Source organism: Bufo gargarizans, chromosome 3, assembly GCF_014858855.1.
Source record: "Bufo gargarizans isolate SCDJY-AF-19 chromosome 3, ASM1485885v1, whole genome shotgun sequence".
Taxonomy (NCBI): Eukaryota; Metazoa; Chordata; class Amphibia; order Anura; family Bufonidae; genus Bufo; species Bufo gargarizans.
Window position 1 is genome coordinate 398,262,391 of NC_058082.1, and position 144,179 is coordinate 398,406,569.

Consider the following 144,179-nt stretch of genomic DNA (forward strand, 5'->3'; position numbering starts at 1 on the left):
CTAAAGTTGGTGGTGAAGGTGTGTGGCTGACTGGATGAGCAGGTGGAAGAAGAGGAGGAGGAAGCCGAGTAGGAGGAGGAGGCTACAGGAGGCAAAGAATGTTGCCCTGCGATCCTTGGCGGCGGAAGGACGTGCGCCAAACAGCTCTCTGCCTGGGGCCCAGCCGCCACTACATTTACCCAGTGTGCAGTTAGGGAGATATAGCATCCCTGGCCCTACTTACTGTTCCACGTATCTGTGGTTAGGTGGACCTTGCCACAGATGGCGTTGCGCAGTGCACACTTGATTTTATCGGATACTTGGTTGTGCAGGGAAGGCACGGCTCTCTTGGAGAAGTGGTGGCAGCTGGGAACAACATACTGTGGGACAGCAAGCGACATGAGCTGTTTGAAGCTGTCTGTGTCCACCAGCCTAAATGACCGCATTTCATAGGCCAGTAGTTTAGAAATGCTGGCATTCAGGGCCAGGGATCGAGGGTGGCTAGGTGGAAATTTATGCTTTCTCTCAAATGTTTGTGAGATGGAGAGCTGAACGCTGCCGTGTGACATGGTGGAGATGCTTGGTGACTGAGGTGGTGGTGTTGGTGGTACATCCTCTCTTTGCTGGGCGGCAGGTTGCCAACGTTCCTCCCGAGGCGGAGGAAGAGGCTGAGGCGGCAGCAGCAGAAGAGGTAGCAGGGGGAGCCTGAGTGAGTTCCTTGCAGTTCATGCTTTGCATGCAGATGCCTGGTCATGCAGGTTGTGCTAAGATTCAGAACGTTAATGCCTCGCTTCAGGCTCTGATGGCACAGCGTGCAAACCACTCGGGTCTTGTCGTCAGCACATTGTTTGAAGAACTGCCATGCCAGGGAACTTCTTGAAGCTGCATTTGGGGTGCTCGGTCCCAGGTGGCGGCGGGTTTTCTGCTTTTGCCCCCTGCTCCCTCTTTTGCTACGCTGTTAGCTCGATCTCACCACTGCCTCTGAACTCTGAAAGTCAGTGGCACGACCTTCATTCCATGTGGGATCTAGGACCTCACCGTCCCCTGCATCGTCTTCCACCCAGTCTTCCTCCCTGACGTCCTGTTCAGTCTGCACACTGCAGAAAGACGCAGCAGTTGGCACCTGTGTTTTGTCATCATCAGAGACGTGCTGGGGTGGTATTCCCATGTCCTCATCATCAGGAAACATAAGTGGTTGTGCGTCAGTGCATTCTATGTCTTCCACCGCTGGGGAAGAGCTAGGTGGATGCCCTTGGGAAACCCTGCCAGCAGAGTCTTCAAACAGCATAAGAGACTGCTGCATAACTTGAAGGCTCAGACAGTTTCCCTGATATGCATGGGGGTGATGTGACAGACTGATGGGCTTGGTTTTCAGGCGCCATCTGTGCGCTTTCTGCAGAAGTCTGGGTGGGAGATAATGTGATCGTGCTGGATCCACTGTCGGCCACCCAATTGACTAATGCCTGCACCTGCTCAGGCCTTACCATCCTTAGAACGGCATTGGGCCCCACCAAATATCGCTGCAAATTCTGGCGGCTACTGGGACCTGAGGTAGTTGGTTCACTAGGACTGTGTGGCTGTGGCAGAACGTCCACGTCCTCTCCCAGCACCAGAGGGTCCACTAACACCACCACGACCATGTCCGCGTCCGCATCCCTTACTAGATGTTTTCCTCATTGTTACCGTTCACCACAATAAGAAAAAAATTATTTGGCCCAATGTATTGATTTCAAATTCAGGCCTTTTGTTTTTACAGGCACCTGACACTATCTGGCTATCTATTTTGGTACCGTATTGCACTAATACAGGCACAGCAGTAAGCACAGATTTAGCTGAATATAAATTGTAGGCCTAGTATTTAGGCCCTGGATGACAGGTATCCCTTTTACGGACAGAATTAGACTTGGAAATGCACGGTAGCGTGTGAAGTTATTGAGGATGACCCTATCAGCACCTTCAATGTTTATAGATAGATTTAAACTTGGCCTGCTACAGCAGAAACCACTGATTTAGGGAATTGCTAATTTGGGAATTGAATTTCAACCCAGAACAAAATATATCCTTTTGCTAGACAGCAGACAGTATTACAATTGGCTAGCCACAGCTGAAACACCAGATTTAGGGTACTGCTATTTTGGCAATTGTATTTCACCCCTCAATAAAATAGCAAGCACAGCCAAGCCCCTTATGTACAAAAAAACACACTATTGATGGTTAAATGGACTTGGTGGCAGCTTGTGCTGGTGCACCACAAGATACAGAATGGCCGCCGATCACCCCAGAAAAAAGTAACAGAAAAACGGTCTGGGCAGCCTAAAAACAATGAGCAATTAACTAGCAAAAGTTTAATGATACAGAGCTGTAGATCGATCACTTCATTAAGTGTTTATGCTGAGTAAATCCCTGCCTAATCTCGCCCTAATAGCAGCAGCTGCATCCTCTCCCTACACTGATCAGAGCAGAGTGACGTGCGGCGCTACCTGACTCCAGCTTAAATAGAGGCTGGGTCACATGCTGCACTGGCCAATCACAGCCATGCCCATAGTAGGCATGGCTGTGATGGCCTCTTGGAGCATGTAGTATGACGCTTCTTTATTGGATGCTTTGCAGCCTTTCAAAAGCGCCAAGAAAGCGCCAGACACCGAACCCGGACTTTTACGAAAATGTTCGCGTTAGAGGCCGTGTCACGAACACCCCAAAATTCAGTACGAACCCGAACTATACAGTTCGGGTTCGCTCATCCCTAGACTGGAGCTGAAGAAAAGGCTTGCTTGAGGGAGGAAAATGCAGTCTCTGCTTCAGGGGATCATTGTTTAGGATTGGCACCCTTCTCGGTCAGACCGGAAATAGGAGCTGTCAGGGTAGAAAAATTACGAATGAATTGACGACAGTAATTGGCAAAACCCAAGAACCTCTGTATTGCCTTCAGGCCGGAGGGACGGGACCAGTCGAGCACTGCTGCCATCTTTCCAGGATCCATTTTGAGACCATGATCCAAGATGATGTACCCCAGGAAGGGCAAGGGCGACTTTTCAAAGACACACTTTTCCAATTTAGCGTACAGACGATTCTCTCAAAGGCATTGTAAGACCATCTGCACATGCCTGCGATGAGTTCTGATGTCTCTGGAAAAAATAAGAATATCATCCAAATAGACAACAACACAAGAATAGAGCAGATCTTGAAAAATATCATTGACAAACTCCTGGAAGACAGCAGGGGCATTACTGAGTCCGAAGGGCATCACAAGGTATTCATAGTGGCCATCCCTGGTATTAAAAGCTGTCTTCCATTCGTCATCCTCACAAATCCCTATTAAATTATATGCCCCCGCATATTCAGACCACGGTAGTCTATACAGGGGCGAAGAGACCCATCTTTCTTTTTCACAAAAAAGAAACCTGCCCCTGCGGATGAGGAAGACTTCCTGATGAAACCCCTCTCAAGGTTCTCCTTAATATAATCTGCTGTAGCCTGCGATTCAGCAGGAGACAGAGGATAAACACGACCCCGAGGAGGAGATGTCCCAAGTAGTAAATCAATTGGGCAGTCATAGGGGCGATGGGGAGGTAGTGTCTCAGCCTCTTTTTTATCGAACACATCCGCAAAGGAATGATAGACCACCAGCAAGGCCTCCAGGTTTTTAGGGAGGGATATAGAGACCCTTTGTTGAATAGAACATAAGCAATTGCCTTGGCACAGCTGTCCCCATTAAAGAACCTCTCCAGAAGCTCCACTCGATTACTGAATTGTGAATCCTAAGCCAGGGCAACCCCAGCAAAAGAGAATAGGACAGTTCAGGGAGCACATATACAGAAATCTTTTCAACATGTATATATATATATATATATATATATATATATATTTAAACTAGCAGAAGGGCCCAGCTTCGCACGGGTATATTTCATGTGATTAATTTTATGTTTCCGTGTGTCGTAAAATGATATCCACAGTTTCCCCCGTAACAGTGACCTCTACAGTACCCGCCCCTTTAACCATAACCTCCACAGTGCCCGCCCCTTAACAGTAATCTACACAGTGCCCACCCCTTTAACAGTGACTTTCACAGTGGACGCCCCTTTAACATTGACCTCCACAGTGCCTGCCCCTTTAACAGTGACCTCCACAGTGCCCGCCCTTTTAACAGTGATCTCCACAGAGGCCACCCCTTTAACAGTGACCGCCCCTCTAACAGTAATCACAACAGTGCCAGCCCCTTTAACATTGACCTCCAAAGTGCCTGCCCCTTTAACAGTGATCTCCACGGAGCACGCTTCTTTAACAGTAATCTAAACAGTGGGCGCCCCTTTAACAGTGACCTTCACAGTGCCTGCCCATTTAAGTGACCTCAACAGTGCCCGCCCCTTTAACTGTGACCTCCACAGTCCCCACCCCTTCAACAGTGACTTCCACAGTGCCCGCCCTTTTAACATTGACCACTGCTTTAACAGTGACCTCTAAAGTTCCCGCTCATTTAGCAGTGACCTCCACAGTGCCAGTCCCTTTAACAGTGAACTCCACAGTGCCCGCCCCTTTAACAGTGCCAGCCCTTTAATAGTGACCTCCACAGTGCTTTCCCCTTTAACATTGATCTCCACGGTTCCCGCTTCTTTAATAATGATCTAAACAGTGGCTGCCCCTTTAACAGTGACCTTCACAGTGCCCACCCCTTTAACAGTGACCTCCACAGTGCCAGTCCCTTGAACAGTGAACTCCACAGTGCCCGCCCTTTAACAGTGAACGCCACAGTGCCCGCCCTTTTAACAGTGACCTCTGAAAGGATTTGGACCTTTCTGGAACTCTATGATCACCTTGGTTTGATGTCACTGACGTCAGGAGAGATATTTCTCAGTTGGAAATAACATGACACACACACAGGTATCAGTAAGAAATACTCTAACTTTATTATGCTATAGCTTGGCCTTATATAGGCAGTAGAAAAGTTTTCATAACAACAGCGTGAAACCAATCATATAGATAAACATTGGTGCTCATACACATACTACCGGAACATCCTTATAACCTCCACAGTGGCTGTCCCTTTAACAGTGAACTCCACAGTGTCCGCCCTTTAACGGTGACCTTCACAGTGCCCGCCCCTTTAACAGTAACCTCCACAGTGCCTTCCCCTTTAACAGTGATCTCCACGGTTCCCGCTTCTTTAACAGTGATCTAAACAGTGGCTGTCCATTTAACAGTGACCTCCAAAGTGCCCACCCCTTCAACAGTGATCTCCACAGTGCCCACCCCTTTAACAGTGGCCTCCACAGTGACCGCCCCTTTAAAAGTCACCTCCACAGCGTCTGTTCCTTTAACAGTGAACTCTACAGTGCCCGCTCCTTAACAGTGACCTCGACAGTGCCATATCTCACGAATAGTATGTCCTAGAGAGCTAAGACCCGGTCTAAAACCTTCCCGGATACCTGATGTACCTGTGTGCCAAATATGGTGAAGATCGGTTTAGTCGTTTTGTCGCGCATAGAGAACAGACAGACAGACAGAAACTTATTTTTATATATAAATATATGTATATATTAATATTATATATATATACAATACAGACCAAAAGTTTGGACACACCTTCTCATTGAAAGAGTTTTCTTTATTTTCATGACTATGAAAATTGTAGATTCACACTGAAGGCATCAAAACTATGAATTAACACATGTGGAATTATATACATAACAAATAAAAAGTGTGAAACAACTGAAAATATGTCATATTCTAGGTTCTTCAAAGTAGCCACCTTTTGCTTTGATTACTGCTTTGCACACTCTTGGCATTCTCTTGATGAGCTTCAAGAGGTAGTCACCTGAAATGGTCTTCCAACAGTCTTGAAGGAGTTCCCAGAGTTGCTTAGCACTTGTTGGCCAGGTCATCTGGCGCAGCACCTCATCACTCTCCTTCATGGTCAAATAGCCCTTACACAGCCTGGAGGTGTGTTTGGGGTCATTGTCCTGTTGAAAAATAAATGATGGTCCAACTAAACGCAAACCGGATGGAATAGCATGCCGCTGAAAGATGCTGTGGTAGCCATGCCGGTTCAGTATGCCTTCAATTTTGAATAAATCCCCAACAGTGTCACCAGCAAAGCACCATCACACCTCCTCCTCCATGCTTCACGGTGGGAACCAGGCATGTAGAGTTTATCCGTTCACCTTTTCTGCGTCACACAAAGACACGGTGGTTGGAACCAAAGATCTCAAATTTGGATTCATCAGACCAAAGCACAGATTTCCACTGGTCTAATGTCCATTCCTTGTGTTCTTTAGCCCAAACAAGTCTCTTCTGCTTGTTGCCTGTCCTTAGCAGTGGTTTCCTAGCAGATATTCTACCATGAAGGCCTGATTCACACAGTCTCCTCTTAACAGTTGTTCTAGAGATGTGTCTGCTGCTAGAACTCTGTGTGGCATTGACCTGGTCTCTAATCTGAGCTGTTGTTAACCTGTGATTTCTGAGGCTGGTGACTCGGATGAACTTATCCTCCGCAGCAGACTCTTGGTCTTCCTTTCCTGGAGCGGTCCGCATGTCAGCCAGTTTCTTTGTAGCGCTTGATGGTTTTTGTGACTGCACTTGGGTACACTTTCAAAGTTTTCCCAATTTTTCGGACTGAATGACCTTCATTTCTTAAAGTAATGATGGCCACTCGCTTTTCTTTAGCTGCTTTTTTCTTGTTATTATACAAATTCTAACAGTCTATTCAGTAGGACTATCAGCTGTGTATCCACCTGACTTCTCCACAATGCAACTGATGGTCCCAACCTCATTTATAAGGCAAGAAATCCCACTTATAAAACCTGACAGGGCACACCTGTGAAGTGAAAACCATTTCAGGTGACTACCTCTTGAAGCTCATCAAGAGAATGCCATGAGTGTGCAAAGCAGTAATCAAAGCAAAGGATGGCTACTTTGAAGAACCTAGAATATTACATATTTTCAGTTGTTTCACACTTTTTTGTTATGTATATAATTCCACATGTGTTAATTCGTAGTTTTGATGCCTTCAGTGTAAATCTACAATTTTCATAGTCATGAAAATAAAGAAAACTCTTTGAATGAGAAGGTGTGTCCAAACTTTTGGTCTGTACTGTATATTTCTACATCACCACTGCCAGTGCCCACCACTCATATCTGGTGGCAGGGTACCTTGCAGATAAAAAAGCAATAACATTTTTTCTCTGTAATATAATTGCAGTTGCCTGCCAGTGTGTGTCAGGCCCACAGACTGTACTGTGCCCACTGGCAGAGGCAGGCCACCCCGCAGGGGCCGTCAAGGTCGTGGAGCTGTGATTTCCTTTGGCCCTAGAATAATGCCCAGTGTTCAGAGGCCACGTACCCTGAACTCGAAAAGTTATGAGGACATAGTTGACTGGCTAACACAGGACACCTCTCGGAACCTTGATGCACCATCCTCCTCCAGCTCAGTTTCGGGCACCTCTCAAGTTACCACTTGCCCGCCTGCTGCCACCACCAACACTAGCACCACCACCGCTTCACTTGATCATTCCCAGATGACCCACGAGAACATGTTGGTGGGCTCACTAACACGAGTTTGCGATAAGCCTGGGGCACCACCAACTGTTCAAAGGGTTCACCCCGCAGCTGGTTTACTCCATTAAAAATATCCTGCTGAACCAAAAAACGAGGGAACACCAACTCTGCCCCAGCTTGTTGTGGTTCAACATCTACTATTAATACATTTTCCAAGGCTCGGGATAGGGTGGGGTCCCGGTGTTGTGCTGTACCAAAATTATCCTCGGAGACATTGAGGTCTGCCAGCTCAGGCCAGGGCAGCAAGTCCTCCACGTCTCCCACCATTACACTCAGTGGGGTTGTCTCTTCCTCTTCCACCGAAGTGTCGGTCACCCCTAGCGCTGGCCCTTCGGCCTTGGGTTCCCAGGGTTCTGGCCTCCCCCCGGAGCAAGGCCACTCTGCTGGGGTTACCCCCGTCTCATGGGACTCAGTCACTTTCGTAGCAGGCCACAGTGCCGGGAAACCAGGGAAGTCTCTCCCTATTATAAATTCATAGTGTAAGTTTGTGGCAACCGGCACTTCGTGAGTCCACCTGCCGATCCCCGTGGTTAGAGACACCAGGGCGGTGGGATAGTCTTTTAAGTCCCCATGGATGCACATGACCCCGACTTTCCGGCCAGAATACTCAGCAGACCTTACCAGGGGAGCCCTTACTAGGGATACCAGACTCCCTGTGTCCAGCAGGGCCTCCGCTGGAGTGTCTCCCACATCCACCCGGCACAAGTGATTTAGAGTTTCTGGGATGGCTGCTACACGCAGCTTCCTGGCATATAACGACTGATGTAAGCCATAGTTCGTGTCTATTGGTTCCACCTGATGGGGACAGTCAGCTCATACATGGCCGCCACCACCAACAGACCATTGGAGCCGCATCCATAGGGGTTACATGCCGGGCAGGTTTGGTTGGCACAAGTCCCCGGGTCTGAGGTGGAGATGTATGGGGTTTGACTGCCCACCTCCCGAAAGAACCCTCTATAAGATTCATAGTAGCCTAGTAGCGCTCTACCAGGTCTACCATCTCCAGGGCATTGCCAGTAGACACCTGGCTGATCCAATGCTGGAGAGGGGGTGGCAGTGCCCTCCAGAAGATATCAGCCAATAGTCTATCCAGCATAGCCGTAGGATTCAGCACATCAGGCTGTAGCCACTTTGCAAAAGGTGGAGTAAGTCATAATATTGGGATCCCGCGGGCTCAGCTGGCTTAAACCCCCACTGATGTACCTGCTGGGCCCGGACCAACACATTCACCCCCAGTCTGGCCAAAATCTCACCGTTTACTTTCTGGTAGTCGGCCGCTTGATCGTCCGGCAAGTATAAATATAACCTCTGGGAATCGGATACGAGGAACGGGGCAACAAACTCAGCCCACTGGTCTCGGGTTAGCTTCTCCCTTGTGGCCACTTTCTCATACATCGCCAGGTAGGTTTCGATGTTATCTGTGGGTGTCATCTTAGGAATCGCTGCACGGACTGCCTTCCGGGCATCGTGGACACTCAGGGTTGCTCCTACTGTCTGTAAAGCCATCACATGTTGTAGCAGCAACTGGTTTGTCTCTTGCTGCTGCTTATTAGCCTCGCATTAGTGCAGGTTTGTCTCCCACTGCTGAAAATTAGCCTCCATGAGGGCTTTCACAACAGCCTCCATTTTGTCGTGGGGCACAGGTTGTAATATAGCTAGTTTAATGTACGACATACAACCGTGCCTGAAAAAATGCAGAAACCAAAAATATCGGCGTTCACGCCAGCCTCACTGCTCGTGCACGCATCCTCCTCCAATTGTAGGGATTCGCTCTGGTAGATGGGACAAGGGGACGCAGTATAGAGGCAAAGACCAGTTTGAAACTCAAAAACTTCAGTGTTTTATTTACACTTATGGCAACAAAACAGTACGACAGTTCATTTGCAGTTTTGGTGTTCGTTCACACCTAGACAGTTCATACAGCAAAAACAGTTACCTTTTATCCTGGGTGTTAATCCACACCCGTTCAGCACAGCACAGGACAAAGCAGTCCTCCCAGATTCAGGCCTCCAGCCTGGCACAAGGCTCAGATTCCAGAGCTCCAATGTCAGAGAGAGATCATCACCACCACCTGTGGACCCATTGACTGTTATAGGTCTGTAGACTGTATTTTCAGGGCCAGAATAGGAAATGTTCTATAATATGTGTAACAGACATATGGATGCAGACAGCATACGGAGAGTATCCATATTTTGCGAAACCACGGTTTGTGGACCGCAAAACATATATGGTCTTGTGCATGAGGCCTTATAGTCAGTGCCATCCATAAGATGTGACGTTCATTTCATTTAGATCAGGACTCGTAGAAGGCCACTTCAGAATAGTCTAATTCTTTGCTCTTAGCCATTCTTGGATGTTTTTACCTTTGTGTTTTGGGTCATTATCGTGTTGGTGGACCCATGACCTGCAACTGAGACAAAGGTTTCTTACACTGGACAGACCCAAAACATAACCAAACCTTCTCCGTGTTTCACAGTAGGTACAATGTTCTTTTTTTTGTATGCTTGATTTATGCATCTGCGTACATTGAGCTGATGTGACTCACCAAAAAGCTCCAGTTTTGTCTCATCTGTCCAAAGGACATTCTCCTACAAGCTTTGTGACTTGTCAATATGCATTTTGGCAAATTCCAGTCTTGCTTTTTTTATTTTATTTCAACAGTGGTTTCCTTCATGGTCTGTCTACAAAGGAAAAGAAGCGGAGTGGCACTGCAGTGCTGAGGACACACCCCTTTAATCTCTGGTGTCACAGGCAGGTCAGTGAGGAAAAGATCAAGTGTCCCTGCTGTGTAATTGAGAGCGCTGGCTGGCTGTGCTCTGTCCGACATGTAACTAGCAAGTTACTTCCAGTGAATGTCGATACAAGTAAGAGAAAAGGACGGCACTCACCCCTTCGTTGCGCTGAATCAAGACTTCTTTATTGGCAGTGGTGAACGGACACAGACAACAGAATGCAACCAGGTGAATGGGCGACGGCCGTTTCGCACTGAAGTGCTTCCTCTGGCCCGTCTTGATTCAGCGCAAAGAAGGGGTGAGTGCCATCCTTTTCTCTTACTTGTATTGGTTTCCTTCATGGACACCTTCCATTAAGTCCACTTTGGCTTAGATAGCGATGGATGGTGAGATCCAACACTGATATACCTAGACTTTGGGTTTCACCTCTAGTCTCTTTCAGTACCATTCGTATTATCCATCTCTTCAATTTGTCATCAATTTTCCTTGAGGGAGGTTGGTTACAGTTCCGTAGACCTTGAACTTCTGAATAATATGCGCAACTGTAGTAATATGAAGCTGTTTGGAGATGGTCTTTAAAGGCCTTTACCTTTAACATGTTTGTCTATAATTTTCCTTCTAATCTCCTGAGACAACTCTCTCATTAGCTTTTCTTTGGTCCATGTTCATTGTGGTACCCACCAGGATACCAAACAGCACATTGACTACTTTTAACCTCTCAAATAGGCAGACTGATTACAAGTTTTAAGACTCCTGTTGTGCTAATTACATGACACACCTTAGTTTTACATGTCCCTATCATCAAATTATTTTCACTCTCTTCTAGCAGTATTTTTGTCCAGGCCAGTTTCATTAGTTTGTTTTATAAATTATTCTGTTGAGCCATAATTCAAAAGAATTGTCTGATTAATACTTTTGTCAGTTTCAAGTTATTACCGTGATCATTATGGATTTTTTTTTTATGAACAGAAGGGTACCAACAATTAGTGTGTTTGCAGTAGGGAGGAGGCAGCAAAAGAATTACACCCAGGTTCTTCCGACGCTAAAAGACTCTGTGGAGTGTTACTAATGCTACTTCGGTAGTTGTCAGGGCATTAAGGCGGGCAAATATGTTGTACATGTGACATTAATTTCTCCTGGCCATTGCGCCAGTTCTTGAAACACTTCTGGTAGACCCATTCGGGGTAGGCCCGCAGGATCCATGACCTGAGCATACTTTAACAGACAGCGGATGTGGAACCATTGTACCTTTCAAAGGCTATGTATACCTGGGGTATACCTGGGGGTAAAAAAATAATTATTATTATTGCATTGTACTTATTTTGAGCTAAAAATCTTTTTTTTTTCAAAGTATTAACAATATGGAATCCATTTTGTGTACAGAGCTGACATGCTCTAGTAGCTGCCTGTGGATTTTCTGTCTCTTCCATCATCTGGGTAGCAGACAGACTTGTTATCTCTGCTCTCTGACCTTATAGACACTGATTATAGCTCAATCCTTATCTTACTGATAAGAATGGGGCTTAAATAAGTGTTTATGATCTCTAAATAGTTTAGAGATAAAGGGTTATTAGATGACTGTACAAAGCGAAAGTGCCAGTCACACAGTTAGAAAAACAGTTAACCCTTTGTAACAGAATGGCTCAATATTTTTAATAAAAACCAAGTGAAAATATGATTTTTAGCCCAAAATTTTAAAAATGCAATCATATACAAAAATTGCCTCCAAAAGGTGTACATAGCCTTTAGCCGGTTTGACTTTTGGCTAGACCTAAAAGAGTTATCCGAGCAGTCCCCTGGTTTTAACCCTTTAACCCTTATATAGTCATCTGGAATTTACTGCAAGAGAGCCACCAGGCAGCCCCCTCTTAAATTAGTCCCAGTGTAGTTGGCAGCTTTTCCATGCGGTTCAGAGAAACTGGTGTAAAGTATTACTCATAGTCAGGAAACAGGCAAAGGTTAGGGCAGGAAGAGTTTGTGTGGATCCATTAAACAAGTCTGATGTTAGGGGAGACAGTGAAGGGTCACCACAGTAAACAGGCAGATCTGGGCAAGCAGCGGAGGTTGGAGCCGGTAATCACGCAGAGTTTGGTACACCTTAATTAGGGTTAGCAAGCTAGAATACCTAAAGCTCAGGCACCAGATATAGCTGGAATAAATAAGGACATGTGGTCACCTTATAAAGGAGTTCTCCTAGAGCTTTTTTCTCTGGTCATCAGCATCTGATTCGTGGAGATCCAACACCAACCCCCCCCAATCAGCTGTTTGAGAAAGCAGCGACACTCGCAGTAGCACCATGGCTTTATCACTGCTCACCGAGCACAGCACCAAAGAATGTATAGAGGCTGTGCTTGGTATTGCAGCTCATTCCCATTCACTTTAAAGGGGTTGAGCTGTGCATAGGCATTGTGACCAATGAATATGATGTCACATGGCCTGATAAGCAGGGGTCCGGGGTGTTGGATCTCCACCGATCAAATACTCATGAGGTCTCCAAAGAATACGTAATCTGCAAAACTCTCAGAAAACAACAGCAGCAGCACATGCATGTACTAGGGAAAAAGGAATAGGGCTTGGAAGCAGGCGCAGGCCATGGCCTGCAGGAGCAGCAAATGGAATACAAGTGCCTGTGCCTGCTACCAGCAGCAAGATAAGGAGAAGCAGGAATGGGCCACCAAGAAGAAGAGGAACAGCCCTGGTACGTGTTGCGAGGTCCATGCTCACACAGAGGAGCACGGCAACTGTGGGCACTGGTTACCCTCATGAAACTTTGAATTTTGTGGGCCGAGTTGTAATTTTTAAAAGTCATTCTGGAGTACATACAGTATATTAAATAACATTTTATTTTTTAGGTGGAGATTTATTTTCATTGCATTCACTGTATGGTATAAGAGTATGATACTAACAAATTTATGCAGTTTTTATCATGTTATTGTAATGATCAGTGGGTGTGGGACCACTGTGTCAATCAACTGGTTTAACTTTGGGTTAACCTAACGGAGTTACCCGGCAGTCTTCTGATATTTACCCTTTAACCCCTATACAGGGAAGCCAATAGGCCACTACCTCCTGAAGTAGTCCCTTTGTAGTTGACAGCTGACCTACAAGGGTCAGAGACACAAAAGCAAAGCAGCAAAGGATTAGGCAAAACTTGTAGTCTGTAACAGGCTGAGGTTGGGGCAGACTGAGTTTGCATAAATCCAGGAAACTGTCCAAGGCTCAGGCATGTCAGGAGGCAGAGGGCCAGAATCTAGTAGTCTGGCAGAAGTCAGTACATGGGCCAACAAGCAGATTACAACACCCTTGCTGGATCTATCAAGCTAGTAAACCTACTGTTCACGCACTAACTTACACATACAGCATACATAAGCAGAGCTAACTAACACAGTAGAAGCAGCTGCACACAAAACCAAAAGGAGGGTTAACCCTTACCATACTGCAGAATTAGGTAAGGTTCAATGAAGAATATCTCTAATAGATACACAAGACAGAAAAGCCAGGACCCACCACAGGCAGCCAATGTAACAGATATACTACTTGCATAATTAAAACATACTCCTCCTCCAGGCAGGCTGAGATTACAGCCAGCTGAATGGGGAGAGTGGTTTACCCTTTACATCTTGGGCAGTGTAGCAGGAAGAGAGATGGCTAATAATCTAAGCTTTAAAACAAGACTAGGATTGAATCATTGGCTGCTATAGATAGAAAGATCTAGCGTTAAAGGGGTTCTGCACTTTGTTTAAACTTATGATCTATCCTCTGGATAGATCATAAGCTTCTGATCGGCGAGGGGTCCAACACCCAGGACCCCTGCCCATCAGCTGTTTGAGAAGGCAGCCGCACTGCAGCAGCACCGCAGCCTTCTCACTGTTTATCGCTGGCCGAGTGACATCACGATTTGTATCAACTGACCTGGGCGGGGCTAAGTCTCCATTCAAGGGCACGGAGCTTAGCTGCGCCCAGGCCAGTGATGCTAGTCGTGACGGTAAACAGTGAGAAGGCCGCGGTGCTGCTAGAGTGCCGCTGCCTTCTCAAACAGCTGATCGGCGGGGGTCCCGGGTGTCGGACCCCGCCGATCAGAAGCTGATGATCTAGCCAGAGGATAGATCATCATTTTAAACAAAGTGTAGAACCCATTTAACCCCTTAGGGACCGGGCTCATTTTCACCTTAAGGACCAGGCCATTTTTTGCAAATCTGACCATTAACGCTTTATGTTAACTTTATCACCACATAAACTTATAAAGGCCATTCTGATATTGTTTTTTCGTTACAAATTGTACTTCATTACACTGGTAAAATGGAGTCAAAAAAATTCATTTTTATTTGTAAAAAATACAAAATGTACCCAAAATTTGGAAAAATTTGCAAATTTTTAAGCTTCAATTTCTTTACTTCTATAATACATAGTAATACCTCTAAAAATAGTTATTAATTTACATTCCCCATAAGTCTACTTCATGTTTGGATAATTTGGGGAATATTTAATTTTTTGGGGATGTTACAAGTCTTAGAAGTGTACTCACTTTGTGAGGCTTACATAATAGAAACCACCCAAAAATGACCCCATTCTAGAAACTACACCCCTCAAGGTATTCAAAACAGATTTTACAAACTTTGTTAACCCTTTAGGCATTCCACAAGAATTAATGGAAAATAGAGCTACAATTTCAAAATTTAACTTTTTTGGCAGATTTTCCATTTTAATATTTTTTTTTCCAGTTACAAAGCAAGGGTTAACAGCCAAACAAAACTCAATATTTGTTGCCCTAATTCTGTAGTTTACAGAAACACCCCATATGTGGTTTTAAACTGCTGTACGGGCACACTGCAGGGCGCAGAAGGAAAGGAATGCCATACGGTTTTTGGAAGGCAGATTTTGCTGGACGCATTTGAAGCCCCACTGATGCACCCCTAGAGTAGAAACTCCAAAAAAGTGACCCCATTTTAGAAACTAGGCAGTTTTAAGGTGGCAGTTTTGTTGGTACTAGTTTAGGGTACATATGATTTTTGGTTGCTCTATATTACACTTTTTGTGAGGCAAGGTTTTTTACACAATAATATCATTTAAAAAAAAAAAAAAGATGTTTTAAGGGCTCCATATTCTGAGCCATATTTTTTTTATTTTTTGGCCGATTATCTTAGGTAGGGGCAAATTTTTTGCAGGATGAGGTAATGGTTAGATTGGTACTATTTTAGTGGGCATACGCCGTTTTGATCGCTTACTGTTGTACTTTCTGTGATGCAAGGTGACAAAAAATAGTTTATTTAGCACAGTTTTTATTATTTACGGTATTCATCTGAGGGGTAAGGTCTATAGAGCCGGTCGATACGGATGCGGTGATACCTAATATGTCTACTTTTTTTTTTCCTATTTTTTTGCAATTTTCTTTACTTTATTAAACAGGTTAAGAATTAGGTTGGTCGTATAAGCGGCTAAAACCTGCTTTCAATTTTAGCTGTTATCACTCCATACCCGTTTTCTAAAGGCTATATCTTCTAATGTAGAGGAGATAATGCTGCAATTCTGGTCTTGTTTTAAAGCTTAGATTGTCAGATTTCAAATAAGACCAGACCAGGTTACTGCTTAACCCTTTCGTGACCGCAGGTGTTCAAAGCAAAATTTCATTTCATGAATCCATCTTTTTTTTTTTGTTTCTCAATCAACCGCAAAATGTCTCCTCTCTATTTTTGGCACACAAAGGACTTTTTTATGATATATTTTCTAGGTCTTATTGAGGCAAAGGTGAGCAGAAACAGGAAAAATACTGTATTTCTCAAGTTAAGTTGTTAAGTAGTTTGCTCAATAAATATTTAACCTAAAATGAATCCTCTAATTCTCCCAATGCATAGCGATATCAAATATGTGTGCATTGTGTAAGGTATGACATCGCTGCCATATTTTATCTTTATGTGGATCTCCCTATCTTAGATTTAGACACAGTCTCTATACATGGACAATAATCATCTAAGTACATAAATCAGCAAAGGCACAAAGGTAGACAGGGCCTCAGTAGAACTAACAAAAAAAAGGTGGATAAACATATATTCTGTATGACAGGAATGCCTGAGCACCTAAGGCCCATGAAGATGCCAAATGTCTAAAATTGGTTGGTGTGGGTTCAGGGAGATGTACGCTTTTTTGTGATAGCAAGGTGCGTATTAACCCCTTCAGGACCCTGCCATTTTTCACCTTAAGGAACAGGCTGTTTTTTGAAATTTTACATGTCACTTTTTGTGGTAATAACTTTGGAACACTTTTACTTATCCAAGCCATTCTGAGACTGTTTTCTCGTGACACATTGTACTTCATGATAGTAGAAAATTTCAGTCAATATTTTTCATTTTTATTTAAAAAAAATTTAAAAAATTTAAAAATGGAAAGAATTCGCAAATTTCTTCTTTCTTTTTAAAACAGATTCCTCATATAAGCACATTCCACAGTTATTTTGTGAATGCCATTTTATTTTTGGGGGATGTTAGAAGGCTTAGAAGTTTAGAAGCAATTCTTTAAATTTTTCAGAAAATTTCAAAACCCCACTTTTTAAGGACCGGTTCAGGTCTTAAGTCACTTTGTGGGGCTTACATAATAGAAACCACCCAAAAAATGGCCCCATTTTAGAAATTGCGCCACTCAAGGTATTCAAAACTGATTTTACAAACGTTGTTAACCCTTTAGGTGTTCCACAAGAATTAAAGGAAAATGTAGATGAAATTTCTGAATTTCACTTTTTTGGCAGATTTTCCATTTAATCAATTTTTTTTACGCTAGCAAAGCAAGGATTAACAGCCAAACAAAACTCAATATTTATTACTCTAAATTTGTTGTTTCCAGAAACACCCCATTTGTGATCGTAAACTGCAGTACGAGCACCTGGCAGGGGGCAGAAGGAAAGAAGCGCAGATTTCACTGGGATAATTTTAAGTTGCCATGTAACATTTGAAGACCCCCTGATGCACCCCTAGAGTAGAAACTCCCAAAAAAAGTCACCCCATTTTGGAAACTACAGGATAAGGTGGTAATTTTGTTGGTACCAATTTAGAGTACATATGATTTTTGGTTGCTCTATTCTACACTTTTTGTGACGCAAGGCAACAAAAATATCTGTTTTAGCACCCTTTTTATTTTTAGTTTTTTTTTTACAATTTTCATCTGACAGGTTAGATCATGTGCTATTTTTAGAGAGCAGGTTGTTACGGATGCAGAAATACAAAATATGAATACTTTTTTTGGTTGTTTGTTTCAGTTTTACATAATAAAGATTTTTTTTTCAAATTATTTGTGTCTCCATATTACAAGAGTCATAGATTTTTTTGTTTTTGTTTTTTTTGGATGATTGTCTTAGGCAGGGTCTCATTTTTTGCAGGATGAGATGACGGTTTGATTGGTACTATTTTGAGCTGTGTATGACTTTTTGATCACCAGGTATTACACTTTTTGTGATGTAAGGTGTAAAGAAATTGCTTTTTTGGCAACGTTTTTTTTTACGGTGTTCATCTGAGGGGTTAGGTCATGTGATATTTTTGCACTGCAGATCATTATGGACGTGGCAATATCTAATATGTATACTTTTTTTATTTATTTACGTTTTACACAATATTAGCATTTTTGAAACAAAAAACGTGAAACTTTATTATGAAAAACTTTTTTTTACTTTTTTTTTTTGTCCCACTCTGGGTCTGATCCCCTGTGAAATGCATCCTGCATTGTAATGCATTGACAGTCAGCTTGTATGCTGACTACCTGCCTGTGAGACCCAGCTTAAGGGGCGAGATCTCACAGGCTTCTGTAGAAGGCAAGCCCCGATGTCAGTCAAAGCTGACCACGGCATACAAGGGGTTAATAATTCCCCGATGCGGCATATGCAGCAAGAGCCCGGCTGTCAGTGACTGCCGGGTCCGTGCTGCTGATCATGTACGGCGCTGGTCCTTAAGTTACGTCCACCAGTGCTGGGGTCCTCTACAGGTTTAGGCTATATTCAAACGACCAAGTAAACAAACAGCTGTTAAAAACAACAGAAACACTCCATTATTTAACAGCTGATTTTTTACAGATGCCTTTCTGAAAAACGGCCATAAAAAATAGTCCCTGCATGTGAAAACAGACAAAATAGGATATGTCCTATATTTGATGCCTGTTATTCACAGGCCGTTAAAAAATGGCTGGGTAAATAGGCCAAAAACTGCAGTGGTTCTGAAAAAGGCCATGTGATGCCCTTTAAAAAAAAATTAAAAAATTGTCGTTTATTACTTTTGTGTCAATGTACCCTAATTTTGTCTGTATTTTTCGAACTAAAATACACCCCAGGTTTAGACAACAGAAATTTTTTGAAAATATAGTTTCTACTTATTTAACCTTCCCTGATGGTTTAATGAAATAGAGATTTCAATGTCACTAGGGGCGCATTCCCACAACACGGCAAATTGCAGATCAGCAAAACACGGATGCCGTATGTGTTCTGCAATTTGCAGAACGGGTGGCTCATTATAGAATAGGACAAGCTCTAGATTTTTTGCGGGGGCCGCAGAACGGAACAACGGATGCGGACATCACACGTTGTGCTGTCCACATCTTTTGCGGATCCACTGAAATAAATGGGTCTGCACACATCACGAAAATTGCAAAACTGATGCGGCCGTGTGAATGAACCCTCATTTTGGGTCTCGGGTAGAGGGGGTAAAAGGTGAACTAAATGCAGAATACAAACATACACAAAAAACAACAAAACGTAACAATCTTATGTGTCTGTTATTTGCTCTTGCTTCGTCAGACATCACAATTGCAGACCATGAAAAATACAATAGAAAAGTAGTGCATTGTTGTCTCAGGCTGCAGCTATCAATAATATCCCTCCTTCTGATGTTGTGAACTTTTGCCCCTCCTATCAAACAGACGGCCTTGATTAGATGGTACATATAGCTGTGCGTGCTCCTCCTCTCATTGGTTGCTGGAAGCACATAGAGGTAACTAGGAGCAGCACACTATATGTGCAGGGTCTGCTCTGCTGAACATAGGTGCCCGACGGCAAAGGTAGGTTTAGAGTAGGATGTGCCTGACTGAGACCACCTTGGCGTGGGTAGGCGGGCACAGATGTGTTTTGATCAAAATATATTGACTAAGAGTCTCATATCAGAGTGAGGGATTAGTCCATATATAATACTTGCATCTATTGCTTTAGTGCATTATTATCTGTTTTTTTGTGATTTTTATTTTCAGAAATGTAGCCATGGACATCCGTATATTCATTTATCATATCATGCAGGAGGTTTTTATCTTTATTTTTTTTCTCTGTGATTTTTGCATAGTTACCAGCATGTGGAATTTATAGAAACTGCAGAATACTAAATCTACCAAGATAAAACGCCTTCCCCACTCAAATATATACAAATATCAGAATCCTTTGTTACGCCTCCGGCTCTCCCTCACTCCCCGCTCCTTCTTCTCTAACATCTCGCTCGTGCGCACAGGCTGGCGCCTGTGTTCAGGTCATCGGGAGGTTGAGCAAAGTGCCGCGCATGCGCACTTCTCTCCATGAAGCCGAATGGAGAAGTCTGCACGGGCGCATCAGGCACGGCACAGGGGGGAGTGAGGGAGAGCCGGAGGCGTAACAAAAGATTCTGAGGCGGCGCTGATGTCAGAAAAGGAGGAGCAGGGTGCGGGCGGCATCTGGAAGACATGCACATCCCCTTGGGCACCTTAGTTGGATGAATGACAGGTTAGTTATAACGTTTTTTTTTTAGACAAAATGAGCCTACAGATTTCAGTTATAAGACCACATTAGGAATCACTAAAGCTCTCTGAACATAACCATATTTTTAAATGGAGAGGCAAAAAACTGGTGACAGAATCCCTTTAAGCGTGTAAGGCTGTTATTTTTGGGCATAGTGGACATTATAGAGTGTGGATATAAGAAGAGACCATTACAACTCCCAGGATGTCTCGACTGCTATTATTGGGAAGAGTGGACATTATAGGGACAGGAGTATAAGAGGAGAGAACTTCAATTCCCAGCATATTCAGGCTGTTAAGCATTACATGGAGAGGGGTATGAGAAGAGAACTACAACTCCCAGCATGTACATACTGTAAAATATTACATGAAGTGGGCTAAGAGGAGAGAACTACAACTCCTAGCATGTTCGATCAGTGGTCATTACATGGAGAAGGTTATTATTAGGCATAGTGGACATTATAGGGGCAAGAGTATAAGAGTAAAGAACTTTAACTCCTAGAATGTATAGGCTGTTAAACGTAATATGGAGAGGGGTATAAGAGGAGAAATACAACCCTCAGCATGTCCAGACTGTTAAGCTACATGGAAAGGGGTAATAAGAGGAGAGAACAACTCCCAGCATGTACAGACTGTAAAACATTACACGAAGAGTGCTATGAAGAGAGAACTACAACTCTAAGCATGTCCAATCAGTAGATATTACATGGAGAAGGTTAGTGTCTAACTACCACCAACCTCACACATAGAGCACAGGAACTCTGCCGACATTGTGACCACCTAAGGTCCTTAAAGATCCTTCACTTCTGTGCACTGCTGAGCTGTATCATAGCTGGGAGGATTTGTGAGAAGCTGCTAAAGTTTTGCTGCGTCCATACTCTCACACTGTCGGTCTCCAGCCGATAATGGAGATGAAGAGATAAAGGCGACCCTTCACTGGATATCTATTTAGCAGCTTTCTGCAGCATCTTGCAGATGTCTATGAAGAAAAGAATACAAACCTTCCAGAGCAGGTTATGCTTCATTATTCTTGTTTTTTATGGTTTAGGGGCCCCTTAATAGTTTTGTAAGCACTTGATAACCTTAGTGTGTCATCTGATGTGCTTCTGCATATCTCTGAGACTGGGGGTAGAAGTCAGTTGTTGGGAGGTGTGAGAACAAGCGGAGGGGTTCTCTCTTTCTGGATTTGCTTCAATACGGGAACTTGGAATATCTGTAACTTTACCTGCAACTTCATGTGTGAACTCCCAAAAAAATGCTCACAAGTGTCAACTCCTATTGCTCAGGTAACAGTAGTTACCTCATTAAATGCACCTATCAAGTAAATATATCCTGTCCTTGCTCTGTAGTGTCCCACCATGCTTCTTCTGCTAGATTTTATTTAGGCATTTTTTCACACTCCATGATCATGAAATTATACAAATACACACACACACACACACAGCTCTGCAGTATGCACATTATAAAGACACAGAGCAGTATGCATATGATACACACAGCTCTGCAGCACAGATATTATACATACACACAAAAATGTTATATACACACACACACAAACAAAGCTCTGCTGCGTGATAACTGGTAGATTATGAACAGAGGTGAGAGCTGTATTTACATTCAACAATCAACTCTGCTGTAATGGGACAATCAATTGTTATTGTGATTGCTCATCCCCATACAAATTCATATTTTCTGGGTTGCAGATTCATGTTTACACAGGACTATCTGCTACCCAGAAATGATAGTGTGTGCCATATCAATGACTCCTGAGTGATTGGAGGTGCATTTACGTAGGCAATTATAATTGATCCATGTTAGAAAGCATTTATGCTGTTTGTCTTACCCATGTAATGTATTGTTTATCTGAATTATTTTCTATTCATTTTTTCTATTGTTTGCATTATTTAGTGTAGTAATGTGTACAGTATAGTGCTGAAAGGCGTCTATATTCGACCCAGATACCTCAGCTGGGTGAGATAACTAAAATCCAGAAAGCTGCAGTGGTTTCAGTAAGGTGTAGTTTGCTGAGACAGTTTTGTCTAGATTATGTTCTGGGCTGGATGTTATTTGGACTGGTGGGTAGGTTTGGTAGTGGGATCTGCCAGTCCACACCCTTCCAGTACACATATTGCCTTTAGCTGAGGAGATCACAGGTGAGGTCAACTGGGCTGTAATCAATGAGGGATAAACCAACCCTCAGTGTATGTCTGAGGGAGAGGAAATTACCCTAGAGAGGGGGAAGCCTGCAGAGGCTATGTGTGGTCTCAGCCAGGAGGGCTGAGGGGCCACGAGGCTGTGTGAAACCGGATCTCTCCCCCGTGTGGGACTATGCCTGGAAAAGCCTAGGTAGCTGGCTGGCTTTCTGGCTATTGAAGCCTGATTCCCTGTGTGTGACCTGCGATCAACAGATGAGCTAGATCAGAACTTTGTGTTAGTTAGAGCCTAGATGGGCAGGAGTTTGCTTTGATGTTTATGTTTGTGCTGGTGCTGAAGAGCCAAAATAAAGCACCATTTGGACTTGAACCTCGTTGTCTGAGGAGGAGTCTGACAGTGCCGAACCCTGAGAGAGAGAGAGCGATCCCTTAGATCCATTAATTATTAAATGTGTTTTTATGTGTGCACATATTTTATCTCTTACAATCCTAAAAGTAACCTACAGCTTTACACAGGTACACAATTTCCATTTTTTTTATTATGAAATTTAGTACAATGCCCAAAACGTGGCACACATATCTATTTATATAAAAAAAGATAGAATGATAGAGAAAACAAAAACAAAGAAAAGATCACTGCTCACCGGAAAGCTTCTTTTGACAGTGTTAGGCCTTATGCGCATGGCCTCGTTCATATTTCAATCTGCAAACAGTGGATCAGCAAAAAACTGATACCTTATGGGTGCATTCCGCATTTTTCTCACTCCCAGCAACAGAAAATTAGCAGAACAGACACAAAGATCTGCAAAATAACATGGATGTGTGCATGGCACCATAGAAATAAGTAGGTCAGTGTGCTCTCCACAAAGAATGCAGATAGATGAAAGATAAGGTCGCGTGCATGAGGTCTTAGGTGATCTGTCCTACAATTTCCTTCTTGATGGAGATTATTTAATTCCTCAGAACAATATAGCATAGCCACCAATAGAAGATCCAAATAATTGAGAAAGCCCAACTGCAAAAATGCAAATGGTAGAGGTAGTAAGTGCGCACTGCACACTCTTCATCATTTTCCAATCAAGCAGTCTAACTGTCCTCAGAAAACGTTCCCTTCTGATTTATGATGCCGTTACTTTTTACGTCTTAATTTAGGTTTTTTGACAGGTCGCAGATAAGGATTATCTATCAGGGTCTCCTCGCCACCCTTCATTGAATTCTGCTGCAGAACTGACGAATTTTCTTTTTCAGCACCTGACTCATCCTACAAGGTAGAACAAAAGTAGAAATTATTAGTAGCGTGAACAAACAACAGAAAAACTGTTTCCATTCTTTTACCAGCCCTTATGTAAAAGAGGTATCCACACCAGATATAGACAGTGTGTGTGGATCCAGAGTGGTTACCTCAGATTGCAATGGCACAGTGAATTCTGCAGCTTTTAAACTGATTAAGTGGCCAAACATTTTGCCAAAAAACAGTTATTGCACCTACCAAACCGCACAGCCATTAAAATTCAGAAAGCTGTACGGTTCAGAGTGGGGCCATGTGCGGCAACACTAATACAGACACAATGTGGCCAAAAGCCACGGTTGTCAATTTAGAAATGTATAGGAGGAAAGGAACAACTCAGTCTGAAGAAAGAAAAATGCTCCAAACTGTTACATTATAGAGAATTATTTACTAAAACAAACACACCAGGAGAGATGACAGGTTCCTTTTACGACAGGTGAACCACCAAGGTTTAAGCCCTATAAATTAGTGTTTAAAGTCATGACATATTAAATATGTACTATGCTTGGCAATAGGTGGGTTAAACGCATATAAGAAATTATATGGTATAACTTTGAAATCCTAATGTTAGCTGTCTAAAATACAATAAAAGTTAAAACCTCAAAAAAGTTTAAAAAAAAACAGAAATGTAAAGCTGTGCAAAAGATAAAAAAATAAAATAAAAGATATGTCAGTCAGAAAAAAAAACAGACATAAAGGGGCACATTTATTAGGACCAGCGTTTTAGACGCCAGTCTTAATAAAGCCCTGCACTAGCGGCGGATCCACCGAAGTTGTGTAGGGGCGCGGGCCTCTACACAACTTCGGCAGATCCACTGCCGCTTCTAAGGGCTGTTTCACATGAGCGGATGCCGTGCGTGCCATCCGCAGCGTGAATGACAGCCAAGCCCTGCAATGGACAGCAGAGAAACGGAGCATTAACATGATTGATAATACTCCGTGCCTCTCTGTGATCTTTTTACTACAAAATCATGGTGACAACTTTATCTCACTGTGATTTTGTAGTAAAAAGATCAAAGTTAATGTTCCATGTCTCTGCTGTCCACAGCACGGCTGGGCTGTCATTCACGCTGAGGATGACACACATGGCATCCACTCGTGTCAAACAGCCCTAAATGTAAGACAGCTTCCTAGCTGTCTTACATTTAGACCATTTTCTACACCTAAACCAGGCGTAGAAAATAGTAAATGAGACTGGTCTACTGGACCGTCCACTTCCCCGCCGCGGCCACTTTTTTAGACCTGGCGTGAACGGGGAGAAGTTGCAGATTGCAATCTGCTCCAGAAATACACCTAATTTAGGCATATTTCTGTTTAGTAAATAACCCCCAAAGTCCCTCAATACTGTACATACTGCCTGAAGGTGCATGGAGAGATTCTCATTATCAGTCTGATCGTCTTGCTCAGAAGAGTCCGTTTCCTCAACCTGCTGTAGTTCTAGCTCCGATGGGAGAAGAGCATTCAAATACGGAATGGACATAGGACGAGCAGCAATCACTGGGGTATAGCAGAACATAAGAGAGTCAAGGAACAGGTCTTACAGAAAATATTTAGAGGTAGTCTAAGAGTCTTAGAGTGTTTAATACTGATAACCTATCCTTCACAAGTTGTGACGTCACACGAAGACGATCCTGGACTCATCCCTGCAGGCTCCTCCACGTTTGCGCTAGCCACCAGCCGGAGCAGTGCGTGAGGTGTGTAAGAGCCAGAAGCGTTCTACTAGATCTGTACAGTGCTGCTTGGAATACCGGGACTACACTGCACTAGTGCGCGATCGTCCATCAAATACAGGTAGAGACATTGCCGTAAGTGTCCTGTATATATGTATGATCTTTTTATTCTCTCTGTGCCAGCGCCGTTATTCTACCAGAAGGTTTAGCAATCAGTTACTTACTATTGGTGAGATCAGGCTGGACACTCACCCCTAATATCAGGAAGCGGCAATTCTGGTGAATACATCAACCTCAGAGAGCACCCTACGGCAGCGCAAGTGTCTTTACAAATTGAGATTCATCATTTCCCTTTCTCCAGAAAAGTGGCTTTAAAAAGTCACAAGCAGTGTTTTTGTGACTTCTTAAATGCGACTTTTTGAGAGAGAAAAAAAAGTTGCAAGTGCCTTTTTTTACACCATCCTCTCCACTTTTCAAAAAGGAGAGTGGCAAAGGTGGGAAGGGGCATGGAGAACAGCAGAGACAAATTTATCTTTACGTTTTCTGGTGCAAATTAAGCAAGAAATCTACGGCAGCTCTGAGTTGTTGTAGATTTCTGTTTAGGCAATCAAATTGACTGTTGATGAGGCCTCGTCATAAATGTGGTGCATTCTCTGTCAGTGCAGGGGATATCAAGACTGGCGCACAAAGCGACTGTCTTGATAAATCTCCCACATTATTCCCAGAGAACCACTTTAATTATTTTAATCTTTCTCATATCTACAACCCTCAATGCCTATTATCAGTTTAGTTGCTCTGCTTTGTGCTTTTTATAGCTCCAGGGCATCCTTTCTATGAACTGCTGCCAAGAACTGAACTGCATATTCCAAATTAGGCTGTAAGAAAGCTTTGTAAAGTGGTCATATTACATCCCTGTCTCGCGATAATACAGTGAGCAAAAATATAAATGCAACACTTTTGGTTTTGCTCCCATTCTGCATGAGCTGAACTCAAAGATCTGAAACATTTTCTACATACACAAAAGACCCATTACTCTCAAATATTGTTCACAAATCTGTCTAAATCTGTGTTACTGAGCACTTCTCCTTTGCCGAAGATAATCCATCCCACCTCACAGGTGTGGCATATTAAGGTGCTGATTAGACAGCATGAATATTGCACAGGTGTGCCTTAAAATGCCCACATTAAAAACCCACTCTGAAATCACACAGCACAATGCCACAGATGTTGCAATGTTTGGGGGAGCATGCAATATGCATGCTGACTGTAGGAATGTCTACCAGAGCTATTGCACCGTGCAATGAATGTTAATTTATCTACCATAAGCTGTTTCCAAAGGCGTTTAAGAGAATTTGGCAGTACATTCAACCGGCCTCACAACCGCAGACTACGTGTGTAACCACACCAGCCCAGGACCTCCACATCCAGCATGTTCACATCCATGATTGTCTGAGACCAGCCACCTGGACAGCTGCAGCAACAATCAGTTTGCATAACCAAAGAATTTCTGCACAAACTGTCAGAAACTGTCTCAGGGAAGCTCCTCTGCATGCTCGTCATCCTTATCGGGGTTTGGACCTGACTGCAGTTCATCGTCGTAACCAACTTGAGTGGGCAAATGCTCACATCCGATGGCGTCTGGCACGTTGGAGAGGCGTTCTGTTCACGGATGAGTCCCATTTTTCACTGTTCAGAGCAGATGGTAGACAGCCTGTGTGGCATTGTGTGGGTGAGCGGTTTGCTGACGTCAATGTTGTGGATCGAGTGGCCCATGGTGGCGGTGGGGTTATCGTATGGGCAGGCGTATGTCATGGACAACGAACACAGGTGCATTTTATTAATGGTATTTTGAATGCACAGAGATAACGTGACGAGATCCTAAGGCCCATTGTTGTGCTATTTATCCACAACCATCACCTCATATTGCAGCATGATAATGTGCAAGGATCTGTACACAATTCCTGGAAGCTGAAAACATCCCAGTTCTTGCATGGCCAGCATACTCACCTGACATGTCACCCATTGAGCATGTTTGGGATGCTCTGGATCGGCGTATATGACAGCCTGTTCCAGCTCCTACAAATATTCTGCAACTTCGCACAGCTATTGAAGAGGAGTGGACCAACATTCCACAGGCCACAATCAAAAACCTGATCAACTCCATGCGACTGAAAAGTGTTGCACTGCGTGAGGACAAATTGTGGCCACACCAGATACTGACTAGGTTTTCTGCCCCCCCAGTAAGGCAAACCTGTGCACATTTCAGAGTGGCCTTTTATTGTGGGCAGCCTAAAGCACACCTGTGCAATATTCATGCTGTCCTATCAGCACCTTAATATACCACACCTGTGAGGTGGGATGGATTATCTCTGCAAAGGAGAAGTGCTCACTAACACAGATTTAGACAGTTTTGTGAACAATATTTGAGAGTAATGGGTCTTTTGTGTATGAAAAAAATATTTCAGATCTTTGAGTTCAGCTCATACAAAATGGGAGCAAAACCAAAAGTGTTGAGTTTATAGCTTTGCTCAGTGTACATGACAATATTTTGCTGGCCTTAAGGCTGTATTAGACAGCCAAATTCTGTTGGCAACTGTCGGAAAGGAAGTGTTCCTTCCCAGCCCCGGCAATCGCCTGCTCTATAGTGGTGGAGACAGCTGCAATTACATGCAGCAATCTCCTCCTCAGTATAGGGAGGATTGATCGTTATACCATTGCTCTTCCCTATACTGAATCGTTATTTGCTGGCAGCAGATCGTGATTAGACACCACAATCTGCCCCCTGCAAACGATAATTTTTAAAGCTGTCAAAAGATTTGAATTTGGGCTGCGCTTACTCGTTCATCGGGTAATCAGCGGCAGTATTACAATGCCAGATGATTGCTAGGGTTACTACAAACGTTAGTTAGCGATCATCTGGCAGAAAGCCAGGCTTTAGAAGCAGCTGATTGATATTGCAAACTGTTTAGTCTATGATCTACAAGTACACCCAAATCCTTCTATACAAGTGACTCTCCCGGTGTTACCTGCCAGGACATGTAAATTATAAGTACCTGGATAACTTTACAATCATCTACATGGAACCTCATTATTGGTGCCTAAAATATATTATTTATCTAGTGGATCAGTGATTAACATTATCAGCTGCAATAACCCTTTAAAGGTTTTTGTTTTTTTTCTGTACTAATGAGTTTTGTACTTATGAGCCATAGCCTGCATTACCTATTGAAAATTCATACTTGCCCGCTTCACTCCGAACCTGCATGCTGGTTACAGCTGGTCCTTTTTCTGGTCCCCAGCTTGTTTTCTTCTGACTGGATACGGACTTGCTTAGGCTTATGACTGGATTCAGCTGTAACATGCCATTTGGGGGCACATCATCAGTGAAGTCAATCACTGGCTGAGGCGGGCACATGTGACCATGTCCATAACTGGCCATAGAAAACAAGCTGAGGCCCAGAAGATGGACAAGTGGGAACACAAGCGCTTTACTGAAGAGGTGAGAAGCTTGTAAGTATGAATGGGACATGGAAGCTATGGGCACAAAATGCATTACTGGAACACCCCTTTACACAGTACACAGTTAATATAACAATAATAAGAAGAAGATGAAGTTATGAACCCTGTGACAGTAATATGGACTGAACAGAGAGTTAATATTAAGTTATCTTACAAGGAAAAGTGCTTGTGTCATCTTTAAATAGACTCTGCGTCTCGCCTGTCTTAGCCATAAATCGAGTAAGTGCTCTTTCCACGTCTCTACGCTGAGATGCTGCTTTTTCTCTCAAGACTTGGTAATCTGCAACTGGCTCACGACAGGTCTTTGTAAAGAAAAAGAAGAAGTTAGGTTAAAGAAAATCTTAAAGAAGACTTTTATCCCAAAGTAAAAAGCACATAAAATGTGACCAATATAAATGATATTATTACTACTGTGATAGGCCCCTCTTGGCAATCCCTTTAAAACTTAGTTTAAAAGAGATTGTCCAGCCTTTAAAGTCTAACTGTCATATTATTATTTTTTTTTGAGTATTGGATTGTGGTGATTAATATCTCCTTGGTGGCCCTATTTCAACTTTTCACTGTGTACTCAATTACCCCTTAATTCCACAATTTTGTTCCCTGTTCTGCCTATTTTTACCTGTGCTTAAAATAAGGTTGCTAGGCAGGGTCCGTCTATGTGTTGAAGGACGGAGGACGCAGAAGCACGCAGCGTGCAAGGTCACATTCCTGACAGCCAGGGACTGTAAGTAAATGATTAAAGCCAGGTCCTTCCCAGCAGCTGATAACAGTGCCTGGGCTGTGTGCACTTCTCCCTGTCCCTTCACTTGGCAGACGCTCCCTCACTCAGCAGACTGGGACAATGCAGAGTTGAAGCAGTGCAGACCAGGGAAGGGAGATCTGCCATCTGCTCAGTGTATAAATGAAAGCAACATGTGGTAAGAGGACCCCTTTGTGCTGCAGGAGATTAAGCCTTTAGGGGGAGGGCTCTGGTTACTGACACTTTTGGGGGACTATTGTTACTGGCTAGTGAGGGCAGGCGGGATTAGCCTTAGGGTGAGGGCAGTGGCGGCCATCTTAACTGAATAGGGAAATTGCAGTTTTATGCAGACTGGTTGCTAAGGGCTGAATCTTATTAAATATGGGGTAAGTCAGTCTAATAGTAACTGATTCTGGAATATCATGTTATTAGTAACTACATATATGAAAATTGAAATTAGGGTCTAAGTGTGAGCAGTTATCCTTTAAGTAATGACCTATTCTCAGGAAAGGCCATTAGTAGCTGTTTAGCAGGGGTCAGTGCTCCAGACAAAAAAAAAAAATGACCAGGAGCCATTGGTTCCTAAACTAAAAAAATTTAGGAGCCAAATAAAAAATTTTAGTTGCCGCATTTAAAATGCATATAATAAAAAAAAAAGGACTTTGAGAAAATGAGACGAAGGTCACAGTAGTGAGCCAGCACTACATATAGGAGAAAACAGCACCACATACCTCTCACATCCAAGGACATCTTCTGTGGAACAAGGTGACTAAAAATGGCGAATTGCGTGGTTTAGAGTTCTGTTACGGCCTTCACCGAGTGAAAATATTTTTTAATATTTTAAAAGCTCACACTTTTTGGGACGTGGCGATATGTAATATGTTTATTCTTTACTGTTTGTAAATTTTATATGTACAACTGGGAAGGGGGCCATTTAAACTTTTAATTTTTTTTTTTTTCTTACTTTTTATTTAATAACCATTTCTTCCCTTAGGGACTAGAACCTGGATCTTTTCATCCCTTGTGCTATTCACTCTGATAGAGCTCTATCAGGGTGAATAGGATCTCACACATCTCCCTGCTGCCCTGGGCTTTGTGCACACAGCAGCATGGAGCTGAACAAGGCAGCCAGGGCTTCAGTAGCATCCTGGCTGCCATGGTAACGATCTGAGCCCCAGCAGTGTAATCTGCCACTGCCACCAATGGAGGGGATGGGACCCTGTGGCCACCATATAACAATGGGGGGGGGCTTGTGGCCAGTGATAATGGGGGGGCGAGGCTTTGGGGGGGGGGGGGGCCACTGCACCACCAATGAATGTAATTAAAAAGGAACTTTCGTGGGTCCAAAGAATATGAACTTAGTAGCAGGCTGCATAGAGCGGCACCCAGGGATCTAAGTGCACTTACTATTATTCCTGGGCACCACGCCGTTCACCCGCTGTGGCCTCCGGTATTTTCAACATTCAGAGCAAGGAAGAGGAGACGCCAGTGTCTCTCCGTCTTCCTGACAGCAGCACTGTCCAATCACACCTCAGAGCCAGGGAGAAAAAAAAAAACTCCCTCGCTCTGAGCTCTGATTGGACAGCGTCTCCATGATGGCAGCACTGTCCAATCAGAGCTCAGAGCGAGGGAGTTTTTTTTTCTCCCTGGCTCTGAGCTCTGCTCTGTGATTGGACAGTGCTGCTGTCAGGAAGACTGGAGAGACACTGGCGTCTCCTCCTCCTTGCTTTGAATGTTGAAAATACCGGGGGCCACAGCGGGTGAACGGAGCGGCACCCAGGAATAATAGTTGATAGTAAGTGCACTTAGATCCCTGGGCGCCACTCTATGCAGCCTGCTACTAAGTTCATATTCTTTGGACCCATTTAAGGTCCTCTTTAATTCCTTTATACAATTGTCGGCAGCGGTATCACAGACCCGGCCTCAATAACAGGGAATGCGATCTGTGGCAATTAACCCCTCAGATCTGGCACCTGAGGGGTTAATTGCCACGTATCGCATGCCCTGTTATTGAGGTGCTGGGTCTGTGATACCGCCGCCTATACTTATGTTTTACATTCATTGGTGGCGCAGTGGCAACAGCTCCTCCCCTCCTCCTCCCTGCTATCTCCCCATTGGTGGTAGCGGCGGCCGCGTCACAGTGGAGAGGGAGGGACTCCTTCCTTCTCCACTGTGCAACTGAAGAGAACTTAGGCTGCGCAGGAGCGCGGCGGTACAGTCGCAAATGGCGACAAGACTAAAAAGTCTTGTCGCCATCTGCAAATTTTAAGGTGCATTGGCGACCGTTTTGGTCGCCATCTGGAGCCCTGGGGGTCCGACACCACTCTCCCTCACAGATCAGCTGTTTGGTTGTAGCTCAGTCACCGGAAGTCAGTGCTGCAACTACACCGCACTAGTCACTGCAGCACTGCTCCAATTCACTTAAATGTGAGCAGAGCTGCGGACGTTGTCCCCTACAATGTTGTCGGTCAAGTGTAGTTCCAGTGCCAACTTCCATCGAGGACAGGCCATGACTTAAAATAGGCTGGACAACCCCTTTAATAAGTTTAGCCTGACCGTTTCTTGCTATTTTTCTCCCTTCCCAAATAACGTACGTGTCCTGTGTAGGTATAGAACAGAACTTGTAACACATGTATATATGTACAAAATGGAAACAATGTTATTTTCCTACTCTTCTTACCGGAGTTTTAATGTAAGTGTGGGGATCTGGAAATTCTGGAAGATGACTTGGAATATGTGCAGGATGCGGCTTGTTCTGCCCCGCTATCAAAGCTTTTGGGACAACAGGATTATTTGTCACAGGGGCTAAAAGAAAAAAATAAAGTTTATAGAGTCAAATTTACAATTACATGGCTCAAAGAAACATCTAAAAATCATAACTATTTGCATTTAAACATTGTTCACGGGCTGGCCTCTTTAGTACAATACTTCTTACTGCTTTAAAGGGGTCGCCCAGCCTCTACTAAGTGACAGCCCACCCTCAGGAAAGAACATCATTATCTGATGAGTGGGGCTCTGACACCTCACACCTCCGCTGATCAGATGTTCAGGTGTAGCTCTGTCAGTGGAAATCTGCGCTAAAACTACACGGCACCATAAACTGTGTAATGGAGGGAGCTCATTACTACAGTGCTGCTCCCAATGGGAGGAGCACGGTAGTGAAAAGCTCTGTCCACAGTTGATGGAGCTGTGTAAACCTGGTGCCCGGGTGACTGAGCTACACTCAAACAGCTGATCAACAAGGGTACAAAATGTGGGACCGCCACCGATCAGGAGCTAGTGAGGATAGTTCATCACTTAGTAAAGGCTGGAAACCCCTTTAAATCAGAAGGACCACTCAGTTTTAAGAAGTAATTGAAGGCAGGTTCCATTTCCATATGTCTAATCCTTTGCTCCCTGCCATTTACATAAATATGGTATGTATGCTTTACCAATCTAAACATACATGGTGGAGCGAGAGGATTTTTCAGACTGTAAACCTTTTTTTTTTCTTGTTATTTTCCAGCTCCAAATCATAAGTGCATCTTATAGTTTGAAATCTACGGTAGATGTTAGCTGACCAACAAACCATGTATATGTATGTAAAAACAAAAACAAACAAAAATGAATATACGTAATCAAAAGGATAAAGGGATGATGGGCGCAGCAATTGATACCAAAACTAATGTGATGGCTGGGTGATATAATCCTTTAAGGTACTGTATAAGTCAACGTTTGGCACTGAACTAGTATCTTCTTCAGGCAGACACTGAAACATTCAAATTCCATTTAACAATTCCCATAGAAGACTTACGTGCAGTTATCACCATCCTCTGAGAGCGCTTGGCATATGCGGGCAGAGTGTCCACATTAAATCCTGCAATCAATTCATAAAATTATTAAAACTTCAATTTGTGGTAAAAATCAAACCAATAACTAGACAATGTACAAGAAGTACTCACCCATTTCAATTAGGGCAACTACAATGTCTGGTAAAGTGGGTTGTGTACGTGCGGTGTGTTCACAGTAGGATTTTGCGCTGCGACCAACTTCAGTGAGATCTGTGGTTAAAACACATCAATATAGACCATCATGATGCTTTACCGGTATATATTGTCATCCCTGCGCATAATGTTTGTGTAATAGAAACAATATTGCATGTCAACATTACAACATTCTGTTGAAAACAATGCTATGGGTATTAACTCTCCATATTCCAATTTCTCAGTGTCCACAAAATCAGGAGAATCACTTTAACCCTTTCCCTGTCAAGAACTAGCTCGTATATCCTCGGAGGGTGGTACTTTAATAACTCATATATCCTTGTTACTGATGGCTGTGCCGAAGGATGCTTTAACAGATCTTGTTTTAAAGCTGCCAATCTTAAAGGATAACTGTCACACTTAGACCCTAATTTCAATTTTCATATATGTAGTTACTAATAACATGATATTCCAGAATCAGTTACTATTAGACTGACTTACCCCATATTTAATAAGATTCAGCCCTTAGCAACCAGTCTACATAAAACTGCAATTTCACCATTCACTGCCCTCACCCTGAGGCTAATCCCCCCTGCCCTCACTAGCCAGTAACAATTGCCCCCCAAAAGTGTCAGTAACCAGAGCCCTCCCCCTAAAGGGTTAATCTCCTGGCTGTCAGGAATGTGACCTTGCACGCTGCGTGCTTCTGAGTCCTCCGTCCTTCAACACATAGACGGACCCTGCCTAGCAACCTTATTTTAAGCACAGGTAAAAATAGGCAGAACAGGGAACAAAATTGTGGAATTAAGGGGTAATTGAGTAAACAGTGAAAAGTTGAAATAGGGCCACCAATCCAATACTCCAATAAAAAAAATAAAAAAATATATGACAGTTATACTTTAAGTTTTAAAAGGGTTCTCCAGGATTTTAATACTGATGACCTATCCTCTGGGAGGGGGGGGGGGGGGGGGCGGATGGCCCTGGGGGGGGGGGAAGCGGATGGCCCTGGGGGGGGGGGAAAGCGGATGGCCCTGGGGGGGGGGGAAAGCGGATGGCGCTGGGGGGGGGGGGAGCGGATGGCCCTGGGGGGGGAGCGGATGGCCCTGGGGGGGGGGGAAGCGGATGGCCCTGGGGGGGAAGCGGATGGCCCTGGGGGGGGAGGAAGCGGATGGCCCTGGGGGGGGAGGAAGCGGATGGCCCTGGGGGGGGGAGGAAGCGGATGGCCCTAGGGGGGGGGGGGGAGCGGATGGCCCTAGGGGGGGGGGAGCGGATAGCCCTAGGGGGGGGGAGCGGATAGCCCTAGGGGGGGGGAGCGGATGGCCCTGGGGGGGGGGAGCGGATGGCCCTGGGGGGGGGGGAAAGCGGATGGCCCTGGGGGGGGGGGGGAAAGCGGATGGCCCTGGGGGGGGAAAGCGGATGGCCCTGGGGGGGAAGCTGAATAACCCTACAGGCTAACATTGTTCTTCAAACGTGTGACGGCCATAAAAAAAAAAAAAGGTTGTCACACGTCTGTTTTTCACTTTAATGTTAGAGTAGCCTCAGGCTCTAATATTCTGAAGATTCCATATTATACACATCTGAAAGTAACTTTAGTTAATTAATGCATTCTTTGAAAGGGACCTTAGTTAACACATTCTATTAAGTTAAGGGGAAAAACGTTTTGCAAAAACAATATTGCACTCCTTTCCTTCTGAGCCCTGCAGTGTACCCATGAAGAGATTTACAATCACATGAGATGTTTCTGTAAACTGAGCTTTGTTTTGCTGTTAACCCTTGCTGTGTTGGATTTAAATGGAAAACCTGCACAAAAAATTTAATTTAGCTTTAATTTTTAACGGGTTAACAAAGCTTGAAAACTGAATTTTGAATAATTTGGGGTAGTTTCTAAAATAGGGTCATTTATTGGTTGTTTTCAATTATGTAAGACCCTTAAAGTGACTTCAGAAGTCAATTGGTCCTTTAAAAAGACAGTTTTTAATATTTTCTTGAAAAATGTAAAAAATTGCTTCCAAACTTCTAAGCCTTTCAACGTCCCAAAAAATTAAATAATATTTACAAAATGATGTCAACATAAAGTAGACATATGGTGAATATTAAATTACTATCTTCTGGAGGTACAAATATCCGTCTTAAAAAGCAGAGAAATTAAAATTTTGAAAATTGCGAATTTTTCATTTTTATATTTTTTTTTGCACATAAAAGGTAAAACATATCAAAGCAAATTCATCAGTAACATGAAGTATGATGTAGCATGAGACAATAATATTAGAATCACTTGGATAAGTAAAAGCGTTATTACTAGTGACATGTCAGATTTGAAAAATGGGGCTTTGGCATTTTGTTCAAACTGCCTTTTGTTGGAAGAAGGTAACAGCTATGTATACCTTCAGAGGCAATTTTTTTTATCATTGCATGTTATTCATTTTTGGCTAAAAATCATATTTTCAATTGGCCTTTATAAAAAAAAATATTGAGCTGTTCTGTCACAAAGGGTTAACAGTTTTTCTAGCTGTGTGACTGGTAGCTTTCATTTTCACTTTGTGCTGGTCATCTAATAAACCTCATCTCTAAACTACTGAGAAGTCATAAAAGACAAGTTCTTATCAGTAAAGTAAGAGCCAAGCTATAATGAGTATTTTTAAGGTCAGAGAGCAGAGATAAGGAGTCCGTCAGCTACCTGCCTGTTCTATTAGGGGCCAGCTGTTCCATACCGCAAAATAGGTCATCCATATTTTTTGCAGATCCGTTTTTTGCGGACCGCAAAATACATACAATCGTGTGCATGAGCCCTTAAATTTATTTCCTGAAGACTTTGGTGAATTACTACTGTATTCACATGTGCATATTTAAAAACATTTTAAAATAGGAATCCGAAGTGGGCTTTGGTACTGGCTAAGAGGAAATGAATGTACGCAGCATACTCCATTATAGTCTATAAGATGTAAAGAAATATGTCTGATAGACTTGTACAGAAAGTGCCACATTCACACAAGGACACAAAATGTTAATGTGATCGTAAAGGCCTGAAGAGCTCTGACCTCCATCATGCAAACATCAATGTGATTGTAGGGGCCCAAAGAGCTCCGATTATCATAATCCAAATATTAATATTAACGTGGTGGCCTGAAGAACTCTGACTTCCATCATTCAAACATCAATGTTATTGTGGGGGCCTGAAGAGCTCTGAATTCCATCATTCAAACATTAATGTTGACGTGAGGGCCCAAGGAGCTACGATTTCCATCATTTAAACATTAATGTTAGGACTCATGCACACAACCGTATGTATTTTGCGGTCTGCAAAAAACGAATCCACAAAAAATACGGATGACATCCGTGTGCATTCCATATTTTGGGGAACGGAACAGCTGGCCCCATAATGCGGACAATAATAGGACATGTTCTATTTTTTTGCTGAACGGAAATACGGACATACGGAAACAGAATGCACACAAAACACCTTCTGTTTTTTTTGCAGACCCATTGAAATGAATGGTTCCACATATGGTCTGCAAAAAAAACCAAAAAAAAACAAACGGAACTGGACACGGAATGAAAACACGTTTGTGTGCATAAGCCCTTAATGTGGGGGCCTGAAGATCTCTGACTTCTCTCAGACAATGCCGTTTCTGCCATTGTTGTAGTTTATCTTCTTTTAATACATCCAGATATTACTTTATAGTCCCTAGTGAACTCTGAAAATCACACACAGAGGTTTTCTGAAGAGTTTGTGTATTTGTAGCAGCTTTTGCCATTTCTGACACAATACAGAATGCTCCACATGGCCACTAAATATAAGCCACTATGCTCTAAATAAAAAAAAGGCCAATTTAACAAAGCCCTTTTAGCAAACCATAAGACAGACAGACTTACAGCTCTGCAACATCTCCGTCAGCGTTTCTACTGCTGCCTTCTCTGCACTGTCGAATCCAGCTTCTGTGAGCAAAGAGCTGACAACCACCTGGAGTGTCCTTCGACGAGCCAATATGTAGTTATCCGAAGGGTTGGAGGTGCCACGGCAAGATCGCTTAGGATTAAAAGGAGAAAAAAGTAACAATACAAAATAACTAAACTACTCAGCTGCTAATTGAAGTGACATTTTTTTATTACCTTTATTAAAGGGGTTGGCCAGTTTCCTATCCTCAAGAGACGTCGTCAGTGCAGGGAACTGGCCAACCCCATCAACAATGGTATTTTTGTACCATTAGATTGAAGAGGCTCTGTCACCAGGATCAACCCTATACAACCAGGCATATAGCTGATCAAGCTGATTAAAACTATACCTTTATTTTCACGGAAAGTGCCGGCGTTCAGGGGAAATTCTGACTTTTATTCCTATGCAGATTAGATATTTGGCTTATCCGGTATGAGCACAGCTCCAGCACTGCCCCTGGTGCTCAATATTAACGCCTTTCCTTCAAAACACTAACCCCCTCCACTTAGATTGCCGGCACTAGACTTCACGTCTCGCGCTGGGATCTTGCACCTGCGCTAGAACGGAGCGTGAGCACGTCTTCAGCTTCTTCCGTGTTGCATCTGTTATCTTTTTGCAGATCCATTGTAACAATGCCTGTCCTTGTCCGCAAAATAGAAAATATTAGGACATGTTCTATTTTGTTGCGGAATGGACATACGGACACGGAACCCACACTGAGTCATTGCTGTTTTTTTTCAAGCCCCATTGAAGTGCCCTGGAGTGGATGGAGTGCTAGTCACAGTTGCTGCCACTCCATTCACCTCTATGGTACAGCTAGAAATAGCCAATAGTGTTGATCGAGCACCAAAGTGCTCGGGTGCTCGAGTAGAACACCTCGGGATGCTCGGGTGCTCTATCGAGCACCCGAGCACAATGGAAGTCAATGGGAGAACCCGAGCATTAAACCAGGTACCCCCTGCTCTGAACAGGGGAGGGTGTCTGGTTCATAGCAAAAGGTCAGAAATTGATGGAAACACCACAGAAATGGGAACAGCATGGGGAGGATGTCTGGATGCATCTTGGACTCCCAGATCACTGCTGTGAACGATATTGTCCGAGTAGTATGTCAATTTTACAGACTGAGAATAATACTCACCAAACCGAAGATAAATTCGATTTTAGAGGAAAATGTATTAGGAAACATTCTTTCCTGCATATTTACTTGTATAACAAGTGCAAGTGCTGCCAAAAATTACAAGGAAGAGGCACTCCGATACAACCTGTATATCACATAAAGGAGGGCCTCATTCACATTGTCTATAATGAACAATTACGACCCTACCTGGAAAGGGTTTCATAAATCGTCAAAAATGAAAGCCTAATTCATCCAATAACCTCACTTGTCCCAGATAATAAAACTTAGCTTTTAATAAAGTGTTTAAGAAATACTTATAAATAACTGTGAGCTGAAGAAGATTAAAACTATCTGGAGCCATGTCTGTTGCGAGCTTGATGTGCATTAGTTGCTGTGACCAATGGGGGTGCACTCCCCAGGTCACCAACTTGCTAACTATATAGCACTCAGTGCTTAAACATCCTGTGTATTTTATAAAAGTATGATCAGCCACTGTTCGTTTGTTGAACTGTACTGATGCTAATCTGCACTTTTCACTTTGAACAGACAGGTTTCAGAAGCTAAAAACACTAAACTCTGTCCCCCAACATGTTTCGCCAGCTAATCTGGCTTCATCAGGGGTTCCGGACAGCATTGGTGGTACAATTGTTCACGTAGTGGGACTCCTACACTCATAAAGCCCATGCACTAAGGCCGAATGCACACGGCCCTGTTTCACGGCCATGAGCGGTCCGTAGAACCACAGGGAACCACTGGTGACCCTCTAAAACATTATGGGTAAGGGCCCGCTGCTGAGCTGACCCTCTAAAACATTAGGAGCGAGGGCAGCTTAATAAGCATGTTGATATGATGATGATGGAGGAGGACGAGAAAAGGAAGATTGAACCATATACCCTTTTTTTAATGGTGGAAGGGGTGCATGGGAATACAGTGTATTCAGTACACCATAAAAGCCACATTTAGAGTGCCTTTAGGTTCAGCCGCGTTCCTCTGGTGGAGTAGAGAAGTCAGGGGCAATTCAGGCCTTGTTCATTTTTATAAGGGTCAACCGGTCAGTATTTTCAGTTGACAGGCGGATTCGCTTATCAGTTATTATGCCCCCAGCAAGAGGTCGCAATAACGCCTGTACAAGCATCATATATGCGTCTTCAGGCGATTTTACTCCTTAAAAAAAAGACTTTCCCTGCCTTTCATCAGTGCTGTGAGCGGCACAGGCAGCGTAGCGATGCTGCCTATGCCTGAAATGACCAATAACAAAGCTCCTTACAGCAAGACGCTTTGTTATTGGTCGGTTTGAGCGGGCAGCCAGACCGTTCTGCACACCGCTCTAAAGTCCTGCAGCTGCGCGAGATTCTCACCGGGTGGCACCTGGCGGGGTAAGCGGTCTTGGGCTGGCAGTGGGTCACTTCCTCAATGTGCTTACGGCGTCCTCTCCAGTGAAGAATGTGCGCCCAAACTCCATAGCAACTAGATGCCAACAAACTCTCCCAGGGCACTATATGCCTGAGCATGCTTGCCCTGGTCGGATGAATAAAATGATCGGGTCCGTGCTAGGCCAGTCGGGCGCAGCGCATGTTGACATGGAGACTGGGGGGGCTGATGGTGATGCATTGGGGTGGGCTATGAGTTTGGGCGCACGTTCTTCACTGGAGAGGACGCTGTGAGCACATGGAGAAAGTGACCCGCAGCCTGACCGCCCAGAACATGGAGTGAATGTGACCAGTGGAAGACTTATGATTGGTGAGCACATTATATGAATTTCTCATAATTAGATGGCACAATATGTGATTGGTGCAATGTTATATGTGTCCTGCTGGGATCTAAGAGGGTGACTCCAGGAAAACCAAGGAGGGCTGGCAAATAGGCAATAGATTGTCACAGATATAGGGGCCGCCATTTTGCCTCCATCAGGTCTCAGTTACACGACTGTATCCATTTTGAGGTCTGCAAATCGCAGATCCACAAAATATGGACATCCGTGTGCTATGCACATCTCCATGCTGTAAAAGATAGAGCATCTCTTGTTCTGGCGGACCCACTTAAATCAATGGGTCCACAAGAAAATGCGGATTGCACACGGACCGCATCCGTGATTTGCGTACCGCAAAATAGATACAGTCGTGTGCTTCAGACCTTATACTGAAAGCCACAATGCTCATAGATGTAAAGTACAGAGACGTCAAGTACACTATACTGTGCAATAGTCCAATATACCGTGTATAAGACTGTCCTATAACTGACTCCTGTGCATTCGTCCCAGATGTCCCTGTTCAATTCTTATTGCATTGTGTTTTGCACAGTCTACTGCTCCGATCTCTACGTGACAGATTTGGTGCTTCAAGAAAGGTTAGGGATTCAGTCTTCTGAGAGATAAATTTAAAAAGGTCAAAATTTGCTATTTCTGCATGGAAGACATTATAGAGGAGACTGGTAATGGTTTCCTTGCCGAAATAGCAACATCCTAACATTATTTAAGCCTGTGTAATATATATATATATATATATATATATAAAAATTACCGCAAATCACGTACTCCTCCTCGGTTAAAGGGATTCTGTCACCTCCCGCCTTTCTTGCACTGTCTAACCGCCGCCCCCAGCCTGCCACAGCCTCTCCTCCCTCACGCCGAACGAACTCTCGCACAGGCGCAGTACCCACTGAGGGCTGCGCCTGTGCGATCAGCAGGAGACTGAGGGCAGGAGCTTCATCCTCGTCCCTGGGCATGCGCCGAGCCCAGTGACGTCCGATGCTCGCTCTTCCCTGCTGACTGAGGGAAGAGCGAGCATCGGACGTCACTGGGCTCGGCGCATGCCCAGTGACGAGGATGAAGCTCCTGCCCTCAGTCTCCTGCTGATCGCACAGGCGCAGCCCTCAGTGGGTACTGCGCCTGTGCGAGAGTTCGTTCGGCGTGAGGGAGGGGGAGGAGAGGCTGTGGCAGGCTGGGGGCGGCGGTTAGACAGTGCAAGGAAGGCGGGATGGGCACTGTAAGATGGGCGGTACTGGGCTCTCTAAGAAGAACAAAACGCCCCTCTGGGCACCTTCAGGACTCATTTACATATCAATAAAAGTCATTTTTTGGAGTAACTGCTGGACGGATTACAAGATTAAGGAGCACAGCCTAATCCAGGTAAGCTGTGCTTCATGGCTGCTTTAAAATCGTTTTTTGGCTGAGGGGAGGTGACAGAATCCCTTTAAAAATACTCCTCAAAAATGGTCAGAGGAGTATTTTTACTCTTCCAGAAAAAATGTAACGCGACCTCTGCCCCTAGCAGCACTAAATACACGCTCTGACCAAACAATGGCGGCGGGGGGGGGGGGGGAAGCAGCACCTTCAAAGCGCAGAGCGCCAATTCGTGCCACATGTCCAGCTCGGACACCCAATAGTGTAAGGCACACAGAGATCACCGAGGACGCTGACATGGTCTGCTACATACTCCTTCACCATCTTCCAAAATGTTTCCCTCCTTGTGACACTAGGCCGCACATCAGGATGAGGGTGCTGGCGGGGTGTCATAAAACTGTCCTAGGCCTTGCAAAGTGTTGCCCTGCCTCTGTTGGAACTGCTGTGTGTTCCCCTAGTCTCCCTTCCTCGGTTGGCCAAGGAACTACGTAAATTTTTGGAGCAATTTTTCCATAAGGACCTTCTGGTATTGCACCATTTTGAGAGCCACAGCTTGGTTTGCTCCCTTATCCCCTCCCACAGCTCTGGGGCAGTGTGCTGTCACCTAAGAAGATTAGTTTAAGCTGGCCTGTTGCCGCTTCACCCCTGCAGTGCTACACTGCTTCCAGCTACTGACTGATGGCTGACTGGTGCTGCAAGATGACCATTCAGAGGTGAAAGTGAAGGAGGCGGAGGAGGAGAGGGGGGGGGGTGTTGCAGCCACTAACGTAGGTGGCGGCGGAAACCCTGATGGAAGTAGGGCCCGCAATCCTTGGCGTTGGTAGCCCCTGTGCCATCCCAAGGTACGACTCGCTCCCGGCCTCCACAACGTTCACTCAGTGTGCAGTCAAGGAAATGTAGCGTCCCTGACCAAAAGCACTTGTCCATGTGTCAGTCGTTAAGTGGACCTTCTCAATAACTGCGTTGGTCAGGGTGCGGGTGATGTTACTGGACACATGCTGGTGTAAGGCTGGGAACTGCACACTGGAAAAATATTGGCGGCTGGGGACAGAGTTCCACGGGACTGCAGCCATCAGGCTGCAGAAAGCCTCAGTGTCCACAAGCCTAAATGGCAACATTTCCAAGGCCAGCAATTTGGAAAGGTGTGCATTTAGTGCTATGGTCTGTGGATGGGTGGGTGGCTGGTATTTGTGCTTTCGTTCAAAGGCCTGGGGTATAGACATCTGTACGCTGAGCTGGGACACAGAAGTGGATGTGCTAGCTAATGGTGCTTGCGAAGGTCCAGGTGCCTGGCGGGAGGCATCCGGGCCTGAGTCTTGGACAGGGGATTGGCCAGCACGTAAAACAGGGGAAGAGGAGACAGTGGTGTGACCCGCAAACACTGGTTGTGGACCCAGGCTTTCGGCCTACCTATTAGGGTGCTTTGATGCCATGTGGCGGATCATGCTGGTGGTGGTGAGGTTGCTAGTGTTCACACCCCTGCTCATTTTTGTATGGCACAGGTTTCAATTGAAAATTATTTTATCGTCCACACTTTCCTCAAAAAAGCACCAGACTGAGCAACACCTACCCCTTGGCAAGGGAGATTGCCGCAAGGGGGTGCTCAGTGGAACAACTGCAGGCCTGTTCAGGTGTGGCCCGCCTTCTTCCTTTTGTCCACCCCACTGCCTCTTCCAGCCTGTTGCGGGGCTGTGGATCCCTCCCCCTCTGTAGTGCTGTCCTCGCTCTGCTTGCCAACTTCCCAGCTTAGGTCAGTGACTTCATCGTCCAGCACCTCCTCTTCAACTTCCTCACTCTGCTCATCCTCCTGGACTTGTTGACCAAACAACCTCAGTTATTAACAACTGTAGTCTCATCCTCATCATGAACCTCTTGAGACACTAATTGCGGTTGACTTATTGGCAACTGTGTCTCATCATCATCATCCACCTTGTGAAACACTAATTGCCGTTCCCCAACGTCATCTTCTTCTGACTGTGGATGCTCCAGAGTTTGGGAATCAGGGCACAAGATCTCCTCATGTCCCTCTTCAGAGGATTTGGCGAGAGGGCCAAATCAAGGAATGGCGATGAAAAGAGCTCCTCAGATTATCTGTGTGTCAGATCACTTGTTTGCCAAGACTCTCCATGGTGGCAGGAAGGAGGATCAGGGTGAGGATTCTGTTGACCAGACTCTTGGCTACTGAGAGTGGACTTTGTGGAAGACAGGGTGGTGCTTAACCGACTGGAAGCATTATCTGCTGCAATCCAACCGACCACCTGGTCGCACTTGGGTCTGACTTCGAGAGTCGTGTCCTGCACCGCCCTGCAAACTGGGACATGAAGCTAGGTGTTGTGGATGAGTGTGTTTCTTGTGCTGTGGCAGCAGGCACAGTTTCACCACGACCAGGGCCATGGCCTCTTCATGCACAATCAGCAGCACAGCCACTTCCCAGTCCCTTACTGCTCGCCTTGCGCATATTAAATGGCAAATATGTCTGGAAGTATGTCACACGTACAGTAGCGAAGGTTCTGTAATTGTATGTGCAAATAAAGTACACAGAATGTCACTGATATTTTTAGGATGCGCAAACGTTATACAGGAGGAATAGTGGAAGTAATGTCGTTGTCACAAGCGGCTAATAAAAATGACAGTGAATTAACGTAGCTGATATTTAGGATGGGCAAACGTTATACAGGAGATGTAGCAAGCAATGTCGCTGTCTGCAGCGGCCTAACTATTGCATGCTATCTAGCGCAGATTGTGCTAAAAATATATATTGCTGCCAGATACAACTATAGTGCTTAAAAGGACTTTTGTGTCTGTAATAAGATTAAGCAATTTAGTGCAGGTTGCGCTAATAATCATATTGCTGCCACATACAACAATAGTCCTTAAAAGGACTTTTAGTTTCTATACTTGTTATAGACCCAATATATTCCTAATTCACTCCCTACACTATTTCTCCCTGACTAAGGCCTCTTTCACACTTGCGTTGTCCGGATACTGCGTGTACTCCACTTGCCGGAATTACACGCCGGATCCGGAAAAACGCAAGTGTACTGAAAGCATTTGAAAATGTGTTCAGTGTTACTATGGCAACCAGTACGCTATTAAAGTCCTGGTTGCCATAGTAGGACCGGGGAGCGGTATACTTACAGTCCGTAAGGCTCCTGGGGCGCTCCAGAATGACGTCAGAGCGCCCCATGCGCATGGATGACGTGCCATGCGATCACGTGATCCATGCACTTGGGGCGCCTTGACGTCACTCTGGAGCGCCCCGGGAGCCGCACGGACGGTAAGTATGCTGCTCCCCCGCTATCCACTACACTTTACCATGGCTGCCAGGACTTTAGCATCCCGGCAGCCATGGTAACCATTCAGAAAAAGCTAAACGTTGGATCCGGCAATGCGCCGAAACGACGTTTAGCTTAAGGCCGGATCCGGATCAATGCCTTTCAATGGGCATTAATTTCGGATCCGGCCTTGCGGCAAGTCTTCAGGATTTTTTGCCGGAGCAAAAAGCGCAGAATGCTGCCGTATTTTCTCCGGCCAAAAAACGCTCCGGTCCTGAACTGAAGACATCCTGATGCATCCTGAACGGATTTCTCTCCATTCAGAATGCATTAGGATAAAACCGATCAGGATTCTTCCGGCATAGAGCCCCGACGACGGAACTCTATGCCGGAAGAAAAGAACGCAAGTGTGAAAGAGCCCTAAGACTGAGCCGATCACGTGTCATTGGGTGCTATATAGCACTCTATGATGCGTTCCAGCCAGCCAATCACTGTAATGCCATTAAACAACAGCATTACAGTGAATGGCAGCACTTACCTGCATGTCAAACAGCCAACAGACGTACGGGGAGGAGACTCGAGCATTAATAGCCACTCGTCCCACAGAGCTGAATGAAGCTGCTCTGGACTGCTGGGGGTCCTGGCAGTCAGAACCCCACCAATCAGATACTTCTCGTTTGGAAGTGTCTGTTATTCTCGCCACGAGCATCCGTATATATTACGTGTACGTTTTCTCCTGTAAGACCAGGGCCACTTTACTCATCACTTCACACATTTGACAAGAGAGGAATCAAAAAAAATAATGCAATTTTGTTGCCCAGTCAACAAGATTCTAAAATATGCTGCAATTTATAATAAAAAAAAAAAATGGCAAAAACAATTTGATGAGCTTTATTCTGCTGTACAGGCGCAGCCAGATGTATGTGTTCATGTGCTCAGTCTACACTATGCAGGTTTGGTGATCATCTTCAGGAGCATGTGAATGGGGTTACATAGTAGCGGACTTGATGAGGAGTCCTGCATGTGTAACTATCCCCGAGCCCCTCAGTATCTGCGCCCTTACCGCTCGCACATTATCCATATACCGGACTCCACATAACCCGAACCTATTACCCCCCACATCCCGGCCTATCACGATTACGCTCTTAGTTTACCACGTGACTAGATTCCGCCTATCGCTGACTCCCTTGTACTATGCGAATAGTTGGAAATCCCGACATATGTCGGCCTCACTAATATGACCACAACGTGTCGGTAGTAACTGCTGCGCCCGGCAGAATTTCGTTACCCCGAAGATGTAAGGTTACCGTGTTAGAGCTTCCAGAACTGGCCACAGCCACAGAGCCTTCTGCCATCTTGGATATGACGTCACTGCGTAAAGGCTGATGGGAAATGTAGTCTTGTCTCGCTGCCGTCAGTCATTGGTGGAGAACTGTCCAGTACTGATAACTGCGAGGAAAGCATATGTGGTGACATGCTATGAGAAGGACAGGACTCTGGTACTGAGCCAAGAATAAACTTGTGTGTGCAGAAAGAGAATTGTCCCCTGCATTACTGTCACAGCCATGCTCTCTGCTCCTCATGCGTTATCCGTGTGCTGTCAGCTGATGCGTACACACTTCTGTGTTCTTCTGTATCCGTAGGGCCGTTCTGGTCCATACTGCAGATGAGAAGCGCCATTTCTATTGATGGAAGTGAGAAAAATGCAGAGAGCACATGAAAGGTGTTCATATTTCACGGATCCATGGTTGGCGGACTACATGAAGGCTCATGACGATGTTCTGTCGCCAGGGGCCTAGCTATAGGCCAGTGATGGCGAACCTTTTACAGACCGAGTGCCCAAACTGCAACATAAACCCACGTATTTATCGCAAATTGCCAACACAGCAATTTACCTTGAATACTACAGTCCAATATATATACTTTATCATTTATCTACAATATCCTGCCTACATTCAGTGCGCTGCCTGTGCTGTTCATATTGCACCCTGCGCTGCTGAATGGCAGCAAAAGTCTAAGGCATATTGTACACAGTAGACTTTTTCCAGGGTGTGGGTGCCCACAGAGAGGGCTCTGAGTGCCGCCTCTGGCACCCGTGCCATAGGTTCGCCGTCACTGCTATAGGCTCATTGGCCCTGGTGCAAGAATTAAAGTTTGAGGCCCCCCCCCCCCCTCAATACCATTTCCTAACACCACCAGACTCCTGCACGCCCACCTTGCCCATGCCCATATTGATGATGATATAGCTGCCGCTTGTGCTGGAATCAGTCTATGGCCGTGAACGGTCCGTGGTATCCTGGCCTCGATTCCTGCTGACAGCAGGAGCGCACTGACGTTGTGCACTTCATGCCGCCGCTGTACTACAGTAAGTACACTCGTATAGATCATACGAGTGTATTACTGTAGTACAGCGGCGGCATGAAGCGCACGGCGTCATAGCAACCAATGACGCCGTGCGCTCTTGCTGTCAGCAGGAATCCAGGCTGGGATACCACGGACCGTTCACGGCCGTGTGCATTCGGCCTATATGTGTCATTCTGCAGCATGGGAGGTACATGGTTCTTAATTTTCCTTCACTTATCCTTTCAGTTTGCTTCATCATATGCCAGCAGGGCTATTAACATCGCTGCCAAGCCCGCCATTATTGCTCACACAGGGCTGGTCAGTACTGGAAATATGGGATTGCAACTGCAACTCCTATGGGTGAAGTGACTGTCACCATATTGCTGTGAGTGACTGATGATATAGCTGCCACTTGTGCTGGAATTATCTACCCTGACTTAGGGACCCGGTCGCAATTGCGACCGCTGTGACACCTATAGCTACGCCACTGTCTGCAGCTGGTCCTTATTATTACTACAATTATATTGAAAAATGTATGAAATCTGATGGCAAGAACCTGACAAATTCTCAGTATCTCTTTTCAGATTTCAACAGGATTTTAAAGAATGCAGTATAAAGATGTCTGGTGTTTTTTGTTTTTTGTTTTTTTGTTTTCATTTTCGTAGAGCCATAACTTTTTAATTCTTCCGTTCACATAGCCGTACGAGGGCTTGTTTTTTGTAGGACAAGTTGTACTTTCTAATGGCGCCATTTAACATGGCATACAATGTAGTGGTAAGCTGGAAAAATATTTCATATGGGGTGGGAGCGTTAACAGTTTTGTCCCTAACAGCATTCCCTATGCGACAAAATTGACCTGTTCCCTTCATTCTCTGCATCAGTACAACTACAATGATATCACATATGTATAGGTTTTCTTGTGTTTTAATACTGAAAAAAAAAACTTTGGGAAAATTATATAATTTTAGGTAAGTGAAATGAAAAAATGGCGAATTGGCGATTTTGATTTTTTGCCGTTACGCCATTCACCATATGGGATAAATCTTATTATATTTTAATAGTAGGGGTGTATGGATGTATTTATGTTTTTATTTCTAGGGAAAGTTTAAAAAAAAAATGTAGGTATCTTTATTTATTTTTTGCCCCTCTAAGAAGCTTTAATATTCACTAATTAGATTTATTTTAGCTTGTACTGTAGTTCCATAGACCTACAGTATAAGCTCAATTGGCAGCTATCCTATGCTAGGCCTCTATAGGAACTGCAGCTGTACTACGCCGGGTCGCTTCGGAAAGACTCAGCGCATTAGAATGAAGGACCAGCTGCTTCCCTCGTATGGGGGAGCCAGTCCTCACCAGGAAACACGCACTTCCAGGTTTTTCCCCCATTTAGGTGCAGTGGTCACATTTGACATCTAAAGGATTAAATGCCTGCAATCAGCATTATTGCCAGTCACAGACATTAGCTGCAGTTTAAAGATTACATGTATGGCACTGGGAGTCTAACGGTTAAAGAGTTATTCCCTGAAAGATACTTTTGGCATATTCACAGGATGTTCCATATATATGTCTGATACAGGCACGTCCCTGGTGAAATGGCAGCCCATCAAGGCAAAGAATGGCACATGGGAGCAACTCTCTCCATTCCTATGGGAGTCACCTGCTTTATGTTCAATTCCAGACAGAAAAGCCTAGTCTACTGTGCTGTTCTGTCCGGGGAAAAAAGGCAGACAGCGGTATACGTTTAAATACTAATGGAAAGCTGAGCAGGAGGCCTTTCATACTGTGAACGCAGCCTTAGTGTTCATTCACACGTCTGTAGTGTATTGTGGATCCGCAATACACCCGGCTGGCACCCCCATAGAAATGCCTATTCTTGTCCGCAATTGCAATTTCTTGCGGAGCTGCGGACCGGAAGATCGGGGTGCCCTCCGGAAATGCGGAGAGCACATAGAGTGCTCCCCGCATCTCTTTCGGACCCATAGAGGATGAATGGGTCCGCACCTGTTCCGCACCATTGCAGAACGGGTGCAGACAACACTTACGGACATGTAAATGGAGCCTTAGGCCATATTTTGTATCCATGTCTGATCAGCATTGTTCGCGGATTCATTTGTATGGGCCTACAAAAAAAAAAAACTACAACACATGGATGTCATCTGTGTGCTGTCCACGTGTATGTGCGTTCTACAAATTATAGAACATGTCATAATCTTGTCCATATGGTGGATAAGAATAGTCATTGAGTGAGAAAAATGTGGAGTGCACACGGAAGGTATCCGGATTCTGTGTATCCGTGATTTGTGGACACGGTCGGGTGCATGAGGCCCTATGGAAGCACGCTTGCTGACCTCTGCAGAGGAGCTAATTTATCAAAAGTTTCTGAGTAAATATCATGGCCACTCATGTAATAGCGTGCCCAGGCGGACCTTTGTTAAGGCAGATTATGTAATGAATTGTGAGAACAGCAGTTTATGGTATGGACGCAATCTTTACAAGAGATTTTTTTTTTTCGCCTTCAGTAGTACAAACTGTACATTGCCGTCACTATCCTAGGTAAAAAGTGTATCAGATTTTCATGCCTTTTTTTCCTCATCTTACATCTAACAGGTTTTGCAAACATTCATCAATTACTGAGGCCTAACTCTACTGCCATAGCGCTTATTCTGCTCTATTGCATCAAATATGATGATAATTATAGACCACTATCTATTCTTACAAACTGTCCAGGAATGTCCAGATGGCTGGCAAACTGTCGGGAGTGCACATTACCAACACAATCATTGAATGGAAGATGGCTTCCATTGCCGCAATAACAGAAGAAATAGAATAGAGAAAAGAGAAATAGATTTTTATAGAGCTGTCAGTGACATAACACTCACAATGAATATAAATATGCACCAGTTCTATAATCTGCCTATTTTCACACAGTGTTATCTCATCACTGTATGCTCAGCAGATAACTTATCTTGCTTGGTCATATTCACACTTCAGAATATTGTCCAATCAGAAGGCAGAACTTAAGGGGCCTGTCTGTATTTGGAAGCTTGGCATGACTACATGCCAAAGGTTTCAAGGCTCAGTATATCTAAATTATGCCATTACTAATTCTAGGTGCCAACTGAATTACTGTCAGCAAACATATGCATGCAAAAAAAAAGTCTTTATATAGAAATATATGCACAGGGACGCACCACCAACGAAGAGAGGTGATTACCTAATGAAAACTGGGGGGCGGTGGCAGGGCCATGGGCAATTAGGGCTTACATTTCTCCTTATTCAGCTGTATTGTCATCCTCAGGACAGTGGGGCGACATTGGAACAATGTCTCCCTGCCCCACCGTAGTCTCTGATGTGCCTGTAGCCTACCAGCACAGGTGGCGTGATGATATCATCATAATCATGCCGCCTAAGCCGGGCTGCATACAGCTCAGGACACAGGCCGCAAGTGGCCTGTGTCCTGCACTTCATTGTGACAGCCACATGGAGATAAGTATTTTATTTTTATTTTTTTCCGGCAGCATGCTGTTGGGTCTTTATGGGGGGTGGGGTCATTATTATGACTGGGGGGAACTCTATGGGAAAATTGGTTCTACTGGGGGGACTAAAAAGGAGCATGTTTCTAATAGCACAGGGGGCAATTTTTGTACTGGCACACATTATAATGCAGAGGCCCCAAAACACCGGAATGCAAAACAGTACTACACCATGGATTATCTGGTACTGGTCCGTACTTGGCTCCTGTGCCACGCCATTTAATCTCATAGGCTGAAGGTCACTAGGCCTGAGCTAAGTTGCAGGAGCCTCACAACGTCATCATGCCACCAGAGACCTGGTGCAGGAGGGTGCAATAATGTTCACAACGCAGGCAGCCGGGCCAGCAAGCTGGAAGAGGCCTGCATGCCAGACAGCCGGAGGGAGGTCAGTATTTTGATTTCTTTTTTTATATGTGAGCAGTACGGGAAAGGGGTTGGTGCATTATTTACTGGGGGGTACTATACACTGACATGCAAAAGGGTAACAAATTGTGCGTATCATAGCCCCCTGTAAGAGATCAGGTGCTGCCAGGCAGCAGGGGCCTGACCCCCCTCCCTCCCCAGTTTTAAATTCAATGGTGGCCAGTTCGGCCCCCCTCCCTCCCTCCCCAGTATTAAATTCATTGGTGACCCCCCTCCCTCCCTCCCCTGTATTAAATTCATTGGTGGCCAGTGCGGCCCCCCCTCCCTCCCCAGTATTAAATTCATTGGTGGCCAGTGCGGCCCCCCTCCCTCCCCAGTATTAAATTCATTGGTGGCCTGTGCGGCCCCCCCTCCCTCCCCTGTATTAAATTCATTGGTGGCCAGTGCAGGCCTCCCCTCTCCCCCCTAATTAAAATCACCCCCCTCCCCCATCATTGGTGGCAGCGGAGAGTTCCGATCGGAGTCCCAGTTTAATCGCTGGGGCTCAGATCGATAACCATTTAATACTGGGGAGGGAGGGGGAGCCGCACTGGCCACCAATGAATTTAAAACTGGGGAGGGAGGGGGATCTGGCCCCTGCTGCCTGGCAGCACCTGATCTTTTACAGAGGGCTATGATACGCACAATTAACCCCTCAGGTGCCGCACCTGAGGGGTTAATTGTGCTGATCACAGCCCCCTGTAAGAGATCGGGTGCTGCCAGGCAGCAGGGGGCAGTCATGTACACACTTCTTAGTATATTCTAACTTAAAACATCTCAGTCACCATGGGAATGCCTCTGTGTTAGAATATACTGTCGGATCTGAGTTTTCACACTCTAACTCAAATCCGATGGTATATTCTAACATAGAGGCATTCCCATGGTGATCAGAAAACTCTGATCCGATGGTATATTAATAGGGACTCCTGACTTTACATTGAAAGTCAATGGGGGACAGATCCGTTTGCAATTGCACCATATTGTGTCAACGTCAAACGGATCCGTCCCCATTGACTTGCATTGTAAGTCTGGACGGATCTGTTTGGCTCCGCACGGCCAGGCGGACACGAAAACGCTGCAAGCTGCGTTCGGGTGTCCACCTCCTGAGCGGAACGGAGGCCAAACTGAGCCATACTGATGCATTCTCAGCGGATCCGCATCCACTCAGAATGCATTGGGGCTGTACGGACCCGTTCGGGGCCGCTTGTGAGAGCCTTCAAACGGAACTCACAAGCGGAACCCCAAACACAAGTATGAAAGTAGCCTAAGCCATATATAGTTGTTGTGACTCCTCACAACAACCTCCGGTAAGCGAATGAGGCGCTGTGTATTTTTTTTCTCTCTCTTGTATATAAAATATTTATTTTTATTATTTTGTAAATCCACCTTTGGCTTTCAACACTGCCTGAATCCTTCTGGGCATGCTCTCAATCAGATTCAAGCATATCTCAACCGAAATCTGTTCCCAGGTCTCTTCTACACATTCCCAATGTTGGTGCATACTGATCGACTCACTTGGGTACGAATACAGCTTTTTCTTCAACTCTACCCACAAGTGTTCAATTGGGTTGAGGTCTGGGGACTGTGGGGGCCAATCCAGCACCTTTATTTCATTGTCATTAACCCCTTAGTGACCAAGCACATTTTTTTGAAATTGCATTCCAAGAGCTAGAACTTTTTTGTTTTTTCATAAATGTACTTGTATGAGGTCTTATTTTTTGCAGGACAAGTTATAGTTTTTAATGCACCATTTTAAGTACATGTAATGATTGATTAAAGCTAGCCGTTTAGCTAAAACACCCTTTTTTTTACGTCAGTAAAAACACGTATGGGTGGTCACTAAGGGGTTAAACCATTTCTTTGCCAATCTTGACATATGCTTTGGATCATTGTCCTGCTGGAACACTATGTCGTCTTTTTCATACCCATAGTACTCATGTGTACGAAGTAATTTGTCTTGTAGGATGCTCACATATAGTTCAGCTTTGAGACCAAGTCAAGTATCCAACGACTTTAGCTGTGAAACAACCCCATATTATCATGTTTCCTCCAACAAAAGTTCCTTTAATTTCTCAATCCTTTAGCCCGTTTCCCTTATTTCTTCCAGACCAATTTGCATCCATCAGAACCCAGTCTATTGTCTCATCGCTCCAACTTAACCGTTTCCAATCTTCAACTGTTCGTACTTTTTTGCAAACCTTGAGCCTACCCTTCTTATGACTGTATTGAAAGTTGAGGCTTCATCACGTTTTTTTGGCCACCATTCCAGGCTTGTCTAATGCACGTCGCAGGGTGCTTGCATAGACATCTGTGATCTGACTGTTATGAAGCATACTACACTGCCGTGTTTGTCGCACCAGAACTGATAGACCTTATGTGATGAGCCGACTTTTTGACTTCAATATTTTACCTGGATGTCCACCTCTTGGCTTTGGAATACATGGACAGACTTTATTTCATATTCTTTTGTCAAGGCACTCACATGATGCAGTTTAGCAATTTTCTTGGCCAAGATACCGCTATCGATGAGGTGGATGATGCTGTTTCTTTTGGGAAGTCTTCTTCATGGCTGCTTCTGGATTCAAACCAGTGACCTTTCACTTGGGAATCAACCTAATAACACTGAGCTATTAGGGAATGTGAGAACAGGTTGCAATTTGTAGTATACAAGAAGAAAAAGATTGTTCCACCACCAGGAGCAAAAGAGTAACAATGCAGTTACATTAAAAGAATCTGCATAACTAATTATATGCTAAATAGTTGCAGCTATAATATATGTATGCGATAGTCAAGATGATTGTCTATAAAATGATGGAAGTTTCACAATCGAATGGTGGATGGTGAGATATGGAGCCTGAAAGTCAAAAGTTCAAAACATTGTTACCCTTTTGTCTAACAGTGTATGTAAAGATGCCACAACTAGGAACACTTTATGTAAAGAGGCCACTCCTGGGAGGCACTATATTTAAAGGGAACCTGTCACCGGGATTTTGTGTATAGAGCTGAGGACATGGGTTGCTAGATGACCGCTAGCACTTCCGCAATACCCGGTCCCCATAGCTCTGTGTGCTTTTATTGTGTAAAAAAAAAACAATTTAATACATATGCAAATTACCTGAGGTGAGTCCTGTATGTGAGATGAGTCAGGGACAGGACTCATCTCAGGTTAATTTGCATATGTATCAAATCGTTTTTTTTTACACAATAAAAGCACACAGAGCTATGGGGACTGGGTATTGCGGAAGTGCTAGCGGTCATCTAGCAACCCATGTCCTCAGCTCTATACACAAAATCCCGGTGACAGGTTCCCTTTAAGGGACACAAAATTTTAAGTGGCCACCACTGGGAGGTACTTTATGTAAAGAGGCCACTACTAGGGGAATTATATGTAAAAAGGGCACTACTGGGGGGGCATTATATGTAAAGAGGGCACTAATGGGGGCATTATACATGGAAATGCCACTACCAGAGGAAATTATATGTAAAGAGGCAGCTACTGATGGGTAATATATATAAAGAGGTTACTACTGGGGGGATTACTAAGTAGGGGCATACAAGGAGACATTAATACTAACCCTAAGTTCACACCTGAGCGTTTTACAGCGCGTTCAAACGCGCTGTAAAACGCTCAACACATGAAAACCAATGCTTCCCTATAGGAATGGTTCTCACCTGGGCGTTTTACAGCGCGTATGATCGCGCTGTAAAACGCCCGACGCATAATCAAGTTCTTGAGCTTCTTTGGGGTGTTTTGACGCGCGTTTGTGGCCATAGGACACTGCAGTCAATCACACAAACGTGCGCCAAATGCGCGTTTACTATTACAAAAAACACGAATAAAAACGCGCGACAAAAACGCAGGTGTGAAAGCAGGGTAAGGGTCCATTCACACGTCCGCAATTTTGTTCCGCATTTTGCAGAGCCTTGGGGTGTCTTCTTTCCAAAATGGGGTCACTTGTGGGGTAGTTATACTGCCCTGGCATTTTAGGGGCCCAGATGCGCTAGAAGTAGTTTGAAATCAAAATCTGTAAAAAATGGCCGGTGAAATCCTAAAGGTGCTCTTTGGAATGTGTGCCCCTTTGCCCACCTAGGCTGCAAAAAAGTGTCACACATCTGGTATCGCCGTATTCAGGAGAAGTTGGGCAATGTGTTTTGGTTTGTCATTTTACATATACCCATGCTGGGTGAGATAAATATCTTGATATTTTGATTTCAAACTACTTCTCACGCATCTGGGCCCCTAAAATGCCAGGGCAGTATAACTACCCCACAAGTGACCCCATTTTGGAAAGAAGACACCCCAAGGTATTTTGTGATGGGCATAGTGAGTTCATGGAAGTTTTTATTTTTTGTCACAAGTTAGTGGAATATGAGACTTTGTAAGAAAAAAAAAATCATAATTTTCCGCTTACTTGTGACAAAAAATACGGAATACCTTGGGGTGTCTTCTTTCTAAAATGGGGTCACTTGTGGGGTAGTTATACTTCCCTGGCATTCTAGGGGTCCTAATGTGTTGTAAGTAGTTTGAAATCAAAATGTGTAAAAAATGACCTGTGAAATCCTAAAGGTGCTCTTTGGAATGTGTGCCCCTTTTCCCACCTAGGCGGCGAAAAAGTGTCACACATGTGGTCTCGCCGTACTCAGGAGAAGTTGAGGAATGTGTTTTGGGGTGTCATTTTACATATACCCATGCTGGGTGAGAGAAATATCTTGGCAAAAGACAACTTTTCCCATTTTTTTTATACAAAGTTGGCATTTGACCAAGATATTTATCTCACCCAGCATGGGTATATGTAAAATGACACCCCAAAACACATTGCCCAACTTCTCCTGAGTACGGCGATACCACATGTGTGACACTTTTTTGCAGCCTAGATGCGCAAAGCGGCCAAAAAAACGCACGACAAAAACGCAGGTGTGAAAGCAGGGTAAGGGTCTATTCACACGTCCGCAATTTTGTTCCGCATTTTGCAGAGCGGAATTGCTGACCCATTCATTTCTATGGGGCAGCACGATGTGCTGCCTGGATCTGGAATTGCGGATCCGCACTTCCGGGTCCACAATTCCGATCCCGAAAAAAATAGAACATGTCCTATTCTTGTCCGCAATTGCGGACAAGAATAGGCATTTTCTATTAAGTGCCGGCGATGTGCGGTCCGCAAAATGCGGAATGCACATCGGCGATGTCCGTGTTTTGCAGATCCGTGGATCCGCAAAACACACACGGACATGTGAATGGACCTTAAATTGTGTGTTCCATTATGCTGAAACAAGTTCTGGTCAAAAGACATCATTAGAGTGATCAGTGCAGGACTGAGGGAAAGGGAATGACTCCAGTCAGAGCAAAAGATTATCCTGCATGAAACCAGTCCCTTGTATAAGTAAGGTGGTGGACAACTGTTATAATGGAAAAATTTTTGTACTGCCAAACATAAGGGGGCATTTTTATGCTGGTACACATAAGGGGGCATTTTTTGTACTGGCACACATTATAAGGGGGATATGTTTGTACTAGAACACATAAAGGAGTATTTTTGTACTAGCATACATTATAAGAAGGTATATTTTGTATCGATACATGTTATAAGGGGGTAGATTTTGTACTGCCACAGATAAGGAGGCATATTTTGTATTGGCACACATTAACCACTTCAACCCCCCTAGCTGAAACCCCCTTTAATGACCAGGCCACTTTTTACACTTCTGCACTACACTACTTTCACCGTTTATTGCTCGGTCATGCAACTTACCACCCAAATAAATTTGACCTCCTTTTCTTCTCACTAATAGAGCTTTCATTTGGTGGTATTTCATTGCTGCTGACATTTTTACTTTTTTTGTTATTAATCAAAATTTAACGATTTTTTTGAAAAAAAATGACATTTTTCACTTTCAGTTGTAAAATTTAGCAAAAAAAAACGACATCCATCTATAAATTTTTCGCTAAATTTATTGTTCTACATGTCTTTGATAAAAAAAAAATGTTTGGGTAAAAAAAAAAAAATGGTTTGGGTAAAAGTTATAGCGTTTACAAACTATGGTACAAAAATGTGAATTTCCGCTTTTTGAAGCAGCTCTGACTTTCTGAGCACCTGTCATGTTTCCTGAGGTTCTACAATCGCCAGACAGTACAAACACCCCACAAATTACCCCATTTCAGAAAGTAGACACCCTAAGGTATTCTCTGATGGGCATAGTGAGTTCATAGAACTTTTTATTTTTTGTCATAAGTTAGCGGAAAATGATGATATTTCTTTTTTTTCTTACAAAGTCTCATATTCCACTAACTTGTAACAAAAAATAAAAACTTCCATGAACTCACTATGCCCATCACAAAATACCTTGGGGTGTCTTCTTTCCAAAATGGGGTCACTTGTGGGGTAGTTATACTGCCCTGGCATTTTAGGGGCCCAGATGCATGAGAAGTAGTTTGAAATCAAAATATCAAGATATTTATCTCACCCAGCATGGGTATATGTAAAATGACAAACCAAAACACATTGCCCAACTTCTCCTGAATACGGCGATACCAGATGTGTGACACTTTTTTGCAGCCTAGGTGGGCAAAGGGGCACACATTCCAAAGAGCACCTTTAGGATTTCACCGGCCATTTTTTACAGATTTTGATTTCAAACTACTTCTAGCGCATCTGGGCCCCTAAAATGCCAGTGCAGTATAACTACCCCACAAGTGACCCCATTTTGGAAAGAAGACACCCCAAGGTATTTTGTGATGGGCATAGTGAGTTCATGGAAGTTTTTATTTTTTTGTCACAAGTTAGTGGAATATGAGACTTTGTAAGAAAAAAAAATCATAATTTTCCGCTTACTTGTGACAAAAAATAAAAGATTCTAGGAACTCGCCATGCCCCTAACGGAATACCTTGGGGTGTCTTCTTTCCAAAATGGGGTCACTTGTGGGGTAGTTATACTTCCCTGGCATTCTAGGGGTCCTAATGTGTTGTAAGTAGTTTGAAATCAAAATGTGTAAAAAATGACCTGTGAAATCCTAAAGGTGCTCTTTGGAATGTGTGCCCCTTTTCCCACCTAGGCGGTGAAAAAGTGTCACACATGTGGTATCGCTGTACTCAGGAGAAGTTGAGGAATGTGTTTTGGGGTGTCATTTTACATATACCCATGCTGGGTGAGAGAAATATCTTGGCAAAAGACAACTTTTCCCATTTTTTTATACAAAGTTGGCATTTGACCAAGATATTTATCTCACCCAGCATGGGTATATGTAAAATAACACCCCAAAACACATTGCCCAACTTCTCCTGAGTACGGCGATACCACATGTGTGACACATTTTTGCAGCCTAGATGCGCAAAGCGGCCAAAATTCCTTTTTGGAGGGCATTTTTAGACATTTGGATCCCAGACTTCTTCTCACGCTTTCGGGCCCCTAAAATTCCAGGGCAGTATAAATACCCCACATGTGACCCCATTTTGGAAAGAAGACACCCCAAGGTATTCAATAACGGGCATGGCGAGTTCATCGAAATTTTTTTTTTGGGCACAAGTTAGCGGAAATTTTTTTTTTTTGGTATTTTCTCACAAAGTCTCCCTTTCCGCTAACTTGGGACAAAATTTTCAATCTTTCATGTACTCAATATGGCCCTCACGGAATACCTTGGGATGTCTTCTTTCCGAAATGGGGTCACATGTGGGGTATTTATACTGCCCTGGCATTTTAGGGGCCCTAAAGCGTGAGAAGTAGTCTGGAATATAAATGTCTAAGAAATGTTATGCATTTGGATTCCGTGAGGGGTATGGTGAGTTCATGTGAGATTTTATTTTTTGACACAAGTTAGTGGAATATGAGACTTTGTAAGAAAAATAAAATTAAAATAAAATATCTATTTCCGCTAACTTGTGCCCAAAAAAATGTCTAAATGGAGCCTTACAGGGGGTGATCAATGACAGGGGGGTGATCAGGGAGTCTGGTATGGGGTGATCACCCCCCTGTCATTGATCACCCCCCTGTAAGGCTCCATTCAGACGTCCGTATGTGTTTTGCAGATCCGATCCATGTATCCGTGGATCCGTAAAAAACATACAGACGTCTGAATGGAGCCTTACAGGGGGGTGATCAATGACAGGGGGGTGATCAGGGAGTCTATATGGGTGATCAACCCCCTGTCATTGTTCACCCCCCTGTAAGGCTCCATTCAGACGTCCGTATGTGTTTGGCGGATCCGATCCATGTATCCGTGGATCCGTAAAAATCATACGGACGTCTGAATGGAGCCTTACAGGGGGGTGATCAATGACAGGGGGGTGATCAGGGAGTCTATATGGGTGATCACCCCCCTGTCATTGTTCATCCCCCTGTAAGGCTCCATTCAGACGTCCGTATGTGTTTTGCGGATCCGATCCGTGGATCCGTAAAAATCATACGGACGTCTGAATGGAGCCTTACAGGGGGGTGATCAATGACAGGGTGGTGATCAGGGAATCTATATGGGTGATCAACCCCCTGTCATTGATCACCCCCCTGTAAGTCTCCATTCAGACGTTGGTATGTGTTTTGCGGATCCGATCCATGTATCCGTGGATCCGTAAAAATCATACGGACGTCTGAATGGAGCCTTACAGGGGGGTGATCAATGACAGGGGGGTGATCAAGAAATCTATATGGGTGATCACCCCCCTGTCATTGTTCACCCCCCTGTAAGGCTCCATTCAGACGTCCGTATGTGTTTTGCGGATCCGATCCATGTATCCGTGGATCCGTAAAAAACATACGGACGTCTGAATAGAGCCTTACAGGGGGTTGATCAATGACAGGGGGATGATCAATGACAGGGGGTGATCAGGGAGTGTATATGAGGTGATCACCCCCCTGTCATTGATCACACACCTGTAAGGCTCCATTCAGACGTCCGTATGTGTTTTGCGGATCCGATCCATGTATCCGTGGATCCGTAAAAATCATACGGACGTCTGAACAGAGCCTGACAGGGGGGTGATTAATGACAGGGGGGTGATCAATGACAGGGGGATGATCAGGGAATCTATATGGGTGATCACCCGCCTGTCATTGATCACCCCCCTGTAAGGCTCCATTCAGACGTCCGTATGTGTTTGCGGATCCGATCTATGTGTCCGTGGATCCGTAAAAATCATACGGACGTCTGAACAGAGCCTGACAGGGGGGTGATCAGGGAGTCTATATGGGGTGATCAGGGGTTCATAAAGGGTTAATAAGTGATGGGGGGGTGTAGTGTAGTGTAGTGGTGTTTTGTGGTACTTTACACAGCTACCTGTGTCCTCTGGTGATCGATCCAAACAAAAAGGACCACCAGAGGACCAGGTAGCAGGTATATTAGACGCTGTTATCAAAACAGCGTTTAATATACCTGTTAGGGGTTAAAAAAATCGCATCTCCAGCCTGCCAGCGAACGATCGCCGCTGGCAGGCTGGAGATCCTGTCTCTTACCTTCCGTTCCTGTAAACGCGCGCGCCTGTGTGCGCGCGTTCACAGGAAGTCACGGCTCTCGCGAGATGACGCGTATATGCGTTACTCTGCGCGGAGCTGCCGCTTCCGGACCGCAGATCTGCGTTAGGCGGTCCGGAGGCGGTTAAAGGGGCATTTTTTGTACTAGCACACATGTTAAAAGGGTATTTTTTTTCTACTGGCACTACATAAGGGGGCTTTTTTGTACTTTAACACATTATAAGGGCCTTTTTTGTACTGGCACATATTATAAGGGGGTATTTTGTACTGGCAGACATTAACCCCTTGTGGACTGGGCTCATTTTCACCTTAAGAACCAGGCAATTTTTCGCAAATCTGACCAGTGGCACTTTATGTGTGAATAACTTTAAAACGCTTTTACTTATTTAGACCATTCTGTTTTTTTGTCACATATTGTACTTCCTGACACTGGTAAAATGGAGTCAAATAATTCATTTTTATTTAAAAAAAAATACAAAATTTAGCAAAAATTTGGAAAAATTAGCAAATGTCAATTTCTCTACTTTTATAATAGATAGTAATACCTTACCTTGTGAGTCTTATATAATAGAAACCACCCAAAATGACCCCATTCTAGAAACTACACCCCTCAAGGTATTCAAAACTGATTTTACAAATGTCTTTAACCCTTTAGGGGTTCCACAGGAGTTAATGACAAATAGAGATAACATTTCTGAATTTAGAATTTTTGGCAAATTTTCCATTTTAATCGATTTTTTTCCAGTAACAAAGCAAGGGTTAACAGCCAAACAAAACTCAATATTTGATTCCCCGATTCTGTAGTTTGCAGAAACACCCCATATGTGGCTGTAAACTACTGTACGGGCACACGGTAGGGTGTAGAGGAAAAGGTGCGCCGTGTAGTTTTTGGAAGGCAGATTTTGGTGGACTGGTTTATTTACATCATGTCCCATTTGAATCCCCACTGATGAAGCCCTAGAGTAGAAACTCCATAAAAGTGACCCCATCTAAGAAACTACACCGCTCAAGGTATTCAAAACAGATTTTACAAACGTCGTTAACCCTTTAGGTGTTCCACAAGAGTTATTGGCAGATGGAGGTGAAATTTAAGAATTAACATTTTTGGGCGAATTTTCCATTTTAATTAAAAAAAAAATCCAGTAACAAAGCAAGGGTTAACAACCAAACAAAACTCAAGATTTATTGACCCGATTCTGTAGTTTGCAGAAACACCCAATATGTGTAAGATCCTCACCTGCTTTGCACTCCAGGGGAACCAAGAGGGGTCCTCGTGGAGTTGCGGGACAGGTTATGCGTGTCTCTGATGCACCAGCGCTGACCCCTTTGCGAGCCAGTGCGGAGATGCGTTCGCGTGGACATCGGAGGGGAGGACCGTCGGAGTCCCGGGGACAGAGTGGCCAGGTGAGTGACAAGACGCCGCGGCCAGGGTTGTCTCCGGTGTCTCCTGCGACTTCCGTTTCCGCATCTGGGTCCACGCACTCGCATACCCGCGCTGAGTCAATCATGCGTCCGTGCGTACGCACGAGGGCAGGTTCGCAAAGGGATACACGGTCGCGAGTACGCGCTTCTTATGCACTTCGTCGACCAGTGGCACATATTATACTGACTCACAAGAGCAAAGTGGATTAGGTAGCCAGCCATGGGTTAATCAACTTGTGATTGCCTTAGGCCTTGTACTCAGGTGCAGGGCAATTTGTTCACCTATGGTAGTGGACACTTGGCACCCTGGGATTGGTCAGCAGGCATTTAAAAGAAGGTCTCTCAGGGTGATCAGTGCCCACTGTTATTTTCCCTCAACCAGGTATAGGTCACAACTCCTAGTGACTGAAGACTGCCAGGAACTTTGTCCTTACAGCAGACCCAAGATCTGGAGTGACTCGACTGCCAAGTGCACAGCATCATTCAGCACTGGTTGGGACTATTCCTGGAATCTCCTTGCCTGGTTTTTTGTTATTATTCCTTGTTACCAGCAAGTGTCCTGGACGTTTGTTTCTGGTGAATAAACACCTTTTTGCTTTCATCACTGGTCTGTTTGTTGGTGCCTTGCATTACAGAACAGTGGGCCCAACTAACAGTTGCCATGGACAAGATCCAGCAGCAGCTGAATGAATTAACGAGAGCTGTTAACCTGCTGTTCCAACGACGCCCAAATATACCAGCAGCCGCTGCAGCGCAAATCCAAGAGCAACTGACAACTGTGATGGAGGAGGTTCAGCAGCTTATCCAGGGAGCCTCAGCACTACCCGTCACTATCGCAAGGCATCAAACAGAACCTAAGATCCCTCTGCCTGACCCCTTCACAGGAGAGCGACAGGAGTTCTTAAACTTCAGGGACTCCTGTCTCCTTTATTTCCAGTTACGACCGATGGCTTCTGGCACTCTCAGGCAGAGAATTGGGATTGTAAAGTCACTGCTACGTGGAGACCCCCAACGTTGGGCATTTAACTTGCCTCAAGACCATACAGCTTTTTCGTCAGTGGATGCCTTCTTCGAGGCTATGGCTGTGATTTACGATGACCCGGATCGTACTCGCACCGCAGAGACCAATCTTGAGCATATTCAACAAGGCCGCCGCCCAGCTGAAGAATACGCTGCAGAATTCAGGCGATGGGCAGCTTTCACCACCTGGGGCGACGCAGCCCTACGCCATCGCTTCCGTTTGGGACTTTCGGATGCGGTCCGGGATCTTCTTTTGGCCTTGCCTACCCCCTTCTCGTTGGAAATGGCTATCTCTCAGGCAATCGATGCCGACAGGCGAATCCGTGAGAGGCGAGTGGAACGGTCGTCTCGGTTTTCATCCTCTCGACCACATCCAGGGCCTCTAAAATCGGCCGAAGAGCCAATGGAGGTTGGATCCTCCCATCTCACACAGGCAGAACGAGCTCGTCGCCAACAGAAAGGCCTGTGCCTATTTTGCGGGAAATCTGGACACCTCGTTAAAACCTGTCCCCTCCTGCCGGCGGGAAACAAATGAACCTAGGGGGCATAGAGGAGAACCCCCTAGGTGCTATTATCCCTCCTCCAAGCCGGGTGATGGTATCCATATCCTTACGGTGGCAAGACAAGGTCCATGAGTTGTCAGCACTAATCAATTCTGGGGCCGCTGGGAATTTTGTGGACTCAACCTTGGTTCGTCGACTTGGCATCCCGTTGATCCAGCCGAAAACCACCATGTCAGTGACCGCGATTGATGGTTCCCCTCTTCAAGATGGTCGTGCAGTGTGGATGACTCCGGGAATACAGGTAACGGTGGGGGCTGATCATCGGGAGACCTTAAACCTTTTTGTCCTTGACATGCCATCCACTCCCGTGATTTTGGGTCTCCCTTGGTTAAGGCTCCATAATCCAGTAGTGGACTGGCGCTCGGGTCTTATCTGTCAGTGGAGTACGGAATGCCTTACTAAGTGCATTCGTCCCGACCTGTCACTAGCCTCCATGGAAGTATTAAGTACTTTACCACAGCAGTATCATAATTTCCGAGATGTGTTCAGTCCTCAGGGGGCTGATGTATTACCTCCCCACAGGTCATATGATTGTCCTATAGACCTGTTGCCAGGCACCATGCCACCACGAGGGCATCTCTATAATCTCACTGGGCCTGAGGTTCAGGCTCAGCGGGAGTATATTAACCACCTCCGGACCGCCTAACGCAGATGTGCAGTCCGGAGGTGGCAGCCCTGCGCTCAACGACGCATATACGCGTCATCTCGCGAGGGCCGGGATTTCCTGTGAACGCGCGCACACAGGCGCGCGCGCTCACAGGAACGGAAGGTAAGCGAGTGGATCTCCAGCCTGCCAGCGGCGATCGCTCGCTGGCAGGCTGGAGATCCGAATTTTTTAACCCCTAACAGGTATATTAGACGCTGTTTTCATAACAGCGTCTAATATACCTCCTACCTGGTCCTCTGGTGGTCCCTTTTGTTAGGATCGACCACCAGAGGACTCAGGTAGGTCAGTACAGTCGCACCAAACACCACACTACACTACACTACACCCACCCCCCCCCGTCACTTATTAACCCCTTATAAACCCCTGATCACCCCATATAAACTCCCTGATCACCCCCCTGTCATTGATCACCGCCCTGTCATTGATCACCCCCCTGTCAGGCTCCGTTCAGACGTCCGCATGATTTTTACGGATCCGATCCATGTATCCATGGATCCGTAAAAATCATGCGGACGTCTGAATGGAGCCTTACAGGGGGGTGATCAATGACAGGCGGGTGATCACTCATATACACTCCCTGATCACCCCCTGTCATTGATCACCCCCGTCATTGATCACCCCCCTGTAAGGCACCATTCAGACGTCCGCATGATTTTTACGGATCCATGGATACATGGATCGGATCCGCAAAACGCATGCGGACGTCTGAATGGAGCCTTACATGGGGTGATCAATGACAGGCGGGTGATCACCCATATACACTCCCTGATCACCCCCCTGTCATTGATAACCCCCCTGTAAGGCTCCATTCAGACGTCCGCATGCGTTTTATGGATCCGTAAAAAATCATGCGGATGTCTGAATGGAGCCTTACAGGGGGGGTGATCAGTGACAGGGGGGTGATTACCCTGATCACCCCCTGTCATTGATAACCCCCCTGTAAGGCTCCATTCAGACGTCCGCATGCATTTTGTGGATCCGATCCATGTATCCATGGATCCGTAAAAAATCATGCGGATGTCTGAATGGAGCCTTACAGGGGGGGTGGTCAGTGACAGGGGGGTGATCACCCTGATTACCCTGATCACCCCCTGTCATTGATAACCCCCCTGTAAGGCTCCATTCAGACGTCCGCATGCGTTTTGTGGATCCGATCCATGTATCCATGGATCCGTAAAAAATCATGCGGATGTCTGAATGGAGCCTTACAGGGGGGGGGTGATCAGTGACAGGGGGGTGATCACCCTGATTACCCTGATCACCCCCTGTCATTGATAACCCCCCTGTAAGGCTCCATTCAGACGTCCGCATGCATTTTGTGGATCCGATCCATGTATCCATGGATCCGTAAAAAATCATGCGGATGTCTGAATGGAGCCTTACAGGGGGGGTGGTCAGTGACAGGGGGGTGATCACCCTGATTACCCTGATCACCCCCTGTCATTGATAACCCCCCTGTAAGGCTCCATTCAGACGTCCGCATGCGTTTTGTGGATCCGATCCATGTATCCATGGATCCGTAAAAAATCATGCGGATGTCTGAATGGAGCCTTACAGGGGGGGTGATCAGTGACAGGGGGGTGATCAGGGAGTCTATATGGGTGATCACCCCCCTGTCATTGATCACCCCCCTGTCATTGATCACTCCCCCCCGGTAAGGCTCCATTCAGCCATTTTTTTTGGCCCAAGTTAGCGGAAATTTTTTGTTTGTTTTTGTTTTTTCTTACAAAGTCTCATATTCCACTAACTTGTGTCAAAAAATAAAATCTCACATGGACGCACCATACCCCTCACGGAATCCAAATGCGTAAACATTTTTAGACATTTATATTCCAGACTTCTTCTCACGCTTTAGGGCCCCTAAAAAGCCAGGGCAGTATAAATACCCCACATGTGACCCCATTTCGGAAAGAAGACACCCCAAGGTATTCCGTGAGGGGCATATTGAGTCCATGAAAGATTGAAATTTTTGTCCTAAGTTAGCGGAAAGTGAGACTTTGTGAGAAAAAAAACAAAAAAAAATCAATATCCGCTAACTTATGCAAAAAAAAAATAATTCTAGGAACTCGCCAGGCCCCTCATTGAATACCTTGGGGTGTCTTCTTTCCAAAGTGGGGTCACATGTGGGGTATTTATACTGCCCTGGATTTTTAGGGGCCCTAAAGCATGAGAAGAAGTCTGGGATCCAAATGTCTAAAAATGCCCTCCTAAAAGGAATTTGGGCCCCTTTGCGCATCTAGGCTGCAAAAAAGTGTCACACATGTGGTATCGCCGTACTCAGGAGAAGTTGGGCAATGTGTTTTGGGGTGTCATTTTACATATACCCATGCTGGGTGAGAAAAATATCTTGGTCAAATGCCAACTTTGTATAAAAAAAATGGGAAAAGTTGTCTTTTGCCAAGATATTTCTCTCACCCAGCATGGGTATATGTAAAATGACCCCCCAAAACACATTGCCCAACTTCTCCTGAGTACGGCGATACCACATGTGTGACACTTTTTTGCAGCCAAGGTGGGCAAAGGGGCACCTTTCGGATTTCGCAGGCCATTTTTTACACATTTTGATTGCAAGGTACTTCTTACACATTTGGGCCCCTAAATTGCCAGGGCAGTATAACTACGCCACAAGTGACCCCATTTTGGAAAGAAGACACCCCAAGGTATTCCGTGGGGGGCACGGCGAGTTCCTAGAATTTTTTATTTTTTGTCACAATTTAGCGGAAAATGATGATTTTTCTTTTTTTTTCTTTTTTCCTTGCAAAGTCTCATATTCCACTAACTTGCGACAAAAAATTAAAAATTCTAGGAACTCGCCATGCCCCTCACGGAATACCTTGGGGTGTCTTCTTTCCAAAATGGGGTCACTTGTGGGGTAGTTATACTGCCCTGGCAATTTAGGGGCCCAAATGTGTGAGAAGAACTTTGCAATCAAAATGTGTAAAAAATGCCCTGCAAAATCCGAAAGGTGCACTTTGGAATATGTGCCCCTTTGCCCACCTTGGCAGCAAAAAAGTGTGACACATCTGGTATCGCCGTACTCAGGAGAAGTTGGGCAATGTGTTTTGGGGTGTCATTTTACATATACCCATGCTGGGTGAGAAAAATATCTTGGTCAAATGCCAACTTTGTATAAAAAGATGGGAAAAGTTGTCTTTTGCCAAGATATTTCTCTCACCCAGCATGGGTATATGTAAAATGACAGCCCAAAACACATTCCCCAACTTCTCCTGAGTACGGCGATACCAGATGTGTGACACTTTTTTGATGCCAAGGTGGGCAAAGGGGCACATATTCCAAAGTGCACCTTTCGGATTTCACCGGTCATTTTTTACAGATTTTGATTGCAAAGTACTTCTCACACATATGGGCCCCTAAATTGCCAGGGCAGTATAACTATCCCACAAGTGACCCCATTTTGGAAAGAAGACACCCCAAGGTATTCCGTGAGGGGCATGGCGAGTTCCTAGAATTTTTTATTTTTTGTCGCAAGTTAGTGGAATATGAGACTTTGTAAGGAAAATAGAGAAAAAAAAAATCATCATTTTCCGCTAAATTGTGACAAAAAATAAAAAATTCTAGGAACTCGCCATGCCCCTCACGGAATACCTTGGGGTGTCTTCTTTCCAAAATGGGGTCACTTGTGGCGTAGTTATACTGCCCTGGCAATTTAGTAGCCCAAATGTGTGAGAAGTACCTTGCAATCAAAATGTGTAAAAAATGGCCTGCAAAATCTGAAAGGTGCACTTTGGAATATGCGCCCCTTTGCCCACCTTGGCTGCAAAAAAGTGTGACACATCTGGTATCGCCGTACTCAGGAGAAGTTGGGGAATGTGTTTTGGGGTGTCATTTTACATATACCCATGCTGGGTGAGAGAAATATCTTGGCAAAAGACAACTTTTCCCATTTTTTTTATACAAAGTTGGCATTTGACCAAGATATTTTTCTCACCCAGCATGGGTATATGTAAAATGACACCCCAAAACACATTCCCCAACTTCTCCTGAGTACGGCGATACCAGATGTGTCACACTTTTTTGCTGCCAAGGTGGGCAAAGGGGCGCATATTCCAAAGTGCACCTTTTGGATTTCACCGGTCATTTTTTACACATTTTGATTGCAAGGTACTTCTCACACATTTGGGCCCCTAAATTGCCAGGGCAGTATAACTACCCCACAAGTGACCCCATTTTGGAAAGAAGACACCCCAAGGTATTCTGTGAGGGGCATGGTGAGTTCTTAAATTTTTTATTTTTTGTCGCAAGGTAGTGGAATATGAGACTTTGTAAGAAAAAATAAAAAATAAAAATAATCATCATTTTCCGCTAACTTGTGACAAAAAATAAAAAGTTCTATGAACTCACTATGCCCATCAGCGAATACCTTAGGGTGTCTACTTTCCGAAATGGGGTCATTTGTGGGGTAGTTATACTGTTTGGGCATTGTAGAACCTCAGGAAACATGACAGGTGCTCAGAAAGTCAGAGCTGCTTCAAAAAGCGGAAATTCACATTTTTGTACCATAGTTTGTAAATGCTATAACTTTTACCCAAACCATTTTTTTTTTTGCCCAAACATTTTTTTTTTATCAAAGACATGTAGAACAATAAATTTGGTGAAAAATTTATATATGGATGTCGTTTTTTTTGCAAAATTTTACAGCTGAAAGTGAAAAATGTCATTTTTTTGCAAAAAAATCGTTACATTTCGATTAATAACAAAAAAAGTAAAAATGTCAGCAGCAATAAAATACCACCAAATGAAAGCTCCATTAGTGAGAAGAAAAGGAGGTAAAATTCATTTGGGTGGTAAGTTGCATGACCGAGCGATAAACGGTGAAAGGAGTGTAGTGCCGAAGTGTAAAAAGTGCTCTGGTCATGAAGGGGGTTTCACCTAGCGGGGCTGAAGTGGTTAAAGAGAACCTTGAGAAGAATTTCATTCGTCCATCCACTTCCCCTGCTGGAGCTGGATTCTTCTTTGTGGAGAAGAAGGATGGAGGCTTGAGACCTTGCATCGATTATCGTGCCCTTAATCGGATTACGGTGAAGAATCGGTATCCACTGCCTCTGATTGATGATTTGTTTTCTCAGGTGGCAGGGGCCCGAGTCTTCACCAAACTCGATTTAAGGGGTGCTTATAATTTAGTTCGCATTAGAGAGGGTGACGAATGGAAGACCGCATTTAATACCAGAGACGGGCATTACGAGTATCTCGTGATGCCTTTCGGTCTCTGTAATGCTCCCGCGGTCTTCCAGGAGTTCATCAACGATGTTCTCAGAGATTTCTTGGATAGATGTGTTGTTGTCTATCTAGATGACATACTAATCTACTCCTCGGATCTGGTCTCTCATCGGAGACACGTGTGTCAGGTTTTCCAGAAGCTGAGGGAGAACCGCCTCTATGCCAAACTTGAGAAGTGTCTGTTTGAGGTGAAGGAGTTGCCTTTCCTGGGGTACATTATCTCAGAAAAGGGATTGGCTATGGACCCATCCAAACTTTCTGCTGTCTTGGATAGGCCTCAACCTAAGGATCTTAAGGGGTTGCAGCGTTTCTTAGGCTTTGCCAACTTTTACCGCAAGTTTATTAAGAATTTTTCTGCAATAGTAGTACCTCTCACCAACCTCACTAAGAAGGGAGCTAATCCTTCTAAGTGGACGAGAGAGGCAGTCAGAGCCTTTGAGACGCTGAAACAGGCCTTTTGCACGGCACCAATTCTTACTCATCCAGACACCTCCAGACCTTTTGTTCTCGAGGTCGATGCCTCAGAGGTCGGTGTAGGGGCAGTTCTCTCACAGTATTCTGGGGACCCCGAGAGGTTACATCCCTGTGCCTTCTTCTCTCGGAAGCTCTCTCCAGCCGAGTGTAATTATGATATCGGCAATAGAGAGCTTCTGGGAGTAAGATTGGCTTTTCAAGAGTGGAGACATTGGCTAGAGGGTGCAGAACATCCCATCATGGTTTACACTGACCACAAAAATATCTAGAGAGTATCTAGAGAGTGCCAAAAGACTCAACTCCCGAGAAGCCAGATGGGCATTGTTTTTCACCCGCTTCAGTTTCCGCCTCACTTATAAACCAGGTTCCAAAAACGTGAAGGCAGATGCCCTGTCCCGCTGCTTCCCTGAGGCTGCTTCCGTCCTGGACTCTGAGCCAGAAACCATTCTCCCAACTAAATGTTTTCTTGCTGCCCTGGGGGTCGCCGAAGTAATGGAGGACTTGTCCTCTCTTCTTGAGCCCTCACAGGCAGAGAGTCCACCTGACAAACCCGAGGGTCGATGGTTCGTACCCATTAACCTTCGATTGGAGGTCATCCGACAGCTTCATGACTCAAAGTCTGCCGGGCATTTGGGTGTTAAAAAAACACTTGCCCTTGTTAAACGTCACGTGTGGTGGCCCAACATGTCCGTGGATGTTAAGGCCTATATCCAGGCATGTACTGTTTGCGCCAGATGTAAACCGTCTCGGTCTGCCCCTTCTGGGACTTTACTCCCACTGCCTATTCCCCAGGCTCCATGGACTCACATTTCCATGGATTTCATCACAGATTTGCCAAGGTCCTCTGGAAGTACGGTAATCTGGGTAGTGGTGGACCGTTTTAGTAAAATGGCCCATTTTATCCCACTCCCTGGATTGCCCTCGGCCAGAGAATTGGCAGATCTGTTCTTGAATCATGTCTTTCGATTACACGGAGCGCCGGATGACATTGTTTCAGACAGAGGAGTGCAATTCATCTCCCGCTTCTGGCGTTCTTTCTGCTCCCGATTGGGTATTAATTTGTCTTTTTCTTCTGGTTTTCACCCAGAGACCAACGGTCAGACGGAAAGGACTAACCAGACCCTGGAGCAATATCTCCGGTGCTTCGTGTCAGACTGCCAGGAGGAATGGGCAGCGTATCTACCCTTTGCGGAAGTGGCTTATAATAACTCTGAGCATGCTTCCACTAAGATGTCTCCGTTCAGGTGCGTGGGGGGCAGGGATCCAAGACTCTCTTCTTTGGCCGGACCCTCCACTGACTCACCGGTGGTGGATCAGTGGTTCAAGGATAGGCGTCCCATTTGGTCGTCGGCCCAGCGGAATCTCCGCAGTGCGGTGGCGCAACAGAAGAAATTTGCTGATCGTCATCGCACCGTAGAGCAAAAGTTTAAGGTGGGAGATCAGGTGTGGGTCTCCACCCGGAACATTCCGCTGCGTCAGCCATCTTCCAAGTTGGGTCCTCGATTCATTGGCCCATACCCAGTGACACAAAAGATCAACCGAGTTACGTACAAGGTTGCTCTTCCACCGTCGATCCGAGGAGTGAACACCTTTCATGTTTCACTTCTCAAATCGGCAGCCGACTCCGCTCCCTTCATTCAGACCCCATCCCCGCTGGAGGTCCAAGGGGTACCGGAGTTCGAAGTAAACAGAATTTTGGACTCTCGTTTTGTCCAAAAGTCTCTTCAATACTTGGTGGACTGGAAGGGTTTTGGTCCAGAGGAGAGATGTTGGATACCTGCTCGCCAGGTGCATGCGGATGAGTTGGTGGCAGCCTTTCACCGGGATAATCCGGGGAAAGGTTGCTTGGAGTCTTCAGAGCCGCCTCCTCGAGGGGGGGGGGGGGGTAATGTAAGATCCTCACCTGCTTTGCACTCCAGGGGAGCCAAGAGGGGTCCTCGTGGAGTTGCGGGACAGGTTATGTGTGTCTCTGATGCACCAGCGCTGACCCCTTTGCGAGCCAGTGCGGAGATGCGTTCACGTGGACATCGGAGGGGAGGACCGTCGGAGTCCCGGGGACAGAAAGGCCAGGCGAGTGACAAGACGCCGCGGCCAGGGTTGTCTCCAGTGTCTCCTGCGACTTCCGTTTCCGCATCTGGGTCCACGCGCTCGCATACTCGCGCTGAGTCAATCATGCGTCCGTGCGTACGCACGAGGGCAGGTTCGCAAAGGGATACACGGTTGCGAGTACGCGCTTCTTATGCACTTCGTCGACCAGTGGCGCATATTATACTGACTCACAAGAGCAAAGTGGATTAGGGAGCCAGCCATGGGTTAATCAACTTGTGATTGCCTTAGGCCTTGTACTCAGGTGCAGGGCAATTTGTTCACCTATGGTAGTGGACACTTGGCACCCTGGGATTGGTCAGCAGGCATTTCAAAGGAGGTCTCTCAGGGTGATCAGTGCCCACTGTTATTTTCCCTCAACCAGGTATAGGTCACAACTCCTAGTGACTGAAGACTGCCAGGAACTTTGTCCTTACAGCGGACCCAAGATCTGGAGTGACTCGACTGCCAAGTGCACAGCATCATTCAGCACTGGTTGGGACTATTCCTGGAATCTCCTTGCCTGGTTTTTTGTTATTATTCCTTGTTACCAGCAAGTGTCCTGGACGTTTGTTTCTGGTGAATAAACACCTTTTTGCTTTCATCACTGGTCTGTTTGTTGGTGCCTTGCATTACATTTACATTGCAGGAACTGAATAAGGCGTTAAGTACGGTCCCTAGACATAAGTGTCCCGGGCCCGATGGATTAACTGCGGGATATTATACTACTTTTTCAGCGTTATTGCTACCTAGAATGCTTGCTGTATACGACATCCATATATAAATTTTTTGCCAAATTTATTGTTCTACATGTCTTTGATTAAAAAAAAGGTTTGGCCAAAAAAAAAAAAATGGTTTGGGTAAAAGTTATAGCGTTTACAAACTATGGTACAAAAATGTGAATTTCCGCTTTTTGAAACAGCTCTGATTTTCTGAGCACCTGTCATGATTCCTGAGGTTCTGCAATGCCCAAAACAGTAGAAAAACCCCACAAATGACCCCATTTCGGAAAGTAGACACCCTAAGGTATTCGCTGATGGGCATAGTGAGTTCATAGAACTTTTTATTTTTTGTCTCAAGTTAGCGGAAAATGATGATGATTTTTTATTTATTTATTTTTTTCTTACAAAGTCTCATATTTCACTAACTTGCGATAAAAAATTCTAGGAACTCACCATGCCCCTCACAGAATACCTTGGGGTGTCTTTTTTCCAAAATGGGGTCACTTGTGGCGTAGTTATACTGCCCTGGCAATTTAGGGGTCCAAATGTGTGAGAAGAACTTTGCAATCAAAATGTGTAAAAAAAATGGCCTGCAAAATCCGAAAGGTGCACTTTGGAATATGTGCCCCTTTGCCCACCTTGGCATCAAAAAAGTGTCACACATCTGGTATCACCGTACTCAGGAGAAGTTGGGGAATGTGTTTTGGGGTGCCATTGTACATATACCCATGCTGGGTGAGAGAAATATCTTGGCAAAGACAACTTTTCCCATTTTTTTATACAAAGTTGGCATTTGACCAAGATATTTATCTCACCCAGCATGGGTATATGTAAAATGACACTCCAAAACACATTCCCCAACTTCTCCTGAGTACGGCGATACCAGATGTGTCACACTTTTTTGCAGCCTAGATGCGCAAAGGTGCCCAAATTCCTTTTAGGAGGGCATTTTTAGACATTTGGATCCCAGACTTCTTCTCACGCTTTAGGGCCCCTAAAAAGCCAGGGCAGTATAAATACCCCACTTTGGAAAGAAGACACCCCAAGGTATCCAATGAGGGGCCTGGCAAGTTCATAGAAATTTATTTTTTTTCGCAAAAGTTAGCGGAAATTGATTTTTTTTTTGTTTTTTCTCACAAAATCTCACTTTCCGCTAAATTAGGACAAAAATTTTAATCTTTCATGGACTTAATATGCCCCTCAGCAAATACCTTGGGGTGTCTTCTTTCCAAAATGGGGTCAGTTGTGGGGTGTTTGTACTGCCCTGGCATTTGAGGGTCTCCGCAATCATTACATGTATGGCCAGCATTAGGAGTTTCTGCTATTCTCCTTATATTGAGCATACAGGTAATGAGATTTTTTTTTCCGTTCAGCCTGTGGGCTGAAAGAAAAAAATGAACGGCACAGATTTCTTCATTCGCATCGATCAATGTGGATGAAAAAATCTCTGCCCAAAAAAAAAAAATGGAGGGGAAAGGCGTCTGCCAGGACATAGGAGCTCCGCCCTACATCCATACCCACTTAGCTCGTATGCCCTGGCAAACCAGATTTCTCCATTCGCATCAATCGATGTGGATGAATAAATCATTGCCGGGATTTTTTTTTTATTTTTTATATATATATACACTCACCTAAAGAATTATTAGGAACACCTGTTCTATTTCTCATTAATGAGATTATCTAGTCAATCAATCACATGGCAGTTGCTTCAATGAATGTAGGGTTGTGGTCCTGGTCAAGACAATCTCCTGAACTCCAAACTGAATGTCAGAATGGGAAAGAACGGTGATTTAAGCAATTTTGAGCGTGGCATGGTTGTTGGTGCCAGACGGGCCGGTCTGAGTATTTCACAGTCTGCTCAGTTACTAGGATTTTCACGCACAACCATTTCTAGGGTTTACAAAGAATGGTGTGAAAAGGGAAAAACATCCAGTATGCAGCAGTCCTGTGGGCGAAAATGCCTTGTTGATGCTAGAGGTCAGAGGAGAATGGGCCGACTGATTCAAGCTGATAGAAGAGCAACGTTGACTGAAATAACCACTCGTTACAACCGAGGTATGCAGCAAAGCATTTGTGAAGCCACAACATGCACAACCTTGAGGCGGATGGGTTACAACAGCAGAAGACCCCACCGGGTACCACTCATCTCCACTACAAATAGGAAAAAGAAGCTACAATTTGCACGAGCTCACCAAAATTGGACTGTTGAAGATTGGAAAAATGGTTTCTTGAACATGACAATGAGTTCACTGTATGAAAATGGCCCCCACAGTCACCAGATCTTAACCCAATAGAGCATCTTTGGGATGTGGTGGAATGGGAGCTTCGTGCCCTGGATGTGCATCCCTCAAATCTCCATCAACTGCAAGATGCTATCCTATCAATATGGGCCAACATTTCTAAAGAATGCTATCAGCACCTTGTTGAATCAATGCCACGTAGAATTAAGGCAGTTCTGAAGGCAAAAGAGGGTCCAACACCGTATTAGTATGGTGTTCCTAATAATTCTTTAGGTGAGTGTGTATATATATATATATATACAAAGTGTTTGCCAAAGCATAGGAACGCCGCCTCCTCCTCAGCTCGTATGCCTTGGCAAACGTATCTGTCACTGCAGAGGAGAAAATCCCGTCTTGCAGCGCCGCATACACCGACTTGCGTGTAATCTGACAGCAGCGCAATGCTTCTGTCAGAATGCACATCTGTGCTGCAGCTAGTAGATCGGTTGGTCCACCTGGAAGGTAAAAAGACAAAAAAAAAAAAAAAAAAAACCAGGCCACAACGCAATAATTTTATTAACTTTGGAACAGAACATGTAACTTTAACTTTTTGAACTAAACATTAACGTGTTTGCTTACTGGTGTTTTTTTTTTTTTTACCTTTATAGAACAAACCTCTCCTTCCCCATGGGTCAATGTGCAAAGCGCAAATCGCCCAAAGATGTGGCGAAGTGCGTTATGCACTTTGTCCCATGTGAAAGGAGACGTTTGCAGCAGCTGTGAGTGAATGGGCCCTAATAGCCCTGTGTGCCTATCCTGGTGAGATGATCCCTATGCTAGGTGTACCTGTGTGTGGTACTTTCGGAAACACTCCCCTAAGCATAGGGCAGGGTGGTCAGGACAGTCAGGACAGAAATAGCGGGTGTCACGCCTTATTCCACTCCTGCTACAGACACGACATCTTTTTCGGGGTGACGGGTGGGTTGAGGTACCAGCAACGACATTGGGGAAATGTCGCTCGTGTAGATGGCTAACTACACTGGTGGATGGGGCCACGGAACCTCCTGGATACAGGAGGTTCTCGATGATCTCTTCCTGAAATTTGAGGAAGGATCCAGTTCTCCCAGCCTTACTGTAGAGAACAAAACTATTGTACAGAGCCAATTGAATTAAATATACAGACACCTTCTTATACCAGCGTCTGGTTCTGCGGGAAACTAAATACGGAGACAACATCTGGTCATTGAAGTCCACCCCTCCCATGTGGAGGTTATAGTCGTGGACTGAGAGGGGCTTTTCAATGACACGGGTTGCTCGCTCAATTTGTATTGTCGTGTCTGCGTGAATGGAGGAGAGCATGTAAACGTCACGCTTGTCTCTCCATTTCACCGCGAGCAGTTCTTCGTTACACAGTGCGGCCCTCTGCCCCCTTGCAAGACGGGTGCTAACGAGCCGTTGGGGGAAGCCCGCGCGACTAGTTTGCGCGGTACCACAGGCGCCAATCCGTTCTAGAAACAAATGCCTAAAGAGGGCCACACTTGTGTAAAAATTGTCCACATAAAGATGGTACCCCTTGCCGAATAAGGGTGACACCAAGTCCCAGACTATCTTCCCACTGCTCCCCAGGTATTCAGGGCAACCGGCCGGCTCCAGGGTCTGATCTTTTCCCTCATAGACACGAAATTTGTGTGTATAGCCTGTGGCCCTTTCACAGAGCTTATACAATTTGACCCCATACCGGGCGCGCTTGCTTGGGATGTATTGTTTGAAGCCAAGGCGCCCGGTAAAATGTATAAGGGACTCGTCTACGCAGATGTTTTGCTCAGGGGTATAAATATCTGCAAATTTCAGGTTGAAATGGTCTATGAGGGGCCGAATTTTGTGGAGCCGGTCAAAAGCAGGGTGGCCTCTGGGACGGGAGGTGCTGTTATCACTAAAGTGCAGGAAACGCAGGATGGTCTCAAATCGTGTCCTGGACATAGCAGCAGAGAACATGGGCATGTGATGAATCGGGTTCGTGGACCAATATGACCGCAATTCATGCTTTTTTGTCAGGCCCATGATGAGGAGGAGGCCCAGAAAAGTTTTAATTTCGGAAACTTGGACTGGTTTCCACCGGAAAGGCTGGTCATAAAAGCTTCCCGGGTTAGCGGTTATAAATTGTGTGGCATACCGGTTTGTCTCTGCCACAACTAAGTCTAAAAGCTCCGCAGTCAAGAACAGCTCAAAAAATCCCAGGGCCGAACCGATCTGAGCTGTCTCAACCCGAACTCCAGACTGGGCGGTGAAAGGGGGAACTACAGGTGCGGCTGAAGTTGGGGACTGCCAATCAGGGTTTGCCAGCACCTCTGGGATTCTAGGGGCTCTACGGGCACGTCTTTGCGGTGGCTGCGACGGGGTCACTACTGCATGTGCCACCGTACCAGCTTCAACTGCCCTTCTGGTGCTCGCTACTTCACCATGTTCTACGGCAGTGCTGGTACTAGGTCCAGGAAGGGCTGGGCTGCTGGTGTATGCCTCACCACGTAATCCGACAGCACCAGTCCCACTCTGCTGCTCTTGAAGCGGATCCTGCGCAACCTGCGGTCTAGCGACACGGGGCCGGGTACGCCTGCTGCTATCAGGGACCTCAACCTCCTCGTCCGAACTTTGGGTCAGAGAGCCACTGCTTTCTACAGGTTCGTATTCTGACCCGCTGGATTCATCAGATGAGGGTTCCCACTCCTCATCCGACTGGGTCAGAAGCCTGTAGGCCTCTTCAGAAGAATACCCCCTGTTAGACATGTGGGCAACTACCCAAGAAAAAAAAAGCAAGCCTGTCTTACAAATGGGAGGCTAGCGAAGTACCGGAGGCCGCTGCGGTTGATAAAAAATATCAAAACTGATTTTTTTATCGCCGCAGTGCGTGTAAAGTGAATGTGCAGCGATCAAAAAAAAAAATTTTTTTGTCACTGCGGTGGGGCGGGCGTGGGCGAACGCACGTGTGGGCGACCGATCAGGCCTGATCGGGCAAACACTGCGTTTTGGGTGGAGGGAGAACTAAAGTGACACTAGTTTTGATCACTTCCAGATACTATAAAAGTACAAATGCTGATTAGCGATACGCTAATCAGCGAATAACGGACTGCGGTGCGGTGGGCTGGGCGCTAACCGATCCCTAAACTACCTAACCAAGGGGCCTAAACTATACTGAAACCTAACGGTCAATACCAGTGAAAAAAAAAGTGACAGTTTGCACTTATCACTTTTTTCCTTTCACTAGTGATTGACAGGGGCGATCAAAGGGGTGATCAAAGGGTTAATTGGGGTGATCTGGGGCTAGTATGTGGTGTAGTGGGTACTCACAGTTATGTGTGCTCCTCTGCTCCTCTGCTAGAACCAACCGACCAACCAAAAGAAGGAGCAGAGGAGCACAGCAGCCATATAACCCCATCATATTTACTAATATGTGGGGTTAAATGGCTGCTGATTGGTTTTTTTGAAAATCAGCAACCTGCCAGCCAATGATCGTGGCCGGCAGGCTGCTGACGAAATACTCTGCAGTGAAATGCCGGCCCGCGATGCGCATGCGCGGGCCGGCTGTGACGTAATCTCGCGTCTCGCGAGATGACGCACGGATGCGTCCATCCAGGAGGAATAAATCAACCACCTCCCGGACGCATCCGTGCGTTATGCGGTCGGGAGGTGGTTAAATGTCACAGCCGGTAGAGATTTGCAGATGACCCTGGAAAGGCAATATGGATATGGCTGGACAACACGTTCTATAAAATTTTTAGGGGTAAACTTAACCTCAGATCCCGGAGATCTATTTGAGGAGAATTTCAGTAATCTTCATAGCTCAATATCAGTCACTATTGACTCGTGGTGTATCCCCTTCACCTCGTGGTTTGGAAGACGTACATTTTCACGCAAATTCACTTGCCAAAATCCTTTTTTGTCCAGCTGAAACAATGTTTTTCCAGATTTCTTTGGAAAAAATTAGACCTCGTATTCCGCACGCGACAATAGTTCAGCCTAATAGGTTGGGGGGGGGGGACTTCCTGATATGGCAGAATATTATAGGGCAATTCAGGGGATGAGATGTCTGGAATGGATCAGAGGCCCAGAGAACAGACTCGACATTCTAGCAGAAGCTGGTGATAGGAGACTCCCTCTGAGATCATTTCTTCTTTCTCCCCCTAAAGATATGCCCCAGCAGATTAGATCACTTAGCCTCACGACAAAAAACACTTTAAACCTGTGGCGCCCGGATTTGTCAAAGGTGCTACTTTCAAGCCACGAGGTGTCGCCTGTGCTTCAGGTCAGGGACATTCTATGGAGCTCTGGGGATTTATTTGGCTCTACTTTGCCAGGTGATCTTAAGGAGCTGTCATTCCAATTGGTTGACCTATTAGATCCGGCAGGTCGTTTAATAGAGGGATGGGACATCCATCCTAAATTGCAAAAGTTATCCTTTATCCACAAATTATATATTAAACAATACTTGGGAAAAAAGAAAATTTCCACACTTGCCTCTACAACACAATTTGAGCAAATGATCCTCTCTAGGGTCCCTCCTTTGAAAAAAGTTTTGCGGCTATATTCTATGTTGGTCTCCCAGACCAGACCCGACTCATATGGTTTCATCCGCAAATGGGAAAAAGATCTAGATGTCCATTTTTCGGATAGGGAAATAGTGCAGATCTGCTCTATCACACCAAGGGTATCTAGATGTGTCAAATTTCAGGAGAACCTTTACAAGGTGATTACAAGATGGTACTTCACACCTCAAAGATTGCATCATATATACCCAGAATGTGACTCAAGATGCTGGAGATGTCTTAACGCAGAAGGTTCGTTAGTGCACATATGGTGGACATGTTCTGATATTGCAAGTATTGGACAAGGGTCTGCACAATATGCTCACAGATTAGTGGGGTAAAGTTTGTTCCCTCAGCTAAAGGGTGTCTGTTGGGGTTGTTGGGAGAATTTAAAGGGAATAGACATATTATCTCCTTGCTGGGTCAATTGTTGGCGGCTGCTAGGGTCCTTATAGCCTTTAATTGGAAGAGTCGCAGGGCCCCTTCTATCTCCCAGTGGACTGCGAAGTGTGATGCACTCTACAGATTGGAGCAGATTGCTGGGTGGGAATCCAAAAGGTCACAAGTGTTTGAAGCCACATGGTCCCCATGGAAAAAATATAGAGGTTTCTCATCCTAATAATAGTCAGAGCTATACAGCATTCATGTCTGGGTTGTAGGGTTAACCCCCTCCCTCCCCCCCCAACTATTCTTGACCTCCATCCGTCTTACTTTCTTTCTTTCCTCCTCCCCTTTCCCCTATATTGATGGTACTTAAATATGCTTTTATTTTTGGCTGTATGGCAAGTACCCCAGTGTGGGGTGCATGTATCTTTTGTATTTTCTGCTCATGATTCAGAATAAAATTATTTCAAAACTAAAAAAAAATAAAAATAAAACATATGGCACTCCTTTCCCTATGCACCCTACCATGTACCCATACAGCAGTTTACGACCACATATGGGGTGTTTCTGTAAACTGCAGGATCAGAATAATAAATATTGAGTTTTCTTTGGCTGTTAAACCTTGCTGTGTTACAGGGAAAAATAGATTAAAATGGAAAATCTGCAAAAAAAAGTTACATTTTACATTTATTCTTGTGGAACATCTAAAGGGTTAACAAAGTTTGTAAAATCAGTTTTGAATAACTTGAAGGGTGTAGTTTCTAAAATTAGGTCATTTATATGTGGTTTCTACTATGTAAGCCCCAGAAAGTGACTTTATAACTGAACTCGTCCTTAAAAAGTGGGTTTTGGAAATTTTCTTAAAAGTTTTAGGAATCGCTTCTAAAATTCTAAGCCTTCTAACGTCCTAAAAAACATAAAATGACGTTTACAAAAGGATGTAGTAGACAAAAACATAAAGTAGACATCTCGGAAATGTACAGTAACAACTATTTTATGCGGTATCACAATCTGCTTTAAAAGCAGACACATTCAAATTTCAAAAATGGTGCATTTTTTCAATTTTTCTGTAAATTTTAGATATTTTTTTATAAAGGTGAAACATTCACTCAAATTTACCACTAACATAAAGTACAATATGTCATGAGAAAACAGTCTCAGATTCGCTCATATAAGTAAAAGTGTTCCAGATTTATTGCCACATAAAGTGAAACTTTTTATAGTTATATCTACTGTGCTGAGTGGGGGCTCATTTTTTGCAGGAAAATCTGTAGTTTTTATTAATACCATTTTGGAGTGTGTGTGACTATTTGATCACATTTAATAACTTTTTTTGGGCAAGAGATGCAATGAAAAAATTGCAAATTGGCAATTTTTACCCTTTTTTTCGTAACTTTATTAGTTGTATTGGAAAAATATTTATATATTTTATTAGTACAGGCTGTTTTCGGTCACGGTGATACCCATGGTGCTTATATTTTTTGTTATTTATGTATTTATTTTTTATTATACGGAAAGGGGGGTAATTTAAACTTTTATATTTAAATTTTTTATATATTTTTTACGTTTTTTTAAGTTTTTTATGATTTTGAAGCTCATATTTGAGTGTACAAAATAAATGTTTTTTTGTTCTAAACAATCATGGATTTTTAACCCCTAAGGGACATAGCCTTATTTCCACCTTAAGGACCAGGCCATTTTTTGCAAATCTGATAAGTGCTGATAACTTTAAAACGCTTTGACTTATCCAGGCCATTCTGAGATTATTTTTTCATCAGATATTGTATTTCATGACACTGGTAAAATGAAGTAAAAAAAATATTATTTTTTGCATAACAAAATACCTAATATAACAAAAATTTTGAAAAATTTGCAAATTTCCAAGTTTCAAATTCTCTACTTCTGCAATACATAGTAATACCCCCAAAAATTGTGATGACTTTACATTCCTCATATGTCTACTTCATGTGTGAATTATTTTGGGAATGATATTTTATTTTTTGGGGTTGTTATAAGGCTTAGAAGTTTAGAAGCAAATCTTGAAATTTTTCTGAAATTTACAAAAACCAACTTTTTAGGGACCACTACAGATCTGAAGTCAATTTGCGAGGCTTACATAATAGAAACCACCTAACAATGACCCCATCTAAGAAACTACACCCCTCAAGGTATTCAAAACTGATTTTGCATACATTATTAACGCTTTAGGTGTTGCATAAGAGTTATTGGTAAATACAGTCCTAACCTCAGTATCTGAGGAAAGGGATTTAGGGATCATTATTTCAGAAGACTTAAAGGTAGGCAGACAATGTCACAGAGCAGCAGGAAATGCTAGCAGAATTCTTGGGTGTATAGCAAGAAGAATTACCAGTAGAAAGAGGGAGGTTCTCATGCCGCTCTACAGAGCACTAGTAAGACCTCATTTGGAGTATTGTGCTCAGTACTGGAGACCATATCTCCAGAAGGATATTGATACTTTGGAGAGAGTTCAGAGAAGAGCTACTAAACTGGTACATGGATTGCAGGATAAAACTTACCAGGAAAGATTAAAGGAACTTAACATGTATAGCTTGGAAGAAAGACGAGACAGAGGGGATATGATAGAAACCTTTAAATACATAAAGGGAATCAACAAGGTAAAAGAGGAGAGAATAGGAGGACATAGTTTTAAATTAGAGGGGCAAAGGTTTAAAAGTAATATCAGGAAGTATTACTTTACTGAGAGAGTAGTGGATGCATGGAATAGCCTTCCTGCTGAAGTGGCAGCTGCAAATACAGTGGAGGAGTTTAAGCATGCATGGGATAGGCATAAGGCCATCCTTCATATAAGATAGGGCCAGGGGCTATTCATAGTATTTAGTATATTGGGCAGACTAGATGGGCCAAATGGTTCTTATCTGCCGACACATTCTATGTTTCTATGTAAATGGGGATGGAATTTGAGAATTTCATTTTTTTGTCTAATTTTCCATTTTAACCCATTTTTTCCACTAACAAAACAAGGGTCAACAGCCAAACAAGACTGTATCTTTATTGTCCTGACTCTACAGTTTACAGAAACACCTAATATGTGGCCATAAACTACTGTACGGCCACACAGCGGGGCGTAGAGTGAAAGGTGCGCCGTTTGGTTTTTGGAAGGCAGATTTTGCAGGACCGGTTTATTTACACCATGTCCCATTTGAAGTCCCCCTGATGTACCCCTGGAGTAGAAACTCCAAAAAAGTGACCCCATCTAAGAAACTATACCCCTCAAGGTATTCAAAACTAATTTTACATACGTCGTTAAAGCTTTAGGTGTTGCACAAGAGTTATAGGCAAATGGGGATTAAATTTGAGAATTTCATTTTTTTTGTCTAATTTTGCATTTTAACCAATTTTTTCCACTAACAAAGCAAGGGTCAACAGCCAAACAAGACTGTATCTTTATTGCCCTGACTCTGCCGTTTACAGAAACACCCAATATGTGGCTGTAAACTACTGTACGGCCACACAGCGGGGCGTAGAGTGAAAGGTGCGCCGTTTGGTTTTTGGAAGGCAGATTTTGCTGGCCTGGTTTATTTGCACCATGTCCCTTTTGAAGCACCCCTGATGCACCCCTGGAGTAGAACTCCAAAAAAGTGACCCCCCATCAATTAAACTACACCCCTCAAGGTATTCAAAACTTATTTTACATATGTTGTTAAACCTTTAGGTGTTGCACAAGAGTTATTGGCAAATGGGAATAAAATTTGAGAATTTCATTTTTTTATCTAATTTTCCATTTTAACCAATTTTTTCCACTAACAAAGCAAGGGTTAACAGCCAAACAAGAGTATATCTTTTTTTCCCCCGACTCTGCCGTTTACAGAAACACCCAATATGTGGCCGTAAACTAGTGTACGGCCACACAGTGGGGCGTAGAGGGAAAGGTGCGCCGTTTGGTTTTTGGAGGGCTGATTTTTATGGACCGGATTATTTATACCGTGTCCTGTTTCAACCCCCCTGATGCACCCCTGAAGTAGAAACTCCCTAAAAGTGACCCCATCAAAGAAACTACACCCCTCAAGGTATTCAAAACTGATTTTACATACGTCGTTAACCCTTTAGGTGTTGCACAAGAGTTATTGGCAAATGGGGATGAAATTTGAGAATTTAATTTTTTTGTCTAATTTTCCATTTTAACCCATTTTTTCCACTAACAAAGCAAGGGTTAACAGCCAAACAAGACTGTGTCTTTATTGCCCTGACTCTGCCATTTACAGAAACACCCAATATGTGGCCATAAACTACTGTACGGCCACACAGCGGGGCGTAGAGGGAAAGGTGCGCCATTGGGTTTTTGGAGGGCTGATTTTTATGGACCGGTTTATTTACACTGTGTCCTGTTTCAAACCCCCTGAGGCACCTCTGGAGTAGAAACTCCCTAAATGTGACCCCATCTAAGAAACTACACCCCTCAAGGTATTCAAAACTGATTTTACATACGTCGTTAACCCTTTAGATGTTGCACAAGAGTTATTGGCAAATGGGGATAAAATTAGAAAATAAAATTTTTGTCACAGCCACTATCTCTGGCTGTGACCTTCCGTCCTTGCTCGTTCGGCGCTCGTCGCTGAATTTTTTTTTTCTGTTATTTGTGGTTCTGTATGGGTTAACTCACCTGTGTTCCTATTAGGAGTTAATCCTCTCTGTCTGCTCCATGGGTGTGGCCTATCTGCTGCACCCATGGAACCTGTATATAAGGCCGAATGCACACGGCCGTTGTTCACGGCCGTGAGCGGTCCGTGGAACCGCGGCCTGGATTTCTGCTGAGTGCACGGCGTCATGGGTTGCTATGACGCCGTGCGCTCCCTGCTGTCACTGCAGTACAGTAATACACTGGTATAGATCATACCAGTGTATTACTGTACTGTGGCAGCAGCAGGGAGCACACGGCGTCATAGCAACCCATGACACCGTGCACTCCTGCACTCAGCAGGAATCCAGGCCGCGGTTCCACCGAGAACGTGATCCGTGTATCCTGTCTGTCAAAAAAATATGGCCTGTCCTATTTTTTTGACGGCCGACGGTTCACGGACCCATTCAAGTCAATGGGTCCGTGAAAGAACGCGGATGCACACAAGATTAGCATCCATGTCCGTGATCCGTGGCCGTAGGTTACTTTCATACAGACGGATCCAAAGATCCGTCTGCATAAAAGCTTTTTCAGATCTAAGTTTTCACTTCGTGAAAACTCATATCCGACAGTATATTCTAACACAGAGGCGTTCCCATGGTGATGGACGCTTCTAGTTAGAATACACTACAAACTGTGTACAAGACTGCCCCCTGCTGCCTGGCAGCACCCGATCTCTTACAGGGGGCCGTGATCAGCACAATTAACCCCTTCAGGTGCGGCACCTGAAGGGGTTAATTGTACTATCATATCCCCCTGTAAGAGATCAGGGCTGCCAGGCAGCAGGGGGCAGACCCCGCCCCCCCCCTCCCCAGTTTGAATATCATTGGTGGCCAGTGCGGCCCCTTCTCCCTCCCTCTATTGTAATAATTCGTTGGTGGCACAGTGTGCGCCCCCCATCGGCCCCCCCTCCCTCTATAGCATTAACAACATTGGTGGCAGTGTGCGGCCTCCCATCTCCCCCCCCCCGATCATTGGTGGCAGCGGAGTTCCGATGGGAGTCCCAGTTTAATCGCTGGGGCTCCGATTGGTAACCATGGCGACCAGGACGATACTGCAGTCCTGGTTGCCATGGTTACTTAGCAATAGTACAATAGTAGAAGATTCATACTTACCTGCTGGCTGCTGCGATGTTCGTGTCCGGCCGGGAGCTCCACCTACTGGTAAGTGACAGTTCATTTAGCAATGCGCCGCACAAACCTGTCACTTACCAGTAGGTGGAGCTCTCGGCCGGACACAGACATCGCAGCTCCCAGGTAAGTATGAATCTTTTACTATTGTACTATTGCTAAGTAACCATGGCAACCAGGGCTGCAGTAGCATCCTGGTTGCCATGGTTACTGATCGGAGCCCCAGCGATTAAACTGGGACTCCGATCGGAACTCCGCTGCCACCAATGATCGGGGGGGGGGGGGGAGATGGGAGGCCGCACACTGGCCACCAATGTTGTTAATGCTATAGAGGGAGGGGGGCCGATGGGGGGCGCACACTGTGCCACCAACAAATTATTACAATAGAGGGAGGAAGGGGGGGGGGGGCGCACACTGTGCCACCAATGAATTATTACAATAGAGGGAGGAAGGGGGGGCGGGGGGCCGCACACTGTGCCACCAACGATTTATTACAATAGAGCCGCACTGGCCACCAATGATATTCAAACTGGGGAGGGGGGGTCTGCCCCCTGCTGCCTGGCAGCCCTGATCTCTTACAGGGGGCTATGATACGCACAATTAATCAGGTGCGGCACCTGAGGGGTTAATTGTGCTGATCACGGCCCCCTGTAAGAGATCGGGTGCTGCCAGGCAGCAGGGGGCAGTCATGTACACAGTTTGTAGTATATTCTAACTAGAAGGGTCCCCATCACCATGGGAACGCCTCTGTGTTAGAATATACTGTCGGAAATGAGTTTTCACGATCTAACTCATATCCGACAGTATATTCTAACATAGAGGCGTTCTCATGGTGATGGGGACGCTTCAAGTTAAAATATACCATCGGATTGGAGAAAACTCCGTTCCGATGGTATAAAAGGGACTCCAGACTTTACATTGAAAGTCAATGGGGACGGATCCGTTTGAAATGGCACCATATTGTGTCAACGTCAAACGGATCCGTCCCCATTGACTTGCATTGTAATTCAGGATGGATCCAATTGGCTGCGCACGGCCAGGCGGACACCAAAACGACTTTTTTTTCATGTCCGTGGATCCTCCAAAAATCAAGGAAGACCCACGGAAGAAAAAACGGTCACGGATCACGGACCTACGGACCTCGTTTTTGCGGACAGTGAAAAAATACTGTCGTGTGCATGAGGCCTAAGGCCTCATGCACACGACCGTTGTGTGCATCCGTGGCCATTGTGCCGTTTTCCGTTTTTTTTCGTGAAACCATTGACTTTCAATGGGTCCGTAGAAAAATCGGAAAATGCACCGTTTTGCAGCCGAGACTGTGATCCGTGTTTCCTGTCCGTCAAAAAAATATGACCTGTCCTATTTTTGGGACGGACAACGGTTCACGGACCCATTCAAGTCAATGGGTCTGTGAAAGAACACGGATGCACACAATATTGGCGTCCGTGATCCGTGGCCGTAGGTTACTTTCATACAGACGGATCCGAAGATCCGTCTGCATAAAAGCTTTTTCAGAGGTGAGTTTTCACTGAAAACTCAGATCCGACAGTATATTCTAACACAGAGGTGTTCTCATGGTGAAGGGAACGCTTCAGGTTAGAATATACTGAAAAACTGTGTACATGACTGCCCCCTGCTGCCTGGCAGGTGCTGCCAGGCAGCAGGGGGCAGACCCCTCCCCCTGTTTTTAACTCATTGGTGGCCAGTGCGGCCGCCCCCCCCCCTCCCTCCCCTGTAGTTAACTCATTGGTGGCCAGTGCGGCCGTCCCCCCCCCTCCCTCCCCTGTAGTTAACTAATTGGTGTCCAGTGGGCCCCCCCTCCCTCCCCTGTAGTTAACTCATTGGAGTCCAGTGGACCCCCCCCTCCCTCCCCTGTAGTTAACTCGTTGGTAGCCAGTGGGCCCTCTCCCCTCCCTCCCCCTCCTAATTAAAATTGCCCCCCCTATCATTGGTGGCAGTGGAGAGTACCGATCGGAGTCCCAGTGTGGGGCTCTGATCGGTAACCATGGCAACCGGGACGCTACTGCAGTCCCGGTTGCCATAGTTACTTAGCAATTTGTAGAAGCTTCATACTTACCTGCGAGCAGCGATGTCTGTGACCGGCCGGGAGCTCCTCCTACTGGTAAGTGACAGGTCTGTGCTATAGGCAATGCGCCGCACAGACCTTTCACTTACCAGTAGGAGGAGCTCCCGGCCGGTCACAGACATCGCAGCTCTTCAGGTAAGTATGAAGCTTCTACAAATTGCTAAGCAACCATGACAACCAGGACTGCAGTAGCGTCCCGGTTGCCATGGTTACCGATCGGAGCCCCAGCGATTACACTGGGACTCCGATCGGTACTGTCCACTGCCACCAATGATAGGGGGGGGCGATTTTAATTAGGAGGGGAAGGGAGGGGAGAGGGCCCACTGGCCACCAACGAGTTAACTACAGAAGAGGGAGGGGGGGTCCACTGGACACCAATGAGTTAACTACAGGGGAGGGAGGGGGGCCCACTGGACACCAATGAGTTAACTACAGGGGAGGGAGGGGGGCCCCACTGGCCACCAATGAGTTAACTACAGGGGAGGGAGGGGGGCCCACTGGACACCAATGAGTTAAAAACAGGGGGGGGGGGTCTGCCCCCTGCTGTCTGGCAGCACCTGCCAGGCAGCAGGGGGCAGTCATGTACACAGTTTTTCAGTATATTCGAACCTGAAGCGTCCCCATCACCATGGGAACGCCTCTGTGTTAGAATATACTGTCGGATCTGAGTTTCACGATGTAGCTCATATCCGACAGTATATTCTAACATAGAGGCGTTCCCATGGTGGTGAGAAAACTCCAATCCGATGGTATAAAAGAACTCCAGACTTTACATTGAAAGTCAATGGGGACAGATCCGTTTGAAATGGCACCATATTGTGTCAACGTCAAACGGATCCGTCCCCATTGACTTGCATTGTAATTCAGGACGGATCCGTTTGGCTCCGCACGGCCAGGCGGACACCAAAACGACTTTTTTTTCATGTCCGTGGATCCTCCAAAAATCAAGGAAGACCCACGGACGAAAAAACGGTCACGGATCACGGACCTACGGACCCCGTTTTTACGGACCGTGAAAAAATACTGTCGTGTGCATGAGGCCTAAGGCTACATGCACACGACCGTATTTTGTTTCAGTGTCCGATCCGTTTTTTTTGCGGATAGGATGCGGACCCATTCATTTCAATGGGTCCACAAAAAACACGGACAGCACACCGCGTGCTGTCCGTATCAGTATGTCCGTTCCGTTGCTCCGCTAAAAAAATAGTGCATGTCCTATTTTTTTCTAGTTTGCGGACAAGGATAGGCATTATTACAATAGATCCGCAAAAAAAACAGATCTGCAAAAAAAACGGATGCCATACGGAATGTCATACTTTTTTTTGCGGAACAGCAATTTGCGGACCGCAAAACACACACGGTCGTGTGCATGTAGCCTAAGGCTGATGTTTTCTCAGTTCTGTGTCAGCTCTCCTGGTGTGTGTTGTCTTGTCCTGCTCCTTGTTTGTACCCACTCTCCCATGCTGCTGACCCATGGGATCCGTGTCTGTCTGTGCTCTGTGGGTTTCCTACTTGTTCATTCCCGTCTTCTTTCCTGTGTTTTGTTATCTGTTCTGCCTGTTATGTTTGAGTTACCTTGTGTATTTATATTTCTCTGTTCAGCAAGCCCTTGCTGCAGAGTGCTATGGGCAAGGCCACGCAGTATACCACTGGTGGAGCTAGTCCTTCTCTGCTCATTGCCACTCTTGTTCCCTTGCGTGAACTCCTGCTTGTGTTTTTAGTTGCTATTTGCCTGTTTATGTTTGCCTATGTACCGTCGGTACCTTCTGGTACCTGTTTTCCATTCGTTCCTGCTGTCACTGTCTAGTTCACGCTCCAGAGTGGACCCTGGCAACTCCCTGCGGCAAAGCCTAACCCTACCATCCGGGGCCCTAGTGAATACCAGGAGTTGCTTAGTCACGCCCCTCTGGAGTATTACTAGACAGTGGCGCAGTGGGGGTTTGCTCCCACTGTGCTGACGGTACATAGAGCTCATGTTTTGTCTGTGCTGCCTTCCCTGGTTTTTGTTTGTGCAATAAACTTGTGTGTCTGTACCAGTGGCGTACCAAGGGGGGGGGGGGGGGGGGGGGGGGGGGGCGGGCCGCCCCGGGTGCCACTCACAAGGGGGGTGCCAGCCAGGCCGCCTGTCTTTAAAAAAAAAAAATTATATTTTTTATTCTTCAGGGCCGCACCGCCGATCGCCACAGGCGGCGCGGCCCTGGATGTAATTGCGGCCGCTGTGTGCTGTGGGGCAGGGGAGGGAGAGGCGTGTCCCTCCCCTGTTCTTCTGATAGGCCGCAGGCACTAATGCCTGCAGCCTATCAGAGGCCGGCTCAGGCAGCGCGATGATGTCATTATCATCGCGACGCCTGAGACCGGCAGCACACAGCAGGGACACAGGCCGGAAAAGGCTTGCATCGCTGCTGAGCTGATGGAGGTAAGTATTCTTTTTTTTGGGGGGGGTTTTTCCTCTTTGCGGGGGGGGGGGGGGGCGCCTGGCACTATGGGGGGGGGGGGGAGATCTGGCACTATGGGGGGGGGGGGAGCTGGCACTATGGGGGAACTAGCACTATGGAGGGGCACTATGGGGGGTCACTATAGGGGGGAGATCTGGCACTATGGGGGGGAGATCTGGCACGATAGGGGGGAGATCTGGCACTATAGGGGGAGATCTGGCACTATAGGGGGAGATCTGGCACTATAGGGGGGAGATCTGGCACTATATGGGGGAGATCTGGCACTATAGGGGGAGATCTGGCACTATAGGGGGGAGATCTGGCACTATAGGGGGGAGATCTGGCACTATAGGGGGGAGATCTGGCACTATGGGGGGCACTATAGGGACAGCTGGCACTATAGGGGGAGCTGACACTATAGAGGGGGCTGGCACTATAGGGGGGGCTGGCACTATAGGGGGGCTGGCACTATGGGGGGGGAGCTGGCACTATAGGGGGGAGCTGGCACTATAGGGGGGGAGCTGGCACTATGGGGACATTTCTTACTGGCACATTATGGGGGGCACCATGGGGGTATCTGTGGGCTTTTTTTTAATTATTGGCACATTCTGGGGGGCACTATAGGGGAGAGCAGCACTATGGGGCATCTGGTGTTACTATAGGGGCATTATTTGGGGGCACTATGGGGAAGTGGGGGCTCTAAAGTGGTCTTTTGTATTGGCACATTATGGGGGGCACTGGCATTTGGTGGCACTATGGGGGAGAGCGGCACTATGGGGGAGTGGAGCACTATTGGGGCATATGGTGGCACTAAGAAGGGGCATTTTTTTACTGACACATTGTGGGGGAGGAGCACTATAGGGGCATCTGCTGGGGGCACTAAGGGGCATTTTTTTTACTGGCATATTATGGGGGACACTATGGGGAAGGGGGAGAGGAGCAGTATGAGGGCATTTACTGGGGCACTATATAGGGGTATTTTATACTGGCATATATTTTGGGGACATTAGCTCAACTGCGGGCACTAAGCGGGGGTATTTCATGTACTGTCATATTATAGGGAAAATTAGTACTACTAGGGGGTATCATGGGGAGCTATACTACTACTGGGGGCTATGAGGAACATGATTACTAGGGCACTATAGTAGTATTTCCAGGGGGACTGTTTCTGCAGTATAGTATTGGGGGTGGCAGGAAACTAATGTCTGTTTCTCAATCTCTGCAAAGACGGGAGATGGCAGAAAAATCATCATGGCGGTCTGGTTTGAATGGAGAAGATGAGGAAAGAGAACGTCTACATCAAAGGTGACATCACTGGATGTAAGAGGTATGTGGCGCTATGTAGGAGAGGAGATGCCCCTTATGAACCACTGATCACCCCTGATCACCCCATATAGACTCCCTGATCACCCCCCTGTCATTGATCACCCCCCTGTAAGGCTCCATTCAGAGGTCCATATGATTTTTACGGATCCACTGACACATGGATCGGATCCGCAAAACACATGCGGATGTCTGAATGGAGCCTTACAGGGGGGTGATCAATGACAGAGGGGTGATCACCCATATAGACTCCCTGATCACCTCCGTCATTGATCACCCCCTGTAAGGCTCCATTCAGACGTCCGTATGATTTTTACGGATCCACTGATACATGGATCAGATCCGCAAAACACATGCGGATGTCTGAATGTTTTGTAATAAATATTATTGAAAACATTGAAAAAAGTTAGGGTTCGCCAAACAAAGGGTTCGCCCCGGGTGCCAAATGCTCTAGGTACGCCCCTGGTCTGTACCTGATTTCTGTTTGTTTATTGCTTGACGACGTGGTGGTCTCTCCTGGGACCTCCAACTTGTGACTATTTTTTTGCCTAATTTTCCATTTTAACCCATTTTTTATACTAACAAAGCAAGGGGTTAACAGCCAAACAAGACTGTATCTTTATTGCCCCGACTCTGCCGTTTAAAGAAACACCCAATATGTGGCCGTAAACTACTGTACGGCCACACAGCGGGGCGTAGAGGGAAAGGTGCACCGTTTGGTTTTTGGCAGATTTTTATGGACCGGTTTATTTACACCGTGTCCTGTTTCAAACCCCCTGATGCACCCCTGGAGTAGAAACTCCCTAAAAGTGACTCCATTTTTGAAACAACGGGATAAGGTGTCTTTTTTTTTTTTTTTTGACTATTTTTAGGGTACATATGATTTTTGGTTGCTCTATATTACATTTTTGTGAGGCAAGGTTAACAAAAATTGAAATTCCGAAATTTCATCTCCATTTGCCATTAACTGTTGAGCAACACCTAAAGGGTTAATACAGTTTGTATAATCAGTTTTGAATACCTTGAGGGGTGTAGTTTCTTAGATGGGGTCACTTTTAGGGAATTTTTACTCTAGGGGCATCAGGGGGGCTTCAAAAGGGACATGTGTCAATAAAAAAGGCCATCAAAATCGGCCTTCCAGAATCCATGTCGGTCCTTTCCTTTTGCGGCCTCCCTTTTACTGATACAGCAGTTTACTACCACAATTGTGCCATTTTTGTAAACTGCAGTATCAGGGTAATAAATATTAACTTTTGTTTAGTTGTTAACCCTTGTTTTGTTACCGGAAAAAACGGATTGAAATGGAAAAGTGCCAAAAATAGCGGTTTTGGCACAGTTTTTTTTTCTTACGGACGCGGCAATGCCTAATAAGTCTAATTTTTTTTACATTTATTTAGGTTTTAGACTATATTATCCTTTTTGATACAAAAAATAATAATTTTTGTATCTCTAAAGTCTGATACAAAAGTCAGGTTTTTATTTTTTCTTATCCGATTATCTTATGTGGGGGCTCATTTTTTGCGGGATGAGAGGACGGTTTTATTGGCACTATTTTGGGGGCTATATGACTTTTTGATCGCTTGCTATTAAACTTATTATTATGTAAGGTGACCCCAATTTTTTTTTTCTGGACCGTGTTAATCTGTGGGGTTAGGTCATGGGGTATTTTTATAGAGGAGATTATTACTGACGCAGCGATACCTAATATGTCTACTTTTAATAAATTATTTTAGTTTTTTTGGGTGTCTCAAGTCTGAGAACCAGTTTTTTTTATCTGATGTCAGTGCTAAATTGGGATATAAATTTAGTACTTCATGGAAGTGTGATACTCCCTGAAGCAACCGTCAATGCAGAGGCCAGATGATCGGGGCACGTGTCGCACTGAGTAGTGGTGTCCTTCCGTATCCCCCTCCTGGACGATCCGGGCGCCTACAGTTCCCGAGGTACTCCAGCCTGCTCTTTCCCGGTCCGAGAAGATCAGGGCCTTGAGGACTGCCTCATAGAATTGGAGGAATGTCCCTGGCAACCTGCACCAAGTAGACCGCAACTTTTTTGTACCATGCCTGGGTTTTGCGCATGGTGTTATATGGCTTGAGGACTTGATCAGAGAGATCAACTCCTCCCATATACCGATTGTAGTCGACGATACAATCAGGCTTGAGGACCGTTGCCGCGGTACCTCGCACAGGGACAGGGGTGATGCCGTTACCATGAATTGTGGACATCATAAGGACATCCCTCTTGTCCTTTATACCTGACCAGCAACAGGTTTCCAGTGGTAAGGGCATGGGTCTCACCCCTGGGGATAGGTACCTGGAGGGGGTGGGCAGGGAGGCCGCGTTGATTTTTCCGCACGGTCCCATAAGCGGACGTGGATCTGGCGGCAAGGGACTGGAACAAGGGGATACTGGTATAAAAGTTATCCACGTACAGGTGGTAACCCTTATCCAGCAGTGGGTACATAAGGTCCCACACAAGTTTCCCGGTAACACCCAGAGTGGGGGGGACATTCTGGGGGTTGAATCCGGGAATCTCGCCCCTCGTATACACGAAATTTGTAAGTGTACCCTGAGGTACTCTCACAAATTTTGTATAGCTTCACGCCATACCTCGCCCCATTGGAGGGCACATACTGGCGGAAAATGAGTCTCCCCTCGCAATGAGAGACTCATCAACCGCGACCTTCCTTCCAAGTACATAGGCCTCTATGAATTTGGCCCCAGTGATCGATGACCGGCCGTATCTTATACAGACGGTCATGGGCAGGATCACCTCGGGGGGGGGACATGCTGCATTATCGGAATAATGCAGACATTTCCGGATGGCCTCAAACCAGGAGCGTGTCATGGCCGTACTGTAAAGTGGGGTCTGGTATAGGACGTCCCCGCTCCAGTACAGCCTGACACTGGGTTTCTTGACCAGGCCAATATGCAGCACGAGGCCCCAAAATGTCCTCATTTCGGCTGCACTCACTGGCGTCCAGCCACCGGGCCTGGCCAAAAAGGAGCCTGGGTGTTGAGCGACGAACTGTTGGGCGTACAGGTTTGTCTGCTCCACCATCAGATTTACCAGTGGGTCACTGAAAAAATGACAAAAAAAGTCATATTCAGTGTAGCCCACCGTGGAAATCTGGATTCCTGATTGGCCTACAAAATCAGGAATCACGGTCTCGTATCGCTCTGGGCTACACCAGACTAGTTCACCGGCAGGGTGCTCCGGTGGATTTAACTGGTGGGCCGGGAAACCAGTACGAGCCCCAGAGCCGCTCGTACTAGGCTGGGCCACAGGGTCCCTAACATGGCGGTCCCCTTGCTCCGCCTGGCGGCGTCTCCGCCGCCTTGGGGGCTCATCATCAACGCTAGATGATGAGGAGGACGCGGATGACAACAGGAATGTGGGGTCATCCTCGTCCTCACTGGGACTCTCGGAGTCAGAGGCAAGCTGGGCGTATGGCGGGCCATAGGGGAGTGTGTGTCTGCGTGTGTATGTGCTTGTGTGGAAATCTTTATTTGGTGTGCATGTGTGTGGGGGCACAGGTGTTCACGAACTCACCTTAAAACTAACAGAAAAAAAAAACTAACTAAAAAAGGGGGCAAAAAATGTAAAAAAGAAAATTCAAAACCGCTGATCAACCGTCCGAAGTTGATCAGCGGTGGGGTGTGCGATGTGCTAACAGTGGCCGGACGCTAAAAGTGCCGGCCACAGTCAGCATACACAAAATAAAAATAAAAATCCTGCACCCCAAAAAAGTTGGGGGGGGGGCAGGGGGGGCAAGTGGCAGCACCCCTGGGGTGTCTAGGGTCACACAGCTGTGTGGACCCCAGACACCCTAACTTAGGGTGATGCAATAAAAGTTAGCAAAACTAACTTTCCCTTTAATTTCCCTGCCTAAGGCTACATGCACACGACCGTATTTTGTTTCAGTGTACAATCCGTTTTTTTTTGCGGATAGGATGCGGACCCATTCATTTCAATGGGTCCGCAAAAAACAAGGACAGCACACAGTGTGCTGTCCGCATCAGTATGTCCGTTCCGTTGCTCCGCTAAAAAAATAGTGCATGTCCTATTTTTTTCTAGTTTGCGGACAAGGATAGGCATTATTACAATGGATCCGCAAAAAAAAAAACGGATGCCATACGAAACATCATCCGTTTTTTTTTGCGTTTGCGGATCCGCAATTTGCGGACTGCAAAACACATACGGTCGTGTGCATGTAGCCTAACCCAAACTTTCCCTATGCTTTTCCCTCTCAGGATCGCTGGATGGTGATTCTTGGGGTGAAATCACACCACCATCCTGTTCCGGGTTATCGGGTCTTCAGAGACCCGAATAACCCGGAAACGCAGAAAACTGCAGGTCTAAATTGACCTGCGGTTTTCTGCGATCGCATACATGGGGGGGGGGGTCCAGCGCATTTGCCCCAGGTGCCTGCTCAATGATTTGAGCAGGCACGGGGTTCCAATCGCCGCCCACCACGCGGCGGTGATTGAAAATACACAGGGCGTGTCCTTAAGTACCAGGACATAAGGGCGTACCTGTACGCCCTATGTCCGGAAGAGGTTAAAATCCATTTATTACTGAGACTGGCTCATTTCTTATGTTGGCATGCCACCTGGTGGCCAAAATAAGAATTGCAGCTTAAATGCCCTGAGTCTCTTCAGCGAGACCCAGTGTATCTAAATCAATTACCAGCATCCTCACTGGCCACAGAGAGCTTCCGTGTTTTTTACCCTTTAGATGCCGTGAGCTCACTTGATCACAGCAACTAAAGGCTTTAATTACTGCGATCGGCATTATTGACGGTCGCGGTAATTAGTCGTGTGTCTCTGCTGTTTTAAACAGCAGAGACCTGCCGGCCATGACGCCCGCTGCACGTGCGAGCTGCACCATGTTTGCCCATCGCTCCAGCACTGTACATGTACGGCACTGGTAGCGAAAGGGTTAAGGAGCTGCAGCAATTGTGGAAGCACTGTGGACACTTCAATGTTTACAACTTGCCAGCTACCTGCATCCCGTCTTACCACCAGTGAATGTGACAAAACCGCACCACCACTACTAAACAGGCGGTATGCAGGTAGTTGGTCTGATGTAAAGAATAAAGAGACCACCACACACCCAAGTGTCTTAGCCCCTTTAAACAAATGATTAGATGCCCACCAATCTGATACTAATGCATACATCCCAACATCACAGATCCGGTGGGACAGTCCTGGGAGTCCAAAGATATGTCCCACTCTCAACTGTCTCTGTGTCAGGCGCATTCCCTGCTTCACAATTCTTATGCCAGCACTCCCTAGCAGGCACAATGCAGTCACACACGTGGCACTTGCTGAGCTGTGTAGGAGCAGCACTGGGCTGCATAATCCTCCTACACAGCCCAGCGTGATTGTGTGTGCTGTGGAGCGCAGGATGTGATCAGATCATCCGGGGAATGGCCTGGTGAGTATATAGGGCCTCATTTATAAAAACTGTCTTATTGCCTATAGCAACCGATCAGACGTCACCTTTCTTTTTTTTTAGAGAACTTTAACAAATGAAAGGTGACCTCTGATTGGTTGCTATAGCAACTAAGGCTACTTTCACACTTGCGTTCAGAGCGGATCCGTCTGGGGTCTGCACAGATGGATCCGCTCATATAATGCAGACAATGGGATCCGTTCAGAACGGATCCGTCTGCATTATAGTTTAGAAAAAATTCTAAGTGTGAAAGTTGCTCAGACGGATCCGTCCAGACTTTACATTGAAAGTCAATGGGGGACGGATCCGTGTGAAAATTGAGCCATATTGTGTCAACTTCAAACGGATCCGTCCCCATTGACTTACATTGTAAGTCTTCACGGATCCGTTTGCCTCCGCACGGCCAGGTGGACACCCGAACGCTGCAAGCAGCGTTCGGGTGTCCATCTGCTGAGCGGAGCGGAGGACAGACGGTGCCAGACTGATGCATTCTGAGCGGATCCGCGTCCACTCAAAATGCATTAGGGCAGTACGGATCCGTTCGGGGCCGCTTGTGAGAGCCTTCAAACGGAACTCACAAGCGGAGCCCCGAACGCAAGTGTGAAAGTAGCTTGAGACAGTTTTCCTGTTAGACAGTTTTGATAAATGAGGCCCATAGTGTTTTTTAACAGAGGTACTACTAAAATGGAGGCACAATATGGGCATAACTACTAAAAGGGCTGCACATTGTAGGCAATACTACAAAAAGGGGGTGCGTTTTGGGCACTACTACTAAAAGGGGGAACAATGTAGGCATGAATACTAATAGAGGGAACAATGTAGGCACTGCTGGAATGTCCGCTGGCCCCACAAAGTATTACGGGGTCTGGTGGAGATCCGGCCACATCCCGCTAGACAGTGTGGAGAATCAGCCGGACACAAACCTCTGCATGCTGCTGTTTGTGTCCGGCTGATTCCCAGCATTGCCTGGAATTCACACAGGAGGTGTGAAACTAGCCTAACTAAAGAGACTGGGCGTGTATAGATATGCATTGGGTGGAGTTAGCGGCATCACTTAGGCTACTTTCACACTTGCGGCAGAGGATTCAGGCAGTCAGTTCCGTCACCGGAACTGCCTGCTGGATCCGGCAATCCGGACGCAAGCGGATGCATTTGTCAGAGGGATCCGGATCTGTCTGACAAATGCATTGAAATACCGGATCCGTCTATCCGGTGTCATCCGGAAAAACGCATCCGGTATATATTTTTTTCCACAGTTTTAAAGGCCTGCACATGCGCAGGACAGAAGAACAGATCCGTCAATGGAAATAAACTTGCATTCAGGCAAGTGTTCAGGATTTTGGGCCGGAGAGAAAAATACAGCATGCTGTGGTATTTTCTCCGGCCCAAAAACGTAAGAGGGACTGAACTGAAGACATCCTGATGCATACTGAACGGAATGCTCTCCATTCAGAATGCATTCAGTTTTTTTCCGGTATTGAGCTCCTGTGACGGAACTCAATACCGGAAAAGAAAAACGCTAGTGTGAAATTACCCTTAGTATTGTAAAACGTATGGCGCACTGCCCTGCTATTTTGTCTATCCTTGTCATTTTCAAAAGTTGGGAGGTGTATCAATAGCCTATCCTGAGGCCATCAATATCCTCATCCAAGAAAACCCCTTTAAATATGGCATTATATGAATAGTGGCTGCTAGAGCACCTTCAACAGCAGCTAACACCTACATTACTCCCCCTCCTGATACTAGGCCCCTAAAAGCCACTGTGACAGTGAATGTGAGCTCCGGCAGTCTGCAGACATATTCTTGCCGCGGAGCGGTACAGTGCACGAGGACTCTCCACAACAAGACACGCCCCTTCTATAAGTGCGCAGCTCTCTCCGCGGAAGAGGACGCCATGAGCACGCACAGCGGTTCCTCTGTGCTGGGCTTTCTTCGCGCCATGTCTGACCCACACCTGATCCGGGACCCCAGGGTCCTAATGAATCTTCTGGCTCATGAGAAGAGGCAAAGAGCAGAAAGTCAGAGTCGTTTTTGCATGCAATCAGATGTCACCTTGGGGATGCGTAAGGAGCTGGCACACTGGATGCTCAAGGTGCAATGGATAGATAGTACATATCCACAGCCTCCTTGGCCGTATGTGGTAGAGGAGAGCATCCCTATGTGTTATTCTTGTGACCCTGAAAACTAAGGGGATTTCTAGGTCTAGGAGCGTGCATGAGTGTCATAGGTCCAAAAAAGGGGCACAAAAGTTGTTGCTTGTTGCATTCACCCTCACTGCCACTTCTGCCTACATGGCTCATGTGGCCACCATAGAGAACAGGGTAGTCTAGATAAGATTTGTCCCATCAAGGGTATGGGTGCTAGAGTAGTTGATGCGGTGAGGTTAGAGTGCTTGAGCTTAGGACTGACTCCTTTAGGCTTCATGCACACAGCTGTGTCTGTATTTTGGTCCACAAGCGACAGATCTACATAATACCTTCCATGTGCATTCCGGATTTTCTCACTCCAAGCAATAGAAAGGGTTATTCTTGTCCGCGCTGTGGACCAGAATAAGCCATGTTCTGTCATTTACAGAAGGGCCATGTAGATCTGCAGAAAGTACAGATGTGTGCATGGCCTCATACAAAGGAATAGGATTGCTATTCTCAAAAAAGCGCTAGCTCAGGGATGAAAACTACAGTTGGGTGCATGAAGCCTTAAAGGGAACCTGTCACCGGGATTTTGTGTATAGAGCTGAGGACATAGGTTGCTGGATGGCCACTAGCATAACCACAATACCCAGTCCCCATAGCTCTGTGTGCTTTTATTGCTTTAAAAAACCGATTTGATACATATGCAAATTAACCTGGGATGAGTCCTGTATGTGAGATGAGTCAGGGACAGGACTCATCTCAGAGTAATTTGCATATGTAACAAATCGTTTTTTTTCCACAATAAAAGCACACAGAGCTATAGGGATTGGGTATTGTGGATGTGCTAGCGGCCATCTAGCAACCCCTGTCCTCGGCTCTATACACAAAATCCCAGTGACAGGTTCCCTTTAAAGGGGATGTGCAGTGTTGATATACTGATGACTCAGGATAGGACATCAGTATGAGATCAGCTGTTTGAAAAGGCTGCAGAGCTTGTACCAGCGCTACCTCTTTTTCACTAACTGGGCGCCGTCTAACTTGTAGCGGCTGTGCAGTGTAATCACTACTGTTTGTCCCAATATAGTGCTTTGCTTCCCAATGCCCACCAATACTATGCTGCAGAAGTAATAGTGCTAAGCACATAATACACCCCAATAACTCACAGCCTGCCCCGGATAGTAATGGTGCCCCTACAGTACCATCAATAGCAGCCCCATTAGTGGTAGTGCCCTCCATCTTGTGATCAATAATAATGCCCCCAATATGAATAATGGGCATTAAGGCCCTCTTGTATGGCCCCCAGCAGTAACAAGGCACCTTGTAATAAAACCGTCATAGTGTCCCCAGTAGTTTTAATGCCCCCTGTAGTAGCCCCAGTATTTATTAAGCCACGATGCAGTGCTCCCTGTGGTTATGATGAGCCCCTTTAGTGTACCTTGTATGGTAATACCCCTCTAGTGCCAGTACGTATTAGGGATCGACCGATATTGATTTTTTAGGGCCGATACCGATATTCTGTGAACTTTCAGGCCGATAGCTGATAATTTATACCGATATTCTGTGAATTTTCATTAAAAAAAAATAATAATTCCTACACAAATCTGCAGAAAATGAATATGTTTATTGTTAATGTGTATCTTTTTTGTAATTTTTTTTTTCATTTATAATTAATATTTTGGTGTGTTTTTTATTTTTTACTATTAGCCCCCTTAGGGACTAGAACCCTTGTCCTATTCACCCTGATAGATCTCTATCAGGGAGAATAGGACCTCACACTGTCCCTGCTGCTCTTGTGCACACAGCAGCAAGGAAGCTGACTATGGCAGCCAGGGCTTAAGTAGCATCCTGGCTGCCATGGTAACCGATCGGAGCCCCAGGCTTACATTGCTGGGGCTCCGATCGGAACTTCCACTGAGGAGGAGGGGAGAGGGGACCCTGATTAATACTGGGGGGGCTTGGGTGGGGGGGCGCACTGCGTCACCAATAATTAATACTGGGTTTGGGGGGGGCACACTGCACCACCAACAAATAAATACTGGGGTTGGGGGGGGGGGCACACTGCGCCACCAACGATTAATACTGGGGTTGGGGGGGCGCACTGCACCACCAATGAAGATAACTCATTAATTCATATACAGGAGGCGGAGCTTGGTGCAGAATCACATAGCCGGCTCCCGACCTTTATGACAAGTAGCTACAATTTGCGGCAGTTAACCCCTCAGGTGCGGCACTTGAGGGGTTTACTACTGCTTAATTAATTAAATTAATGAGAGAGTTATCTTCATTGGTGGCGCAGTTTCCACAGCCCCTCCCCTCCTCTTGTCCTCCCTCCTCTCATTGGTGGCAGCGGCACAGGGGGAGGGAGACACTGCTTCCTTCTCCCCTGTGCTGCTGAGGGAACACTGAGAGCAGCGCTATCTGTGTTCCCCATACGTTATCGGAATATCGGCAATAGGGCTGCAGCTAACGATTATTTGAATAATCGATTAGTTGCCGATTAATTACTACGATTAATCGATTAATCGGAAAAAACGACAAAATTACAAAACAGAGAGGTTTATATGATCTTACTTGAAAAATTATGTTCAAAGGCCATATTAAAACAAATTGTGGACGACACTATTATGGGGGATCTGTGGACGACACTATTATGGGGGATCTGTGGACGACACTATTATGGGGGATCTGTGGACGACACTTATGGGGGATCTGTGGACGACACTTATGGGGGATCTGTGGACGACACTTATGGGGGATCTGTGGACGACACTTATGGGGGATCTGTGGACGACACTTATGGGGGATCTGTGGACGACACTATTATGGGGGATCTGTGGACGACACTATTATGGGGGATCTGTGGACGGCGTAGTTATGGAGAGGGGGGTCTGTGGACGGCGTAGTTATGGAGAGGGGGATCTGTGGACGGCGTAGTTATGGAGAGGGGTATGTGCACTGTTATGGGCATAACAGTGCACAGATCCCTTTCCTCATAACAGTGCACAGACCCCCCTCCCCATAGCAGTGCCATAGACAGATCCTCCCCATAGCAGTGCTATACACAGACCCCCCCCTTCCCATAGCAGTGCCTAGACAGATCCCCCCCTCCCCCTTCCCCCTAACAGCCCCGGCCCCGATGCTTGCATCTTTATTTTACCTTTTTACAATGACGCTCCCGCTCCTGTAACAGCCAGGCAGAGCGGACGGCGGCGTAACGTCACTCAATCACGTGACGCGCCTGCTCCGCCCACTTCATGAATGAAGGAGGCGGAGCAGGCGTGTCACGTGAGTGAGTGACGTTACGCCGCCGTCCGCTCTGCCTGGCTGTTACAGGAGCGGGAGCGTCATTGTAAAAAGGTAAAATAAAGATGCAGCGACCGCCCACCCGCCCGCCTGAATAGCAACGAATCGGCGATTATTCGATAACTGGATTCGTCGACAACGAATCCAGTTATCGAATATAATCGATTACATCGATTAATCGTTGCAGCCCTAATCGGCAAAACAGATGCCGATACAGATAACGTTAAAAATCCTGAATATCGGCCGATAATATTGGTAAGGCTACTTTCACACTAGCGTTGTCCTCTCGTGAGCTCCGTTTGAAGGGGCTCACGAGCGGACCCGAACGCTTCCGTCCAGCCCTGATGCAGTCTGAATGGATGCGGATCCGCTCAGACTGCATCAGTCTGGCGGCGTTCAGCCTCCGCTCCGCTCAGCAGGCGGACACCTGGACGCTGCTTGCAGCGTTCGGGTGTCCGCCTGGCCATGCGGAGGCGTGCAGATCCGTCCAGACTTACAATGTAAGTCAATGGGGACGGATCCGTTTGAAGATGCCACAATATGGCTCAATCTTCAAACGGATCCGTCCCCCATTGACTTTCAATGTAAAAGTCTGGACGGATCCGCTCAGGCTAATTTCACACTTAGCTTTTTTTTGCTAATATAATGCAGACGGATCCGTTCTGAACGGAGCCTCCGTCTGCATTATTATGATCGGATCCGTTCAGAACGGATCCGATCGAACGCTAGTGTGAAAGTAGCCTAAAAACGTATAATATGTCTCCTGTAGTGTCCATTTGTATAATGCCCCCTGTAGTTCTCTGGCCTGTATTATAATACCCGACTGTAGTGGTAGTATATATAATGCTCTCCCCCCGATAGTGTTACCATAGTATAATGACTCTGTTTATATAAGACTACTTTCACACTAGCTTTTTGCTGGATCTGGCAGGGTTCAGCAAAAACGCTTCAGTTACTGATAATACAACAATCTGCATCCGTTATGAACGGATCCGGTTGTATTATCTTTAACATTGAATCTCAATGGAGGAGGGATCCGTTTTATATTGTGTCATTAACTTGCATTTCAGGTCATGACGGATCCATCTCGCTTTGCATCCCAGAACGGAAAAGCAAACTGCAGCATGCTCCGGTATGAGAATGGAACGGAATGCATTTTGGAGCATTCCGTTGTGTTCAGTTACGTTTTGTCCCCATTGACAATGAATGGGGACAAAATGGAAGCATTTTTTTTCCAGTATTGAGACCCTATGATGGATCTCAATACTGGAAAATATTAACGCTAGTGTGAAAGTAGCCTTATGCTCTCCCCCTGTAATGTAATGCCCCCGTATATATATTGCTCTCCCCCATAGTGTAATGCCCTTGTATATCTAATGCTCTCCTACGTAGTACAATATTCTCCCCCCTGTAGTATAGTGCCCCCATTTATATAATGGCCCCATATATAATGCTCTTCCCCTATAGTATATTGCACCCCTATATAATGCTCTCCCCATCACCACCCAGTATTTCCCTCAGTAGTGCCATACATAGATATATAATCTTTTAAAGTCCATCTGCGATGCAGGGACAGGTTTCTTCTTTCTTCAGGCCACAAGGCCTGAATTGCCCCTTCCCAGCGCAGGTGGTCGTGATGACATCACGCGACCTCCTGTGGCGCGACGTGGTCACATACCTGCGTCGTCCTTGACCTGGTGCAGGAGATCGCGATGATCTCATTGCAACTGCCTGCACCATTTTACTGCCCTATAGACTGCATGCCGCTAGAGGCTTCTGTGTCCCGTGGCACTCTGCTGCCCCCTTCCTCGTAGCTGAACAGACCTGTCCTCACTAAGATAATGTGGTAAAAAGGGATTCTGTCATGAGATTTTATCCATATAAACTAAGCATATGCTCATGTCCGGACTGCGGAGGCGGCGCTGAGCTGTAGAAGGCGGTGCTGAAGACAGAGAAGGCGGCGCTGGGCACCGGACGGTGAGGGGTGTGGCCGGGCACCCTGTATTAACGGACCTCCCCTTGGGCACCTTAAGTAAGTGATTGACAGGTAAAAAAAAACCTGTTTTTTGGGCAAATAGAGCCACATTGAGGTTTAATAAGGCCAGCTTAGGATTCTTCTTATTAGTCCGGACATGAGCATATGCTTAGGTTATAGGGGTAAAATCTCATGACAGAATCCCTTTAAGAAACGTTGATATTGCCATATTGCCGTTTTTTTATACCGATGTATATTGTAGATACCAGTTTAGCGTCCAGGATATGGTCAGGGGAACATGGACGGAGGGGCCCAAGTTGGGTAAACAGCCCTGTGATTGGACCCTGGAAAGGTGCATGATGTAAATTGTACTGAAGCTAATCTTTTTACCGATAGCTGTAGTTTTGAGTTATCCACTCCCTCCTGGTCCCCAGCTGTGTCATGTGACCGACACTCTGACTCTCCAACTAACACAGCATCTTATGTGTGGACAGGAAGCCAGTTTGTCTGTTGATTATTATGACACTGACATTGAGGAATTAATAGAGAAACATCTAGGAGATCAAAAACTGGGAGCACGCACTTCTGGCCATGCATCGGATCCCCCTAGCAAAGATCGGGTGAGCCGGATAGTGTTTTATAAAAATAATAAAAGTTTCACATGTAAAAAAAACAAAAAAAAACCTTTCTCCCCAATTAAGTCATTTTAAAATAGAAAAAATAAAAAAAATAGACATATTTGGTTTTGCTACATCCGTAACGACCGGATCTATAAAAATATTGCATCCCCATGAAGTAAACGGCATAAAAAACAATTAAAAGTTATGCCAAAACAACTTTTTTTTACTCACCTCACCTCCCATAAACATAATATCAATCCAACAAAAATGTACCCCAAAACGGTTGAAATAAAAACGTCACCTCATCCCGCAAAAAATGAGCCCTCACACAAGACCATAGCCAGAAAAATTTAAAAAATATGGCTCTAAGAATATGGCAATGCAAAAGCATTATATTTTTGTCTAAAAATGCTTTTATATACATATTTGGTATCGCCCCATCAATAACGACCAGATCTATAAAAATATCATATGGTCTACCCCATCAAATGAACGGGGTAAAAAAAATATAAAAACAGCTTTTTTTTATTTCAAAGCCCAATTTATCACAAAATGGTGCCAATAAAAACTACAGCTTGTCCCGCAAAAAAATACAGCTCAGTCAACAAAAAATTAAAAAGTTGTTGCTCTTAAAAACCATTTCAGCAAATTCCATGTTAGCAAATCCAGATGCCGCTCCCTACATTTTGAGTTCTGGCGTATCCCCAAGCAGCAGTTTACAACCACAATTGGCGTGTTACGATATTCAAGAGAAAATTGGTAACAAATTGTGGGGTGATATTCTCCTGTTATCTCTTATTAAAAAAATGTAATTTTACATTTTTCACAGCCAAGTGTTATAAATTCTATGAAATGCCTGTTGGGTCAAATTGCTCACTACACCCCTTAAAAATTTCTTTCGGTGGTGTAGTTTACAAAATGTGGTCACTTTTGGGGGGTTTTCACTATGCGGGTACCTCAGGATCTCTTCAAATGCAACATGTCGCTAAAGACCATTCCAGCAAATTTGCCCTCCAAAAACCATATGGCGCTCCTTGCCTTCTGTGCCCTGACATGTGCCCATACAGCAGTTTACAACTGCATACTGCATACCGCAAACTGCAGAATCAGGGTAATTAATATTGAGGTTTGCTTTGTTAACTCTTGATGTGTTAAAGGAAAAAAATAATAATTCACCTCCATTTGGCTTTAAAGGGGTTATCCAAAATCTATAATGCCCCCCCCCCCCATATGGCCGGGCCCCTCACAGAGGTTGTACTTACCTCGCTCTCGGGATCTGCGTTGCTTCTGAAGCCGACGTGGCCGCCTCTGCCTCTCCACGTCGTGTGAATGAAAACATTCGGGGGGGGGGGGGGGGGTGGGTAAGCCAATAGCAGGCCGCAACGGGAATAAGCCTCCCTAGCGTCACCCGGGGAGATGCAGCAGTGGCCTTGCCAGCATGAGAAGCGACGTAGGTGCCAGGGAGCAGGTAAGTACAACGTCTGTGAGGGGCCCGGGCATATGGGGGGGCATTATAGATCTTGGAGAACCCCTTTAATTCCTTTGGAATACTTAAAGGGTTAACAACATTTCTGAAACCAGTTCTGAATGGTTTGAGCGGTGTAGTTTCTAAAATGAGGTAATTCATGGGTGGTTTGTATTATGTAAGCTCCTCAAAGTGACTTCAGAACTAAAATGGTCCCTAAAAAAGCTGCTTTGGGAAATTTTCTTTTGCTGCCCCATTGAAGTGAATGGGTCTGCATCTGACCTGCAAAAAATGCAGACCAAATGCAAACAAAAAATACTTTTGCGTGCTTGAGCCTTTATATCTTATGTCATTGCAAGCTTTAATGCTGGTTTTACCTCATAATTACTGATGGAAATCGCTGACGTGTGGGAGGGGCAGAGCTAGCCATACGTGGTGATGAAGGCTTAAAGGGATTCTGTCACCAGGTTTCACCCCTGTCAGCTAAACATATGCTGATGTTCAGGGCCTCATCAGGATTCCTAATGTGGGCTTCTAAATGTGATCCGTAGCCTTATTTTGCTAAAAAAAAAAACAGGTTTTACTAACCTGTCACTCAAAGAAATAAGGTGCCCAAGGGGATGTCAAGGTGCCGGCAGCACCCACCGCCGTTCGTGCCCAGCGCCACCTTTCCAGACTTCTGGACCGCCTCCTAATCCTCTGTGCCGCCTCTCGCTCCCCCTCCCTCCCCCCTCCTCCTGCTGTAAGATCTCGTGCGTGTGCACAGGGCTCTGCCTGATGCGCCCGTGCAGATTTCTCGATTTGGCTTCTTAAAGCGAAGTGTGCATGCGCCAGCACTTCGCTCAACCCAGGTATGACCTGCACTCTGGCGCCCGCCTCTCAGAGCCCTGTGCGCACGCGTGAGATCTTACAGCAGGAGGAGGAGGGAGGGAGAGCGAGAGGCGGCACCGTGGATTAGGAGGCGGTGCAGAAGTCTGGAAAGGCGGTGCTGGGCACGAACGGAGGTGGGTGCGGCCGGCACCTTGCATCCCTTGACATCCCCTTGGGCACCTTATTTCTTTAAATGACAGGTTAGTAAAACCTGTTTTTTAGCAAAATAAGGCTACGGATCACATTTAGAAGCCCACATTAGGAATCCTGATGAGGCCCTGAACATCAGCATATGTTTAGCTGACAGGGGTGAAACCTGGTGACAGAATCCCTTTAACCGCTACAGGACCGCCGTACGCAGGATTGCGTCCTGCCGGCGGCCCTGCTCTTCTCCTGTGAACGCGCGCACACAGGCGCGCGCGCTCACAGGAACAGAAGGTAAGCGAGTGGATCTCCAGCCTGCCAGCGGCGATCGCTCGCTGGCAGGCTGGAGATGTGATTTTTTTTAACCCCTAACAGGTATATTAGACGCTGTTTTGATAACAGCGTCTAATATACCTGCTACCTGGTCCTCTGGTGGTCCCTTTTGTTAGGATCGACCACCAGAGGACACAGGCAGCTCAGTAAAGTCACACCACACTACACTACACCCCCCCGTCACTTATTAACCCCTTATGAACCCCTGATCACCCCATATAAACTCCCTGATCACCCCCCTGTCATTGATCACCCCCCTGTCAGGCTCCGTTCAGACGTCCGTATGATTTTTACGGATCCACGGATACATGGATCGGATCCGCAAAACACATACGGACGTCTGAATGGAGCCTTACAGGGGGGTGATCAATGACAGGCAGGTGATCACCCATATAGATTCCCTGATCACCCCCTGTCATTGATCACCCCCCTGTAAGATTCCATTCAGACGTCCATATGATTTTTACGGATCCATGGATCGGATCCGCAAAACACATGCGGACGTCTGAATGGAGCCTTACAGGGGGGTGATCACCTATATACACTCCCTGATCACCCCCTGTCATTGATCACCCCCCTGTAAGGCTCCATTCAGACGTCCGCATGTGTTTTGCGGATCCGATCCATGTATCCATGGATCCGTAAAAATCATACAGGCGTCTGAATGGAGCCTTACAGGGGGGTGATCAATGACAGGGGGGTGACACGTTTTTGAGATTGCCACAGTGGTCATTCCATCCTAGCTTCTAGTGGATACCTTAGAGCAGTGTTCCTCAAAGTTTGTGAACTTTTTCTTTTTTGTTGTCCCTGTTTCTTTTTTATTTTCAGTGGCAGCTTGCTCATAATTAAAGGCCATGGGGTGGGGCTGATGTGAACTTATGGCGGAGGTTAAATTTGTCACTCTTAATATCAGTGGGATGAATGTCCCACAGAAATGCAGTTGTGTATATCACCTGCTTAAAGGGAACCTGTCACCTGGATTTTGGGTATAGAGCTTAGGACCTTGGTTGTTAGATGGCCGCTAGCACATCCGCAATACCCAGTCCCCATAGCTCTGTGTGCTTTTATTGTGTAAAAAAAAACCCAATTTAATACATATGCAAATTAACCTGAGATGAGTCCTGTACGTGAGATGAGATGAGTCAGGGACAGGACTCCTCTCAGGTTAATTTGCATGTGTATCAAATAGTTCTTTTTACACAATAAAAGCACACAGAGCTATGGGGACTTGGTATTGCGGATGAGCTAGCGGCCATCTAGCAACCCATTTCCTCAGCTCTATACACAAAATCCCGGTGACAGGTTCCCTTTAACCACCTCCCGACCGCTGTACGCACGGATGCGTCCGGGAGGTGGTTGCTTTACTCCTCCTGGACGCATATACGCGTCCTCTCGCGAGACGCGAGATTTCCTGTGAACGCGCGCTCACAGGAACGGAAGGTAAGCGAGTGGATCTCCAACCTGCCAGCGGCGATCGCTCGCTGGCAGGCTGGAGATAACATAGTACATAAGGCCGAAAAAAGACATTTGTCCATCCAGTTCGGCCTGTTATCCCGCAAGTTGATCCAGAGGAAGACCCCTCTCTAGTAGCTATAGCCTGTAATATTATTAAGCTCCAGAAATACGTCCAGGGCCCTCTTGAATTCCTTTATTGTACTCACCATCACCACCTCCTCAGGCAGAGAGTTCCATATTCTCACTGCTCTTACCGTAAAGAATCCTTTTCTATGTTTGTGTACAAACCTTCTTTCCTCTAGACGCAGAGGATGTCCCCTCATCACAGTCACAGTCCTGGGGATAAATAGCTGACGGGATAGATCTCTGTACTGACCCCTGATATATTTATACATATTAATTCGATCTCCCCTCAGTCGTCTTTTTTCTAAAGTGAATAACCCTAATTTTGATAATCTTTCAGGGTACTGTAGTTGCCCCATTCCAGTTATTACTTTAGATGCCCTCCTCTGGACCTTCTCCAGCTCTGCTATGTCTGCCTTGTTTACAGGAGCCCAGAACTGTACACAGTACTCCATGTGTGGTCTGACTAGCAATTTGTAAAGTAGTAGGACTATGTTCTTATCACGGGAATCTATGCCCCTTCTGATGCAACCCATTATCTTGTTGGCCTTGGCAGCAGCTGCCTGACACTGGTTTTTGCAGCTTAGTTTGCTGTTTATTAAAATTCCTAGATCCTTTTCCATGTCAGTGTTACCAAGTGTTTTACCATTTAGTATGTACGGTTGACTTGCATTTTTCCTCCCATGTGCATAACTTTACATTTATCAGTGTTAAACCCCATCTGCCACTTATCTGCCCAAGCCTCCAGTCTATCCAGATCCCTCTGTAGTAGTATACTGTCCTCATCAGTGTAAATTACTTTACACAGTTTAGTGTCATCTGCGAAAATTGATACTTTACTATGCAAGCCTTCTACAAGATCATTAATAAATATATTGAAGAGAATAGGGCCCAATACTGACCCCTGAGGTACCCCACTAGTGACAGTGACCCAATCTGAGTGTGTACCGTTAATAACCACCCTCTGTTTTCTATCACTGAGCCAGTTACTTACCCACATACAGATGTTTTCTCCCAGTCCGAGCATTCTCATTTTATATACTAACCTTTTATGTGGTACAGTGTCAAATGCTTTGGAGAAGTCCAGATATACGACATCCATTGATTCGCCGCTGTCAAGTCTAGAACTTACCTCCTCATAGAAACTGATTAAATTAGTCTGACATGACCGATCCCTCACGAAGCCATGCTGATATGGCGTTATTTGCTTATTTCTGTTGAGATGCTCTAATATAGCATCTCTCAGAAAACCTTCAAACAGTTTACCCACAACAGATGTTAAACTTACCGGCCTATAGTTTCCAGGCTCTGTTTTTGGCCCCTTTTTGAATATTGGCACCACATATGCCATGCGCCAATCCTGAGATGTGATTTTTTTAACCCCTAACAGGTATATTAGACGCTGTTTTGATAACAGTGTCTAATATACCTGCTACCTGGTCCTCTGGTGGTCCCTTTTGTTAGGATCGACCACCAGAGGACACAGGTAGCTGTGTAAAGTACCACCAAACGCCACACTACACTACACCCTCCCCCTGTCACTTATTAACCCTTTATGAACCACTGATCACCCCATATAGACTCTCTAATCACCCCCCTGTCATTGATCACCCCCCTGTAAGGCTCCATTCAGAGGTCCGTATGATTTTTACGGATCCACAGATACATGGATCGGATCCGCAAAACGCATACGGACGTCTGAATGGAGCCTTACAGGGGGGTGATCAATGACAGGGAAGTGATCAGGAAGTCTATATGCGTGATCACCCCCTTGTCATTGATCACCCCCCTGTAAGGCTCCATTCTGAATATTGATCACGCATATAGACTTCCTGATCACGGGGGTGATCACGCATATAGATTTCCTGATCACTTCCCTGTCATTGATCACCCCCCTGTAAGGCTCCATTCAGACGTCCGTATGATTTTTACGGATCCACTGATACATGGATCGGATCCGCAAAACATATACGGACGTCTGAATGGAGCCTTACAGGGGGGTGATCAATGACAGGTAGGTGATCACCCATATAGATTCCCTGATCACCCCCCTGTCATTGATCACCCCCCTGTAAGGCTCCATTTAGACGTCCGTATGATTTTTACGGATCCACTGATACATGGATCGGATCCGCAAAACGCATACGGACGTCTGAATGGAGCCTTACAGGGGGGTGATCAATGACAAGGGGGTGATCACTCATATAGACTTCCTGATCACTTCCCTGTCATTGATCACCCCCCTGTCATTGATCACCCCCCTGTAAGGCTCCATTCAGACGTCCGTATGATTTTTACGGATCCACTGATACATGGATCGGATCCGCAAAACACATACGGACGTCTGAATGGAGCCTTACAGGGGGGTGATCAATGACAGGGAGGTGATCACCCATATAGATTCCCTGATCACCCCCCTGTCATTGATCACCCCCCCTGTAAGGCTCCATTCAGACGTCCGTATGCGGTTTGCGGATCCGATCCATGTATCAGTGGATCCGTAAAAATCATACGGACGTCTAAATGGAGCCTTAGGGAATTTGGGCCCCTTTGCGCATCTAGGCTGCAAAAAAGTGTCACACATGTGGTATCGCCGTACTCAGGTGAAGTTGGGGAATGTGTTTTGGGTGTCATTTTACATATACCCATGCTGGGTGAGAGAAATATCTTGGTCAAATGCCAACTTTGCCTAGGTGGGCAAAGGGGCACACATTCCAAAGAGCACCTTTAGGATTTCACCGGCCATTTTTTACACATTTTGATTTCAAACTACTTACCACACATATGGGCCCCTAAATTGCCAGGGCAGTATAACTACCCCACAAGTGACCCCATTTTGGAAAGAAGACACCCCAAGGTATTCTGTGAGGGGCATGGCGAGTTCCTAGAATTTTTAATTTTTTGTCGCAAGTTAGTGGAATATGAGACTTTGTAAGGAAAAAAGAAAACAAAAAAAAAAATCATCATTTTCCGCTAACTTGTGACAAAAAATAAAACATTCTAGGAACTCGCCGTGCCCCTCACGGAATACCTTGGGGTGTCTTCTTTCCAAAATGGGGTCACTTGTGGCGTAGTTATACTGCCCAGGCAATTTAGGGGCCCATATGTGTGAGAAGTACTTTGCAATCAAAATGTGTAAAAAATGGCCTGCGAAATCCAAAAGATGCACTTTGGAATATGTGCCCCTTTGCCCACCTTGGCTGCAAAAAAGTGTCACACATCTGGTATCGCCCGTACTCAGAAGAAGTTGGGGAATGTGTTTTGGGGTGTCATTTCACATATAACCATGCTGGGTGAGAGAAATATTTTGGCAAAAGAAAACTTTTCCAATTTTTTTATACAAAGTTGGCATTTGACCAAGATATTTTTCTCACCCAGCATGGGTATATGTAAAATGACACCCCAAAACACATTCCCCAACTTCTCCTGAGTACGGCGATACCAGATGTGTGACACTTTTTTGCAGCCAAGGTGGGCAAAGGGGCACATATTCCAAAGTGCATCTTTTGGATTTCGCAGGCCATTTTTTACACATTTTGATTGCAAAGTACTTCTCACACATATGGGCCCCTAAATTGCCTGGGCAGTATAACTACGCCACAAGTGACCCCATTTTGGAAAGAAGACACCCCAAGGTATTCCGTGAGGGGCATGGCGAGTTCCTAGAATTTTTTATTTTTTGTCGCAAGTTAGTGGAATATGAGACTTTGTAAGAAAAAAAAAAAATCATCATTTTCCGCTAACTTGTGACAAATAAAAAGTTCTTTGAACTCACTATGCCCATTAGCGAATACCTTAGAGTGTCCGAAATGGGGTCATTTGTGGGGTTTTTCTACTGTTTGGGCATTGTAGAACCTCAGGAAACATGACAGGTGCTCAGAAAGTCAGAGCTGCTTCAAAAAGCGGAAATTCACATTTTTGTATCATAGTATGTAAACGCTATAACTTTTACCCAAACCATTTTTTTTTTTTGCCCAAACATTTCTTTTTTTTATCAGACATGTAGAACAATAAATTTAGCGAAAAATTTATATATGGATGTCGGGTTTTTTGCAAAATTTTACAGCTGAAAGTGAGAAATGTAATTTTTTTGCAAAAACAACGTAAAATTTCGATTAATAACAAAAAAAGTTAAAATGTCAGCAGCAATGAAATACCACCAAATGAAAGCTCTATTAGTGAGAAGAAAAGGAGGTCAAATTCATTTGGGTGGTAAGTTGCATGACCGAGCGATAAACGGTGAAAGTAGTGTAGTGCAGAAGTGTAAAAAGTGGCCTGGTCATTAAGGGGGTTTCAGCTAGCGGGGTTGAAGTGGTTAAGAGAGAGAGGGCAGATACTGTACCTTGGTGAATATTTATGCTCCTAACTATGGACAGGTACAATGGCTACTTTGAAGTTATTGAAATCCTTACAAGAGGGAGTTTTATTATTGGGTGGAGATTTTAATCTTACATTGGACTACGAGATGGATTCCACTTCTTTGACTTCTCTTTCAAGATACCAGATCCGTAGGCTACAGGTACTTTTCGCAGGTACTCCGCATATCAGATGTCTAGAGAACTATAAATCCTGGGGCTAGGGATTAAATGTTCTTTTTGCAGGTCCATAGAAAATATCAGCACCTGGACTATGTGATGATATCGGATAGTCCCTTAAAGGGAACCTGTCACCATGATTTGGGGTATAGAGCTGAGGACATGGGTTGCTAGATGGCCGCTAGGACATCCACAATACCCAGTCCCCTTAGCTCTGTGTGCTTTTATTCTGTATTATAACCGATTTGATACATGTGCAAATTAACCTGAGATGAGTCACAGCTTAAAAATTTTACTCTTCTCTGGTCACACAAGTAAGATATGACTCTTTTATGTAAATTTGCATATGTATCAAATCGTTTTTTTAACACAATAAAAGCACACAGAGCTATGGGGACTGGGTATTGCGGATGTGCTAGCGGCCATCTAGCAACCCATGTCCTCAGCTCTATACCTAAAATCCCGGTGACAGGTTCCCTTTAATCTCAGTTAGAGATATACAGATAGGTTCCATCACTATTTCTGATCATGCATCGGTTTTGCTTTCTTTTAAGGTACAGGATATACAGCCGAAAATATGGTCCTGGCGCCTGAAGAATTCTTTTTTAGAAGAGGATGGAAATAGGACACTGCTGGAACAGCATCTTGAGGATTATTTTGCTATTAATGATAATCAATAGACTCCTTTGCCGTTTTTGTGGGAGACCCATAAGGCTGTCATGAGAGGGAAACTCATTACATTGGGAGCAGCAGTTAAACTCCAGCGAAATCCTTGTCTCCTGAGCAGCAGAGTACTTCTCTACGTTGCCATTTAAAGATCTCCTAAATGTTGGGAATGCTAAAACTATGCAATTGATAGAATTTAAACCCAATGCTCATGGAGACTAGGGTTGTTGCGGGTATCGAAATTTCGATACCCAATCGATACTTTCGTCCCGGTATCGATACGATATCGGGATTTCCATTTTTTCAATACTGGCCTGCGCTGCTGCGCAGTCTAGTATCTCTGAACATGAGCGCGCTGCTGTGAGCGTGCTCATGTTCCCTCAGCAGCACAGGGTTAAAGGAAGCAGTCTTTCCCTCCCCCTGTGTTGCTGCCACCAATGGGGAGAGAAGGGCGGAGGAGGGGCCGGGCACACTGCGCCTTTGATGATAGGAGGACCTTTTTTATGGGTTCGGACTTAGTTAAGTTACCAGGCTACATAGAGTGGCGCCCAGGGATCTCCCTGCACCTACTATTATTCCTGGGCACCGCTTCGTTCGTACACTGTGCCCCAGTTACAGTCTCCTACTCCGTATGCCAATTACATTTACTACTGTCGGAGCGATGGGGAGGAGACATCACCTTCTCGTATTCAGAATTTAGGAAAAAGTTTATAACGAATTGTAGGGTACAATATCTCTGGTTTTGCCTTGTGAAAAGGAAAGATTTGGAGCTAAAGCAACATTTTATTTAAACTAAAATATAATGTTTCATTTTCACAGCCAAGTGTTTCTAAATTCTACGAAACGTTTGGGTCAAAGCATTCACTTCACCCTTTGATCAATTCCTCGTGGGGTGTTGTCTACAAAATGGGGTGACTTTTTGGGGTTTTCTTTCTAGGGGTACATCAGGGTCTCTTCAAATGTGATATGGCATCTGAAAACCATTCCAGCATATCCTGTCCCTCAAAACAATATTGTGCTCCTTTCCTTCTGAGCCCAGCCGTGTGCCCATGAAGAGATTTACGACCACATGTGGGGTGTTACTGTAAACTGCAGAATCAGGTCAATAATTATTGAGGCTTCTTTTGCTGTTAGCTCGTGCTGTGCTACAGGAAAAATGCATTTTGCATTAATTTCTGTGGAAAACCTAAAGGGTTAAAAAAGTTAGTAAAATCAGTTTTGAATAGTTTGAGGGGTGTTGTTTGTAAAACACAATTATTTTGGGGTGTTTTCTACTATGTAAGCCCGTTAATGTCACTTCAGAACTGAATTGGTCCTTAAAAATACGGTTTTGAAAATGTTCTCGCTTCGATCAGGAAAAGCGTTCCAGAGTTATTACCAGATAAAGTGACATATGTCAGATTTTAAAAATGGGGATCCTACATTTGGTCCAAACTGGCTTTTACTTGAAGGGTTTAAAACACTAAAAAAACTATGCATATGATGTGTTTTCTCTGTAATCATACTGACTTGGAGAATGAGACTCCTGTCTATTTTCTATCTGCCTGCTACTGTTGCCCTATTTTGGTCCTCAACCTCCATTAGAGGCCAACCTAAGATCTGGCTAACCTTTGTGGCATAATGACACGCCAAAAGCAAAAAGGTAAGGAACGGAAGGAGGTAGGCCTAGCCAAAAGAACATGATGCTGCAAAGCGTCTTGAAAATGGAGCCCAATTCAGCTAGAGCCTCTAGATCGACAACACCTGACAGAGATGCAATGCGTCACTTTCCCCATACTGACAGCTATAGAGGTTAGTGTTCCGCTGGGCTCAGGTGTAGTTTCTGTGGCTGACCCTACTATTAAAGATGTTTTTGCAGCAGTGGTACCATGTAATACAGCGCTGACATCATTGAATCCGCACATGGGGAGCCTAAGTTGAAATTTTGCTTTTAAGACAGGGCATAAGGAAAGTGAAGGAGAGAATTGGTGAAATGGAGATCAGGATAATTGACATGGAGGATCAAATGCCACCCGTTAAGGCCTCTTGCACATAAACTTTTTTTTTCAGTTTACGTTCAGTTTTTTGTGTTCCGTATACTGTGAAGTGATTTGGACCTTTCTGGACCTCTACGACAACCTTTGTTTGAGACACTGACGTCAGGAGAGATGTTTCTCAGTTGGCAATAATAGACACACACAAGTATTACTGAGAAACAATCTAACTTTATTATGCTATAGCTTGGCCTTATATAGGCAGTAGAAAAGTTTGCATAACAACAGCATTAAACCAATCATAAAGATAAACATTGGTGCTCACACAGATACTACCAGAACATCCTTTTATGGTATGTAATATGTCACATATAAGAACGTACACAGTTGTGCCGAATGACCCTGAATGAGACAAGAACGTTTGTTCTAGTTCTAGTATATTCCCAGAATCTGTCCTGGGACAGATAAGGAAACCTAACTCACAGCGGGGGGATGTGAAACAGTGCGTGGGTGAGATAGTATAACAGTTCTGTACATGTAAGATAAGACTAGATGGATTCACATTTCTCTTCATACGGAACCATTCATTTAAATGGATCCGCAAAAAAAACGGAATGTACTCCGTATGCCTTCCGTTTCCAGATTTCTGTTTTTCCGTTCAAAGATAGAACATGTCCAATTATTGTCCGCATAACGGAATGCACGCGGACGTTATCCGTATTTTTTGCGGATCCGTTTTTTGCAGACCGCTAAATACTAAACAAGCCATGCGGTCGTGTAAAAGAGGCCTAAAAGAGATCTTAAGCGGGTTAAGCACAATGCCTCTTTATTGATATCCAGGTCTGATGACATCGAAAACAGGCTGCAGCGCCTCAATATTCGCCTTGTTGATGTTCCTGAATGTGCTGAATGGATTGACAGTAGTAATTTTTGAGGCCCGGCTTATGGATAAAATAGGCAAAGAGAAGCTCTCTCATCTCTTTGCTATTGAAAGGGGATGTCAAGGGATGCAAGGTGCCGGCCGCACCCACCGCCGTTCGTGCCCAGCGCCGCCTTTCCAGACTTCTGCACCGCCTCCTAATCCTCTTTGCCGCCTCTCGCTCTCCCTCCCCCTCCTCCTGCTGTAAGATCTCGTGCGTGCGCACAGGGCTCTGCCTGATGCGCCCGTGCGGACTTCTCGATTTGGCTTCTTAACCACTTCAGCCCCGCTAGCTGAAACCCCCTTCATGACCAGAGCACTTTTTACACTTCGGCACTACACTACTTTCACCGTTTATCGCTCGGTCGTGCAACTTACCACCCAAATGAATTTTACCTCCTTTTCTTCTCACTAATAGAGCTTTCATTTGGTGGTATTTTATTGCTGCTGACATTTTTACTTTTTTTGTTATTAATCGAAATGTAATGATTTTTTTGCAAAAAAATGAAATTTTTCACTTTCAGCTGTAAAATTTTGCAAAAAAAACGACATCCATATATAAATTTTTCGCTAAATTTATAGTTCTACATGTCTTTGATAAAAAAAAAATGTTTGGGCAAAAAAAAAAAAAAATGGTTTGGGTAAAAGTTATAGCGTTTACAAACAATGGTACAAAAATGTGAATTTCCGCTTTTTGAAGCAGCTCTGACTTTCTGAGCACCTGTCATGTTTCCTGAGGTTCTACAATGCCCAAACAGTAGAAAACCCCCACAAATGACCCCATTTCGGAAAGTAGACACCCTAAGGTATTCGCTGATGGGCATAGTGAGTTCATAGAACTTTTTATTTTTTGTCACAAGTTAGCGGAAAATGATGATTTTTTATTTTTATTTTTTTCTTACAAAGTCTCATATTCCACTAACTTGCGACAAAAAATAAAAAATTCTAGGAACTCGCCATGCCCCTCACGGAATACCTTGGGGTGTCTTCTTTCCAAAATGGGGTCACTTGTGGGGTAGTTATACTGCCTTGGCAATTTAGGGGCCCAAATGTGTGAGAAGAAATTTTGCAATCAAAATGTGTAAAAAATGACCGGTGAAATCCGAAAGGTGCACTTTGGAATATGTGCCCCTTTGCCCACCTAGGCTGCAAAAAAGTGTGACACATCTGGTATCGCCGTACTCAGGAGAAGTTGGGGAATGTGTTTTGGGGTGTCTTTTTACATATACCCATGCTGGGTGAGAGAAATATCTTGGCAAAAGACAACTTTTCCAATTTTTTTATACAAAGTTGGCATTTCACCAAGATATTTTTCTCACCCAGCATGGGTATATGTAAAATGATACCCCAAAACACATTCCCCAACTTCTCCTGAGTACGGCGATACCACATGTGTGACACTTTTTTGCAGCCTAGATGCGCAAAGGTGCCCAAATTCCTTTTAGGAGGGCATTTTTAGACATTTGGATCCCAGACTTCTTCTCACACTTTCGGGCCCCTAAAAAGCCAGGGCAGTATAAATACCCCACATGTGACCCCACTTTGGAAAGAAGACACCCCAAGGTATTCAATGAGGGGCCTGGCGAGTTCATAGAATTTTTTATTTTTTTTGCATAAGTTAGCGGATATTGATTTTTTTTGTTTTTTTCTCACAAAGTCTCACTTTCCGCTAACTTAGGACAAAAATTTCAATCTTTCATGGACTCAATATGCCCCTCACGGAATACCTTGGGGTGTCTTCTTTCCGAAATGGGGTCACATGTGGGGTATTTATACTGCCCTGGCTTTTTAGGGGCCCGAAAGCATGAGAAGAAGTCTGGAATATAAATGTCTAAAAATGTTTACGCATTTGGATTCCGTGAGGGGTATGGCGAGTTCATGTGAGATTTTATTTTTCTGACACAAGTTAGTGGAATATGAGACTTAGTAAGAAAAAACAAAAACAAACAAAACATTTCCGCTAACTTGGGCCCAAAAAATGTCTGAATGGAGCCTTACAGGGGGGGGGTGATCAATGACAGGGGGGTGATCACCCATATAGACTCCCTGATCACCCCCCTGTCATTGATCACCCCCCCGCATGTGTTTTGCGGATCCGATCCATGTATCCGTGGATCCGTAAAAATCATACGCCTGTGGATACTTCACTCAACCCAGGTATGACCTGCACTCTGGCGCCAGCCTCTCAGAGCCCTGTGCGCACGCGCGAGGTCTTACAGCAGGAAGAGGGGGAGGGAGAAGTCTGGAAAGGTGGCGCTGCGCACGAACGGTGGTGGGTGTGGCCGGCACCTTGCATCCCTTGACATCCCCTTGGGCACCTTATTTCTTTGAGTGACAGGTTAGTAAACCATTTTTTTTTAGCAAAATAAGGCTACGGATCACCTTCAGAAGCCCACATTAGGAATCCTGATAAGGCCCTGAACATCAGCATATGTTTAGCTGACAGGGGTGAAACCTGGTGACAGAATCCCTTTAACATTAATGGCAGCCTGGTGATGCTGTTTCCAGACTTCTCAGCTGAGGTCCAGAAGAGATGCACTTAATTTCTGTAGGTTAAGAGATGTCTTCAAACTCTACAACTAGCGTATTCCGTGATCTACCCTGAGAGATTATGAGTTGTGGCCTTGGATACAACTCATATGCTTGATACTCCCTAGGCTGCAACACAGTGGCTGGAGGCCCATGAAAATGGTCTCTGCAATAACACCTGAGGATGGTGCTGAGCCTTCCCTGTGCTGGAGATGGTGCTGAGCCTGGTGGCTATGTTGCTAAACACATGGTCCCAAAATGGACTGTATATTGTCCTACTATTCTGCAACTCAGTGTTTCATGACTTTTTTGTTCCCTTTGTTTTTCTTTGATCTTATTATTATGCTATAGCAGTAATGTTGTACCGGGATATGCTGGGTTTCAATAATGCAAATATACCTTTCACTGGGATCTCGTGGCAATTATGCGGCCTTCTGCTTACATAGCGAGATCAAGAATTCTTTTTTCCCCTGGTTCTCCACTAATGGGAGAAATGTCTGTTTAATGGGAAAGGGAGAATCGGGTGGTGTTGTTACGATATGTGGCGAGATATCCTCTATGCTTTTTTCAGGTCTGAGTGCTGACCCTCTTGGGGCTAGTCTATTTTGATTATGTATGTTATTGGTCCTGTAACGGCGGGAATAGTTAAGATTATTGCGTTGATTGGGTTAGGCTTCTAAAAGGCATGCCATATTTTCTTCTCTGCAATCTTATCACCTTTTACTGGATAAGACACATTTGATACGAAAACCCTGAGTGGCTGAGTGATTTTAATTCACTACTCACAAAAAGTTACGGATATTTGGCTTGTGGGTGAAATTTTGGGATGAACCTAAAATGCACTTTACATGTGAACTTAAAGGGAACCTGTCGCCGGAATTTTTTGTATACAGCTGAGGACATGGGTTACTAGATGGCCACTAGTACACCCGCAATCCCCAATCCCCATAGCTCTCTGTGCTTTTATTGTGTAAAAAAAAACGATTTGATACATATGCAACGAAGAGTCATATAACAAAAAAGAGTCATATCTTACTTGTGTGACCAGAGAAGAGTCATATTTTAAAGCTCTGACTCATCTCAGGTTAATTTGCATATGTATCAAATCGTTTTTTATACACAATAAAAGCACACAGAGCTATGGGGACTGGATATTGCGGATGTGCTAGCGGCGATCTAGCAACCCATGTCCTCAGCTCTATACCCCAAATCCTGGTGACAGGTTCCCTTTAAACTTTTGAATGCACATGTTTAATGTTTCAGAACTTTTTGCACAACTTGCTGTTCTCTAACAAGGAGCTTAACAGCAAATTTCACAACAGGCGTTTGATCTATGAATGGCCAAATAAATTTCCTGTGTGAGGGGTAGTTCTCTTTCAGGGATCACGTTCACAGATATCTTCACAGACAATAGATTTTTCATGTCCAAACTGTGCTTTATTGCAGCACAAACATAAACAATACAAAATAAACACCTGCCCGGCTGGGCTCTAACTAATACATATAATGGTTTCTTTGACTCACCTATAATCATAGCTTTATGCACAGGGTCTCCGGCTTCAAGCCTTAGTCGGTCTGCTCACCAACCCACAGTCCACACTGGGAAGAGATCAGGCTTCACATAGCCTCGTGGCCACTCAGTCCTCCTTGGCTGAGACCACCAGAGCCTCTGCAGGTCTCTGCTTCACAATCACTCTCTTCCCAGACTGATACACTGAGGGCTCGTTTTATGCCAGACTGATTGCAGCAGTCTTCACCTGTGATCACCTGTCAGGGAAAACCATGCCCTGGAATGGGGGTGGATTGGGTGGTCACACTACCAAGCCTACAATGCCAATCCAAATAAAAACCAGCCCTGAATAAATAAAGAAAATAGCTTCAGCAACTAGGTTTGCCATCTTCCTGGACTTTACTTATCTCATCCAGGTGAAATATACACGCCTTCCAGGGCTTTACCATACACATTCCTGTTCACCTCACCACACCTGTTTCAATTAGAATTGGTATTTAAACTGTCCTCTTCATCATGCTGTTCGCAATTTAACATCATGAGACTGAGACGACGCGTAACAATTGATCAACAGTACCTCGCCATTGTGAGGCTTCAAGCAGGATGTTCTCAGGCAGAAATGGCCACTGAGCTTAGAGTGTCATCGGCAGGTTGCAACAGAGATACAGAGAGAGTGGAAGAGTCACAGAAAGGCATAGAAGTGGTCGTCTTTTGGCCATATCCCACACTCATGACCGCTTCATTGTGAACAATGCCTCACGGGACCGGATGATAATTGCCACACAACTCCAGCTACATTTATGGGAGGTGAGAAGCACGCAATTGTCATGTCGAACCATTCAAAACCATTTACATCAGTGTGGTCTGCGTGCTAGACAACCTGCAAGGGTACATCACAGGCCTAATTTCATCTACATGGACAACAATGCGCCAGCTCATCAAGGTTGCATCATTAGGGAACGGCTGCTAGAGACTGGGGTACCTCAAATGCAATGGCCTGCACTTTCTCCAGACCTGAATCCCATTAAAAACCTATGGGATCAGCTGAGTCACCGTGTAGAGCAGGCATGCTCAACCTGCGGCCCTCCAGCTGTTGCAAAACTACAACTCCCAGCATGCCTGAACAGCCTACAGCAGGGCTTTGTGGGAGTTGTAGTTTTACAACAGCTGGAGGGCCGCAGGTTGAGCATGCCTGGTGTAGAGGTTATTAACCAGAACCTCAATGACCTGAGGGCCGCCCTTCAAGAAGAGTGAGATGCCTCAGCAGACAATAAGTTGAATTGTTAACAGCATGAGATGTTGTCAAGCTGTAATTGATGCTCAAGGCCACATGACCAGTTTTTGAGACATTGACATTTTTGAGGGGTTATACCCACCTCTGTTGTTGGCTTTTGTTTCAATAAATTGTTTGAGATGAGGAAATCACCATTGCATGCTTTTACTTAACCCCTTAAGGACCAGGCTCATTTTCACCTTAAGGACCAGGCCATTTTTTGCAAATCTGACCAGTGTCACTTTAAGTGCTGATAACTTTAAAACGCTTTTACTTATACTTATACAGGCCATTCTAAGATTGTTTTTTCGTCACATATTGTACTTCATGACACTGGTAAAATAAAGTCAAAAAAAATATTTTTTTTGCATAATAAAATACCTAATTTACCAAAAATTTGGAAAAATTAGCAAATTTCAAAGTTTCAGTTTCTCTACTTCTGTAATACATAGTAATACCCCCAAAAATTGTGATGACTTAACATTCCCCATATGTCTACTTCATGTTTAAATTATTTTGGGAATGATATTTTATTTTTTGGGGATGTTACAAGGCTTAGAAGTTTAGAAGCAAATCTTGAAATTTTTCAGAAATTTACAAAAACCCAATTTTTAGGGACCACTACAGGTCTGAAGTCACTTTGCGAAGCTTACATAATAGAAATCGCCCAAAAATGACCCCATTCTATAAACTACACCCCTCAAGGTATTCAAAACTGATTTTACAAACTCCGTTAACCCTTTAGGTGTTGCACAAGAGTTATTGGCAAATGGGGATGAAATTTGAGAATTTCATTTTTTTGCCTAATTTTCCATTTTAACCCATTTTTTCCACTAACAAAGCAAGGGTTAACAGCCAAACAAGACTGTATCTTTATTGCCCTGACTCTGCCGTTTACAGAAACACCCCATATGTGGCCGTAAACTACTGTACGGCCACACAGCGGGGCGTAGAGTGAAAGGTGCGCTGTATGGTTTTTGGAAGCCAGATTTTGCTGGACAGTTTTTTTGACACCATGTCCCATTTGAAGCCCCCTGATGCACCCCTAGAGTAGAAACTCCATAAAAGTGACCCCATCTAAGAAACTACACCCCTCAAGGTATTCAAAACTGATTTTACAAACTTTGTTAACCCTTTAGGTGTTGCGCAAGATTTAATGGAAAATAGAGATACAATTTCAAAATTTCACTTTTTTGGCAAATTTTCCATTTTAATATTTTTTTCCCAGTTACAAAGCAAGGGTTAACAGCCAAACAAAACTCATTATTTATGGCCCTGATTCTGTAGTTTACAGAAACACCTCATATGTGGTTGTAAACCGCTGTACGGGCACACGGCAGGGCGCAGAAGGAAAGGAATGCCATACGGTTTTTGGAAGGCAGATTTTGCTGGACTTGTTTTTTGACACCATGTCCCATTTGAAGCCCCCTGATGCACCCCTAGAGTAGAAACTCCATAAAAGTGACCCTATCTAAGAAACTACACCCCTCAAGGTATTCAAAACTGATTTTACAAACTTTGTTAACCCTTTAGGTGTTGCACAAGATTTAATGGAAAATAGAGATACAATTTCAAAATTTCACTTTTTTGGCAGATTTTCCATTTTAATATTTTTTTCCCAGTTACAAAGCAAAGGTTAACAGCCAAACAAAACTCATTATTTATGGCCCTGATTCTGTAGTTTACAGAAACACCTCATATGTGGTTGTAAACCGCTGTACGGGCACACGGCAGGGCGCAGAAGGAAAGGAATGCCATACGGTTTTTGGAAGCCAGATTTTGCTGGACTGGTTTTTTGACACCATGTCCCATTTGAAGCCCCCTGATGCACCCCTAGAGTAGAAACTCCATAAAAGTGACCCCATCTAAGAAACTACACCCCTCAAGGTATTCAAAACTGATTTTACAAACTTTGTTAACCCTTTAGGTGTTGCACAAGATTTAATGGAAAATAGAGATACAATTTCAAAATTTCACTTTTTTGGCAGATTTTCCATTTTAATATTTTTTTCCCAGTTACAAAGCAAGGGTTAACAGCCAAACAAAACTTATTATTTATGGCCCTGATTCTGTAGTTTACAGAAACACCTCATATGTGGTTGTAAACCGTTGTACGGGCACACGGCAGGGCGCAGAAGGAAAGGAATGCCATACGGTTTTTGGAAGGCAGATTTTGCTGGACTGGTTTTTTGACACCATGTCCCATTTGAAGCCCCCCTGATGCACCCCCAGAGTAGAAACTCCAAAAAAGTGACCCCATTTTAGAAAGTACGGAATAGGGTGGCAGTATTGTTGGTACTAGTTTAGGGTACATATCATTTTTGGTTGCTCTATATTACACTTTTTGTGCGGCAAGGTAACAAGAAATAGCTTTTTTGGCACTTTTTTTGTTGTTTTTTACAACATTCATCTGACAGGTTAGATCACGTGGTAATTTTATAGAGCAGGTTGTCACGGACGCAGCGATACCTAATATGTATACAATTTATTTTATTTATGTAAGTTTTATACAATAACTTCATTTTTAAAACCAAAAAATTGTTTAGTGTCTCCATAGTCCGAGAGCCATAGTTTTTTCAGTTTTTGGGTGATTATCTTGAGTAGGGTCTAATTTTTTGCGGGATGAGATGACAGTTTGATTGGCACTATTTTGGGCTGCATATGACTTTTTGATCGCTTGCTATTACACTTTTTGTGACGTAAGATGGCAAAAAATTGCTTTTTGTACACAGTTTTATTTTTTTATTTTTTACGGTGGTCACCTGAGGAGTTAGGTCATGTGATATTTTTAAAGAGCCGGTCCATACGGACGCGGCAATACCTAATATGTATACTTTATTTTTATTTATGTAGGTTTTACACAATGATTTTATTTTTGAAACAAAAAAAATGATGTTTTAGTGTTTCCATAGTCTAAGAGCCATAGTGTTTTCAGTTTTTGGGCGATTATCTTGAGTAGGGTCTCATTTTTTGCGGGATGAGATGACGGTTTGATTGGTACTATTTTGGCGTACATGCAACTTTTTTGATCACTTTTATTACTTTTTTTGGGAGGTAAGGTGGGCAAAATTTCAATTTTCTCATAGTTTTTATTTTTTTATTTTTATGGCGTTCACTGTGCGAGGAAAGTAACATGACCGTTTTATAGATCAGGTCGTTACGGACGCGGCGATACCTAATATGTGTAGTTTATTTTATTTTTTTAATTTTTATTCAGTGATAAATGTTATTTTTTTATCTTAACTTTTTTCACTTATTTTTTTTATTTTTTGACCCAGACCCACTTGGTTCTTGAAGATCCAGTGGGTCTGATGTCTGTAAAATACAGTACAGAACCTATATAGGTATCTGTACTGTATTTTACTTACACTGAACAGATCTATGCTTTCAGCACAGATCTGTTCAGCACCATGGACAGCAGGACGCCTGAGCAGGCGTCCTGTTGCCATGGGAACCTTCCCCGTCTGCCACAACTTCGCAGACGGGGAAGGGTGAGGACTGGGGTGTCGGGGGGCTGTCTGGGGGCTCTCTCCCTCTCCCATCAGGGGGCTGCAAAGGCACAGCAGCCCCCCGATCGGAGAGGGAGGGAGCTCCCTCTTACTGTTAACCTTTTCCATACAGCGGTCCGTACGGACCGTTGTATGGAAAGGGTTAAACGGCTGACATCGCATCAACGATGTCAGCCGTTTATACCAGGGTGCCAGCAATGTGCTGGCACCCTGGTATACCCACTGTACACCAACGATTACGCAATGGGAGGCGGGCGGGGGATTGCCTCCCGCAACGCCCCCACCGCCTGCGACACCACCCTGCACCGCCCACCGCCATCAAATCATGCAGGGGTGCAGGGGGGGGTGTACTATATCGATTTTAGGAACTCTAAAGCTTCTGATCCCCGCGGTCATCAGAAACTGCAAAAAGCGCAGCAAACCGCAGGTCTGAATTGACCTGCGGTTTGCTGCGATCGCCGAAACGGGGGGGGGGGGGGGGGGTCAAATGTCCCCCCTGGCATTTTAACAGGATGCCGGCTGAATGATTTCAGCCGGCATCCTGTTCAAATTAACCCCTGCGGCGCCGGAATGCCGATTTTAAAGTCCTACGTCCTCGGTCCTTAAGGACTCGGGAAATAGGGCGTACCGGTACGTCCTCGGTCCTTAAGGGGTTAAATGCCCTACCTCATGATTTAATATCACTGCAGCATGAACTTTTTACATACATTTCACCTGAAAACCAAATATCCCTAACATTTTGTGTATGTATCTTGATTAACCCCTTAGGGACGCATGACGTACCGGTACGGCATGTTTCCCGAGTCCTTAAAGACCCATGATGTACCGGTACGTCATGAGTTTAAAATAAGATTGCGGCGCTGCGGGGGTTAATCCGAACGGGATGATTTCAGCCGGCATCCTGTCACAACGCCCCCCCGTATCATCAATCGCAGCAAACCGTCGGTCAATTCAGACCTGCGGTTTGCTGCGCTTTCAGACGATTCTGATCCCCACGGGGATCAAACTTTAAAATGCCCCAAATAAAGTTTTATTAACCCCCCTGCACCCCTGAATGATATTATGTGAGCGGGTGGTGCAGGGGGGGGTGTTGCAGGCGGTGTGGGAGGCGGGCGGTGCGGCAGGTGGGATCACGATCCCCCGCCCGCCTCCCCTTGATTAATTGGTGTGCAGTGGTATGTGGCGGTGGGGGCGTTGCGGGAGGCGGGCGGTGCGGCAGGCGGGATCGCAATCCCCCGCCCGCCTCCCATTGCGTAATCGTTGGTGTACAGTGGGTATACCAGGGTGCCAGCACATTGCTGACACCCTGGTATAAACGGCTGACATCGGTGATGCGATGTCAGCCGTTTAACCCTTTCCATACCACGGACCGTACGGACCGCTGTATGGAAAAGGTTAACAGCTCAGAGAGCACCCACCCTCTCTCATCAGGGGGGCTGCTGTGCCTTTGCAGCCCCCCGATGGAGAGGGAGAGAGACCCACGACAGCCCTGTCCTTACCCTTCCCCGTCTGCGAAGTGGCTACAACTAAGCAGACGGGGAAGGTTCCCATGGCAACAGGACGCCTTCTCAGGCATCCTGCTGTCCATGGTGTTGAACAGATCTGTGCTAAAAGCATAGATCTGTTCAGACAAAGTGTAAGTAAAGTACAGTACAGTACCCTATATAGTGTACTGTACTGTATTATACAGACATCAGACCCACTGGATCTTCAAGAACCAAGTGGGCCTGGGTCAAAAAAGTGTAAAAAAAAAGTGAAAAAAGTTGAGATAAATGTTTTTTTTTTTATCACTGAATAAAAAAAATAAAAAAAATACACTACACATATTAGGTATCGCCGCGTCCGTAACGACCTGATCTATAAAATGGTCATGTTACTTTCCCCGCACGGTGAACGCCATAAAAGTAAAAAAAAAAAAAAAACTATGAGAAAATTAAAATTTTGCCCACCTTACTTCCCAAAAAAGGTAATAAAAGTGATTTAAAAAGTCACATGTACGCCAAAATAGTACCAATCAAACCGTCATCTCATCCCGCAAAAATCATACCCTACCCAAGATAATCGCCAAAAAACTATGGCTCTTAAGCCTCATGCACACGACCGATTTTTTTTAAGGTCCGCAAAAACGGGATCTGTAGGTCCGTGATCCGTGACCATTTTTTCGTCCGTGGGTCTTCCTTGATTTTTGGAGGATCCACGGACATGAAAAAAAAGTCGTTTTGGTGTCCGCCTGGCCATGCGGAGCCAAACGGATCCGTCCTGAATTACAATGCATGTCAATGGGGACGGATCCGTTTGACGTTGACACAATATGGTGCCATTTCAAACGATCCGTCCCCATTGACTTTCAATGTAAAGTCTGGAGTTCTTTTATACCATTGGATTGGAGTTTTCTCCAATCCGATGGTATATTTTAACTTGAAGCGTCCCCATCACCATGGGAACGCCTCTATGTTAGAATATACTGTCGGATATGAGCTACATCGTGAAACTCAGATCCGACAGTATATTCTAACACAGAGGCGTTCCCATGGTGATGGGGACGCTTCAGGTTAGAATATACTGAAAAACTGTGTACATGACTGCCCCCTGCTGCCTGGCAGGTGCTGCCCGGCAGCAGGGGGCAGACCCCTCCCCCCTGTTTTTAACTCATTGGTGGCCAGTGCGGACGCCCCCCCCTCCCTCCCCTGTAGTTAACTCATTGGTGGCCAGTGCGGCCGCCCCCCCTCCCTCCCCTGTAGTTAACTCATTGGTGTCCAGTGGGCCCCCCCTCCCCTGTAGTTAACTCATTGGTGTCCAGTGGGCCCCCCCCCTCCCCTGTAGTTAACTCTTTGGTGTCCAGTGGGCCCCCCTCCCTCCCCTGTAGTTAACTCATTGGTGTCCAGTGGACCCCCCCTCCCTCCCCTACTGCAGTCCCGGTTGCCATGGTTGCTTAGCAATTTGTAGAAGCTTCATACTTACCTGCGAGCTGCGATGTCTGTGACCCGCCGGGAGCTCCTCCTACTGGTAAGTGAAAGGTCTGTGCCTTGCCTATAGCACAGACCTGTCACTTACCAGTTGGGGGAGCTCCCGGCCGGTCACAGACATCGCTGCTCGCAGGTAAGTATGAAGCTTCTACAAGTAGCGTCCCGGTTGCCATGGTTACCGATCGGAGCCCCAGCGATTACACTGGTACTCCGATCGGTACTCTCCACTGCCACCAATGATAGGGGGGGGGGGGGGCGATTTTAATTAGGAGGGGGAGGGAGGGGAGAGGGCCCACTGGACACCAATGAGTTAACTACAGGGGAGGGAGGGGGGGCCCACTGGACACCAATGAGTTAACTACAGGGGAGGGAGGGGGGGCCCACTGGACACCAATGAGTTAACTACAGGGGATGGAGGGGGGATACACTGGACACCAATGAGTTAACTACGGGGGAGGGAGGGGGGCGCGACCGCACTGGCCACCAATGAGTTAACTACAAGGGGGGGGGTCTGCCAGGCAGCAGGGGGCAGTCATGTACACAGTTTTTCAGTATATTCTAACCTGAAGCGTCCCCATCACCATGGGAACGCCTCTGTGTTAGAATATACTGTCGGATCTGAGTTTTTACGATGTGAAAACTCACCTCTGAAAAAGCTTTTATGCAGACGGATCTTCGGATCCGTCTGTATGAAAGTAACCTACGGCCACGGATCACGGACACGGATGCCAATCTTGTGTGCATCCGTGTTCTTTCACAGACCCATTGACTTGAATGGGTCCGTGAACCGTTGTCCGTCAATAAAATAGGACAGGTCATATTTTTTTGACGGACAGGAAACACGGATCACGGTCTCGGCTGCAAAACAGTGCATTTTCCGATTTTTCCACTGACCCATTGAAAGTCAATGGGTCCGCGAAAAAAAAACTGAAAACGGCACAACGGCCACGGATGCACACAACGGTCGTGTGCATGAGGCCTTAGACTATGGAAACACTAAAACATGATTTTTTTTGTTTCAAAAATGAAATCATTGTGTAAAACTAAAAATAAATTAAAAAAAAGTATACGTATTAGGTATCGACGCGTCCGTATCGATCGGCTCTATAAAAATATCACATGACCAAACCCCTCGGGTGAGCACAAAAAGTGTAATAGCAAGCGATCAAAAAGTCATATGCACCCCAAAATAGTGCCAATCAAACCATCATCTTATCCCGCAAAAAATGAGACCCTATTTAAGATAATCGCCCAAAAACTGAAAAAACTATGGCTCTTAGACTCTTAGAAAAATGAAATCATTGTCTAAAACTTACATAAATGAAAAATATGGTATACATATTAAGTATCGCCGCGTCTGTGATAACCTGCTCTATAAAATTACCACATGATCTAACCTGTCAGGTGAATGTTGTAAATAACAAAAAAAACGTGCCAAAAAAGCTATTTCTTGTTACCTTGCCTTAGAAAAAGTGTAACATAGAGCAACCAAAAATCATATGTACTCTAAACTAGTACCAAAAAATCTGCCACCCTATCCCGTAGTTTCTAAAATGGGGTCACTTTTTTGGAGTTTCTACTCTAGAGGTGCATCAGGGGGGCTTCAAATGGGACATGGTGTAAAAAAAAAAAACAGTCCAGCAAAATCTCCCTTCCAAAAACCGTATGGCATTCCTTTCCTTCTGTGCCCTGCCGTGTGCCCGTACAGCAGTTTACGACCACATATGGGGTGTTTCTGTAAATTACAGAATCAGGGCCATAAATAATGAGTTTTGTTTGGCTGTTAACCCTTGCTTTGTAACTGAAAAAAATATTAAAATGGAAAATCTGCCAAAAAAGTTACATTTTGAAATTGTATCTCTATTTTCCATTAAATCTTGTGCAACACCTAAAGGGTTAACAAAGTTTGTAAAATCAGTTTTGAATACCTTGAGGGGTGTAGTTTCTTAGATGGGGTAACTTTTATGGAGTTTCTACTCTAGGGGTGCATCAGGGGGGCTTCAAATGGGACATGGTGTAAAAAAAAACAGTCCAGCAAAATCTGGCTTCCAAAAACCATATGGCGCACCTTTCCCTCTACGCCCTGCTGTGTGCCCGTACAGTAGTTTACGGCCACATATGGGGTGTTTCTGTAAATGGCAGATTCAGGGCAATAAAGATACAGTCTTTTTTGGCTGTTAACCCTTGCTTTGTTAGTGGAAAAAATGGTTTAAAATGGAAAATTTGGCAAAAAAATTAAATTCTTAAATTTCATCCCCATTTGCCAATACCTCTTGTGCAACACCTAAAGGGTTAACGAAGTTTGTAAAATCAGTTTTGAATACCTTGAGGGGTGTAGTTTATAGAATGGGGTCATTTTTGGGCGGTTTCTATCATGTAAGCCTCACAAAGTGACTTCAGACCTGTAGTGGTCCCTAAAAATTGTTTTTTTGTAAATTTCTGAAAAATTTCAAGATTTGCTTCTAAACTTCTAAGCCTTGTAACATCCCCAAAAAATAAAATATCATTCCCAAAATAATTCAAACATGAAGTAGACATATGGGGAATGTAAAGTCATCACAATTTTTGGGGGTATTACTATGTATTACAGAAGTAGAGAAACTGAAACTTATATAAATATTTTTGTTTTTACTTCATTTTACCAGTGTCATGAAGTACAATATGTGACGAAAAAACTATCTCAGAATGGCCTGGATAAGTCAAAGTGTTTTAAAGTTATCAGCACTTAAAAGGACACTGGTCAGATTTGCAAGTCCTTAAGGTGAAATAGGGCTGAGTCCTTAAGGGGTTAAGTAACATAGTACATAAGGCCGAAAAAAGACATTTGTCCATCCTGTTCGGCCTGTTATCCTGCAAGTTGATCCAGAGGAAGGCAAAAAAAAAAAACTGTGAGGTAGAAGCCAATTTTCCCCACTTTAGGGGAATAAAAAATTCCTTCCTGACTCCAATCAGGCAATCAGAATAACTCCCTGGATCAACGATCTCTCTCTAGAAGCTATAGCCTGTAATATTATTACGCTCCAAAAATACATCCAGGCCCCTCTTGAATTCCTTTATTGTACTCACCATCACCACCTCCTCAGGCAGAGAGTTCCATAGTCTCACTGCTCTTACCGTAAAGAATCCTTTTCTATGTTTGTGTACAAATCTTCTTTCCTCCAGACGCAGAGGATGTACCCTCGTCACAGTCCTGGGGATAAATAGATGATGGGATAGATCTCTGTACTGACCCCTGATATATTTATACATATTAATTAGATCTCCCCTCAGTCGTAATTTTGCTAATCTTTTAGGGTACTGTAGTTGCCCCATTCCAGTTATTACGTTAGTTGCCCTCCTCTGGACCTTCTCCAGATCTGCTATGTCTACCTTGTTTACAGGAGCCCAGAACTGTACACAGTACTCCATGTGTGGTCTGACTAGCGATTTGTAAAGTGGTAGGACTGTGTTCATATCACGGGCATCTATGCCCCTTCTGATGCAACCCATTATCTTATTGGCCTTGGCAGCAGCTGCCTGACACTGTTTTTTGCAGCTTAGTTTGCTGTTTATTAAAATTCCTAGATCCTTTTCCATGTCAGTGTAACCGAGTGTTTTACCATTTAGTATGTACTGGTGACTTGCATTATTCCTTCCATGTGCATAACTTTACATTTGTCAGTGTTAAACCTCATCTGCCATTTATCTGCCCAAGCCTCCAATCTATCCAGATCCCTCTGTAGTAGTATACTGTCCTCATCAGTGTAAATTACTTTACACAGTTTAGTGTCATCTGCGAAAATTGATACTTTACTATGCAAGCCTTCTATAAGATCATTAATAAATATATTGAAGATAATAGGGCCCAATACTGACCCCTGAGGTACCCCACTAGTGACAGTGACCCAATCTGAGTTTGTACCGTTAATAACCACCCTCTGTTTTCTATCATTGAGCCAGTTACCCACATACAGACGTTTTCTCCCAGTCCGAGCATTCTCATTTTATATACTAACCTTTTATGTGGTAGTGTCAAATGCTTTGGAGAAGTCCAGATATACGACATCCATTGATTCGCCGCTGTCAAGTCTAGAACTTGCCTCCTCATAGAAACTGATTAAATTAGTTTGGCATGACCGATCCCTCACAAAGCCATGCTGATATGGCTTTATTTGCTTTTTTCCGTTGAGATGCTCTAAGATAGCATCTCTCAGAAAACCTTCAAACAGTTTACCCACAACAGATGTTAAACTTACCGGCCTATAGTTTCCAGGCTCTGTTTTTGGACCCTTTTTGAATATTGACACCACATTTGCCATGCGCCAATCCTGTGGGACATTCCCTGTCAGAATAGAGCCTGCAAATATCAGAAATAAGGGTCTGGCTATGACATTACTTAATTCCCTTAGGATTCGGGGGGGGGGGGTAAAACCATCCGATCCTGGCGATTTGTCTATTTTAATCTTTTTAAGTCGCTGATGTACTTCTTCCTGGGTCAGACAGGACACTTTTAATGGGGAATTTATTTTTACATTCTGCATGTCATCTGACAGTTTATTTTCCTCAGTGAATGCATTGGAGAAAAAAATAATTAACAGCTTTGCTTTCTCCTCGTCACTCTCTGCGACTCCCCCCTCATTACTCTTTAAAGGGCCAACACCTTCAGATTTATACTTTTTAACATTTATATAATTGAAGAACATTTTAGGGTTAGTTTTACTCTCTTTGGCAAATAATCTCTCGGTCTCTAGTTTGGCCGCTTTTATTTGTTTTTTACATGTTCTATTTTTTTCCTTATAGTTTTTCAGTGCTTCCCGGCTACACTCCTGTTTTAGTGATTTATATGCTTTCTTTTTGTCATTTATTGCTTTCTTTACAGTTCTATTTATCCACATTGTTTTTTTTTTTTTTTGTTCCTTAACCTTTTATTCCCATACGGTATGTACCTCTCACAATGAGATTTTAGGATGTTTTTAAAGATATCCCATTTTATGGCTGTATTTTTATTTTTGAGGACTTTGTCCCAGTTAGTTAGGCCGATGTCCTCCCTTAGTTGGCTAAATTTAGCTTTTTTTTAGGTTTGGTATTTTTGTTCCTCCCTGTAGAAACGCTCTTTTGAATGATATTTGAAAGGTTATTACTTTATGGTCACTATTTCCCAGGTGTCCCCCAACCTGCACGTCTGTTGTTCTGTCGGGCCTATTGGTTAATACTAAGTCCATTATGGTCGTCCCTCTAGTCGGGTCCTGAACCAGTTGGGAGAGGTAATTGACTTTGGTTATTGCCAAGAACCTGTTTCCCTTATGAGATATACAAGTTTCACTTTCCCAGTCTATATCTGGGTAGTTGAAGTCGCCCATAATAACCACCTCATTATTATTTCCCGTCTCGTCTATCTCGTTTAGTAGTAGATTTTCTGTTGACTCTGGTATATTAGGTGGTTTATAGTAAACTCCTATTAGTAATTTATTGTTGTTTTTAGCTCCATGTATCTCTACCCACAGTGACTCCACATGTTCATGTCCCTCACTTATATCTTCACGGAGTGTGGGCTTTAGACAGGACTTTACAAAAAAGGCAAACCCCTCCCCCTCTCCGGTTTTGACGATCCTTTCTAAACAGACTGTAACCTTGTACATTAACTGCCCATTCATAGCTATCATTCAGCCATGTCTCAGTTATTCCCACTATGTCTTAGTCCTCCTCACACATCACTAATTCCAGCTCCCCAGTTTTATTAGGCTTCTGGCATTAGTATACATACATTTGAAAGGTTAATGTATATGTTTTACCCTACACCTTTCCTTCTGAACTGTTCTAGTCCCTCCTTCCATTCCTCCCCCAGTCCCACTACATTGCCCCCGGTCTCTATCTGCCCTATCTTGCCCTCCTATAATGTAATTTCCCTCCCCCCAGTCCTTTGTTTAAACACTCCTCCAACCTTCTAGCCATCTTTCTCGCCAGCACAGCTGCCCCTTCCCCATTGAGGTGCAGCCCGTCCCTACGATAGAGCCTGTAGCCGATAGAGAAGTCGGCTAAGTTCCCCAGGAACCCAAACCCCTCCTTCCTACACCAGTTCTTGAGCCACTTGTTAATCTCCCGAATCTCCCACTGCCTTTCTTGTGTGGCCCGTGGTACAGGCAGTATTTTGGAAAATACTACCTTTGAGGTCCTTGCCCTAAGCTTTTGACCTAAATCCCTGAAATCATTTTTAAGGACTCTCCACCTACCTCTAACTTTGTCATTGGTTCCGATATGGACCATGACCGCTGGATCTTCTCCAACCCCTCCCAGTAATCTGTCAACCCGATCCGCGATGTGTCGAACTCTAGCGCCAGGAAGACAGCATACTGTTCGGCGATCACGGTCTTTGTGACACATTTCCCTATCTGTTCCCCTAATAATGGAGTCTCCCACTACCAGCACCTGTCTGGCCTGCCCTGGTCTCCTGGTTCCCTGCCTACTGGAGCTGACATTCACCTGACTGGCAGAGGAAGTGTCTGGCTGCAGCAGTGCCGCCCCTGGACTGACATCCCCCTCATCTGCCAAACGTGCAAACTTGTTGGGGTGTGTCAGATCAGGGCTAGCCTCCCTGGCACTCTTCCCTCTACCCCGCTTTCTAACTGTTACCCAGCTAGCTACGTCACTTTCCTCAGCCTCCTCTCTGTCACCCTCCCCCTCATCTACCCCAAAGAGTGCTTGCTCGGTGAGAAGCAAATTCTTTAGCAAATTGTCAATGCCTCTCAGTGTTGCAACTTGCCAGTTTAGAGACTCGATTTGCAATTCCAAACGGGTAATTTGTTCACATCTTGAACAAAGCTATAGACCCTCAAACGGCAGTTCCTGGACTGCATACATCATGCAAGATGTGCACTGGACTGCATTGTCAATTGTGCAACACATACTAAATGGGGATTACAACAGTAAAAATGTAAAACAGTAAATATGATTTAGAATTACACCCTGTCTGCTGTAGTTGAAGGACTACCTAAAATTAAGCCAACAACACACACGGAAATTATATCCAACCTTAGTTTCCAACTCCTTAAACTCCTTTTCTTTAACTCCACTTAATAAGAAGCCCACTTAGTAGAGCAAGCCTCAGGAAGAGCAAGCTCTGGAGAGTTAAGTGGTTCAATTTATAGCACCTGGTTGCCCAGGCCACTCCCCTTAATCAAGCAGAGAAAAAAAAATAAGGGTTTAAATGGCAACACCCAGCAGAGAAAAAAAAAAGTTTTAAATGGCAGTACTAAAATGCAAAAACTTAACTTTCAAGGATCTCTGCTTCAAACCACACCTATATTTCTACAATTGCAGCTGGGAGATATGATGCGATTGAATCCTTTTGGTTAGAGGGATGTACATGATGTCATCTGTAGTAAATGTAATCTTTTTACCAGTAACTGTATTTGTGAGCTATCTCCTCCCTTCTGCTTCTCTGCTGTGTGTGACTAGCAATCAGACTTTCCAAATAACACAGCATCTTATGTGTCGACAGGAAGTCCGTTTCTCTGTGTATTCCTATGGAAGCCTCAATATCAGTCTCATAGGAATGAATAGAGAAGTAACTGGCTTCCTGTCCTGTCAGTTGGAGATCAGAGTGTTGGTCACATTACACAGCTAAAAATTAGAAGAGAGGAGATAGCTCACAAATACAGTCACTGATGAGAAGATTACATTCACTAAACATTAGGCTCTATTCACACGTCTGTATCATGGGTCCGCATCCATTCCGCGGAACGGGTGCGGACCTATTCATTCTCTATGGGGATGGAATGGATGCGGAGACCACACTATGTGCTCCCCGCATCCGAATTTCCAGAGCACCCCCCCGATCTTCCGGTCCGCGGCTCCGCAAAAAAATAGAACATGTCCTATTCTTGTCCGCATAGGCATTTCTATGGGGGTGCCGGCCGGGTGTATTGCGGATCCGCAATGTACTACGGACGTCTGAACGGACCTTTACATCATGCACCTTTCTAAGAGGTCAGACAATAAAAAAAGTTTTGTGGGAGTTCTACTTTAAAATTAGTGGATTGGGTGATGGGATATAAAGTTCCATTAAGGAGTTTTTTAACCATAATATAGGTTTTATATGGTGTAAGTACAAGAAGCCGTTCTCTTCTACGGGAAGGCTCCTTCCTATTCAAGTGTATAGGAATGAGCCGTCCCATTGAAGTGAATGGAGCGGCTTCTTGTAATTACACCTGCTCACCTCTGCGATGTAGACGGCGAGCAGGTAAACAATGAAGGGAAGACAGCAGGAGCGCAGCCTTCTCTCCAAACAGCTGATCAGTGGGGGTCCCGGGTGTTAGACCCCCACTGATCTATATTGATGACCTTGAGTTCCGCGGCAGAATATGGGGGAGTATATCTGAAATGTAATTGTCTCTCCAAATTTGAAGCTATATGGGGACTTTGGATTGACTGGTCAGGACTATCTGGTCCCTGGTTGTTATTTATTAGAGGGAATCTAGATTAGGTATATCCTGTATGTCCCCTGTATGCTATGGCTCAGGGGCGTAGCTAGAAATGCATGGGCCCCATAGCAAAAAAATTTCATTGGCCCCCCCATCTCCCACCCCCACATATCTATCGGGCCTCCCATTACCCCTTCCAGAGCTCCCATCCAAACACCCATCCTAGATCTCCCACCGCAATGAGCTGCTCCACCCCCATCCCCATCATAATCAATGGGGACAGAGGAGCGGTCCAGCGAAATAGCGGCAGGACGGATCCGACAGGCTGAACAGCCTGCCGGATCCGTCCTGCCGCAAGTGTAAAAGTACCCTTCATCTGTCATATAAGAAGGGGGGGGGGAAACCCCAAAACTAGAGTGTGCCCCCCAAATGAAGGAAGGAGCGCCCTCCTTATCACTGCTGGCATCTCTTTTTAACTTCAGATCATCAGACTCTCACTAATTACAGCACACACCCCTGTAGTGTCCACCATCAGACAGGAGAGGGAAGAAACCCCAGTTAGGGGGCACACTCTAGTTCTGGGGTTTCTTCCCTCCCCTGTCTGATGGTGGACACTACAGGGGTGTGTGTGCTGTAAATTTATAATTAGTGAGAGTCTGATGATCTGAATTCTGAAGTTAAAAAGAGCTGCCTGCATACCTGCAATGATAAGGAGGGCGCGGGGGCCCCTGCCCCCTTGCTTCACTTGGGGCCCCAAGAGTAGGAAGGGGGCAGGGGCCCCCACACCCTCCTTCACTTCAGGTCTGCAGGCAGCTCTTTTTAACTTCAGAATTCAGATCATTATCAAGTTCAACATCATCACGATACTGTACTGATCATCATAATCTTCTGAACCTTAGTTCTAAGTTCTCACAATTCTTTTTCACTTAATCACTTACTTTTAGACTGAGGCACACTGGCACAGTCAGAACAGAAGCAGGGCAGCTGTTACAGCAGGCACTTGGCAGCCGCAGGCACAGAGGCAGTACTGGAGACAGTGGAGTGGAGACCACTGACCAGTTGAGGAGAAGGGAGCAGACTGGAGAAGGGTCAGACTCGGACGGGTCACCGGTCCCACCACAGGGCAGGCAGGCTGAGCTGAGGCACAGTCTGGCAGCAGTGAGACTGACACTCTCAGTCAGTCTCAGACACTGCTGCGGTGGGAATCGAGGCCACTCCCTCCTAGACTCCAGGACCAGGTATAGTACACACCCCCGTGACCCCGGCCCGACCCCCTCCACCGCGGCCTCTCTCATCTGCTGCCTGGCCCTGTCGTGCCCTCACTGCCCTGCTCTCTCCTGTCACGGCCATGGTCATGGTCGTGACTCCTGAACCGCATGCGGTTGTCAGCGGTCTGGTCTGTTGTCAATCACAGGTGAGGGCTGTGGTATTTGCCTCACCTGTGGTTGCCGCTGGCTACAGTATGTATGTGGCAGCATAGCAGTCTGAGCTGTATCGTGGCAGCTTGCTATGTTGTGCATGCGGTTGCGTTTGGTATGTGTGCACTTGGTTTTATGTTATTGTGTGCACTTCCCCTTTAAGTGGTGTTTTCCCTTCCCTGGTGTTGGAAGGGTTAACTCCTTTTCTGTGTGTGTGAGACACTGGGTGTGTCTGTGTGGGTGTGGCCTCTTAGGCCTATAAAGCCTCAGTGTTTGGCATGTGTCAGTGGGTTGCTTCAGCCATGCTTAGCTGGAGCAGCCTCCTGTGTATATCATCTGCCAGTGGGGGCCACCCTTGTGGTCATAGGTTTATCTGTGAAGTTTGTCTTGATGTTCAGTTGATGTTTTCCTTTGTCTCTGTTTATTTGCAACTACGGATGTCCTGGTTACCTGTGTGTTATGTGTGCTGTGTCCTCTAGTTGTTCTGTGGACATTAGTAGTGCATGCATGGGTTCCAGTCAGCGTGGCTGTGACAGGTACGTGTGGAACTAGTTGTTCCCCTGTCATATCTGTATGTTGTATGTGTTTCCCCATTCCTTGTAGCTTGGCCAGTGAGACCCCTGTTCCTCCGTGTCCAGAAGGAACAGGCCGTCTTACCTTGACTCCTAGTTCAGGGACCGGTCGGAGGGTGAGTTAGGGATCCGAGGTTCCTGAGTATGAGCCCTCCTACCTTCAAGGTCGGCCCATGCAGCTAGGAGTTAGGGTCTGGTTAGGGACGCTTTAGGAGGTGACCTGCTCCCTAATCCTGTCATCCTGGCTGAGCAGCGTAACATCTTCTGGCATCGCACGGCTGAGGGTTTTCCCCATGGCTCCTGGCTCCTTCTCCCCAGCCAGGCCCGGGCCGCGGACCGCCCACGGACAGGCCAGCAAGTGGATGTACAAAAAAAAAAAAAAAACAGGCCCGGCGTAGGGCCCCATAGCCACTGCTATAGTTGCTATGGTGATCCCTTTGCCACTGCTATGGCTGTACGACAATGTTGAATCTCTGCGGTCCTGTAGACTAGAGAACTCTGCAATGCTGATTGCTGCCATTCTGACAGGGTTTCTAGTAGTATTCATGAGTACTTTAACTTTTGTTCATTGCTTATGTCTCACGGGAGGGGGTGGAGGAGGGAGTCAGTAGGGGGTTTTGTTTTGTATGTCATGGGTAAGACCATTTTTTGGTACAAACCGGATTCCAAAAAAGTTGGGACACTATGCAAATCGTGAATAAAAACTGAATGCAATGATGTGGAGGTGCCAACTTCTAATATTTTATTCAGAATAGAACATAAATCACGGAACAAAAGTTTAAACTGAGAAAATGTACCATTTTAAGGGAAAAATATGTTGAATCAGAATTTCATGGTGTCAACAAATCCCCCAAAAGTTGGGACAAGGCCATTTTCACCACTGTGTGGCATCTCCCTTTCTTCTTACAACACTCAACAGACGTCTGGGGACTGAGGAGACCTAGTTTCTCAAGTTTAGAAATAGTAATGCTCTCCCATTCTTGTCTAATACAGGCCTCTAACTGTTCAATCGTCTTGGGCCTTCTTTGTTGCACCTTCCTCTTTATGATGCACCAAATGTTCTCTATAGGTGAAAGATCTGGACTGCAGACTGGCCATTTCAGTACCCGGATCCTTCTACGCAGCCATGATGTTGTGATTGATGCAGAATGTGGTCTGGCATTATCTTGTTGAAAAATGCAGGGTCTTTCCTGAAAGAGATGACATCTGGATGGGAGCATATGCTGTTCTAGACCCTGAATATATTTTTCTGCATTGATGGTGCCTTTCCAGACATGCAAGCTGCCCATGCCACACGCACTCATGCAACCCCATACCATCAGAGATGCAGGCTTCTGAACTGAGCGTTGATAACAACTTGGGTTGTCGTTGTCCTCTTTGGTCCGGATGACATGGCGTCCCAGATTTCCAAAAAGAACTTCAAATCGTGACTCGTCTGACCACAGAACAGTCTTCCATTTTGCCATACACCATTTTAAATGATCCCTGGCCCAGTGAAAACGCCTGAGCTTGTGGATCTTGCTTAGAAATGGCTTCTTCTCTGCATTGTAGAGTTTCAGCTGGCAACGGCGGATGGCACAGTGGATTGTGTTCACTGACAATGGTTTCTGGAAGTATTCCTGAGCCCATTCTGTGATTTCCTTTACAGTAGCATTCCTGTTTGTGGTGCAGTGTCGTTTAAGGGCCCGGAGATCACGGGCATCCAGTATGGTTTTACGGCCTTGACCCTTACGCACAGAGATTGTTCCAGATTCTCTGAATCTTCGGATGATGTTATGCACAGTTGATGACGATAGATGCAAAGTCTTTGCAATTTTTCGCTGGGTAACACCTTTCTGATATTGCTCCACTATCTTTCTGCGCAACATTGTGGGAATTGGTGATCCTCTACCCATCTTGGCTTCTGAGAGACACTGCCACTCTGAGAAGCTCTTTTATACCCAATCATGTTGCCAATTGACCTAATTAGTGTTAATTGGTCTTCCAGCTCTTCGTTATGCTCAAATTTACTTTTTCCCGCCTCTTATTGCTACTTGTCCCAACTTTTGGGGGATTTGTTGACACCGTGACAATTTTAATCAACGTATTTTAAAATGATACATTTACTCGGATTAAACGTTTGATCTGTCATCTACGTTCTATTACAAATAAAATATTGACATTTGCCATCTCCACATCATTGCATTCAGTTTTTATTCACAATTTGTTTAGTGTCCCAACTTTTTTGGAATCTGGTTTGTACCGTACATTGTTATCTTGTATCTTTCTGATCTTTCTTTACCCCTGTAGTACAATGTGTTACTGTTGTATGTTAAAAAAAACCTTAATAACAATCTGATTAACCACTTCAGCCCCGCTAGGTGAAAACCCCTTCATGACCAGAGCACTTTTTACACTTCGGCACTACACTCCTTTCACCGTTTATCGCTCGGTCATGCAACTTACCACCCAAATGAATTTTACCTCCTTTTCTTCTCACTAATGGAGCTTTCATTTGGTGGTATTTTATTGCTGGTGACATTTTTACTTTTTTTGTTATTAATCAAAATGTAACAATTTTTTTGCAAAAAAAATGAAATTTTTCACTTTCAGCTGTAAAATTTTGCAAAAAAAACGACATCCATATATAAATTTTTCGCCAAATTTATTGTTCTACATGTCTTTGATAAAAAAAAAATGTTTGGGCAAAACAAAAAAAATGGTTTGGGTAAAAGTTATAGCGTTTACAAACTATGGTACAAAAATGTGAATTTCCGCTTTTTGAAACAGCTCTGATTTTCTGAGCACCTGACATGATTCCTGAGGTTCTACAATGCCCAAACAGTAAACCCCACAAATGACCCCATTTCGGAAAGTAGACACCCTAAGGTATTCGCTGATGGGCATAGGGAGTTCATAGAACTTTTTATTTTTTGTCACAAGTTAGCGGAAAATGATGATGATTTTCTTTTTCTTTCCTTACAAAGTCTCATATTCCGCTAACTTGTGACAAAAAATAAAAAATTCTAGGAACTCACCATGCCCCTCACAGAATACCTTGGGGTGTCTTCTTTCCAAAATGGGGTCACTTGTGGCGTAGTTATACTGCCCTGGCAATTTAGGGGCCCAAATGTGTGAGAAGAACTTTGCAATCAAAATGTGTAAAAAATGACCGGTGAAATCCGAAAGGTGCACTTTGGAATATGTCTTTGCCCACCTTGGCATCAAAAAAGTGTCACATATCTGGTATCGCCGTACTCAGGAGAAGTTGGGGAATGTGTTTTGGGGTGTCATTTTACATATACCCATGCTGGGTGAGAGAAATATCTTGGCAAAAGACAACTTTTCCCATTTTTTTATACAAAGTTGGCATTTGACCAAGATATTTATCTCACCCAGCATGGGTATATGTAAAATGACACCCCAAAACACATTCCCCAACTTCTCCTGAGTACGGTGATACCTGATGTGTCACACTTTTTTGCTGCCAAGGTGGTCAAAGGGGCACATATTCCAAAGTGCACCTTTCGGGTTTCGCAGGCCATTTTTTACACATTTTGATTGCAAGGTACTTCTCACACATTTGGGCCCCTAAATTGCCAGGGCAGTATAACTACGCCACAAGTGACCCCATTTTGGAAAGAAGACACCCCAAGGTATTCCGTGATGGGCATGGCGAGTTCCTAGAATTTTTATTTTTTTTTGTCACAAGTTAGCGGAAAATGATGATTTTTTTTTCTTCTCTTTTTTCCTTACAAAGTCTCATATTCCACTAACTTGCGACAAAAAATAAAAAATTCTAGGAAGTCGCCATGCCCCTCACGGAATACCTTGGGGTGTCTTCTTTCCAAAATGGAGTCACTTGTGACGTAGTTATACTGCCCTGGCAATTTAGGGGCCCATATGTGTGAGAAGTACTTTGCAATCAAAATCTGGAAAAAATAACCGGTGAAATCCGAAAGGTGCACTTTGGAATATGCGCCCCTTTGCCCACCTTGGCATCAAAAAAGTGTCACACATCTGGTATCGCCGTACTCAGGAGAAGTTGGGGAATGTGTTTTGGGGTGTCATTTTACATATACCCATGCTGGGTGAGAGAAATATCTTGGCAAAAGACAACTTTTCCCATTTTTTTATACAAAGTTGGCATTTGACCAAGATATTTATCTCACTTTTTTGCAGCCTAGATACGCAAAGGTGCCCACATTCCTTTTAGGAGGGCATTTTTAGACATTTGGATCCCAGACTTCTTCTCACGCTTTAGGGCCCCTAAAAAGCCAGGGCAGTATAAATACCCCACATGTGACCCCACTTTGGAAAGAAGACACCCCAAGGTATCCAATGAGGGGCCTGGCAAGTTCATAGAATTTTTTTTTTTTCGCATAAGTTAGCGGAAATTGATTTTTATTTTTATTTTTCTCACAAAGTCTCACTTTCCGCTAACTTAGGACAAAAATTTAAATCTTTCATGGACTCAATATGCCCCTCAGCAAATACCTTGGGGTGTCTTCTTTCCAAAATGGGGTCAGTTGTGGGGTGTTTG

General features: G+C 45.1%; 1 protein-coding gene across 1 annotated transcript; it reads right to left on the reverse strand.

Moving 5' to 3' along the window:
- Window positions 1-22,655: 22,655 nt before the first annotated feature.
- Window positions 22,656-46,134, reverse strand: TAF8 (TATA-box binding protein associated factor 8). The gene is made up of 8 exons (XM_044288292.1): window positions 46,077-46,134; window positions 37,196-37,349; window positions 33,302-33,400; window positions 33,154-33,216; window positions 32,041-32,165; window positions 28,776-28,923; window positions 24,787-24,929; window positions 22,656-23,405 (listed from the first exon to the last, which is right to left on the reverse strand). The coding sequence occupies exons 1-8, from the start codon at window positions 46,122-46,124 to the stop codon at window positions 23,274-23,276; spliced, it is 912 nt and encodes a 303-aa protein (XP_044144227.1). The 5' UTR covers window positions 46,125-46,134; the 3' UTR covers window positions 22,656-23,273.
- Between the last annotated feature and the right edge of the window lie 98,045 nt (window positions 46,135-144,179).

What these genes read in the sequence shown, in the direction of transcription:
- TAF8 (XM_044288292.1), bottom strand. Translation starts at nt 46,124, where the DNA reads ATGGCAGAAGGCTCTGTGGCTGTGGCCAGTTCTGGAAGCTCTAACACG. An exon ending in GTTCTGGAAGCTCTAACACG is followed by an intron (nt 37,350 to 46,076) that starts GTAACCTTACAT and finishes TTTAATCCTAAG; the next exon opens with CGATCTTGCCGTGGCACCTC. An exon ending in ACACTTACATTAAAACTCCG is followed by an intron (nt 28,924 to 32,040) that starts GTAAGAAGAGTA and finishes TTCTTTACAAAG; the next exon opens with ACCTGTCGTGAGCCAGTTGC.